Below are 144,179 nucleotides of genomic sequence, written 5' to 3'. Positions count from 1 at the left end.
AGAATTTATGCTGAAGCTCATAGAGGATGTAATATTTTGGAATTAGCGTCAATGAAAAGAATGGATCTTCTAATGGTGTACATGTAAAGGCCATTGACGAGTTCAAATCGTCTGTCTTGTATATTTATTCCTCCTCCAATGTCACTTTTGGCTCATCTTTGCATGAAGATTCCTCAAATAATATTCCTCTTGATCTGGCTCAATTACTCCTGAAGGATCACATTTCCATGAAGTTTCAACATGAGTTGAATCACTCTCCAAACCATGGTTTTTGAGTTGTCATCATCCAGCCACACATGATTGGTCACAAATTTATCTTCATGGATCACTTCATTCTCTTGGACAATCTCAGAAAATGGTACTATAAGAAGCTCAATCTATTCATCCAAAAGACTCAAAGAGTTGATGTGTCTTTCTAAGAACTTCTTATTTATCTCTGTCTCAATATTCACAATGTTCTCCAAATGTGCCACATTATCCCCAAAACGTGTGATACACTCTTATTGATGCTCAAATGGTTGATTCGAAAAATTGGTGGAGTTGAAATCTGGAGGATATTGGTGACTCCAACCCAGAAGTGAAAGATCACAATGCCAATAGTAGTCGAAATTTGTCATATCATTTAACGAGTGCATCGCACTGTTATAATCTCTGTTGAACAAGTGACTGTCAATTGCCAAAGCTCCATAATCTACCCAACTTCTTGTTGTTACATCCAAACCAACATAAAAAATCCAAATTAGAGTGTAGTTTGAAAAGTCATGGTATCGAAATTTGTTTGTCAAATTATTGAATCTCCCCTGGTTTTATTTCTAATGGCAGTACCATTCTCATTGAGTTTGTTTCTAAAAACTCATCTGGTTCCTATTACAGATTTATCAGATGGTCTAGGAACTAGGTTCCAGACAGAGTTTCTTTCGAATTGACTTAATTCTTCTTGCATGGCTTCTATCCAATTACTATCAAGTCATGCTTCTTCTATTTTCTTAGGTTCTAGGTGAGAAATGAAAGCAGCATGTAGAAGTTCATTTAGCATCTGGCCTCTGGTACTCAAAGGTTCAGATGAATTACCTATTACCAAGTTTGGAGGATGATTCTTGGTCCATCTATAGTTGGGACCAAGTTGATCTGTATGATCATGTTTATCTGATTGGTCTTGATTTTCAACTTGATCTGTATTTGGTGGAATATCATTGTCATTTGGAGGTGCTTCTGGTGCTGGTTCATCTAATTGTTCTGGTTCACAAGGTGTTTCTCTGTTCTGTTTGATCTGGATTTCTTCTTCATCATCTGTGTCTAATTTTGAATCTTCTAACATGTTGCTAAGATCATTCAAGCTTGGAGATTCATTAGTAACAGAGGTTTCATCAAAAAAACATGAATTGATTCTTTAACTGTTAGTGTTTTAGTATTAAATACTCGAAAGGATGTTCTAACAGAAGAGTAGTCAAGAAACAAAACGGAATCTGATCTGACATCTAGAGCAGTCAGATGAGTCTTTCCATTGTTATGTATAAAGCATTTGCAACCGAAGATTTGAAGTAGGATATCACTGGAACTTTACCATACTAGATCTCATAAAGTTTGTTTTTTTGTTTTGTGATGTAGGAAAACGACACTACGAGAATGTGACGGAGAGCTTCAAATTGAAATGATATTTTGTTGGATCATATAATGCGTACAGAGGGAGGTGGATACATAGTTCGAAATTTTCTTCTCTTTTCAACGATTCAGTTGAAGTATCAACTGACCTTTTTTTCCCTTTCTTGGCTGTCAAAGATCAATCAACATAGTATGTGTGGACTAAAGTCGACTGACATATTGAACAAAATATGAATACATCGATTGAAAATGGAAGTAACACATAATGTTTCTGAATGTTCGGAGATTAAAAACTCCTACGTCACCCCTTCTTTCTTTTGAAAAAGATTCGCTAAAAGATTTGAGTATTACAATAAAATTGCAAGACTCCGATTCAGTTAAGTACTTAACACTGTCTTGACTGAAACTTCTAGTACATAACTTAATTCAGTACATAGTACTCGACTGTTTTACAAATACAAAGTGTATATGTAAGGCCCGAGATTATTTTAATCCAAAATTATTTAATTTTAATCCGATAATATTTAATTTGGAAATATTTAGAGTTTTGATTTAAATTCTAATATCCTTAACTTATTTAGGATTGAAATTGAATTAAAAGAGAGCCAAAAACTGAATTGCAATTTTTGAAGTTTCAGGGGTTAAGTTTTAATTTTACTTGAACATATCCGATTAGTAGTTGGATTATCAGCATGTAAACATGTAAAAGTTATATTCAATTCAGAAAACAGAGCAGGAGTCGAGACCTTCTTCATTTTCAATTGATTTTTGATTTTCAAAACCCCGTAACTTTTGACCCGATTGTTCGATTTCGATTCTGAAACTAGTTTTGGAATCCTTGCGATGAGGTATTCGATCTAGTGTAAGTCTTTATTGATTCAGCATGTTTTGAAGATTGAAATATGTTAGAGATCAAAATTTGCTGCTATGCACATGTTTTTGAGATTATGTATTGTATCGTATAGAAATCGAATCGAAGAACGAGTGTTGTATGAGGTTAATATGTGTTCCAGCAAATGTTTCGAAAGTTAGGCATCTGATTTTGCCGAGTTTTTATGTTATTTAGCTGGTATATGATGGTTACGGATGATTAGAATTGGTTTCGATATTGTGTTGGTTATCAGTTTTCAATCGCTACGCCGTCGGTTTATGATTTGAGGCTGTTTCGGTGTCCTATGATTGAGCTGAGGATTTAATAATGTTATAACTGATGTTTCTTGGTTATAATCATTATATTTCAGATTAGTAAGATAACTTGATCAATTCATGAAGTCCACCTTCGACCCGAAGAAGATTTGCTTGAGGTTTGAAGTTGTGGAATAATGAAAGCGAGCAGATTTGCATGTGAAGTTGAATAGATTATGATATATGAGCTATTGTTGTTATGTTTCAGATTTGAAGCTTCAAGAACCGATACAAAACGAGAAGGTATAAGACGACATCGCAAGTCAAAGATTTGGAACTCGAGAATGAAGCTTCTTGAGTTGTCCCGCCAAAATCACACACTTGTTTATTGTTTTGATTATGTTTTGTTGTTGTCGATCAATCTCAGGTAATGGATCTTTAATTCGATATGATATGATATGATGATATAAGATATGAATTGATTTTTATGCCAAGGTTAGATGAACCTTATTTTCGAGTCTGATGAGACGACGATAGATGGATATCCATGTCAAGATCGTATACGAATCTTGATGGCAAAGAGTGTGATATGAATCAATTCTTTATATATATGCGTTTACTCTAATCTCGAGTTGAAATGTTTAGAGTCGATATGATTTTATTTAATGCGTATATATGTTGATTATACTGAGATTGTATTTTCACCGGATGTTTCCGGCTGTTGTCTTATTTTGTATGTGTGCATGACAACAGATGGGGCAGGAGGTGGCCAAATTCGACGAGGGTAGCTCATGAGAGAGTCTAGAGATGTGGACTCGGGTTGTTTGTTGTATAAATGATGTATATACCTCCTAGAAAGCATGTTAGGAAACACTTATGAATGTTGTTCTTGAGAAGTATAGTTTCATGCTTTTTCTGGATTCCAAATGGTTGTTTTGATGTATCAACTTGTTATAAACATGTTTAGATCTTGTTCTATATATGTCTACATGTTTTGGGATATCATTATGTTGGATTGGAGTGCTTGAAAGGATCAAATTTTGCTGTAAAAAGGCAGAGAATTCATGCTTGATTCCAAGATTTTCAAGATAAGCAGACATAGTTTGATTTGTAAACTCAGTTCCTCTATCACTTCGAATTTTGTCAATGGTGTTAGATTTCTCATTTTGAAGTCTTGAAAGATGTTTGATCAATTTTGTGGCAGTCTGATATTTGGATTTTAAAAATATCACCAAAGTAAATCTTAAGAAATCATCAACAATAACCAGAGTGTACTTCATTTCCCCTAAGCTCATTACTGGTATATGACCAAAAAGATCCATATGCAATAGTTCTAGGCTTTTGAAAGAAGAGTTACAACCTTTAATTTTGAAAGTTGATCTGACTTGCTTACCCAATTGGCACGCAGTGCAGATCTTGCCTTTTGAAAACTCAATTTTAGGCAGTCATGTAACCAATTCATGTTTACTCAGATTGGCTAAAGATTTGAAGTTCAAGTGATTTAGTCTCTTGTGCCATAACCAATTCTGATTCATTTTGGTTGCAATCAGAAAAACTGAAGTAGATGGTTGTTCAGACCAGTTTACTATGTATGTGCTTTTGAAATTCTACACAGTAATCATAATCACAAAGTTGACTAATACTAATAAAATTGTACTTTAAACTTTCTACATGTAAAACATATTGAATGTTAATATTTTCATGGATAAGCTTACCCTTACCACCCATGGTTGTACCTTTAGAATTGTCTCCAAAGGTGATTTTGGGTCCTGAAACTTGTACATATTCTGATAACATTCTAATATCTCCAGTCATATGTCTTGAACAGCCACTATCCAAGTACTAGACTGATTGATTCATCAGTTCACTTCTTTTTACCTGTAACCAAAAATAAAATATCTTTGGTCGATCCCCATACCTACTTGGGTCCATGCTGGAATAATCCCTTTGGAATTCATATTTGAATTATCCTTACAGATTTTCCATTGTATGTATTTCCAAGATCATGTGATTTGTCTACTATCCTTCGTGTATTGTGTTGTGGGTGCCAAGTGTAATGATCAGATCGATTGTTCCAGCTTGATTTCCAATACCTCTTAGGAGCATTGTTGTTTTTAAAATGTTTTATGTTGTGCTCTCATAAGTTTCTATCTGTTATGACCATATCTAGACTGGTTATATCTAGTTTTGATCACTCTTGACTAAGAACTTTCTGGCTTAATATATCCCAACCCTTTGCGAAAAATTTTGCTCTGTTGACATATTGGAGTTGTAACTGGAATCTCAGGTTCATATATCGTGCTGGATCTAATAAATTTCATGAATTTGGAATTTTTCTTCTCCAGACAAGATTGAGCGGTTATGTCAGATGAACTGATGTCATTCATGTTGTAGCCTAAACCAGATTTATCTCCAGCTTGCTTTTGCATTCCAGTCAGTTTATCTAACGAAATCTATGATTTGTTCTAAAAAATTACTAGATCTGCCAACCTTTTATCTAACAAAAATACTTCTCATATTTTCGTTTTCAGTCGTTAACAGACTTATCTGAGCCCTTAGACTGTCTGATCATGTAGACTCATTAGAGTTACTTTGATCTGACTTATCTATTTGACTCTTTCCGTCTGACTTGACTTCCTCAAACTTATGAGATAGTATTCGATATTCATTAACCATCTCATTTAATGCAGTAATAAGATCTTATTTACTAAATTCATCTGAAGTAAAGTCAAGTACCTCTCCATCATTTTGAATAGTTGAGTCTGCTCCGGACATTAGGCATTTGACAGCATCATCTTCACTTTCACTTGAGGATGTTTCGGAGTGAGATGAATCAAGATCTGATTCTGCCCATTCGTTTTTGTTCTCATCTTCTAATAGTGCTTTCTGTTTCTTATTTCTTCTGAATCTTTTTCTCTCTTCTCTAGCAATCTTCTTGTGTGATGTTCTTCTCTCATCTTTCCTAGGTTTAGTACATTCAGCTATGAAATGTCCTTTCTTGCCACAGTTGTAGCAAGCTCGATCATCTTTGGTTGGTTCCTTTTGTCTGAAGCTTGGTCTGTTTGTGTTCTGGAAGTTCTTGTGATTCTTTTTCATGAACCTTCCAAAATTTTTGACAAATAGTTACATTGCATAACTACTGAGTTGTTCTGCAGTCTTGACTATTGGCGTTTCTTCTGCTGCAGTCAAAGCTTTGGTCACTTGTGAAGTAGATGTCTCTTCTTCAGTTCGAACTCACAATTCGAATTCATAGGCCTTGAGATATGCAAAAAGATCATGTAACATGATCTTGTTGAGATCCTTGTATTCTTTCATGGCTATGGTTTTAACATTCCATTCATGAGGTAAAGCTCTCATAACTTTTAGAGCTACTTCCCTGTTGCTGTAAATTTTTCCTAGTGCATTCAGTTCGATCATTATGCTACTGAACCTTTCATCAAACTCATTCACTGTTTCTCCAGGCTTCATCTTTATATTATCAAACTTTTGAATGGCCACCATAAGTTTTTTTTCTTTTGTTTGGTCATTTTCTTCACATAATTGTGTTAGTTTTTCTCATATTTCTTTTGTTGTAGTGCAGCTTTTGATTTTGCTGAACATATTTTTATCCAAGGCCTTGTAGAGGATATCTCTTGCAACATTGTCCAGATTGGCTTTTTTTTTTATCCTCAGTGGTCCATTAGCTCAAGGATTTTCTATCCTTTGAGGAGCACCAGCAGAGATAGCAGTGGCAGTGTTGGATTTCATGATCTTCATTGGTCCATCTGTAATGATGTACCACATATCATCATCTTGAACAGATAAATGTGCTTGCATTCGAATTTCCAGTCATCATAATATCCTTTTGAAAACATAGAAATTTTACTAAATGATGTCATAGATTTCTAAGAACAGTTCAAGTTATAAGCAAGAACCGGTCTGATACCACTTGTTAGGATCGAAATATGTATGTAGAGGGGGGTGAATACACAATTTAAAATTTTCAGAAACTTCGATCTACTTGAGGTAGACAGAAGTAACAAAGTTGCTTAAAAACTATAACTCTGCTCGAAATATCTGATCAAATCAGGCGGAAATATCTTCTTCACATAATTGAACCTGAAAGCTTAAGGCAGATCAATTATAAATAAAAGCAGTAAGTAAAGAGACAGAGACTTTTATGGATGTTCGGAGCTCAATCTCCTACGTCACCTATTATTCTGTTTTCAGAAGGATTTCACTAGAAGAATTTTATTTATACAACTATTTGTACAAATCCGATCCAATCAACTCTTGAAAAGAACTCCTAGACACCACTTTCTTAATACAGATCAATGTCTATTTGAGTTACAGATTGAATTCACGTGAAATGTGCTTCGACAAGTTTAGTTGGTATAAAAATAAGTGTTGTGACTTTGATCCATCTGGTATATCAATAATTGCTTGCGACTTGATCGATCTGGTAGCAAGATGCTATCTAACTCAAGACTTTGAAACTTTGATCTGGTAATAGTGTTTCTGAGCTAGATATTCGATTGAAGCCTTTTTGACTTTATGAACTTTCTTTTCGTTGGATCTCTGTATAACACTCTTGCGTTTTGATTCTTGATCATCATGTATTTATAGCCTTCATAAAGTAGCCGGTGGGCAGCCGACAGGTGCCTTGAAATTGCTCTCAGATTTTGACTTTCTAAAATGTGGTTGGCAACGTTCATTTATTCATTTATTTCCTTTGTCCTTTAGCACAACGGATTCTTGAAGACAATGGCAATCGATTTGGTTTAATTCTAATTAATCTAGTCTCCTAATAGTTTGATCTGGTCGGTCTGGCTTGTTTTTCTTGAGGATGAATTTGATTTGTGCTTGTAATATTGATCTGGGAATATACGTAGATCAATTTGTCATCATGAATTTGATATGACCTTGTGTCATTGATCTATTGTCCATGTGTTCTGATGATCGATTTGATGAGGTTCGATAACTTGATTTGGAAGCATGTGTCATTTATCTGATCTGCTTTCTTTTATCTTTGTTTAAGGATTTGTTATTGGTTTTGTTTGATCTGTTCTTTTTAATTTAATCACCAAAACTTTGATGTAATAACCAACAATAGTTGTGGAAATGTTTGGTTGAGGATGGAAAGGATGAATTTCAGAAATTCATCGTTGTTTTCTGATTACACGTTTTTTCTTTTACTCCAATTCTTCCAAATAACAATTGTGTTCATCGTATTCTTCATAATGAAAGAAAATTTTGTATTGGAAGTTTTGATTTGAATTAATTCCAAGGACATGTCTCTTCAATCTTCATCATCTTACATGAAAAAAAAATATGTTTTCATCTGATTTTTTTTAATATCAAAATGCCCGACGAGATTTTGTGTTTCAATGTTCACCAAAACTGTGGTCACCGCCGCCTATTGAGCATATGAGAATGGACGTTGACGGTTGATGCTAGCTTTTAAGAGTCGGGAAATTTATGTGGATTTGGGGGTGTAATTTGCATGCATGAGGGAGAGTGTTGGTGGATAGGGAAAACCTCAAGTTAATTGAAGACACAGGTTTTCAGAAAGTTATTCTTACATCTAACTTACTCTTGACAGTACAAACAGTTACAGACTCATCGAGTGATTTGAGTTATATTAGACTATGTGCCTCAGAGATAAAATCTATGATATCTGATTAAACAATAGTTGATTTTTTTTTTCATGTTTGAAGAACGACTAACTCTCTAGTTCTCTTCTTAACAAAATTTGTTATTTTCTCTCTGAGTGATTGGGAATTTGCTAGTTTGATCGATCAATCTTGTTACAAGTGACTCTACTTCATTTCAATAGAGTTACAAGTTTTGTAAAAAAAAAAAAAAAAAAAAAGTAAATGGGCCAACGAACAAGACTTATGGATTCCCTATGACTTGGACGAGATTTTAGGATTTAAATTGGTCGATTTTCGGCGATGATGGATTTAGACAAAAAGAATAGGCTACTTCGATTGTAAAGTGATCAAAAAACACGACTCGCAACTTTTTCACGAGGCTGACAGATAATTTAGTTTTTAAGGTTTAGCCAAGGATTTGAGGAAAAAAGAAAAAGAAAAAAGATTCTTTTTTTTTTACTAGCAAAGGAACATTACTCGTGACTTTGCCATGAGCCGACAAGATTCTGGGTTTAGACAAGTGAAATTAACACATTTTGGGCGATATAATAATAATAATAATAATAATAATAATAATAATAATAATAATAATAATAATAATAATAGAGCACTTTAATTGTAAAAGGGTTATAATTTAAAAATAATTGTAAAAGGATCATAGATGAAAGAAAGCCATTTATTAGTAACATAAAGCAACACAAATATGACAAAGTTTAAATAATTCAAGTTATTCCATCAGTTGTATAATTGTATTAAAAAAAAAAAAAAGGTATTCCATCTGCTATATCATCTTGTAAAGGACCTATGAGGCACTCTTTTCCTGCGGTACAGCCGTTGGCGCCGCAACAGTTGTCACCGCCGTTCGAGAAGATATTTTTGCTCTAGCAATAGGTTCACGATGCGACATCGTAACATTCTCTCTACCGGTATATGCTTTAAGCTGGATCATATTGAATCGTTAAATATCATTTATAAAGGTTGTGTCAAGATTTAAAAAAGTTTAGTTTCATAAAAATATTTAAATAATTTTAGAAATCAGTAAAAATATTTAAAAATTGTACATACTATTAATTAACATTAAAATTCTTATCTAAACCAAGTTTAATTAATTAGATTGTTATTAAGTTAGTTTTGATAGTGCTTCTAGGAATTACTTCTCAGTTTATCTTTTCACAAAATTTTGAAATTTTATGAAGGAAAAACTGAGAAGTGCTTCTAAAAGCTCCCTAAATCACTACCTAAATATCGTTTAAACATATAGTGTATGTCACGACTCATTGATAACAAAATTTTGTGTAGAAAAAACTGAAAAGTGCTTCTAAAAGCTCCCCAAATCACTACCTAAATATCGATTATATGTATAGTATATGTCACGACCCGTTGATAATTATCGAAAGTGCATACCTTACAAGCTATAGAGCAGAACCGAAAGTGTCCGGGCTCAGTCAACTTTCTGCGGCAAACAGTGCAAGCTCCATCCCCTTCAATCAGTGCACCAGACCCATTGTGTGGGAGTGGAGTCAAAGCACCACCCATTTCTTGTTACATTTATACGGCTACAATTTAATTACAAGAAAAATAGTACTTAATTATACACTAATAAGTAATAACAAAGAAGAAAATAGTTTAAGACAACATAAATATTTATTATATTAGGAACGTGCACATATAAATTTTTTTAAGCAAGGAACGTGCACATAAGTTGCACATGAGTGATTAATCATTGGAAACATGAGTAAGAAATTTAGATAATATATATCTAAATTAGCGGTGGACTAACAAAAAAAAATGAGCGAGTTTCATCACACATAATATGAAGAATATATTATTTGTGAACTTTTTCTTGTGTCCTTCATTTTCTTCATTTTATGTGTAATGAAACTCGATCCCTCATCTTTTTCTTATATTGTATCTAAATTTCTTACTCCTTGTGTCGAGCACAAACAACATCAAACGTCATGTCAGTATTATAATGATTTGATTTTTTCAAAAAATACCATCACATATATAGTATATCAATAAAACCAATTAAAGTCAAAACAGATTAACTTATCATACGAACATGACTATTTTTGTTACCTGGATTCTTGTGCAGTTGATATAATTGTTCATCTGATCAAGCGGGACGACGTCTTGGTAGACATGGCTGTAGATCGTGAACAACTTGTGTTCGCCGTGATTGTAGGGTATAATGTAGGACTTGCAAATGATCTCATGCATCGCAAGTGATGCAATACCTGTTCAAGTCGTTCTTTTGGGTTTCATGGGAACGACATTTATCGAATAACGTCTTCTATAGAAAGCCGTAAAGCCATTGTGGCACGTCTTGTTTTGGTTCCACATCATTCTCAACCTATAAAAAGAAATAATAAACAATAGATTTAATTAATTAGTGCTAAAAAAATTGATTAAAAAATTCAACATTAATTAATTGTTCTTTTGTAGATTTATATATATTCAAAAGAATAATTCCATAATCAGTACTCATTAATTTACTTTCTATTATTAAGAACCAATGATTAATCATACGCACTTACAATATTTATCTTACTCCATTTTCATAAAATAAATAAGCACAATTGCAGAAAATCAACTCAAAGTGCACAATCGAATTTTTTTTAAAATCATTAATGTTGGAGAATTTCAAGAATTAATTAAGTATGGTTCAAAAGTGCACAAATTTAACGAAAAATATAAGGTGATAATTAATTAAAAAACGATAAAATCACGGTTTCAGATCGTATAACGCCGAAAAAAAAGAAAAAATTACAGGATTTAATGACTCGATATATCGCTTGCTTAATTTAGAACGTTACGGTAACGATTCGCTCTATCAACATTGAAAGGAATACAAGTCTTAAATGACTATAAGATTCTTTTCTTATTATAAAGTGACTTAGTCAATATTTGTTTTGTCTTTATGTGATTAATATATTCCCTGGATCAAATGATCTTTATTTTATTTCCTAAGAGTAATGTTTCCAGATCTTCAGGATTATTCGCATACAAGGAAACAAGTATCTTCGAAGATTGTTTAAAAGAAAGGAGATCGTTGGGTTATAGAGAATACCGAGAGATTAAGAATAAAGGGAGCTAGAGAGCTTCAAAGACTGACGTGACGATAGAGAGATCCGAGTTACTCCTTAAAGAACATATTCGATGTTGCTGCAGCCTTGTTCATGATCACTATATCCTTTGTTCTTTACTATTAAAGTTTGATAGTTGTTAGGGTTGAAGTGATGATATCTCAATGTCTTGAGATTATAGTTTCTATTTTACACTCTTGAATTTTGTTTTCAATCTTGTATTGAATTTAAAGTGTTATTAGGATTTCTCAACGTGTTAGAGAATCTAACTTTAATAGGTTTACTTAGGGCTGAAAAAATTGACAAAATTTCTGACCCTTCCCGATTCCCAACTTTTTTCAGTCCCGAATTTTTTCCGTCCCGATTTATTTTTCCCGACCTGATCAATTTCGAGAACGGGATCGGGATCAAAAATCCTACCCGGCGGGATTCTCGACCCGACCAGAATATATTAATAATATTTTAATTATATTTTTATAATTCTGTTTTTATATTAATATTTTATAATTATCTCTCAAATAATTATTTTTTATATATTATATTTATTTGTTTTAATATTAATGTTGAACTATAAATTTTCCTTTTGGTTTTGTTATTATTCCGAATAATTATATGTTTTTATTATATTAACCAAGTAGTTGTTTTAGTTTATTTATTTTTTATAATTATATTTTTATATTAATATTTTATAATTATCTCTCAAATAATTTTTATATTTATATTTATTTGTTTTAATATTAATGTTGAGCTATAAATTTTCATTTTGTTTTTTTATTATTCCGAATATTATATGTTTTAATTGTATTAATCAAGTAGTTGTTTTAGTTTATTTGTAATGTACTAAAAATATTTTTTAATTTTTAATGGTTATATACAATGAAATTTTACTTTATTTGTAATGTACTAAGAAATTATTTGAGTTTCTTCATAATTTTTAAAAAAAAAATCAATTTTTTTTATAAAAAAAAAATATCTTTTGGGAATTCCCTCTCCCTACCCGACGGGATCTCGAATGTTCGGGATCCCAAACATTCGGATTCCGATACTTTTTGGGTACGGGATCGGGCTAGAAAAAAAATTTCAATTCTTATCGTGAAGGGAATCGAGTAAGGGGTTACGGGACGAGTCCCGACTCAATCCCATCCTATGTCTACTAGGATTTGACTTTTGGTAATCGAATATTATTTTATCCTAATAATCATTTTTTCATAAGGTATCACACAAGTGCTTACACTTGTGCACAATAATCTTTGTGTTTATTGTTTTATTTATTCCGCTGCTTATTTATTTGTAACTCTTTATTATTTGGTTGATGTTGAACCTTGATGTCACTGACATCAGAGGACAACATTAGCATATTTACATAAGTTTTTTTAATGTCCTGCGTAGAACCTAACAATTGGCATCAGAGAATACTTTTGATACACTAAGAGCTAATCTTGGTTGTTTTATTTATTCAGGAATTACATGGATTCTTCAACAGTCATTTCGTTCCTCAAACCACCAGTATTGGATGGCACGGACTATGCTTTATGGAAAATCAGAATTCGTTTTACCTTAAATTCTATGGATGAGCGTGCCTGGAAAAGTGTTCTCAACGGATGGACACCTCCAAAGATGGAAGGACCTGAAGATGATTTTATTATCAAACCAGAGTCTACTTGGACTACTGAGGAAGCGCATATTTCAAGTTTTAATGTCAAAGATATAAACACAATATTCTCTACTGTTGGTATGAGAATGTATGGAATTATTTCTGACTGCACAACTGCCAAAGATTCTTAGGAAGACCTTCAAGAACATTGTGAAGGATCGAAAAGTGTGAAACGAACAAAGATCAGGCTGCTAAACTCTAAATTTGAAAATCTCATGATGGAAAAAACTGAGACCATTGCTGCCTATGATCATCGTATTCGACAGATTGCTATTGAAGCCTTTTGTCTTGGAGCTCCTATTGCAAATGAGGTGCTTGTGAAAAAAGTAATTCGGTCCCTCCAAAAAGATTTTATGGCAAAATTTGGGCTTTGGAGGAAGTGAAAGACACATCTAAGATGAAGCTAAGTTATCACATTAGCACTCTTCAAGTGTTTGAACTAAACACCAGAAAGAAGGACAAAGGGAAGTCGATTGCTTTCCAAGTGTCAAACGAGTCTTATGATGATTTCGTTCAATTTACTCAAGATTTGTCAGAATCGTATTTGGGAGATGAATCCATCTCCTTTCTTACGAAGAAATTCAACACTTACTTGGAAAAAAAAATGAGAAACAACAAGGAAGTAGTACAGAAGCCAAAGCAACCAATACTACCTGCTCCTCTGAAGAATCAAAGATCGTCACCAGTGCAAGAAAAACAATTGACAAAGTTCAAAAGTGATCTTAAAAACATTGAATCTGTGAGATGTCATGAATGAACTGGTTATGGACACTACGCAAATGATTGTGCCAATCGGTTGAGAAAATGTATGAATGTATCTCTAAGTGATGATGATGGTGAAGAAAAACTTGAAGCTTCTGATGATGAAAATCATAAGGCATTAACTACTTCCATACCTCTGAAGACTCATCTTCAAGTAAATCCCCACGGTGTTGCCACTGGAAGAGCAATTTCAGAGTACTGTTACAGAAATTCGAATCTAAAGTTTCTGTGCCTGAATGCCATTGAAGATACAAGTGAACAGATCAATAAAGATGAAGAGAAGCTAACTCTGGAAAGTGTTCACAGCATGTACGAGGAACTCTATGTCGATTGGATAAAAAGAAATCAAGTAAATTGTGCATTGACGAAAGAGAATGCTGAGTTGAAAAGCGCTCTGGTCAAACTGGAAGTTATCCTGACAAAGAAGGATATGGAGCTCTGCACTCCGAAGGATGAATTGTCTAGAGCAAACCAAACCTTGACAAAATTCAACTCTAGTTCGAACAAACTATCTGAGCTGTTGATGACCGGGAAAGCTGATAAATATGGGCTGGGTTTCAATGGAAGCACAGTTGAAATTGGTGAATCTTCGCACACTGATTCAAAACCCACGATATTTGTAAAGGAAATTAAGGGTCCATTATCTCCCTCAGTAGGACCCACTGCTAAAACTCCACAAAAACAGGTACGTATTCAAAAACTGAAAGGTCATAAGCCTATTTTTATATGTCATTATTGTCATAAACCAGGACATATAAGGCCATACTGCTTCAAACTGAAGAAGGATTACATGAGGTGGACTGACAGGTCAATGTTGCATGAAAATGTTGGTAACAATACCACCCACAACACTACTAGGAAACATGCTTCTGTCAAAAGGGTCAAGAGGGTCTGGGTGCCTAAGGTGAAATCTAGTTGTTTGGTCATTTATACTTCATTGAAAACTGACTCTACAGGTACCTGGTACTTTGATAGTGGCAGTTCATGCCACATGACCGGATCAAGGGAATATCTCACTAATTATGTAAGTCAAAAACATGGTTGTGTAACCTATGGAGGAGGAGCCAAGGGAAGAATCGTCGGTAAAGTAACATTGAAAGTCAAAGGATTACCAGAACTTCACAATGTGCTTCATGTTTATGGATCGAATGTCAATCTAATTAGCATTAGCCAATTATGTGATGATAACTTATTTGTCAAGTTTGATAAGGACTCTTGCAAAGTGTTTAACAATGCAAATGTGTGTGTTATGATAGGAGCCCGATCTTCAGACAACTTCTACCATTTGGGAGAAAATGTTAGCTGCAGAACCTCTAAGGTGAGTAAGCTGGACATATGGCACCAGAAGCTTGGTCATGAAAATTTCAAAACTCTAAAGAACTTGAGTAAGTATGAAGCTGTTAGAGATATGCATAATCTTGCTTCTGGAATCCCGTTTGTATGTGGTTCATGCCAAAAGGGAAAACAGACACGTGTTGTGCACCCAATGTTGCAACATCATGGGAAAACACGGTGTTTAGAGCTTCTACATATGGATCTTATGGGTCCAAGGGAAGTTGAAAGTCTAGGTGGTAAGTGCCACTCATTTGTAATTGTGGATGATTTCTCACGATTTGCTTGTGTAACACCCCAAAATTAGCTTCATCGAGATTATAGAAGATTAATATTGATAATCAGATGTTTTGAAATTCGAGGGTTGAATTGATATTTGATCAAGGATCGAATTGCAATTTTTGAAGAATTCAAGAATCAAAGTGCAAATTTGAGAAATTGACTAAGTCTTTGATATTTAAAGGCATGATTAGGCATGTTGAGTCATTATTTCTTCTTCTCATTCTCCTTCTTCACGCCAACCTCCATTAAAGCGCCCATTTCAAGATTTTCTTCTTCCAATTTTGCACGATCCGTCCGATAGAAATCCAATCTGAAGGTATATTCGCGATCACGGCTTCGAAGGCTCCGTTCTACTGTAAGTTTTTCTTCGATCAGCTATACTTCAATTTTTGGAAGTCGTTGGAATTCGATTATTTTTGGATATGTTTTTCTTGAGCTAGATTAGATCGTTTATTCGAATTCGGATCAGAAAAAGAAAGTCGTTCGGATTTGTTATGAATTTTTTAAGTTTATTCAAAAATGGGGTTTAAGATGTTGTAGGATTTTGAATTGTTTTGATGGATTATTGGTGTTAGAAGTTGAATAGGATCGATATATTGTTGTTTGTGGTTTTTCGGTTAGCCGTTTTATAGTCGTTATGCCGCCGGTTTGAGATTTCAGAATTTATGAGTTTGATTGAGTTTTTGTGAACTGGATTGTTTGATATTGAGATCTTTTGTATATCTGTACAGATTTGGTTGAATATTGTTGAGTTCAGAGTTCGTAGAATCCGAATCGTCGAAGAAGTGATCGAGAATCGGTAACAAGTTTACCTTCGTTGAATTACGATTGAATGGATTTTGATTGGAAATCTTGTTGTTGTAGATTGTCCAGATTGGAAGCAATATCGAATCGAAGAAAATGTATAAGATGACATAGATTGCTAGGGGATTTAATACTCGAGACTGAAAATTCTTGAGTTTCCCTAAAAATCACATATTTGTTTATTTATGCGTTCTTGATTTAGAACTGGAGTTGTTAAATGAAATTTTAGCTAATGCCTATGTGATTCATATTGCATCTATCATGATGTCAAGGTCGGTTACGAACTTTGATATCGAGTCGGATACGAACTATAGGAAGTGGATATATCCACACCAAGATCGGTTACGAATCTTGATGTCGGATCGGATACGAATCTCGATGACTGAATCAGTTACGAAACATGCATTACATTTACTGTATAACTTGAGTTGATATATCTTGATTTGATATATGATCTTTATTGCATGTTTATGTTTCTTTTACTGGGAATATTATTCTCATCGGATTTATCCGGCTATTGTCTTGTTTTGTATGTGTGCTTGGCGACAGGTGGGGCAGGTTCGAGTCAGAGGCAGCATGACTAGTAGGGATGGCAATGGGTCGGGTCTAAACCCTACCCCGCATCGAACCCGGCCCAGCGGGGCTGGTCTAGACCCAGCCAAGCGGATCCATATGCGGGTCCGGGGTGGGTCCCGGGTTTGGCCGGACCCGCCCTGAAACATCCTAGAACTTCTACTGAAATTTTTTTTTTAACTCTCTAACTATAATTTAATGATATAAAAATATATATGCCCATACATATATATATCATACTTAAAAATAAATTTTCTTAATTTAATATACATAGACAAAATAAGTACAATAGAAGTACACGCATGCAATTTAATACTTAAAATTAATTACTAGATAATAATTTATAAAAAAAATTCCATAATAAAATTCCTAAATAATAATTATACACAAAATCCATGCAAACTTAGAAAATAATTAATTAAATCTAAAATCCAAGCATACTCTCAAAAATCTAAAATAATGAAACGTGTACGGAAATACGTCTTTTAAATCTCAACATAAATATCATAATTGAGCGATGGTCACGGGTTCTAGCCGTCTGGGAACTCATACGACCTCACCGCCAGTCGGAAACACATTATCCTCACTAACATTCTGCTCACCAGCACCATTTAAATTTAGTGAGCCTAGAAGCTCAGCACGTTCTATCCTTACATAACAAAATGAAACCACACACAAGCACACATCATATAAAATACGTGAATATAACTATACGTGCATGATCTTAAAATTATATGCATATAAACATGAAATAAATAATTATACTGCTTTATCATCATGCTAAACATATATCATCATACTTAATAAATCTCATAAAATAACTTATCATGATTTCTTAGTTTCTTTAACAGGTCGTATCCATGTCGGTGGTCTCATACTAAGCGATTGATCAATCTTAAACCAATGTACATAGCGGTGGGGTTTCCACCTCTGTGCTGCCACTTCACCAGCCCTCTCAGCTGGATCCATAAGCTCATCATACATAAACATCATTAGGAAGGTCACCGGGCCCAGGTATCCCGGCCTCCAACCACATCACTTTCCACCTTCACTTCAACTTCCATAAAAAAATTTATTTTTCTTAACACGAATTTAAAATTATCATAAAAATTTTTACATGATGCATGAACTTGAAAATTCTCACTTATTTCTTTATTTTCATGAAAATTCGTCCGTAAATATATATTTAATTTATTTTCTTAAAAATCATACTTATATATCTAATAAAAATGCATGCATGAATTAAATATATATTTACGAACATTTATTTTTCCAAGGACTTGTTCGAGCTGCTGACCACTTGACTTAAACCCAAAAATTTTTAGACTGGCCCAATAAGCTTTAAGCCCAACATGACCTGACCCATTAATTCTCATGGACCCCCAGGTCCATGGCAAACTAATGGGCTCATTTAAAATATTAATTAATCCCATTAAACTATTTAACTTAAAATTAATCCAATAAATTATTAACTAGTTCATTATTCTAGGGATTAGACCGTTAAAATTACTAAACCCGACACAACTTGCCCAATAATTCTCATGGATCACGCGGCCCATGACAAATTATTGGACTCACTTCATTAATTATTTAAACCCATACTTAATATTAAATTAGTCTAATTAATTAACTAAGTCAAGCCCAAACCCATTAATTATTAACTTAATATCTTATTTAATTTAAAATAAAAATACTCTAGCCCAACTAATATAACCCGGACCCGGACCAAACTAACTTGGCCCATTATATTTTAGACCCGATCCGGACCCGAAAAGTCGAGCCCATCCTGCCAAAACACCAGACACAACCCTAGCTTACCTCTCCCTAAGCCCAACTCGAGGCAGCCCTGAGCGGCTTCAGAAAATCTGATCGTTCCGCCTGTTCAGGCCACCTTTGGCCATGAAACCACCTCCCATACTTAGTCAACACCAAGAGGTTCTAACCCAATAAATTTGACCTTAAACCAAGCTCTGTAGAAGGAGAACAAACCAAAACAACAGAGCCCCTCTGCTGCTGTATGTGCAGAACGCGACCGCCGAATTCCGGCCGTTTGGACGCCAATCTCCGGCCACCACCGGCCTGAGAACCACCTGGAAAACCTTGCCAAAGGTCTTGGGGTTATAATTCAACTGGAACCAACCTAAAACTCGTCCTATGGGCCAAGAACGAACCCTCGCACGCAAACCGCTCAGTTTGCGTCTAAACCCGCGTCCAGCATGAACCTAGCCCAAACCAATGAGTAAAGCCACTGAACCATCATCCAACCACGACCCTAGGGACCCTATATCAACCCTCAACCCGTTGGTCAGAAAGCTAGAACAATCCATGACAGAAAAACATGAGAAAATTGACTCATAACCCTTAAAAACATAGGTTCTATGCATGCTCTAGAATGTTCTTCATTAAAACCACAAACCTCATGCAAGATCATAATTTTCATGCTAAAATCAGAATAATATGACTTAAATGGTGTTCAAGAAGGGATTCAAACGTGCCTTGATGAATATTTGCAAGAAACGACGTCTAAATCGCGCGTACGGCTTTCCGGGACGAACGGATCTTCAAACTAATTTAAAAACCTTGAAGAATCGGCTATGGTGGCTAGTGATTCTGCTGTAAAAAAACATGGGAGAGGAGAAGGAAGAAGGTGGAGGCGGCTAGGTAGAGAGAAACGTGAATAGGGTAGGGTTTTAGGAGATAATTTAGCATAATTTAACTAATAATTAATTAGGATAGATATATACTCTGAACATATAGAATTTTAAAAATCTTAAATACAATATAAATCTGATATTTAATCTTAAATCCCGAAATTATAATTAATGGAATTTTTAAAGCTTAATAAAAGTCATTAAAATGACTTATTTTAGGTAAAAACGGACATATAAATATACATATATATAAATACCATAATTTTCTTCAAATTATACCTTAAAATAATATTTTAAGACTCCTAAAAATCTCATAAAATATTTTGGGTGAAAACAAACATCTCGTCCGTCCACGGTCCCGCCTACGCGATCATAAAACAAACTTTCTCAAATAAATTCATAAATCACATCATACAGATTTAAATGATGGAAAAAATATTTAAAACATACAAATAAATCGCATAATTCACATAATAACTCATAAAACAATTTAACACATTTTTACTTTATATTAAAATCATTAAATCTCCTAGTTATGCATGCGGATTTATATGGCGAATTTCTGGGCGTTACAATTCTCCCCCCTTAAATGGAATTTCATCCTCGAAATTTGATTCGTCTAATAACACATGACTAAAATTTTTCAGAACAAATTTTGAAACTTAAATCCCAAAAACATAACTTAATTCACATATCTAAAATTTAACTTAAATCTCAAAAAAAAAATTAAAAAAAATCCTAACTTGTCAAAAATAAATCTAAAAATCATAACTTAATCTACAAATCTAAATTTCAAACTTACGTCTCATAAATTTATCAAACTTAGTTGTCTAAACATATATCATTCTAGTCATCCTCGTGTGTAACACGTCTAAGAAGCATACTGTAATTTCCATAAATTATCCACGTAACCGCATTGCATAACTAAGTGTTTTTTTTTAAAACTTTAAGACTGTCATAACTTAAAATTCTCATTTTCATAAATCATTAAAACAAAAATCATGTGTCCCATAAAACATTATTTGAAACATTTAAAACTTACAGACTGGCAGTGCGGCTTCTGAGCTCCGAGTAGCAGGCTAGTCACCCTCCAAGGACCATAGCTCTGATACCAAATGAAACATCCTAGAACTTCTATTGAAATTTTTTTTAAAAAAAAAACTCTCTGATAATAAAATAATGAATATAAATATATATAAATACCATAATTTTCTTCAAATTATACCGTAAAATAATATTTTAAGACTCCTAAAAATCTCATAAAATATTTTGGGTGAAAACAAACATCTCGTCCGTTCACGGTCCCGCCTACGCAATCATAAAACAAACTTTCTCAAATAAATTCATAAATCACATCATACATATTTAAATGCCGGAAAAAATATTTAAAACATACAAATAAATCACATAATTCACATAATAACTCATAAAACAATTTAACACATTTTTACTTTATATTAAAATCATTAAATCTCCTAGTTATGCATGCGGATTTACATGGCGAATTTCTGGGCGTTACACGCCCTGCCAAAAATATATATTAATATATAAATATAAAATATATATGTATATATATATTAATAATATATAATTATATTTTTATATTAAATAATCAATACTTTATTCATAATTTGAGTTTATAATATTTTTGGGTTGAAATAATTTTAATATATCATGATATTTTTAATATAAAAATATATTATTATAAAATTTCTTTAGTTTTTAATTATTAATTAAATAAAAAATAATACATTTTAACTTGTGAAAATATTTTTTGTCCTAAATATTGTTAATATAAATTTGAAAAATAAATTTAACGATTTTTTTATTAATTTTTTAACTTATTTAAATTTTTTATTTAATAAATTTTAAATTATATAAAATTTGGTGGGTCCAATGGGTCTAACCCGGATTGGACCCGCCGGGTTCATGGGGCGGGGTGGGGCGGGTCCAAAGGGAGGCGGGGCGGGTCTCGGGTTTGCCCAAACCCGACCCGCTGTCATTCCTAATGATTAGACTGGGATTGTGATTATAGAAGTGAGGACTTGGTTTTAAAGTCGATTTAATTATTCAAACTCTTTTGAGTATGTTATGTATATTTTGAGATTGAACTAGTTTGTATTGAGGCATGTTCTACTTTCCGAATTGTTGATCAACTATAGAACTTTTTGTACTATTTTTAAACGAGTTGTTTGAATGTATATACATGTTGAAATGAGGATTTTAGAGTTGGATTTGTTTTGCATGTTCTGCTGCCTGTGTTTTATGTTTCAGAAAATTTGCAGGGCACGGACCCCGTGCCACCTCCGGGTCCAGGTCCGTGCATACTCTGTCCAAGGCAGTTAGTTGATGATTTTGAAAGGCTTGGCACGAACCAGTGCACAGAGGGTGCACGGGGTCCGTGCATAAAACAGAGACTTGGGTTTTTAGTGCATTAATTTCGCACGGACCCATGCACGGATGGTGCACGGTGGGTCCGTGTATTTTGTAGTCCCCGAACCCTTGGCTATAGGTTAATGCACGGACCCGGGCATGGAGGGTGCACGGAGACCGTGCATGACTTTTAAAAAAAATTCTTTAACTTTTTGTCCGGACTCTTTGTCGATTATTGAATGATTTATTTTGATTAGATGATTAGAATCAAGGGCCTCACAGCTTGGATAAGATTTATTTGAGAAAAATCTGACACATTTGATTCATTTAAAAAATGGCTCACAAAAGTAACAAATTTGCATAATTTTACAGTAAGTCGAATCAGAACAGATCATGGTAAAGAATTTGAGAATTCAATGTTTGCAAATTTTTGTGACAGGAAGGGAATCTCTCAAGAATTTTGTGCACCAAAGACTCCTCAACAAAATGGGATTGTCGAAAGGAAGAATAGAACCTTGCAGGAAATGGCTCGAGTAATGTTGAGTTCGAAGAACATGGCCAAACGATTCTGGGCTGAAGCTCTTAACACAGCCTTCCATATATCAAATAGGGTTTATTTTAAAAATGGCTTAACTGTGACTTCCTACGAAATTGTTATGGGAAGAAAGCCTAATCTCATATATTTTCATGTCTTTGGTTGTGTGTGTTATGTCTTGAATGATAGGGATCACTTGGCTAATTTTGACTCTAAGAGTGGCAAGTGCATGTTTCTAGGATATGTAACAAGTATCCTAGCCTACAGACTGTATAACTTGAGAACAAGAATTATTATGGAATCTATTAATGTTGTATTTGATGATCTTGCATTTCAAAGGGAGAACAACAAAAGATGATTTTCAAATCTTGATAAAGGAACGACAGAGCACACCTGTTGTTGTACCAGATGTTGCCAACATTTAGGAGACAACATCTGAGTCCCAGGTAGTTTAATCTGATGAAGAACACCCTGATGATCTGACTCACACTGAAAAAGAGGTACCAAGGAAGATACAAAAATATTATCCAACATCATAGGTAATTGGGGAACTACAGGAAAACCCGTAGCAAAGAAAAAGTGGATTATAGAAAATTGAGCGGGTTACTGTGCAATACTTCTGAGTTCTCTCAGGTAAGGTACTCTAGTTTTGTGTCAAAAATTGAACCTAAGAACATAAATGAAGCCTTGAAAGACGAATTCTTGATAAATGCTACGCATGAAGAGCTAGAACAATTTGTTAGAAATGATGTTTAGTTTCTTGTCCCTACCCCTAATCATGGAAATGTTATTGGTACTAAGTGGATTTTTAAGAATAAAATTGATGAGTCGGGGAATATCATTAGAAATAAAGCTCGCTTGGTATCACATGGGTATACTCGAGTAGAAGAGATTGATTTTGATGAAACTTATGCTCCCGTAGCTCGTATAGAATTTATAAGGATGTTGCTTGCAATTGCTTGTTATATGGGTCTTAAATTGTATCAAATGGATGTAAAAAGTTCATTTCTTAATGGGTTCTTGAATGAAGAAGTGTATGTCAAGCAACCTAAGGGGTTCAAAGATCCGAAGCACCTGGATCATGTTTACAAACTGAAGAAGGCTTTATATGAACTCAAGCAAGCACCTCGTGCATGGTACGGTAGGTTGACAGAATACTTGTTGAGTATTGGTTTCAAAAGAGGTGAAGTGGATAAGACACTCTTCATTCAAAGGCTACAAGGTGATATCTTAATTTGTCAAATCTGTGGATGATATACTATTTTGTGCATCTTCTCAATCGCATGTGAATCATTTTGTTGAATGCATGTCATCCACATTTGAAATGAGTATGGTAGGGGAAATGAACTACTTTCTTGGTTTACAAGTCAAACAGTTGGATGATGGTATCTTCTTGAGTCAAAGTAAATATGCTAAAAATCTTGTGAAGAAATTTTGTGGAGATCATCCTAAAAATATGAAGACGCCTATGAGTCCAAGTGAGAAATTGGGTAAGGATGTTGCGGCAACAGGTGTTGACAACACTATGTACCACAGCATTATAGGAAGTCTTCTATACCTAACTGCTAGTCGGCCTGATATAATGTTTCATGTATGCTTGTGTGCTAGATATCAATCTGATCCCAAAATTTCTCATCTTAATGTCATGAAAAGGATAATGAAGTATGTGGTTGGGACTGTCAATTTAGGAATTTGGTATACAAAGGAAACTAACACTAACTTGGTTGGCTTTAGTGATGCTGATTGGGCAAGTAATCTAGATGGTAGGAAAAGTACAACTGGGGGGTTCTTTTATCTTGGTAACAACTTGGTCTCTTGGTATAGCAGGAAACAAAATTGTGTCTCTCTTTCGACTGTTGAATCTGAATATGTGGCAGTTGGAAGTTGTTGCTCTCAATTATTGTGGATGAATCAAATGGTTGGTGATTATGGTCTTAAAAGTGAAATCCCCATTGTATAAATTGATAATTCAAGTGCGATCGATATTTCGAAAAACCCAGTTCAACACTCCCGCACTAAACACATTGATATTAGACATCACTTTATACGTGATTTGGTTGAAAAAAATTTGATTCATATGGAATTCATTGGCACTAACATCCAATTGGTTGACATATTCACTAAGGCATTAGATTTTGAGAGATTTCCTAATCTTAGAAAGTCTCTTGGCTTATGTTCACTATAATTTTTCTTCACCAATGTTGGTCCGAGATGTTGCTGACATCCTAAGCCAACATCAATCATTCATGTGCATTTTTTGTGTGTCATCATCGTGCATAACATTCATGCACTCTATTAGGTGTAATGTTTGCTCTGATTCGGCAATCAATTGGATAATCAGCAGTTTTTCTGGATAAAAGATTTTTATTACTCACTAACCCTTGATAACTGCTCATTTAAATCACTAAGTAGTTGATGAATGTTAGTGTATTTCATAATCCTGTTCCATGTGAAAAGTGACATAGAAAAATAAATATGTGAGCCCTAAACAGTGGTGTTGACACAATAGTCTAACACATCAAATTTTGGAAGAAAATGGAAAAAGCTACCTGAAAGAGTCCTTTGAAGACAGTTCAATCAGTGTTCAGGCTACCACTTCTGATGTTTTTTTTCTAAAAAAAAAAAAAAGGAAATTTAGTGAGAAAATTTGTTTCAATTTTGGAAAAAGCTACAGTGTTTTCATACGATGTTGGCAACATCAGATGCCAACATCACACTTGTGAACATATCTCATTCATACTGCATTTTTGTTAATATACATTCTGTTTTAGGCATCCTTAGGTCATGCATCTGCATTTCTTAGTGAATATTTAGGCTGGTGAAGTTGTTTCCTTCTTTTGATAAAATATGATGAAAATTGACGTCACCGAATTTTTGACATCCTAGCAAATTTTAAAATCAGTGGTGTGATAATTAAATGGTTTATTTGTGATCCGTGTCAAACATAAATTGTAGACACAAAAGTGAGACGTGTCAAACATAAATTAGGCATCCTCAATTTGTAGTAGCCCGGTTCAAATTTAAATATTAATTGGTTAAACATGTTTAGATTAAATGAAACATGATTAAGGGATATTTATATGATCAAGCAGACCAAAAAATCGGATCCAAAATGTCCAATATAGTCCAGAAAGGGTCTGATAAGTGCATTTTGTATGCATTAGTTTATAATTTTTTTTTAATGTCTATTTTGTGTTCATTCATATTGTTTTGTGTGTTTTTATCTGTTTTATTGCATGCATGTGCGTTTCATTATCCGGGTTTTATTTGTAGGAAAAATGAAAATTAAAGAGTTTTGAGGGCTAAAAAATAAAAGAAAAAAGAAGAGTGCTATCGCGCATGATGTTTAGCGCTTCGAGAAAGCGCTATCGCGCAATGAAATAGCGCAAAGGTAAGCGCTATCGCGCTTAAAGTGTTGCAGCTACGCATGGTCTGGGCAAGAGTACTGCTTGCTCGAGCGCACTTTGTTCTCGCTCCAGCGAGAGAAAAGGAATCACCGAGATAGAATTGTTCTCGCTCGAGCGCACCTTGTGCTCGCTCAAGCAAGAAAGACGGGCCAAGAAATCTTTGAAGCAGAGAGTTGCTCGCTCGAGCGCACTTTGTTGCCGCTCGAGTGAGCCGTGCGTACAGAGTTTTTATTTTTGGAAATTCTTGCTCGAGTTGGAATCTATATTTTTCATATCTTTGGATGTTTAAATCTTTCTTTCGTCAAAATAAGGGTTCCAGAACGCAGACAACACAGAGGAGGCGGCTACTACCAGCTTGGGAGAGAAGATTTTTCTTTTCTTCTTCTTTTCTTATTTCTATTTTTAGTTCATGATTAAAAAATTTGTTTGAATCATGATTTCATTTATTGAGTAGTTCTTTCTTTTCGATCAAGGCCACGTGATTGGGCCGGACAAATTTATGTAAAAAACTTGGATGTTTGTTTGGGATTTTTCAGACTTGATTTTATTTTATTGATTGTCAGATTTATATTTGTCTTGTGAATAGCCTGATCAACTGTTTGCTTGCATGTTAATCGATTTCAATTCGACAGAGGAGGAATTGATTTTGATCATTCTGATAGTTAACACATGGTAAAACCGACTAGAAATACTATTCGATTTCAGTGTGCGGTTTAGGTGAAAACTAAATTTTCATAAATCTTTAATGCATTCAAATTTGATTAGAATTACGAAAAATTAATCCGTCAATATTTGAATAGGTTTGATTGTTCTAGAAATAAACCTTTGAACAAGTTAGGAGAATTCCCATAATTTAAGATTAAATCTGAGTCCTGAATTGACTACATGTTACATGTTTTGTCCGGTACCTACGTGTGTCCTTGATCGAACTTTTCTCATATTTGAAGTTAATCCAAAATTTCAGCGGCGTTTTTAATTGAATTTTATTTACAATTTAATTTCTTAGTTAAAATTTAAAAATTCATCACTTTTATTGATTAGTCTAGATTAAGTAGGAATAATCATATTTTGGTACTTATTTATATACAGTCCCTGTGGGTTCGACATCCGGACCTTTGTCCACTATTTATTACTTGACCTGCTACGCTTGCCAGTAGATTTTTATCACACCGATTTAAGCGGTAAAATTTTTGGTGCCGTTGCCAGGGAATGTTTAGTTTTGATATCAGAATTTTTATTTCACTTGAGACTAGACTTTTATTTTTCTTTTTGGTTTCTAAATTCTGAACTTTTGCTTTGTCTTTGATTTTCAGGTACTTTCTGCTTGTGCATGCATAGCAAGAGACACACCAAAGATCTTCTACCACTTGATTTAGAGATCGAGCGCACACTGAGCAGAATTTGGAAAGCTAGAAGAGCTATTAATTTAGAACTTGAATCAGAGACCGAGGAAGAGATGGAGGACAATCGTACAATTTTGGATTTAATTCGTCCGCCAGTTGAAGGATATGGCTCTAGCATCGTTCGCCATTCTGTGGAGGCGAATAATTTTGAATTGAGACCTTCAATTATTCAGATGATTCAGTTGCAAGCAAGATTCGGGGGCACATTTGTGGAAGACCCCTACGCTCATCTGGAGTGTTTTCTGTCGATCTGCGACACTTTCAAGGTTAATGGGGTAACATCTGATGTAGTGAGAATGCGGTTATTCTCATTCTCTCTACAAGGCGAAGCAATGGAATGGCTGGATGATTTGCCTACGGGTTCTATCACTACGTGGACCCAACTTGTTCAAACTTTTTTGAACAAGTATTTCCCTCTTACGAAGATGGCAAAATTATTCTCTGACATCATCTCATTCAAGCAAAAGGAAGGAGAATCTCTTCATGCAGCATGGATCAGATTTAAAAAGATGTTGAGGATGTGTCCTCAACATAATCTTACTCAGAGCCAGCAAACTCAGACTTTCTACAATGGGGCTGATCAGTCTGTTCGATCCATGTTGGATGTTGCTGATAATGGAAGCTTATTCAAGAAAACACCGGCAGATGCATGGGAGATCATTGGCAATATGACAGAGAGTAATATTGGGTGGCCAGATGAAAAGAAGGAGAAGAAGAAGGCTAGAGTTCTAGAGGTCGATGCTTTAATGGCTCTGAATGCAAAGATTGACGCTCTGACACACCAAGTGACACTTATGAAAGTAGCTCCAACGACTCAAGTACAAGGGAATCTGCAAGAAGAACAACAATTGTTTGAAGTTGAAGTGGCTAATTTTGCTGGAAATCAAGGACGGCAGCCATACAACTCGTACAACAACACCTACAATCAGAACTGGCAGAGTCAACCTAAGCAATAGGTGCAGAAGCCGAGCTTTGAGCAGATATTGATGAAGTACGTGGCTGGTACAGAAGCTCGGCTACAGAATCAGGAAGCTATGCTGCAGAAGTCGGAGACTCAGATGGCTCAGATAGCAACCCAACTTTCTACTCGTCCTACTGGAGCTTTGCCGAGTAACACTGAACCAAATCCCAGAGGCGTGAATGCTATCATGGTTGTGACCCGAGCACAATCTAAAAAACCTGAGAAGCAGAGAGACGAAGAGACGATTATGGAAGGGCCGAAAAGTTCAGAAGTAAAGGAGGATGCGCGTGCTGAAAATTCCTCAACGGCAGGTAAGAAAGGTAAGACTTCAAAATTTGAAGTTAATGATGATGTTGATATTTCTGCTTTACCTTTTTCCCATAGAGCTAAGCAATTATTATTTGATCATCACTTTAAAAAATTTCTTGAAATTTTCAAAAACTACATATTAACATACCTTTTGCAGATGCATTAGCTCAGATGCCGAACTATGGAAAATTTCTGAATGACTTGCTGAAAAACAAGATGAAGTTGAATGATATAACGCAAGTCACAATTAATGAGGAATGTTCGGCGGTGCTGCAGAATAAGCTTCCAACCAAATCTCAAGATCCAGAGATTTTTTCCATACCTTGTCATATTGAAAGTTTATCGTTTGATAATATTTTGTGTGATTTAGGATCGAGCATAAATTTTATGCCTTATTCACTTGCTCGGAAATTAGGAATAGGAAATATTGAACTTGCTTCTATCTCTCTTAAATTTGCTGATAGATCAATCAAATATCCGAGGGGGATAGTGGAGAATGTCCTAGTCAAGATAGACAAGTTTATTTATCCTATAGATTGTGTTATTCTTGATATGGATGAGTATTATGAGGTACCTATGATTTTAGGCTGCTCGTTTCTTGCTACAAGTAGGGATTTAATTGATGTGGAAAAAGGGGAGTTAGTGTTGCGAATGAATGATGAGAAAGTGGTTTTTAGTATGCTGCAGTCGGTTAGAGATAACCCAATTGGAAAATCTTGCTTTGCGATTGATGTTGTTAAAATTTGTGAGGAAGAATTTATGAAGTGAGATGACAACAATGATGCCTTTTTGCAGCCACCGGATCAAAAATCGCATGTTAAAGGAGTTGGAGGGAGCCATGAAAAAGCCAGGCATACAACCACAACAGTGGATGATCCGCCATAAAACTAAAGAGGAATATAGTCGGGCTATAGACTATAAATTTAGCGCTGCTGGGAGGCAACCTAGTATTCTTTCCCTTGCTCTTTAGTTAATTTTTGGTTTTTGTTTATTTCTATTTGATTTTTGTTCTTTTCCATCCCAGTTTTTCGTGAATGCCGATTCACCCAGTCTGCTACTGTCACCTCAAAATATGTCGCTGCCGAGTGTGAAGAGGAAGAGAATGATGGAGATGCCAGCGAATTAACCAGGGGAGTTTCAGTTTTCAGTTTCATTCTGTTTTTGTTGTTCGTCTTGAATTTGTTCTTTGTTGTGCATATTGTTTGTGTTTCTAGAGCATTGATAGCAATGCTTTAGATAAGTATGGGGGGTTTTGTTTAGTTATATTTTGTTTCGTTAATCATTGTGTTTTGCATTCGTATGGCCTAGTTCTTTGCATATAGTTTGTAATCATGCATTTCATTATGTTTTGTGTTTGTGTTGTGTGAATAAGTAGAATGATGAGTGTTGGCCTATGATTATAGAGTTTTTAAAATTGTTTTTGTAAAAATGTTGCTTTTGATTGAACATGAGAAGTTGTTGGTTGAATCGTGAATCATTTTAAGCACGCATGTTAGACTGGTGTAGTGTAGCGAAGTAATTGATGAAGTTCGTGTTTGCTTGACCATTGCACGTCAATAGGTGTTTGTTGATCATGATAGTGTCTTTCGATTCCTGATGATTTTATGACATTGCATGTATGATCTTGGGCGCATCTAGAAATTTTTACCAAATTTTTTTTTAGAAAAAAAATAAGTGAACTCCATCCGGGTTACGAGCAAGGGATTGAAATCCTAATCCTATGTTTGTAGCTAAGTATGCGGATTTCATGGGGTTAAAAATTTGAAAATTTTAAAATAACAATTCCATCCGGTCTTGGAAAATGATTGAAATTCTAATCATTCTTCCATAGCTAAGTTTGCGGGCTAAATGGGATTGTAGCTCCATACGGGCTATAGACGAGGGAATTGAAATTCGAATCCTATCTTAGTTATAGCTAAGTTTGCGGGTAATTATTGGGGCTTAAGAAAAATCGGGTGTAAAATCCGGAGGTGTATAATTAATCTCAAGAACGTACATGTTTTAATTTGGGATTGTTGGGATGAAGGACTGCGGGATTGTTGGGATTGTTGGGATTGTTGTGACACTTGCACTGAATTGTCATAGGTCGCAAAGCATTCTTAGGACAGATTTTTTTGAAGTTGCATGAAACTGGAATGACATGGCACACACACATGTTTACGTCAAACTGACAGTATATTGTGGACAATCAGAAGTGTTTGTGGTTTTTAGTTGCTGAATTTGGAACTTATCTGAGGCTATGTTGTTCATGATTCATTCTTACTTATGTTGTTTTTTGCATATTGTTTTTGCATTTCTCGCTCGAAGGCGAGCAAAGAGTTAAGTATGGGGGTGTTGATAAGTGAATTTTGTATGCATTAGTTTATAATATTTTTATGTCTAGTTTGTGTGCATTCATATTATTTTGTGTGTTTTTTATGTGTTTTATTGCATGCATGTGAGTTTCATTCTCCGAGTTTTATTTGTAGGAAAAACGGAAATTAAAGAGTTTTGAGGGCTAGAAAAGAAAAGAAAGAAGAAGAGCGCTTCAAATAAGCGATATCATGCATGATGTTCAGCGCTTCGAGCAAGCGCTATCGCGCAAAGAAATAGCACAAAGGTAAGTGTTATCGCGCTTAAAATGTTGCAGCTGCGCATGGTCTGGGCAAGAGTGTTGCTCGCTCGAGCGCACATTGTGCTCGCTCGAGCGAGAGAAAAGGAATCACCGAGACAGAGTTGTTCTCGCTCGAGCGCACCTTGTGCTCGCTCGAGCGAGAAAGACGGGCCAAGAAATCTTCGGAGCAGAGAGTTGCTCGCTCGAGCGCACTTTGTTGCCGCTCGAGCGAGCCGCGCATACGGAGTTTTTATTTTTGGAAATTCTTGCTCGAGTTGGAATCTATCTTTTGCATATCTTTGGACGTTTAAATAAACTTTCTATCGTCAAAATAAGAGTTGCAGAACGCAGACAACACAGAGGAGGCGGATACTACCGGCTTGGTAGAGAAGATTTTTCTTTTCTTCTTCTTTTTTTATTTTTATTTTTAGTTCATGATTAAAAACTTTGTTTGAATCATTATTTTGTTTATTGAGTAGTTATTTCTTTTCGATCAAAGCCACGTGATTGGGTCGGAAAAATTTATGTAGAAAACTTGGATGTTTGTTTGGGATTTTTAGACTTGATTTTATTTTATTGATTTTCAGATTTATATTTGTTTTGTGAATAGCTTGGTCAACTGTTTGCTTGCATGTTAATCGATTTCAAGTCGACAGAGGAGGAATTGATTTTGATAATTCTGATAGTTAACACATGGTAAAACCAACTAAAAATAGAATTCGATTTCAGTGTGCGGTTTAAGTGAAAACTGAATTTTCATAAATCTTTAATGCATTCAAATTTGATTAGAATTACGAAAAATTAATCTGTCAACATTTGAATAGGTTTGATTGTTCTAGAAATAGACATTTGAACAAGTTAGGAGAATTCCCGTAATTTAAGATTAAATTTGAGTCCTGAATCGACTACATGTTATATGTTTTGTCTGGTACCTACGTGTGTCCTTGATCAAACTTTTCCCATATTTGAAGTTAATCCAAAATTTATGCTACGTTTTTTTATTGAATTTTATTTTCAATTTAATTTCTTAGTTAAAATTTGAAAATTCATCAATTTTATTGATTAGTCTAGATTAAGTAGGAATAATCATATTTTGTTACTCATTTATATACAGTCACTGTGGGTTTGACATTTGGACCTTTGTCCACTATCTATTACTTGACCTGGTACGCTTGCCACTAGATTTTTATCACACCGATTTAAGCGGTTAGGGTCCAAGGGTTAGGGAGGATCGGACCATCCGAACCAGTGGAGTTCGGAAGGAGGGCATAAGTTCGGAAGTTGAGGGAGATCGGACGATCCAAACTCAAGTGGACAGATGTCCTAAGTTGATTAGATGTATGAAGTCATGGCTGACTTCACTAAGCCAGATAGGACGATCCAAAGTAGGATCGGACCATCCGAAGTGTAATCCGGACAAGTGTCAAAGGAAATTATACAAGTGTTTCGGACGCAAGAGATCGGGCGAACCGAAATGGGATCGGACCGTCTGAACTCGCATGCATGCAACTTGGATCCCATGCAAGATCGGACCGTCCGAACTGGGGATCGGATGATCCGAACGCTGCCTATAAATATGGGTAAGATTTCATCATTTTGAATAGTTCGGAATCCACTCCTCTTCCATAATGGCTTGATTTTAAGGGCTTTGGAACTTTTTGTAAGAGTTGGAGTAGGTAGTAGTATTTTTATTTAGATAACGGACAATGTTCGTAATATTAGCCAAGCAGCAGAGCTTTGGCGAGGTGTCCAGAGGTCGTAGCAGGGTTGTGCCCAAGCTCTGGGACATTCGACATCAGCGGGCTGACGACGAAAAAAGGTATAGCTCTAGCTCCTTATAGAAATAGGGAGTATGCTATAGTTTAATTAAGTCTTTTAGAGCATGTTAGATGATGCATGGTTATTATGAATTGTGGTGTCGCATGGTAGGCTTGGAACCTATATGGGTGCTTCTAGGAACTGTCTTAGAAAGGTACAAAAGTACTGACTGAGATTTCCAAATGGGTTTTCATGCTTATGTGTTGTATATTATTTGACATGACGCATGTTACAGTTTTATGATATTATGTTGCATGTGCATTTCATAGAGCTTGGATCTCCTTTTAGATAAGTCAGTGTTATAGGGTACTCAGCCCTTGTTAAGGCGTTTTGACACTGAGAGTCATTATGACCAACGGGTCTGTCAAACTCTAGTGATCTAGGGACATTTGGTCCACGTCTAGATAGAAGTGAGTGGTCGTATCCAGTGGTTTGATTCCCCGAGATTACAGCTCATATCCTAGGCGCCAGTCTCAGTGGATTCTGATTCGTTTACTCAGATATGATACACGATCATTACATTGCATGCATCATATACGTATGTTTACCCGTACTAGTGTATTGAGCTTTAGTGCTCACGTCTAGTTATTTCTGTTGTTTGGACACCCCATTCTACGGGCAGTTGCAGGTAGTTCTTCTAGAGATTTGAAGATTGGGTGGTGATAAAGGCAGGATTGTAGGGTCAGCCACTAGGTTTTACCTTACTGGTATTAAGTTATTTATTAGTTTAAGTTTCCACAATGTATCGCTGATTATGTTTATCTATTGTTTAAATTGCATGCCTAAATTTTTTATTAAGTAGGTGATCACGGTGTGGGTCACTACACGATCAAACAATGCAAGATGCTTTGAGTGCATCCAACTTTCTAGTTCCCAAGTGGCTTTCTTAGTGACTGAGCACTGCCACTGAACCACAAACAAAAGGAATAATCTTATTCCACAACACTTTTCTCATGATTCAGAAAATATAATGGTCTCTCCACATATGTCAAATCTGTATCCAGTTGTACCTTAGACGGTTGCAAGATGTAAGACTCATCTGTCACAAGTCATCACAACAGTGATACATAAAACACATTGTGGATACTAGACCAATATAGCGGTAAGGCTAGTCTGTAACTATATCCATTTTATTGTCCAAAATCCCAAATGGACCAATAAACCTTGGAAATATCTTTTATGTAAATCAACTATGACAACAACCTATTGCTCTAACTCTTGTCCTTTTACTTGTCGTTTTCCCCAGCTTCTTCTCATAATAGTGGAATACAACATGTCTCCCGTACAACTTTTCAAATGGTGTCATACCATTGCTATTGTGATAACTGTTGTTGTACGTGAATTCAATCAAAGAAAATCATCTTACTAAGCTGGACCAAAATCCCTAGTGCAAGTACGTAACATATCCTCAAAAGTACAAGTAGTATGCTCTGACTAGTCATCAGTCTCCGAATGATAGGATGTACTCAAATTGAGAATAGTCCCTAAGACATGCTGAAAACTCCCCCAGAATCTGGGAGTAATTCTAGAATCTCTATCACTGACAATGCTCACTGGCACGCCATGAAAACGCACAATCTCCTGAATGTACAAACGAACCATTAAGTCAAACTAAAATTTTGGTTATATGGAAGTAAATGAGTTGACTTGGTGAGTCGATCCATCACAACTCAGATAGCATCACAATTCCTCGAGGATACCATCAAATGAGTCACAAATTCCATCGTGATAAACTCTCATTTCCACTCAGGAATCAATGGATTATGAAGAAATCCTCCAGATCGTCGATGTTCTGCTTTAGTCTGTTGACACACCAAATACTAAGAAACATATTGATACTCACTACAAGAAAAATGGAAAACGACAACGGATAGGGGCGGAGGTGGGTGGAGGAAATGGAAGGAGCGGGGCAGAGAAGAGGGCGGTGAGCTATGAGGAGAAGCTAGGGTTGGGTTTTAGAGCGGGGCGGCGAAGAGGGGAGAGTGTGAGAGTGAGAGTGATGTGAGTGAGAGAAAAGAAGTGTATTTAATTTTTAATATTAAAACCAAACCACAACGGACTAGTAAAGTGTGGAACAACTGTTGTCGCATACCACCAAATATACTTTTATAGACAACGGTTAATTAAAGTCGTTGTTGTAAGTTAAAAAAAAAACCGCTCATAGACAACGGTTGTTAAAAACCGTTGTCGTAGGCTAAAAAACCCGCTCATAGACAACAGTTATTTAAAATCGTTGTCTTTGACCTATTAAAGAAAACGGTTTTCAGAAAACCGTTGTGTATGAGCGTGTTTTTTGGACATATTACAATGGTTTTGAATAAAACTGTTGTTAAAGAGTACAAAAACAACGGTTTTTGCTGAAAACCGTTGTCTTTATAGTGTTGTGTATGACCATATTTGTTGTAGTGACTCAATACGCTTCATACCTTTCCAATATAACCGAGTACTTCATACATGCTTCAATAGTAACTTTATCTCTGAACTGAATACAATTACCTTATCAGTTCTAAAGTACCTTGGCTAATCTTGCCATTAGATAATACCATTAGCACAAAGTTCTTGTAATCCTTAATTCTAATTATTTTCATTATCATACTACTACTAATAGCAAAGAATGACTAATACTTTGTCATCTCACTAGCACATGTGACAACATCGTTGTCCATAATTCTTGATTTTCTGAACCCTTCCGGTTCTTACCTTGGAAATAACAATATTATTCAGCTAACCCTAAAATCGATTAGTACAATCCTTAGTACTAATAATCTGGGTCAAATGGTGATATTTATCTCATAACTTGAGATAACATCTGAAATGATGATACTGATTATCCTGTCATGGATAACAATAAGTTCTCACTGAATCCTGACTCGCTCAACTAGATGAACAAAACTGGTTCATCCCAAAATTGTGAAGTCCTCATACCAGTACAATCTAATTAACTCATGTTTTGATTCTATCGAATTAGATACATCAATGGTCTAACGTATCCAAAAGACATCTTAGGAAATCAATGACAACAATCCCTGCCAGACCTAATAACTTTAGATCTCAGCTGGTGTCTTTTTCTCATGTCTAAATATTTGATGTTATCCTGTTAGTTCCCATTGAAATTCAAACGCTTACTAGATCAAAATATGATGATGAAATTCTAAGAATACTGTAGAAAAACCTGAGTATACAATTGAAATCTTTGGCTGAGGAAATGCAAGCCATTATCAAGGGTCTAGAGAAGGTAAAGCAGGAGTTGGCAGCTTCAGAGAACGATGGTCTTGTATCCGAAACTTTTCGCAAGGTATTATTTTTACCTGCTGTAAGTGTGCAATACCACCGTAAAAATTGAATTTATTTTGAAGTTTGTTTTGTGGATTATTTTTTCTTTGTTCTTTTATTCCAAAGATTTTAAAGCTACGTCTCCAGAAGATCACTTTTATTTTCTTCGACAGAATTTGACAGAATTTGTTGGTGCTGCCGAGATATAAGTGTCCTTCTATGACAAACTTATATTCCACTGCGGTATGTATCCACCTGGAGTATTTTTTGAAAATTATTAGATAACGTCACATGTGACCGTCGTAATAATGACATTCATCAATACTATTTTTTACCAGGGAAGAAATGCAGATGCACTAGCTTTATATTTTGGTAAGGATCCAGCCAAATGCCCATTTGATCAAGGTAGAGTCATGATATTTTTTTCTATTCTCGTGCGACTTTTGCGATTGCAGATCACTGAGTCAATATCTTAACATGTATGCAGTTACTGCAACCCTCTTAAACTTTGTAAGGTTGTTTCAAAAAGCTCGTGAAGAAAACTGTAAACAGGCTGAACTAGAAAAGAAGAAAGCTGAAAAATAGGCTGAAATGGAGAACGCAAAGGGAATAAATCTAACCAAGAAAGGCGTAAAAGATTGAGAATTGCTTAATATTTTGATGATTTCTTTCATAGTGGTCATCATATGATGAGTTAAGATTGTTGATCTAAGCCATGAGCTTTTAATTCTGTTGAACTTATTTGCCTTATGGGTTCAAAGAACATGGAGTTGAAAGGAGCTGTCGAGGCTTTACAAAACCTGAAGAAGTGCTGATAAGGAAAACGAGAAGTGAACCATGACACTTTTCAGCTTGGATGGTGCAACTATCTAATTTATCACAAGCCTCAGGCCAAATGAGTTGTCGGGGGAATGAATTTGGCACTCTCACCTTTGTCGAGATGAAGGTTTCGTGTTGGTTGTATTGTGTAATCGAATTTGGCTCGATTTAGGTGCCTTGACCCTTTGGGACATCAGCTTGAAAAATTATAGAAGACTCAAGTTGTATAAGCAGATCTTTCACCAAAATGTACCACGACATTTGTACAGAGAGCACTAACCTTGTAGGTAGATCAGCACTAGATTCCTCTATTGTATCATATAAATTAGTTTGGTTTCTAGTATACACTCAAATTTCCATAGAACTTTGTTGTATAGAAGAAACTATAGAGAAATTGTAAAGAATAAGCTGTGTAGCTCAGTCATGTAGTCAGGTTACAGTGTTTAGGCACAAGAAATTTTGATTCGATTTATGCTATACACTCAAATTTCCATAGAACTTTGTTGTATAGAAGAAACTATAGAGAAATTGTAAAGAATAAGCTGTGTAGCTCAGTCATGTAGTCAGGTTACAGTGTTTAGGCACAAGAAATTTTGATTCGATTTATGCAAGATCTTCAACATATTAATGAATAAACACATTGTTTTGGGTCTGCTATGCAATATCTTATTTATTTATTTTTTGCACTCTGACACTAAAAATTAGTCTTTAGATGTATCATCTGTCTTTAGAAGTGTCAAAACGGGTCAGTGGGGCGGGGCGGCCCACAACCCCGTCACAACCCACCATTAGGCGGGGCGGGGCGGCCCATCTTTTAGGCGGGTTGGGAAAACATCAACCCAACCCACCTATTTTAGGTGGCGGGGCGGGCCAACCCGGCGGGTTCATATGTAAATTGGCGGGTTTTTACGGGCCAACTCGCAACCCACCACAACCCACCTTCAGGCGGGGCGGGGCGGGCTGGCCCATCTTTTAGGCGGGTTGGGAAATTTTCAACCCAACCCATCAATTTTGTATGACGGGGCGGACCAACCCGACGGGCCTAACCCATTTTAACACTTCTATCTGTCTTGCCGGTCCTTTATTCATATCCCGGCCTCTTTGCTCCTCAAAGGCTCATTTAGAAATTTGATTGTTGTGACTGAGAAATATGGAGGGCGAAACTTATTCAATTTACATATGTCGATAAATTTATTATGAGACACCGTTTGATGTGAAGTGATGGGCATGTTTGTGTTGCATATTTTATTATCATTTTATTGTCATTTGTGCGTGCATTCATTTGTTTTAATTAAGTTTTTGTTGGTTTTTCATACATCGTGTCTACATTACATGCTCCCGTTTTTATTGTGTGGGACGTAGCATTTTGTCGAGGAAAAGATGGAAAAGCTATTGCGCAAGAATGAATTACAAAGCAGCAATGATCAGAAAATCATATTTAATTTTATAGAAGTCCAAATCCGATCTCCACAGTCCAGAATACAGCTCAAGATGTTTTAAAGCAGCTGTCCAAATTTTAGCTCAATCCGACGGCTAGATCTCCGAATATGAATTTTTCAAAATCGCTGCTCGCAGGGAAAAAAGCTGCGCGCTCGATCCGATGAACTCACACGCCCTAGCGCGCCTACAAGAGAAGCTGGACAGAAAGTTGGCATAAATAGGCGCGCTCGATCCTACCAATTCGTGCGCTCGAGCGCACCGACTTTTCCGAGAAATCTGTTTTAATTAGGAAACTTTTTTGGGAAGGACTCTAGTCTTTAATACATCATATAACTCGAAAATTACTATCTTTTGATCACTTCTGAAAATCTTTAGACGACTACATACAGAGAATTCATCTGGCGGCTAGGTTTTATCTTTCTTGTTCTTAGATTTTAATTATTCTAGTTTTTATTCTTGGTTGAGGAAGACGAACCCTTGAATTTATTTATCTTGTGAGATTCAGATTTTCATTGTTTGATTTTAATTGAGTATCAAAAGTTGTTCTGGATTATTTTATGCTTGTATGTGAGATTATAGGCATGTGATTTCGCTATACAATCTACTGCTAAATTAGAATTCAAATCTGTAATTGTTTGAATCATCTAATTTGTGAAGCAACTATGATTAATATTTTCTGTTGTTGAATTTGTTAAATCGTAGGAACAACAATTGACTAGGCTAAATACATCCACTGGTGCATGTGTTGTCTAGATTCATCAGTTTCACTCATATGAATGCTACCTTAGATTTAAATCTAGATCGCTGGTATTTGGGTTAATTTATTGGTAAGGGTTAATTTAGAATGTTGTTTTCTAATTAACTAAAATTAAGGTGAAACAGGAATTTGATTTTCAATGGTAAATATTTAATGAAAATTAATTATTTTTTGGAGAATCGATGATCGAGTGAATGATTTCAAGGGTGTAGTCGACCGATACCAAGTCTCGTTAGTTTATTGATCTTTCTTATTTTAAATTATTGCATAGTAGTTAATTTCAAAATCCAAATTCCCTTTTGTTTATTCCAATTTTTTTAAGAACACAATTAAATTTACCTTTCCTCGTGGAAACGATCCCTACTCTCGCTACTACATTTTTCATTGTTAATCTGAGTTGGGTTAATTTGGGCGTGATACGATTAAGCGCTATCAAATTTTGGCGCCGTTGCCGGGGAAAGGCGTTTAATTTATTTGTGTTTTTGTTTTTGTTTCTTTGTTTTTTTTTATTATTATTATTCCTACTAGTGCTACTCTGGTTTGTTCATGCGTGCAGGTGAATTTTCGGAAGAAAAAGAATTTTCATACGACCCAGAGATAGGAAGAATTTTGCTTAGGCGAAGGGGGATTCTTGCGGTGTAATACTTTGAGATGTCAAATCGACAAGTATTAGCAAGTTTTATCCAGCAACATGGAGAGCCATTCTATGCAGCATGGAAGAGATTCAAAGATTTGGAAACCATCTTCCGGTATCATGAGTTTTCTAACTATTCTCTCCTTACATATTTTCTTAATGGTTTGAATACAGTGACAAGAAAATGGGTAATTGATGGAGCTTTCACAGCCGGTATTTCAATATTTTACCAAGATGATGATACCATGAGACACTTGTTGGATGATATGGCCGAGTTTGACTATTACCGGTATTCACACTCTCAATACGCGGATTTTACAGACCAACCATTTGAGCTTCAAAAGGAGGAGGAAAGTTGTTCGAAGTTGATCTTACATCCGCTAGAGGATATCATGAGCAAGCTTGTGGCATCGACTGTGGAAAATGTAGAAGATCTACAAAATTCTAGATATCACCTTGTGGAGCACATAGATAATATCAAGAGATCACTCGTCCATGAATACCGAGAACATGAAGTGAAGCAAGATACTCAAGCAGTGACCAACCCGATTTGGTTTGATGATGATGACTCAGAGAACCAGGATTGGGAGTGCGAATCAAATCATGCTGAAGATTTAGAGGCGTTTGAGTCTTCATTTCCATTAGTACTAGTTTCAAAAGATTTTGGCTTCCGAGAGCCCGCAGAGATGTTCTCTTCCTATGTTTACCAGCTATGGAGTGTTATTGAGGTGACGAGCTTAAACTATTTATATCTATCCAAGTTTGAGGGCACATGGAACAAAGACCCATTTGTGGTGTCATATGACACTTATTTTGGGCGTCAGCCGATATTTGAGGAGTGATTCTGAGGGTCAAACCGACGACTAAAAAATCAAGCGCTGGCTGGGAGGCAACCCAGTATTCTTTCTTTTATTTAGTTTTTCTCTTTCATTTAGTTCTTATGTTTTATTTTCGTTGTTTTCAGGAACCTAGCCGCCCCATCTGCAGACCAATTGTCAATATGAGTCTCTCATTATTCAGCATGAGGCCAAAGAGGACGACAACGCCAACACTTGAACCAGGGGAGTTCTATTTTAATTTTGCATCTCGTTATCATTTTGTTATTTGTGTTGTGTGTTGTGTGTTGTGTTTTTTAGTGCTAGATCATTGAGGGCAATGCTTTAGATAAGTGTGGGGTGGTGCATTCAGTATTTGGTATTTTGTCTTGCATTTGTTTTTGTTTCGTATTTGCATTTAGTTCGTAAATTGTTTCATGTGTGTTTTGTGTGCATTAGTAAAGGATGATTTCTAGCCTTTCTAGCCTATGAAGATGAAGTTGAAAATATTTTGAAATTTTTTTTAAAAAAAATTGTACTCTTGATTGGACATGAGAAACCATAGGTTGATTGTTGAATATTCTTAAGCACACATGTTTAACCAGTGAAGTGTAGTGATGTATTAGATTTTGTGGATGGCTGTTGGACCATTGCACGATAATAGGTGTTTGTGGAACTTGATAGTGCTTGAATCTTGATGATTTTTTTTGATATGGCATACAGTTTCTTGGGCGCACCTTAAAATTTATTGTTTTATGAAAAAGAAAAACAGTTTTTTGGAAACTAATTAACTCCATCCGGATTGCGAGCAAGATGTTTGAAATCCTATTCATCTTGTTTGTGGCTAAGTATGCGGATTACATGGGGTTTTTCTTTTGAAAAAAAAATATAACAATTCCATCCGGGCGTGAAATGTGAATGAAATTCTATTCACTATTTCATAGCTAAGTTTGCGAACCTAATGGGATTGTAGTTCCATCCGGGCTATAGACGAGGGGATTGAAATACGAATCATATCTAGTTATAGCTAAGTCTGCGGGTAATTATTGGGAATTTTAAAAAAAATTCGGGTGCAAAATCCGACGGTGCGTAATTATTCTCAAGGAAGTTGTGTTGTGTTGAAGAATTGTTGGGAGGAGAGTTCTTGATGGTGAGACTTGCACTGAATTGTTATAGGTCGATGAACAGTCTTGAAGCTTTGTTCTTTTGAAGTTGCATGTAACTGGGGTAACATGACACACACACACGTTCGCATTCGACTGCAGGTGTATCATTAATGATTGAGGGTAACTATAAACTTGTTTTAGATGAAAGTGATTTTCTCTGAGGCTATGATATGCGTGATTCGTCCTTGCTTATGTGTTTGTTCTGTTTCATTTTGTTTTTGCATAACTTGCTCGAGGACGAGCAAGGATTAAGTGTGGGGGTATTTGATGGGCATGCTTGTGTTGCATATTTTATTATCATTTTATTGTCATTTGTGCGTGCATTCATTTGTTTTAATTAAGTTTTTGTTGATATTTCATACATCGTGTCTACATTACACGCTCCCGTGTTTATTGTGTAGGACGTAGCGTTTTGTCGAGGAAAAGATGGAAAAGTTATTGCGCAAGAATGAATTACAGAGCAGCAATGATCAGAAAATCATATTTAATTTTATAGAAGTCTAAATCCGATCTCCACCATCCATCATAAAGTTCAAGATGTTTTGAAGCAGCTGTCCAAATTTCAGCTCAATCCGACGGATAGATCTCCAGATATAAATTTTTCAAAATTGCTGCTTGCTGGAAAAAAAGCTACGCGCTCGATCCGATGAACTCACGCGCCCTAGCGCGCCTACAAGAGAAGCTGGACAGAAAGTTGGCATAAATAGGCGCGCTCGATCCTACCAATTCGTGCGCTCGAGCGCACCGACTTTTTCGAGAAATCTGTTTTAATTAGGAAACTTTCTTGGAAAGGACTCTAGTTTTTAAATACATCATATAACTCGAAAATTACTATATTTTGACACTTCTGAAGATCTTTAGACGGCTACATACAGAGAATTCATCTGGTGGCTAGGTTTTATCTTTCTTGTTCTTAGATTTTAATTCTTCTAGTTTTTATTCTTGGTTGAGGAAGAAGAACCCTTAAATTTATTTATCTTGTGAGATTCAGATTTTCATTGTTTGATTTTAATTGAGTATCAAAAGTTGTTTTGGATTATTTTATGCTTGTATGTGAGATTATAGGTCTGTGATTTCGCTATACAATCTACTGCTAAATTAAAATTCAAATCCGTAATTGTTCGAATCATCTAATTTGTGAAGCAACTATGATTAATATTTTCTGCTGTTGAATTTGTTAAATCGTAGGAACAACAATTGACTAGGCTAAATACATCCGCTGGTGCATGTGTTGTCTAGATTCATCAGTTTCACTCATATGAATGCTACCTTAGATTTAAATCTAGATCGCTGGTATTTGGGTTAATTTATTGGTAAGGATTAATTTAGAATGATGTTTTCTAATTAACTAAAATTAAGGTGAAACGGGAATTTGATTTTCAATGGTGAATATTTAATGAAAATTAATTATTTTTGGAAAATCGATGATCGAGTGAATGATTTTAAGGGTGTAGTCGACCGATACCAAGTCTCGTTAGTTTATTGATCTTTCTTATTTTAAATTATAGCATAGTAGTTAATTTCAAAATCCAAATTCCTTTTTATTTATTCCATTATTTTTAAGAACACAATTAAATTTACATTTTCTCGTAGAAACGATCCCTACTCTCGCTACTACATTTTTCATTGTTAATCTGAGTTGGGTTAATTTGGGCGTGATACGATTAAGCGCTGTCATGAAGGATTATAACTTTCAAGTTTTACAATAATTAAAAATGATTTGTAATCTTATATTTCTATTTATTATCTCTTCCTTCGTCACGAAAGTGGTATCTGAGTTTATTAAAATTTATAGTAAAATATATAATATCTATTCAGAAATATAAGGTGAACATTGATAATTTGATTCTGCGGGCGAGTAGTACCCCTTTGTAGGATCAATGACCAAGATTTGAAATTTTCATGTAAGGTTCGCACTTTCTTGGTCCTCACATAAAAAATAATGGGTGGTCAAATCTGACCTATCCCTGCAGCAGGATTGAAGTACCCGCCACTACCCGGCACCGTTGAGCAACCACCTTGATGTCATATGTATAATCATCTATATAATGATTGATTTAAACTTGGTTTGGTTATTTCGATTTTAGTTTAAAAAGACGTAATTATACCAATTATGTAGAATTCATTTTTTTTAATGAGAGAGAATTATTATAACTGAGTCTTGAACTCAAGACCTTCTCCCATAATTAGTATCTCGTCGCCAGATAAACTATATAAGTGTGTAGAATTCATTTTGAGTGCTACCGTTGTGAGGAATCATAAAGTGCACTACAAGCTTGCCACTTTTGTTCTCTTACCATAGTCAGAGTTGTTCTTTGTTGTCTAGAGGCCCTGAACGAAACTATAACTTTTGCCCCAAGTTTATCTTTCGATCAATAATTTGTCTTCCACGAGCACTGTTTCTTCCAAAAAAAAAATTTACATCATCAAGGGCGTAGCTAGGATTTTGAAATAAGGAGGGCTGAAAAATTAAAATTTTAAGCTAGAAATCATTACAACATTTTCAACATAATATAAAAATTTAAATGCAAACCACAAATTTCTCTTAATCATCAAATTTGGATGAATATTAGCCAAAAGTTCAAACGTTAATAGATGAATCAACTCATGAGTCACAAAGTGGGCGATGAATTGTTTTTTCGATCTGCGGCCTTTTGTTTCGGAGTGAAGAGAAGAAAAACTGATTAATTTTTTAACGCAAAAAATTAAATTATCAAAATAGAGTTTAGATAGGATAAAATAATTAGGTGAGTTTTGATAAAATTATGAACTACACCTATATATATGGAGAAAAAAAAATGGGAAGCACAGCCAAGCCCATACATATCATACGCCACTGTACATCATTCATGATAACATATATACCTACAAAAACAAAAACAAAAACAACACAGATACTCATTTAAAGTGTCCTTTCTTCACTAGTTCACGGAACAATTTTTTTCTGTTGATAGCTATAGAGTGAGATTTTGATCGACAAGAAAAATTGTAAAGATATACATTTTGGGTATAATTGATTTATTTTTAGAATTATTTTATTTGATATATAAGTATATATATACATATATTCATAGAATTTTGGGCACCTAATTGTTTTCAAAAATTTTGGGCCCTGAGCAAGAGCCCTGATAGCCCTGCCCTAGGGCCGGCTCTGACCATAGTGCGAAGTTTTCGTTAGAGCCATAACGAAAATCATGGTTGTATCTTGTAAGTTACATCGAGCACCATTTTATCATTAATAATACACAAAATCTTTCCCTATATATAAAGAATCTCTCCCTTAAACACCATCTTTTATTTTATCAAAATTGTTCTTATGTGATATAGATGTTACACTTTTGTTTTCTTTTGCTTTTTTTTAATTTCGATATTTCAAATTACAAATTAATTTCTAAATAATTTTTACAACTATGATATTTTTTCTATGAATATAAATCAAATTAATTATAAAAATATAATACAAGCATGCAACGCGTGTACCAATCCACTAGTTATTATAAAATGAGATCAAATCCTTGAAATATTCGTCAACTTCCAATAATTGAAGGGCATTAACTTTAAAAACTATATATTATACACACAATCATAATCAAATAGGATCAAATCCTTGGAGTACTTGTCTGCTCCAATAATTCAAGTGCCTTAACTTTAAACCCATATTATACCAAATAAAAACGATAATATATCACGAGAAATTGTTGCAACTTTAACTTTAAAACCTAAATCATACAAAAACTATGATATATCTCGAGAAATTGTTGCAACCTTTAACTTAGTACGCATGTACACTGTGCTTGCCAGAATTGTTACAAAATCATAAAGAGTTAAGTAATAAAAGTATGAAAAACTTATCATTTGCATTCTCCCAAAAGCACAACATCCTTATGGGCAAGCTTGGGATAGTGAGAGTTTACAGCATTCTTAATGAAAAACAACTTTCGGTATTCGGAATAAATATGAAACATTAAAAGGACGGAAAATTTCATCCTACCCTATGGATTTTACCCCATGTGATAGGTGGAAGCACATGATTGATCAAATTATGCGGGCTCACATGATTGATGTGGGGCCTCCATAATTTGAACCAATGAAAGAATTCCACCTATCCCATGGGCACCATGGGGTTGGATCGAAGTAACCCTAAAAGGACAACTTTCTTTCCGTGTTCTCCGGCATTCTTAAAACAGTACAACGGGATGAAATTCCAAGAAAGCCTTTTAACCGTAAGCGGACTTGAATCGGCATACGGTGAAGCTGCATAAAAGAACAAACTTGATAAAAAAAAAATGATGTTCAACATGCAAGGTGATCGTAACATGATATTATCATACCAATCAACCCAAGTAATTGGTTGTAAAACATCGGTTTTCTTGTTGATACCTACTTCTATCTTTATAGATTTCTCGAGATATTTTCTTAAGAAGTTTTATTCTCGCATCTATCCTCGCATCTGGTTTAGGAATTATCATTTACATAAGGAGGCATCAGGCATAATTTCATAATTATAAATGTTGATAATATTTTCATCAGATAAGTAACCTCAGTGTTAAAGTACCAGGTCCTGCATTCATGTACAAGCATGCTTCAGAAAAAAAGAATCATAAAAATATGTTAAATATAAGAGGAAAAGGGATTACCATCAAAACAACTAAAAATTTGAGCCAATATAAATGACTGCAACCAGCAGATCCACGTCACAATTATCAAAATTCGTAGGCCTCGCATCACAGCTATCAACATTCTTTCAAATATTTTTTGTCAATAGGAATCAACATTTTTTACATTACAAAAAAACACTTTTTTTAAAAAATGTTTTAAAAATGTTTTATGCAAATCTTGTCCAAACACATTTTTTTAAGTTTTTTAACTTATAAATTTGATTTCTTTTTATAGCTTTGAATTATCGAAGAGTACGTAGGCTGCAGATGTGAACTTTTATCGATTTGAGGTGATTTGTTTGAGCCGAGACTTCCGGAAATTTTCTTGAGGTTATATATGATTAGTATATGTTTGATTGAGGTACGTAGATATCAGTTATTTTCACGATGTCTGACAAAGGCATCTGATGATTCTATGTATGATTTATTTGTTCTTTATTGATTTATGTGATATTGTATTCTGATATTTTGCACATGTTCATGCATTGCATTCATGCATGGAATTATTGCATTTCTCTGTCATATATTGTGGTTTCCTGATGTTTCGTACTGGGGTTCTGATCCCACCAAGAGGGGGGTTGTCGTGTCTTTTGTGTGTGGATATGACAGGTAGCAAGTACCAGAACTTCTTGAGAGTGAGCTCCGTCTTTCTAGGTACTTCATTGTGTCGCCATCTCCAAGATATTATATGTATATAGAGTTTGAGATTATACATTTACCGGAGAATGCCCTAAGTAGTTTTTATTATGTATTTATCGAGTCTTGCCAGCTCTATTATATTTTTAGTTTGTATATGTTGTGATTGTGTCTAGCCGACACTCGTTTATGTATGTTATGTTGTTGAGAAGAATGTTTAGTTATTTTGATTATTTGAAACATTCAGATTTGTCTTATTTACGGGGAAGTCATGCCGAAATTTTTATAGTCCCGAACAAAAAATTTTAACTCACTTTTCTATTGTACATTGATTAATTATGATTACATGTTAACTAATCGTGATTAAGATAACGGGCTCTCATACATTTATTACTCTGTATATATATATATATTAATTAAATACTTATGTTATCATCGGCTTTAGCCTAGATGGCATGGGCCTTTTCTCCAAGATTTATGAGACCGAGGTTCGAATCTCCCCTCCCAAAATTAAATTTTTTATGCATTTTTTTATTTGTTTTGAGATCATGGATTAATTGACCCATATTAATTTTTTTTTAATTCGGTTAGTTTTAATTATTGAACGATAATGTCTATTGTTAAATCTTTATTAAATTAAATTAATTTTTTTTCATGTAACGTTATTTTTTTTATAAAACTAAAACTTTATTTTTAATTAAAGTTTTATTTTAATTCACTTTTTTTGTATCGAAAAACGTCTATAAAATTATTTTAAAATAAAATTTTGAAATTTAAATTAAATTTTAAAATAAAATATAAAATGACACAAAAAAATTAGGATTTTTATTAAGTTAAAATTTGATTTTTTTAATAATGACAGATCTTTGTGGCTCTCAAAAAAAAAATTTCAATTATTTTTCTTTATATATATATATATATATATAATACTTAAAAAGAAAATTTTTAGAAAAATAACGTGTAAACCACAAGTCAAAAGAACTAAACTAATAGTCATCGCTAAAAATTGGTAGCTCTGACACCGCCGCACATTTTCGTCACTTAATATGCGGCCCCCCCAAACTTTACGTCCTGGATCCGCCCCTGGATACAGATCCTTAATCGAGCTGATTCTCTCTTGGTGGCTTTTGAGTCTTGTAATCCAGTACCATTATCACCGAGCTCCATCCCTATTGTACAGACTCGATGGCGCAGGCCACTTAGGGGTGTGTTAAAATAAATGTGGATGTGGATGTGGATGTGGATGTGGTTGTCCGATCAGACTTATTTCAATGTGGGGTTGGGATTGTTGCTCGAAATGCGAGTGGAGTAGTGATCGTCTCATCGTTTTTATGTCTTCAAGGCTCTTTCAGTCCACATATGGTGGAGATGATTGCTATAAAAGAAGGTATTTTACTGGCTATTTCTTACAATTGGTCAAGGTGAACTATTGAATCTGATGTTTCTACTATGATTGAGCAAATCTCCAATTATTCACCTTTTGCGATGGAAGAATTGCTCGTTCGTTTTATTAAAGAGTTGCTTTTGCAACACCCTATAGTTGTTATTGATCATTGTCCAAGGGAAGCAAATTGGGTTGCTCATGTTTTGGCATCTAAGGCTTTGTATAGTGGTTGTTCTTTTGTATTTTCTGATTTCTGTCCAGCGTTTTTGGGTAGATCTGTAATCTGCGACCGCAACTGATTTTTATATATATGTTCTTGTTTTCAAAAATAAAAAATAAAAAAATCCCCACAAGCAAGGATGGTCACTTATCCAAGAAAGAAGGCATCAAATGAGGATACACAGAGAAATTCAAGTGTCGAATCTCAGCCTTGGAAACAAGGCTGACTTCGAGAGGACGGTATTGTTATGGACTTATATTATTTTGGGCTCTAAAGTATTTGGTCTTATTTGAGCCTTAGAAGAATCTAGAAATGAGGAGCCGGTAAATAAAATGGGATGGAAGAGTGAGACTAGGGATTCATTCAGAAGTTTATTCATCTTGTTTGTGAGGAAAGGAATACTAGCAGTGCCTAGGGGAGAAATTATTTTGCTTGTACAGAGACCTGTCTCTAGGAACATCGGTTCTTTTATTCCAGTTTATATTATTTCCTATATTTTTAGTTTTCTTTGTTGTTCAATCGTTCAATTCCCACCTAAATTACGGTAACTTTGTCGCCAAAGAATCAGCATCCTTAACATACACACATATGAAGCACGCATAATTGACTGTATGACTATTTATGCATCCTAACAGAAAAGTCTGAAAAAAGATAATATATTTGATCCTCCCAAAAAAAAAAAAATTGCTTCCGTAAACAGAAGAACGCACCACCTTTTTTGGAAGAAGAATTTTCGGAAAGGAGGGTTAGGTGACTTAGGCTTCATTTGGACGTGTACTGTAAATTATTTTAATAAAAACATTTTTATAAAATATTTTAAAAATTATTTTTAAAAATTATTATGTTTTGACAACTGTTTTATAAAAAAAAAATTATAGTTAAAATTGTGTTTGGATAACTATTTTAGAAAATTAATTTTAAAATTAAAAATCATTAAAATATTTTTGGACAACTACTTTATAAATAAATTTTAATATTATTTTTTTCTTTTTTTATAGATTTTTTATTTTTCTTTTCATTTTTTATATGTTTGTGATTAATTTTATTTTTATTTTCATTTAGTACATAATTAAATGTATAAAATTTAAAATATACAAATTCTCATTTAACATGTGGTAACCAAAAAAACATAATAAATGCATTAAATATTTAAATTAAAACATACAAATTATTATTTCAAATGTTGAAAATATAAAATAATAATAATAATAATAATAATAATAATAATAATAATAATAATAATAATAATAATAATAATAATAATAATAATAATAATAATAATAATAATAATTTGTGATAATAAAATTTTGAATAACTTATTCTCAATACATTCTACATTTCATTGCAAGACGGCAACATTTGACGTGTCAATTTATTCAAATCTATTTTGATTTCATCACTCTTGTAAATTTTCATTTGCAAAATCACGAAAGATATCATTTTCCCTAATCTTTAACCCAACCCCTTTGCTCCTCCAATAGTCCAATCTAAAGAAGAATGAATCTCAGATTCCTTCAAAAGCTTACGTTTACTAACCAATCGAAGCAAAATTACCAAATGTCACTTGTATTTTCAAGTATTAGAAGCCAAATATAGAAATGCATACTCCAAAATATAGTTGATATACAAATTACAGTTCAATCATGAAATAAATGCAAAGTTTGGTATGATATCCATCTGCAGTGACATGTCTCCAAGTTTTAAATTTCAAGCACTGGAAAACAAAGTAACAGGAAACCTTTTTTTATCTCTAAAAACCTTTTTTCTTGTTTTTTCCTTGCTTAAAATTAAAATCTTTCACTGAGTCTTTCCCTTGATATACTCGCATTGACAACTCATACTTGTGCTGCTGTTGCGCACAAAAACAAAAAAGAAAATGGAGTACAAATGAGAAATCGAAACCTTGACTGATTAAACTCATTTTGCAATTCAGATAGCATGGATTCTTTCTCTTGAAGTAAAGCTTTTGAAGCTCTAGTATCAGCCGCTTCAATCACAAGTTGTTCCGAAAGTCGAGATTGCATTTGTAGCATCGGTGGATCTCAACCTGAAGATTTTCAACTTTTTCATTCCACTCCGAGCCCTTCAATTAAGACAGCAAAAGATTTCAGACCAAATACATTTTCGAGGACTGGAATACCTACACAAGTAAACTCGTTCTTTCCTTCATGTCCCCTTTACAAAGCATCGTCAACAAGATTAAGAGCCTAAGAAATCCAGAACATTAAAGAATTTCATTATGATGGATTTGAAAAATTAATATCAAAAAGTTTGAAAAAGTTATCCAACTTTGTATATTGTATATACATCGATAAGCTCAAGGAGAAAAAAGACCTCACTGTCATTCAAATATGCAAAGAACACATACATAATCACATTTGTAATCAACCAAGAACACAACCGCAACACAACTCGAAAGAGAATTTAATATGAAACAATTACGCGAGACATTTGCACGAAGAGCAATAGATATCATTTAGCTTTCCCATCACATCGAAAGTACCAGCCGTAAAATGCACAGCAGGAAACAGGACATATTATTCCGAAAAAGACCCGGATGCAATTACACAGATACAAATCTAGACAATACTAACTATAGAAAATCTCGGCATCAACACATAATATACCTGCCCTTATATGCTCATACATAAAGATTTCTGTCTACTATCGGCCTGTTATCTAGCTTCAAGCTATTTCCAATAAGTGCAACTAAATTGGACAAAAACCTTCAGCAAACTCTCTGAGAATGCATTGTGTAAATATAAGGGAAAATTCTGACACCTTATTAGCATACGATCACAAATAAGGTAAGGAAATCCACAAATAAATTACAGATGAGTTGAACTGATAATAGGACTATAAGCTTGTGTTGAAAATCATTTTTCTTTACAGAAATGAAATTGGTGGTCAAACAGACAATCACTGTCATATCAGAGACAATTATAGTTCCAAAAATGGAGACCCCGACTATCTTATCCCACAGAATTAGCTGAGCATCTAAGAACAATCATTCAAAACCAGTGTTTTAAAAGGCGTAGCGTTGGTCTGTGGCGTTTATATCCTGTGATAGCGTAGCGTAAATAGCGCAGCGCATAGCGTAAGTTATTCGTGCACGTCAATTATTTAATTAAAAAATAGAAATATGCTTATATAAGTAAATAGGTGAGATAATTAGTTATGAAATCATAATAATTTAGAAAGTCTTACAACTAAAACGACATAATCTAAAAATAATCGGATCTAGGGTTCATCTTTACCTCTGAAATCAGCTCCAGAAAGTTTCAATTCTGAATCGGCTCTAAGTTTTCTTCGCGTGAGGACTTCTGAATCGGTTCTAGGGCTTGGACGTGGGAATCGGCTTGGATGTACAAGTTGTAGGTCAAATAAATGAATTTATGGGCTTTTATTTTTAGGCCCAAAAAGCGTGGGCTATCACCAGAAAAGCGCAATAGCGCACGCTATTTGCTTCCAGGCGCGCCTCGCTCACAAATAGCGTGCGCTATTGAAGCAAACCGCTAAGGACCGAGCGCTGCATGAAAAGTGCGCTATAGCGGGCTACGTAGCGCGCGCTTTTGAAAACACTGTTCAAAACACAAAATTTTCACCCACCCACCAATTTAATCAAGAAAAACCAACAAAAAGACTCAAAACCATCCAAGAAATCACATGATCCGACACATCAAGAAATAAAAAATTTGGGAAAATTTTGCTATTCGAATAAAATCCCGCTTCCTGATGCTCACCAAGTTTGGATCTAAAAATAAAGTAGAAGCATCAGAAAAACAAACCACCCCGAAATAATAAGAGAATGAAGAATGAACAGACGGAATCAAATACAAGAATCAGAAAATGAAACAAAAAGATTTCATCTAAAAACAAAAAACAACGATTCATGCATCACATGGTGTGTTTGGTGGAGATACCAGAGGCGGATAAGGAGAAAAAAATTAGGGTTCTCGTGGTATGTGTGAGAAAGCATTTTGAGTAAAATGACCCGTTTTGCACTCTGACCCGATTGGTTACTGTTTGGCCTGTATAATTGACCCACGCGTTTTTTCAAAAAAACAACAAAAAACACCTCTGAAATGTTTTTGAAAAAGTGTTCACCAAGAACACTTTCTAAAAAATATTTTTCAAGATGGTTTTCAAAAATTTTATCCAAACGCAAATTTTAAATTTTTTCTATTATAAAACATTAAAAAACTTTTTGAAAAACATGTCCAAACGGAGCCTTAGTACCTAATGAGAAATAGGACAAAATAGATGAGAAATTTACAAGGAACTAGATTAACGGCCTCTATGGGGCATGAGGTTTAGTAAAACTATAGTGGATGAACTTAGATTAAATTCTCAACTAGTATAACTACAACGGTTCATTGTAAAGGTAGTGAAAGTGGACATGAACTTCCCATGGTTTTAGCCACAAATAAAATGTGGATGCCTATTGAAATAAATGTCAGGCACTATTTTAAATTCCTAGTGCAGTTTAAAAGTAGTCCACAAGAACCCACCAAGAATCAGCAACACACGTGCTTTCTTTAGAAACTTCAATCGTTTGACTTCTAGCCTATAGTTTGCACGAAAAATACAACACGGCCAATAGAAACCATAGTGTAATATTCACCAAATTAGGCAAGCACAACACAAGATAATCACTAAAAGAGCAAGACATGTTAACCATCAGAATCTCCTTGTATCATAAACACAAGGACAGATGTGGATACTTTACCTTCAGCATCTTCATGAACTGACGCACCACTTCGGAGGTATAATCTATCACATTGCTGTAATTCTAAGCCTTCCATCTTAGCAAGCTCATCCAACATCTGACCTACAAACTTATAGGCGACCATACTCACGGCATCACAAGCATCCTGCACCTCAAGGTATCGATTAACACTCCTGCTCTGCTGAGGAAAAGGGATTTTCTGTTCAACTGGTGCATCAGAAAATTCTAATTTTGGGGTGGAAAGTGAGAATTTCGTCGTTTTTCCATCTCTAATTTCATTGTGGCTGGGGTCCGGTGAGTTAGATAGAGAAAATAATTTTTTCTTGATTGTCACTTTAAGAGGATCAGGAAAAGCCAGTCCACATTCCCCAAAACATCCTGATACGTGATCTTTCCTATCTGTGCATGAACAATCTAGTATTTTTGAGTCCTCATATTTTGCAGAGTGCACAAAACTATGGTTTTTATCTGAATCCATTTCTGTGGCATGAAAAGAAATTAGAGGTACATCCAACTTACTGCTTGGAGACAGAAGAGGAGAAAAGCAATTTGATTTAGCTGTTGATACAGGTGAAGTTTCACAAATGCTTTCTGATCCACGATATGAATCATGGGAATAATGTCCAGGATACTGAGGATTCTCCATTACTTGTTCATTGTCATCTGACATAGAGAGGATATCACTTTGTTCAAAATCCTCCATGTATGCGTGGAAAAAATCTTGATCAAATGCATACTCAGGTAGAATGTTCCATACAACTTCTTTTGCTTGAGCACTGATAATTAATACATGTTCTACCTCCTTTTGTATTTCCTCCTTCGTATGAATCCGTGAAGAAGGTAACTTTCTGAGAAGTTGACGTCGATATCTATTATTTATGATAATGTCAAGAGTTTCTAGTAAACAATTTGGGACCTTGTCCATATCGCTGCACTCAAAAAGATATTCAGTCAATAAATTCCTTACAGCCATGCGCAAACTTCTGACTGACATCTCAACATTAGGAGACAGTAAACTGTGCGCTCTTCTCAGTTCTATCAAGCTTACTCTCTTTGCATCATTTACGAAGAAAATAGCCCTCGCCAAGTCATTTTGTAATGCTTCGATTTCTGGTGAAAATTTCCTAAAGTCTACTGCAGCAGGCTGGTTAAGTATTAGCTTTAACGTCAAGCCAGCAACTCCCAAAGCCCCAGCTAATGATTCTGCAGGCTCATTACCATTACTAAGATCCAAGAGCATCTTCAAGCACTTTTTCCTTATAACGTTGATTAAACCATCACGGTTCCATCCAGATTTTGGTGGCTGCAGGGTTGGGATGTATCCCCTAACTTCTCGTAGCTTCCTATGCATAGCATTTAACGCTCTAAAAGGGAAGTCCTCAAGTCCTTCCAGTATCTTCATACCAGCGGCGCGATAAGCCTCTGAAGGTGTTGCGCAAACTGCCTGATACCCACGAAAAATTGTCCCATCTTTCAGTAGTCGAAAAATATGTTCCAATTTTGTTTTCGAAATGTCACTCTTGTCAGCAAGAACTTTAGGAAGAAACTCTCTAATTATCTTCTTCATACCACAATTGGTTTTTTCGTATTTAACTAATCCCCCTGTGAGAATCTCGACGAAAGTATATAATCCTTTGTTTGTCATATCATCAAGAAGGAACAATACATCTTTGAGATCCTCATGGGAATTAAATATTTGTAAACCCTCTAGAACACCATGGTTTTCCATTTTGCAGTTGTGTGCATTATATCCCCTTTCTATGCAACTTCTTATGTCATCATAGTTCAGCTGAAATTAAACATCAAATTTCCATAAGACAAAATAACCTCCGAATGCAGAATGCAAATTCACGCATGTGTTTAAAGCATGCATTTAAACCACTCCACAAAGCATGTGATAAAAGGACCAAAAGAATGTAACCATGCAATTTTCTTCCAACATAATCTTGGGTTAAATCAGTATTCCTCATAAGAATTTGATTTTCTTGTCAAAGTTAGCCAAGGGTGCTTCAGATATTTCATACTTGCAGTGTATTCAACACAAGTCAGGACATATGATCTCAGTTAAGTCAGGACATGACTTATGATCATCTTACTTTCCTAATAAAAATCAAGTTTGCAGGTAGAGGAGATGAAGTTGAAGCAGCATATGGTGCTCAAAATTGAAATAGAGATGGAGTAATTTAGTTTCTAAATACTATTGAAGTTTATTGAGATTTTGTGATGTGATCTCTCCTTGAATATAGTGCCTAGAGAATGATAGAGTAACTCCAAAATCCAAGTTAAGTCTTTCCCTTTACTTCATTGGTGCTACTTTCCACCGAAACTTCAGTTCGACCCAGAATATCACTAGAAAACCTAACAAGGGTGTCCAATAGTGAGGTAATGAGAAATTGAGAATGCCAATGCCTCACCCTACACCCCTATGGTTACACAGAAAACGATAAAGGAAGAGGTAGTAATTTTATCACCCAATTAACAACATATCAAGTGCAAACCATTAAAATAATCCAAAATCAATTCATCAAGTCTTATAACACAATATGATCAGAAAACTCACATCGTCCTCTCTAACTAATGACTCTGGTAGAATCCTGCAAAAAACAAAAACAAAAAAGAGTAAAAACACTTTACCACTATAACTCATCCAAAAATAACTAAAATGTTTCCAAAACCAGAACTGCATTTATCAAATATCAAACATAATAATATCATCAAGGAAAAAAAAAATCCCCTAATATGCCCAAGTTTAAAGCATAAATAGCAGTCGTTGCAAAGGCAATTAGGAAATAAGCATAATCCGAATTTAAAATTAAGCAATATACATGCATTGCTTGATGAATAATATGATGATAAATGATAAAATATAATCATGTGGGCAAGTAACATTTTAGTACTTTTAAAATAAATATACTATGCGGTTGAAGCATATGGGTACACAGATAGAAATGGTTTCACAAAGTTACAAACAACAATAATAACAAAACCCTTTTTTTAAAAATAAAAATAAAAGACGAAGCAAATATTTCAAGCTCATAAACAGACAAGATACACCCAAAAGCTTATTGCACATTGACCATTTTTAAAAAAGAAAAGAACTCAACCCTAAAATCAAAATAAAGCCACAAATTGTCACATAGCAAACTCGAGTTTTTTTACAAAAAAAATTATATATAATGTTGATTTTACCATGGGGTCATTGATAACAAAAAAAATTATTTTCTTGTCTTTTGAAAATATTCCTCATAGTTGGCAAGTAGTATAAGAACAAAATTTAAAATTTATTCCCAAACATCGTGGTTATTTGTGTAACCTCCTATCCAAACCTCAACTCCAAACCTTGTCCAACCCCACTTCCCAGTCACATCCTTACTTCACCATCTACATTTAACAAGTCATAATTCCCTTCAAAATATAACCACCATCACAATACACATCAAATTTTTTCACTGTGAGATCTTCAAATTCATTACTACCTGTCAACCCTGGAGTACAACCATATTCAAACTCTCTTTAAAGCCAAATCTTTGCAGATTTAAAGGATCACCTTTATAGGCAGTATAGTTTCTCTTTACAAACATGGTTATGATTACAGATAGTAGGGAGTATGGTGTTTTTACCATCAAAATGTTGGTATTGATTTATTTAGAATTCAAACTATGTCGAAACAATTCAATACAGCCAGGAAAAAAAATACAAGGACATATTAGTTTATGCATTAAGTTTTCCATATTTCTCTTATGAATTCAAGCCAATTAATCAACATGCTTAACATAAAGTAACATATAATATAATAATATTAAAATGATAAGAACAAAAATTTTACAAAAATAAAGAAAACATATATCATGTCTCTCCTACATAATCAAAGACTAGCAGTCGTTGCCCACACAATGCTTGTGCATAAAATCTGAAATAAGTATAATCTAAATCTAACATATAAATGCATTGCTTGAGGAATTATCATGACGATAAATGATAGAATGTGATTATGCAGACAAGTGACAAAACATTATTTTAAAAATAACGAACACCAAAACGGGAATTCTCCACCATGATCACATCACACGGAAAAAAGGTAAAAGTAAATAGATAAAATACACACATGAAAACAAAAACATAAGAAAAATAAAATTTTGTGCATACTTATCATTGGGTGGCAGTAGTTCCTCTACACGTTCTTGTTCTCTTTTGGACAAGGGTAGACCCATCAACCATCTATGAAGTAATTTTTCAGATTTATTTACAAAACAAACATGCATCAAAAGAATGAGCATACACAATGTTATTAAGAGACAAAAGGGACAAAGGAAAAGTGGTCGGAGGAATTAGTTACCGGCGCTTGAGCCTAAGAAGAGACTCGCGCTCCTTGAGTTGAGATGTCAAAGTTTTAAAATCTTCCTTATGCCATCCTCCTTTAGTCAGTCCTTCAAAATTCTCCTCCATAGAGTCGAATTGTGAACGAAGCTTATAAAATAAAATTGTCGAAAATAGGAGTTAGAATACTTCCTACAATTACCAGTAGCAGATTTCCGCAAGCTCAGGCAAAGTAAAAACAACAACATTTACATAATACGAGTGGCATTATGTTAAGTAATTTTTTTTGCTTATGTTGTGCTATCCAAATATGTGACAGATAACTTATTTCAACAATTAATCATCAAGCCTACTTTCAATCAACAACTTTAGGCTTTATAATCTGTCTGAAAATTACGACTTTCAACTAAACAGCCCAAACTCCTCTTTTAGTTTAAATCACATAAAGTTCTCGAAATAATCCTAATATTTCGATTATTTCTAGCTAGCATGTTCGCAACACAATTCTGTAATTATCGAAATATCATTAAAGATAATAGCATTACTAGTTCAACAATAATTTCTAGGTTCGCCGCATTATACCAACTCTGTTACCTACAATCTTAACACAATAAATAATATATATTGATGTGATATATGAGCTGAAATCGAATTAAATCCAAGAGATAAAATTCCTCACCCCCGGCAGCTTGTATAATTGAATAATAAGCTGGAATCGAGCTTCAAAGTCGACAACCACTGAAACAAAATCTCAGCAAGGTGCAATGGTAGTGGTTCCGGGGCCTAAGTTAGAATGCAAATGAAAAATAATTATCTGCAAACACAAGCCATAATAGAACAATATTAAGCAGCCATTAAGCGAAGTTTGAAGCAACAAACCTATGGACAGTGCTGGAAATTGATTTGTAATTTGGTGTGGCAGTGAGGAGACGAGAAGCCGAGCAGCAGTGGCGGGTTGGAGGCGTGAGCGAGTTCGAGGAGGAGGAAAGCTTGGCGATCGGTGGGTTTTGTGATGAAAGCTACGGCGGACGGTGGTCGGTGGTCGGTGGTCGGTGGTCGGCGGATATGGTGAGAGTGAGTGACGGCTAGGGCTAGGCAAGCACGATGCGTGAGAACTCTAATTTGAAAATTAATTATCCAACTAAAAAACTAAAAACTGTCAAGCAACGATGCGTGAGAACTCTAATTTGAAAATTAATTATCCAACTAAAAAACTAAAAACTGTTAAATAAAAATATATGGTCTCAAAACTCTAAATATATCAAACTCTGTATTTTATAATATTTTTCTCTCAAACTCAATTGTATTTTTCATCACAAATGAAGACCTATTTATAAATTCACATTTGAGATTAGTTCAAATATTAATACATCATCTACATCATCACACAATAATTTTCCACATTTTACAACTCAATATTCAACATTCAACATTCAATTTTAAATAATAATAATAATAATAATAACATATTTTCAACATTTCCCCTTGTGATGATGATCGTGATATGATGACTGTCTTTATTACGTGTTTTTGTACTGCTTCGTTAAAAACCTTACTAGGAAAAACTCAGTGGGATAAAAACCATAGCAAGAAAAAAAGAGTGCAGCCACATAAATTCCCCCTCATGTTAACATAAATGATTCTTCACATATTTCGTAGATTGTGCATCCCAATGTTATATATATACTTTCTGAATATTGTCATAGGAAGTGCCTTTGTGAAGAGATCTGATGAGTTCTCACTTAATTGAATGTAACAGATATCAATATCTTTGTTCTTCTCAAGTTCTTGAATGTAGGCAAAGAACTTTGGGGGATATGTTTGGTTCTGTCACTTTTGATGTATCATTCTTTTATTTGAACAATACATGCAGCATTATCTTTATACAGCGTTACAGGTTTTTTGTCTACTGATAATCCACAATAAATTTGGATATTGATTTTAGCCAAACACATTCACGACTTGCTTCATGTAGCGCAATAATCTCAGCGTGATTTGATGAAGTTGTTACGAGTGTTTGTTTCTGTGAACGCCAAGAAATTGTGGTGCCTCCACGAGTAAATACATATCCGATTTGGGAACGTGTCTTATGTGGATCAGATAAATATCCAGCATCGGCATAACCAATGATACTTTGATTGATATCTTTTGAGTACAAAAGTCTCAAATCTAGGGGTGGAATGGGTCGGGACCCGTCCCGTAAACCCCCTACCCAACTCCAGTCCCGAAAAAAAATCGAAAAACTTTTTTTCCTCCCGATCCCGTACCCGAAATATTTCGGGACCCGACTATTCGGGATTTCGAACATGGGTAGGGAGAGAAAATCCCGAATTTTTTTTCATATTAAGGATTTTGTTCAAAAATTAAAAAAAAATTGTTATAATTTTATTAAATATATTATTTAGAAACTTATATTTATAAATAAAAATAAATATTCAACTTAAAACATATACTATCAAAATATTTTGGATAATATTTCAAAGTTTTGTTAAGAGAAAAAATGTATCGGATAATTATTAATAAAATGTTCGAATAAAATTACTAAATAAATTTTGATAAATAGATTGTCAAATTAATCTTTTGAGTCTTGTTCTACATATTTATTCTAATTAGATAATTATAAATATGAATTAATTAAATTATTAATTTAATTTTTTAAAAACTTACACAAAAATAAAATGACATTTCGTGATTTTACAATTTGATGGTCCAAACAATAAAAATTATGTGAATTAAGTTCACAATTAAGTGTTATATTAGTTGAAACCTAATAATATTTAGCTTATTATATTCATAATATTAATAAAATATATTGTTATATTATTTCGGGACGGGTCGGGAATCCCGTCGGGATAAGGTTTTATTCCCGATCCCGCTCCCGATATTAATCGGGATGGGAAAAATCCCGAAAGTTCGGGTCGGGAAAATTTCGGTTTGGGATTTTTTCGGGACGGAAATGGGATGGGATTCGGGAAGGTTCGGGATTTCGGGAATTTTTGCCACCCCTACTCAAATCTGTCGTTCCTCGTAGATAACGGAATATATGTTTAATTCTGTTCCAGTGTCTCTTTGTTGGATATGAACTGAATCTTGCCAATAAATTTACAGCAAAAGATATATCAGGTACATAAGGGCACAAATGACACTTAGATATGGTACTTCTGGACCAATAATAACTTCATCATTTTCACATGGACGAAATGGATCATTTTCTATGTTTAATGACCTTACAACCATTGGAGTACTTAATGTATTTGATTTATCCATATTAAAACGTTTAAGAATCTTTTCTGTATAATTTGCCTGGTGAACAAAAATTCTACATTCTTTTTGTTTGATTTGCAAACCCAGACAATACTTGGTTTTTTCCAAGATCCTTCATTTCGAATTCTTCCTTCAAGTACATCATAACTTCTTGAATTTATTTATTCGTTCCAATGATGTTTAAATCATCAACATATACAGCAATAATTACACATCCGGATGTTGTTTTCTTGATGAAAACACAAGGGTATATTGGATTATTTGCATATCCATTTTTCATCAAGTGTTCACTTAGCCGATTATACCACATTCGGCCGGATTGCTTTAACCCATATAATGAACTTTTCAATTTTACAGAATAAAATTCTCTGGGTTTTGAACTTTGTGCTTCAGGCATCTTAAATCCTTCAGGGATTTTCATGTATATATCACTATCAAGTGATCTGTATAAGTAAGTTGTAACAACATTCATAAGACACATTTCCAAATTTTCAGATACTGTCAAACTAATCAAATATCGAAGCGTAATTGCATCCATAACTGGAGAATACGTTTTTTCATAATCAATTCCAGACTTTTGAGAAAAACCTTGTGCAACAAGTCTAGCTTTATATCTGACTATTTCATTTTTCTCATTTCGCTTTCGAATAAAAACTCATTTGTATCCAATAGGTTTTACACCTTCAGGTGTGAGGACTATAGGTCCAAAAACATTTCGTTTATTTAGCGAATCCAATTCAACCTGCATCTTTTCATTTGGCCCAATCATGACGAGTTTTACATTCACCAAAAGATTTTGGCTCATGATTCTCATTTTCATTTATGATGTCACAAGCCACATTATAAGAAAATATCTCATCAATATCTTCTATGTCTTTTCGGTTCCATATTTTTCCATTATTAATATAATTGATAGAGATTTCACGATTCTCGTCAGTTTGTGGTTCTGACAGAATATTTTTATCATCAGGTGTTTCTTCTGGAACACCATTTTCTATTTTATAATAATCGCGTTTCTCTATGCCTTTTATTTTCCGAGGATTTTTATCCTTGGAACCAAATGGCCTTCCACACTTCAAGTGTTTTATGACATCATGAATGTCTTCAATTTGTTTCTTTGGAATTTCAATTCGAGCAGGGGCATTTACAGCATGTATATATGATTTTGTTACCCCTTTTGTGTCTGCAAATGCATCTGGCATTTGATTTGCAATTCTTTGCAAGTGCACAATTTGTTGTACATCTTTCTCACATTGTTTGGTCTTTGGATCCAAATGTAACAATGATGGTACATACCATGTGATTTCTTTTTCGATGTGTTTCTTTTCTCCCCCTAACATTGAGAAGATTTCTTCATTAAAATGACAATCAGCAAAGCGTGCTGTAAACACATCGCCTGTCTGAGGCTCAAGATATCGAATGATTGATGGACTATCATAACCGATATAAATACCGATTTTTCTTTGAGGACCCGTTTTTTATCGTTGAGGTGGTGCAATAGGCACATAAACCATACATCTAAAAATTATCAGATGAGAAATATTTGGTTCTTTACCAAATGCAAGCTGCAATGGGAAGAATTTATGATATGCACTTGGTCTGATGCGAATTAATGTCGTAGCATGTAAAATTTCATGTCCCCATATAGAAATAGGGAGTTTTGTTTTCATAATCATTGGTCTAGCAATCAGTTGTAGAAGTTTAATAAATGATTTAGCTAATACATTCCGTGTATGAACATGAGCAACAGGATGTTCAACAGTAATTCTCATTGACATACAATAGTCATTGAAAGTTTGGAAAGTAAATCCTCCAGCATTATCAAGTCTTATTTTCTTGATTGTATAATCGAGAAATTGATTCCGCAATTTTATTATTTGAGACATTAATCTTGCAAATTCCACATTCCGGGTTGACAATAAGCATACATGTGACCATCTGCTAGAGGCATCGATCAATACCATAAAATATCGAAATGTTCCACATGGTGGATGAATTGGCCCACAAATATCACCCTAAATGCGTTCAAGAAATATGGGTGATTCTGTTTGGATTTTAGCTGGCGATGGTCTTATAATAAGTTTTCCAAGAGAACATGCTTTACATTGAAACTTATTATTCTGAAAGATCTTCTGGTCTTTCAATGGATGACCATGCATATTTTCAATAATTATTCGCATCATTGTTGAACCAGGATGTCTCAATCGATCATGTCAATTTGTTAATATTGAAGAACTATTAACCATCATATTTGATTCGATTGGACTTATATGTGTATAATGCAATCCAGTAGGAAGCATTGATAATTTTTCAACCACATATTTCTTTCTTGATTTATATGTGGTATGACACATATATTATTTATTTCCATCAGTTATCGTCTCAGTATCATATCCATGAGAATATATGTCATTAAAACTCAACAAATTTCTTTTCGATTGTGGTGAATATAAAGCATCATTTATCAGAAATTTTGTACCATTTGGTAACAAAAATTGTGCTTTACCACAACCTTCAATCAAGTCTACAGGACCTGATATTGTATTCACCATTGTTTTTGTTGGTTTTATTTCCAAGAAATATCTTCCATCTCGCAGAATAGTGTACGTTGTACCACTATCCGGTATGCAAATTTCCATGATATTATTTTCATGTTTGCTCATAGCATTTTCCATATCAAACTTCACAAAAATGCAATAAAGAAAAATTAAGTACGATACAAATGCAAAATATAACATGCTTTATAATACAAGAATGCATGAAAAATACAAATTTGTTACAATCTAGTCGAACCAATCTTTTAATCAATGTCTTCAAAATCATTCAAAAAATCTGCAGCATTGAAACTAGTTGAACCAATTAAATTGTCACTATTTTCAACAAAATTGGTCTCTTTTCCTTTTCCCTTTGTCGATTCTTTATAGAGCTTACATAGGTGCTCAGGGGTTCGACAAATATGTGACCAATGTCCTGGAGTGCCACATCTATAACAAACACTCTCAGATCTTTTTGAGTGATTTTCATTTTTACTCGTATTTTCATGCTGCCTTTTTGGTGGGTGGTTCGTGACGTTCTTTTGAGATGAGTTATTGAAGTAATTATCTCGATTATTTTCATATTCACGGCCGCGACCACGACCGCGATCATTTTTACGTCCACGTCCACGTCCTCGACCTCGTCCACGACCAAAATATGGTCTATGCCTTTGATTTTGGTTTTCATTTTTAATTACGACATTTGCTTCTGGAAATGCCGTTGATCCAGTGGGTCGGATTGATGATTTCTCACTAACAATTCGTTGTTCTTTTCCGCCACAAGAAGACAAGCGATTAGTTCAAAATATCTCAAAAATCCACATACTCTATATTGTTGTTGTAGAGTTATATTTGATGCATGAAATGTGGAAAATGTTTTTCAAGCATTTCCCAGTAACAACATGCCCGCAAAATTTCAGTTGCGAGACTATTCGATACATCGCAGAATTGTAATCACTGACTTTTTTAAAGTCTTGAAATCTCAACGTATTCCATTCATCACGGGCGGTCGGGAGTATAACTTCCCTTATATGCTCAAATCTTTCTTTCAGCCATTTTCATAAAATCATTGGGTCTTTTTCTGTGAGATATTCACATTTCAATCTTTCATCAAGATGTCTACGTAAGAAAATCATAGACTTTGCCTTTTCTTGTGAGGATGATATATTATTTTCTTTGATGGTATCACTTAGACCCAATGACTCAAGATGCATCTCTACATCGAGAGTCCATGGCATATAATTCTTTCCAGTGATATCGAGCGCAACGAATTCAATCTTTGCCAAATTTGACATGATGGTACTAGAAAAATAACAATGCATTTTATTAGTTAATTTTCATTAATATGACAATACAAAATAATGGAAGAACGAAGATTACAAGTGCGTATATAAATAAAGAAAAAGTATGTGGTGGAAAATCGCTGGTGAGTACAAGACTCGTGAGCATGATGATCATAATCGTTATGAAAAATAGCTTTAGAAATGCAATCATCTTCATCTTTGAAAAACGAGAAAATATTTTGAGAGAAAGAATGAATTTTGGTGTGATTGAAAATGAGTTTGAGTGAACATATTTATAGACAAAAAACTAGTCGTTTTGTTACCGTTTGTGACCGTTGGGGGTAAGGAAAAAAATCGAGTATGTGTTGAATAAAAATTCGTGATAATGATGCAATGCATATAATGATAATCATAATTAAATAATTATGTATATCATATCATATTATTATAAGTTCGGTGTCATAGACAGCCTTTTATATAATAATATGAAATTATACGAATATGATTAGTATATAAATACACAATAATATATATCATATCACGTTATTATAAGGTCGGTGTCATAGGCAACCTTTTATATAATAACATGAAATTATATATTAATACATTTAGTATATATACATAATAAATATATATCATATCACGTTATTATAAGGTTAGTGTCATAGACAGCCTTTTATATAATAACATGAAATTATATATTAATACAGTTAGTATATATACATAATAAATATATATCATATCATGTTATTATAAGGTCAGTGTCATAGACAGTCTTTTATATAATAACATGAAATTATATATTAATATATATATACACAATAAAAATATATAAACTGTAAAATAAAAATTCTTACTTGTTGAATATTTTTGACTTCTTCTTGTATTTTGGAGCGTCGAAAATTATAGAGAACCTTCGAGCGATCGTGCTGATAACGTGTTGTGAAAAAGTAAAAATATATGGTAAAAAGTAAAAATTCCAAAAACTCAAAATATATCAAACTCTACACTTTATAATATTTTTCTCTCAACTCAATTGTATTTTTCATCACAAATAAAGACCTATTTATAGATCCACATTTGAGATTAGTCCAAATATTAATACATCATCATCTACATCATCACACACTAATTTTCCACATTTTACAACTCAATATTCAACATTCAACATTCAACTTTAAATAATAATAACAAGTGTATTGAAAAATAAAAAAACCAACTAACCAAGGGACTAAAATGTAATATAACATAAATTACGGCCGGTTCAGTTATTTTGGCTTTCTTATGTATATAAAAACCGAAATCGGACCGAAAAATCGAAAACTCAAAATTTATATACAAAATCGAACCAAAAAATCGGAAAACCGATCCAAAAAACCAAAATTTTAATTTCGGTCGGTTTTTTCGGTTATATCCGAATAATGAACACCTCTAGTGGAAGCCATGATATGGTTGGATTCATCTATCCGCTTTAGTAAATATTTTTGTATTTTTCTATATGTTTCTAACATGGTTGATTATTTGTTTTTTTATACTTTTTGAATTTGAATTTAGATTCTTGCATACGAATGTGTTCGTGGTATTGGAGAACGTTTGCGAAACAAAGAGAAGGAGACAATACATCTTTTTCACGCATGTACCAATGGATTTCAAACAAATGGCGAAAAAAAAGATCTCCTAGATATATTCACATTTTAGATGCATCAAAGAGTGGTAAAAAATTTAGTGTATTAAAAATATGATTTATTTTTATTAAAAAAGTTTCTATTTGTGTGTTCTTAATTTAAAATATGTTAGAAGTATTTTGTCGCCTACAGATGAAGAATCTACCGCTCCTTATGTCTGAAATATTTTAGTTGAAGATTCTTGCACATATTTTCTCATGTCTTTTATCAATTCATTGTTGTTGGAGGAAAAATCTGTGTATTGCATTAGGAATCCAACTCTTTGTGAATCTAAAGAGACTCTCCAATCCAAAAAAAAAAAAAAAAGGTCCAAGAAAGTAAGCTTTGTCTAAAAAATGAGTCAACAAGGTCTTCTAAAATTCATTCAGCCAAGAAAGCACCAGAAAATCAATCTCATCAAGTCGAACGAGATGATGTCCTCGGTGAATCAAATACTATTAGACAAGTTAAAGTTTTACAAGAGCACGTGGATAAAAAAAATTTGGTGTTGAAAAATATGATTTCGAATTTGGATAGCAAGTTTGAACGTGTGATGCAAGTTTTGAACATTTCAAGTTCATCCAAAAGGCGTTTGAATGAACCAACCGATGTCTTTGTATGATCTAAAAGAAAGAAGACCCAAAAATGTAAGTTTTTTTATTGTAAAATGTTAGAGATGATTATGCATTTGATTATAATAATATGATTTTTTGAATTGTAGATGAGCCGGGGACACCTTCTTTCAATCAAGGAGCGGCTTTTGGGCAAGAGGCAACCATTAAACCATTCACATCTCCTTTAACACATCTTGGTATATTTTCTTTTACATCCAAATTGTAGTATGTTTTGTTTTATTTTAATTACAAATATTTAATTTGTTAAATCATAGATAACACAGTCAAAGAATCAACTTTTGTCGTTCAAGACTTGAATGAAGGAGTGAGTCGTGAGCAAGAGGTGGTTGATGAAGAAGTGAACAATGAATGAGATGTTTTGTTTGATCCACCTAACAATATCACCCATCATTGTATGCTTGTTTTTCAAATTTCAATTTAACTGTTTTCGCAGTTTTATTTAACTTGATTAATTCGTTGAATCATAGATGAGCCACCTTCCACCAAACGACAGCGATTTAAAACAAATTATTTTATACACACGGTCCAAGAAAAAGAATGGTAATGTATGCAAGTGTTTGTGAATTATATATTTGAAACATTCGTTTGTTTGAGTATGATATAATACTTTATTTTAGTTGTATTGGAGCCTCAAAAGAATGTTATCTCTGGATGTGGTGTGATTGAAGGAGTTATTACTACTACGGAGATTTCATTCACACAGGACGATGTACAGGCCATCACAGTTGCAGCTATGATTATATGAATGATAAGTCATTACCACATGAAATCACACTATCTCTCGCAGTTCAAAAGTATATGCGCTATAATTTGTTCTAATTTGTTTCGAATTATGATTCGAAGATATACACTACTATATAAAACACTTGATTTCCATATGTAGATGCTCGAATGAGTCAATAGTCTCAATTTTGTCGCTCTCTATATGTACAGCTACCCGATACACCTGCTTTGACTGCACTTGGATATACCGGTCCTTATAACGGTTCATTTGAACCAGTGCAATGTGTTTCCATCAAGAAAATATTGTCCACTATCACTAAAGAAGTAGGTAGATTACATGATGCATTCAAAGCATGTGCATGTGGATCATATGGCAAGTCATGGTTTACGGACCTTCTTAATCCGATGCACTGGCTCGATCAAAGCGTGAGTAGGATATTTTTTTCCAGTTTTGTTCTAATCATTATTATATGTATACAATATGCTTCCATAACGTGCAGCACACACACGAGAGAATGTATGAACTATTTGTGTTGCAAAAGACATACCCACATTTGGTAAAACACGATGTTGCCATAATTGATCCATATTTCTCTCATCATAAACTTTTTTGTTGGATTTTTGAACATTAATTTTAAAAGAGGCATTTAAACAAATTTTAAACAACACTGTTTGAAATTCATCCTTGCTCTCAAACTCTTGATCGACAAAAAAGTTAGACAAATCATTAAATGAATAAGTCACATTTCCTTCAACATTTCATACTTGTGTATTATGTGTTGTACACAATGTACGCTCATCAACATGATTCTCTTCATGATAAGAAAATTCCACTTGTCTATTTCTTGGTATACACAATGTAAGATCATCAACATGATTCTCTTCATTCACAACATATTCAACTATTTCGATTACCACATTACCAATCTCTGTTGTTTCATCCACCACATCTTCATGTTCACTCGTTTCATTGTCTAACTCATTTTCAAAAAAATACCCCGTCAAAATATGCATCATATGTTCTCTTATCACCACTAGGGGTGCAAACGAGCCGAGCTACTCGTGAGTAGCTCGCGAGTAGCTCGGTCAAAACTCGACTCGAGCTCGAGCTCGAGTAGCTCGAACACACATTGAGCTCGAGCTTTCAATGTATGTGATCGAGTAGCTCGCGAGCTACTCGATCATATATATGTATAATATAATATAATATAATATAATATAATATAATATAATATAATATAATATAATATAATATAATATAATATAATATAATATAATATAATATAATATAATATAATATAATATAATATAATATAATATAATATAATATAATATAATATAATATAATATAATATAATATTATATTTATTTATATAATCATTCATATATTATTTATATATATTTTATTTACTTATTTTTCGAGCTCGAGTACAAAAATAATTACTCGATCGAGCTCGAGTAGTCAAATACGAGTCAAGCTCGAGCTTAAGTACTATGATACTCGACTCGGCTCGACTCGACTCGATTGCACCCCTAATCACCACCATATACTTCAGTTTCATAATTGGCAACCCTCTCATCATTAAGATCTCCACAAACTCCAACATCTTTAGCATTGTCGTTTGTTTCATCATTAGTTCTGAAGCCACTTGTTTTGATCATCTCAACATATAGCAAAAGTCTAACATTTGAAATGCCAAAAGACATATATATTGCCAATACTCATGAGCTTTTTATATATATTGGTCTCGGATTGCATACCTCAAATTTTGGCAAGTAACTTAGCTTCAATACCATATCATGCCTATTCAACTGAAGTGTCTCAAAAATTGCATCTTCAACATCTTTAATACTCATATTACTCTCATAAATAGATATAGCATGCCATCCCCAATTACTTCAATCACACCATGAATATTTATATTCACCGTCAGCTTTCTAATCGCCATCAAAATTAATCAAGATTTAAATCATATCTCAGTTCACAAAATCTGTAACAAAAAATAAAAGAATAATAAAGAACCTATTGAAAATTAACCAACTGATCGAATGCTATTGACCGACTGTAATATACGTTTTAAACTACTGAAATGTAACCAAACGATTTAATCTCTCAACCGACTGTAATATATAACTTAACCGGCTGAAATAAATGTTTCAAAAAACTGAATGACATATCAAATTACTCTTTCACTCGCCATCAAAATTAATTAATCTTTGAATCATATCTCAGACCACAAACTTTGTAACAAAAAATAAAAGAATAATAACCTCTTTAAAATTAACCAACTGATCGAATGTTATTAACCAACTGTAATATATGGTTTAACCTACTAAAATGTAACCAACCGATTTAATTCTTTCAACCGACTGTCATATATATCTTAACCGACTGAAATAAATGTTTCAACAAAATGAATGACATATCAAATAACTATTCCACTCGCCATCAAAATTAATTAAGATTTGAATCATATCTCGATTCACAAAATCTATAAAAATAAAATAAAAAATAGTAATAAATAACCCATTGAAAATTAACCAATTGATCGAATGCCATTAACTGACTGTAATATATGTTTTAAACTACTGAAATATAACCAAACGATTTAATTCTCTCAACCGACTGTAATATATAACTTAACCGGCTGAAATAGATGTTTCAACAAACTGAATGACATATCAAATTACTCTTCCACTCGCCATCAAATTAATTAAGATTTGAATCATATCTCAGCTCACTAAATCTGTAACAAAAAATAAAATAATAATAAATAACATTTTGAAAAATAACCAACTGGTTGAATGTTATTAACCGACTGTAATATATGGTTTAACCTATTGAAATGTAACCAACCGATTTAATTCTTTCAACCAACTGTAATATATAACTTAACCGACTGAAATAAATATTTAACAAACTGAATGACATATCAAATTACTTGAGAAATGGATAACCCACAAACATGAAAAACCAAACAAAATACCTAATATTGATCTTCTAGTGATCCTATGAAAAAACATTTTGTGAGAATGAGAATGTCATTTCATCTAGATTTCTTTAGAGAGAAGAAAATGAAGAGGTTATGCAACAAATTAAATGAAGATTGAGAGTGTCAAAATGAGAGAAAGTATACAGTTGGGAAGAAGAAGAAGAAGAAGCAGAAGCATAAATGAGAACAAGAGAAGATAAGGAAGTTGTTTCTTTTTGTGGGGTTTCTCCCTTTCTCAAGGCCCACAAGATCCAAAACCTTATTAGAGATTAATTAGTATTTATATTAAATGTGAATTAAAAAAAGGTCTATTGACCAAATTTTTTTTTATGGAGCCTTCAAACTTAAAAAAACTTTGGCAGGGGATCATTTTTGCAAATGACCAAAAAAAAAACACCCAGTCAAATTTAAGTTTGGTAGGGGAAGTTTGGCTAAAACCCCTTTTGTCAAATTAAATTTTGGATTGATTGATTAAATCATTATTCAATCCCGGACAATTGACAAACATTATTAAATTAAAATTATTTAAATACCCTTGTTTTACGTACAAACATGTGACTTATTCCTGTTTTCCTGTAAATTTAATTTTTACTCATTAAATTGCAGATTAAAATTCAATTTATCACACAAATTATTGATAATATATAAATTTATACATGAACTATTGAAAATATTTTAATTGATACATGATCAAATTATAAAGTCAATTTTATCTTTTATTTAAATTATTTTAAAGTTCGATAGTTTTGTTAAATTCAAATAGATACATATTTTATTTTTTAAAATTATTTTATTGATTACAATTATAAACATAAATTTATATTTATTTAAATTTTATATTATAAAAAAGAGTTCCTACTCATTATATGAAAATATTATACATATTAATTAATACAAACATACACATACACATGTATGCGTATAACAATTGATAAAATATATATTCAAAATAATTTATTTTAATAAATATTTATAAATATATAATAAAGTGATTTTTTCTGCTTATCTATGTTATGATATTATCATTTATATTAATAAAATTATAATTCATCAATAAATCTAAATATACATAACTAAAATATAATTTATCGTATTTTATAAAAATATCATAAAATAAATATTTTTTATATTTAAATATTTAATTTAAACTATAATTAAAAAATAATGTAATTGGTCTGAAATGTCTAAACGAAGTACAAAAATTTTCGACAATCATAACCGTGCAAATCTAAGCAGGATTCACGTGATGTTGTACGTGTCGTTTTTCCGACCTTCATAGACTATCGATTTTTTCACAAAAACCTATATATGTGTGTGTGTGTGTTTTTTTTCATTTATGACATACAAACTTCACTTTGAATACTTTTTTCGATGCATGATATACGGTATCATTTTATAGTATAGTAAATATGAATTTATTTTTACAATTTTAATCAATAAAATAATTTTTAAAAAAATATGTATTTAGTTGAATTTAATAACACTATTGGACTTAAAAGTAATTTAAGTAATATGCAAAATTGACTTTTGAGTTTGATCATAGTGTTCATTGGCCGGTTCCGTTTTTTGATTTTTTATTTCAATTTTTTCGATTTTTGGTTTTAGAAATATATAATCTGATATCCAAATCGTTTTTCTTCGGTTCATTTTTCTATTAAAACGATTCGGTTATATATTTCGGTTGGTTAATTCGGTTTTGATACTATTATTTTAATTAATTTTATAAATATATTTTAATCCGAATTTCAAATTCCGATTTTCGGTTCGGTTTGGTGTTTGGTTTTTTCGGTTTGGATTTTCGGTTTTTTCGATTTTATCCGAAGTTTGAACACCCCTATAGTCATATATTAGTTAAACAATTTTAATAGTCCATGTACCATTTGATATTTTATCAATAATTCATGTACCAAAATAAAATTTTATTATTAAATTATAACCTTGAAATAGTTCTTTCGGAATTTATGAAAAGCTTCTCACTTAATTTTCAGGAATTTCACGCGTAACCTAAGATAGTAAGCGTTCTTCGTTAAAATTCTTTAATAAAATAATGATGAAACGTCCTTCATGTTGTGAAAAAGATAAAAATTTGCAGTAAAAAGTAAAAATCTCAAACTCACAAAATATATCAAACTCTACACTTTATAAATTCTTCTCTCTTCAATTGTATCACATTTCACAAATGAAAAGACCTATTTATAGGACCTCATTTGAGAATATTCCAAATACACATTTATTATTTCACATCATCACACATTTATCTTTCAACAACTCCAACCACTATATTTAACACACACAATTATTTTAACACTCCCCCTTGTGATGATAACCGTGATACAATGACTTTTTTCATTACGTGTTTTTATACTGCTTCGTTAAAAACCTTACTAGAAAAAATCCATTGAGATAAAAACCATAGTAAGGAAAAAAAAAGTGCAGTCACGTAAACTTTTCCTCATGTTAACAAGAGCGATTCTTTATATATTTCGTAGATTGCGCATCCCAATGTTATATATATATTTTTTGAATATTGTCGTAGGAATTGCCTTTGTGAAGAGATTTGATGAGTTGTCACTTGATTAAATATAACAGATATCAATATCTTTATTCTTCTCAAGCTCTTGGGTGAAGGCAAAGAACTTAGGGGGGATATTTTTAGTTCTGTCGCATTTTATGTATCCTTCCTTCATTTGAGCAAAACATGCAACATTATCTTCGTATAGTGTCACGAGCTTCTTGTATACTGATAATCTGCACGAGGTTTGGATATGTTATGTCATTGATTTTAGCCACACACATTCACAGCTTGCTTCATGTAGCGCAATAATCTCGGCGTGATTTGATGAAATTGTAACAAGTGTTTGTTTCTATGAACGCCAAGAAATTGCAGTGCCTCCACGAGTAAATACATATCCGGTTTGGGAACGTGTCTTATGTGGATAAGATAAGTATCCAGCATCAGCATAACCAATTATACTTTGATTGGTATCTTTTGAGTACAAAAGTCTCAAATATGTCGTTTCTCGCAGATAACGAAATATATGTTTAATTTCGTTTCAATGCCTCTTTGTTGGATATGAGTTGAATCTTGTCAATAAATTTATAGCAAAATATATAAAATGCCTAGTACAATTTGTAAGATACATAGGGGCACCAATGACACTTAGATATGATACTTGTGAACCAAGAATAACTTCATCATCTTCACATGGATGAAATAGATTCTTTTCTATGTTTAATGATCTAACAAACATTGGAGTACTTAAAGGATTTGATTTATCCATATTAAAACTTTTAAGGACATTTTCTGTATAATTTGACTGTGAACAAATATTCCACATTATTTTTGTTCAATTTGCAAACCCAGACAATACTTGGTTTTTTCAAGGTCCTTTATTTCGAATTCTTCCTTTAAGTACAACATAAATTCTTGAAATATATTATTCGTTTCAATGATGTTTAAATCATCAACATATACAGAAATAATTACGCATCCGGATGTTGTTTTCTTGATGAAAACACAATGACATATTGGATCATTTACATATCCCTTTTTCATCAAGTGTTCACTCAGCTGATTATACCACATTCGGTCGGATTGCTTTAACCCATATAATGATCTTTGCAATTTCATAGAATAAAATTATTTGGGTTTTGAACTTTATGCTTCATGCATCTTAAATCCTTAAGGGGTTTTCATGTATATATTACTATCAAGTGATCCGTATAAGTAAGCTGTAACAACATCCATAAGATGCATTTCCAAATTTTCAGACACCGCCAAACTAATCAAATACCAAAACATAATTGCATCCATAACGGGAGAATATGTTTCTTCATAATCAATTACAGGCGTTTGAGAAAAATCTTGTGCAACAAGTCGAGCTTTATATCTTACTATTTCATTTTTTTCATTTCGCTTTCGAATAAAAACCAATTTTTATCCAACAGGTTTTACACCTTCATTTATAAGGACTATAGGCCCAAAAAAATTACGTTTATTTAGTGAATCCAATTTAACCTAGATGACATCTTTCTATTTTGTCCAATCCTGCCGAGTTTTACATTCACCAAAAGATTTTGGTTCATGATCTTTATTCTCATTTATGATGTTAAATGCCACATTGTAAGAAAATATCTTATCAATTTCTTCTACATCTTTTCGGTTTCATATTTTTCCAGTATTAATATAATTGATAGAGATTTCATGATTTTCTTCGGTCTGTGGTTCTAATAGAGCATTATCATCATCATGTGTTTCTGCTGGAGCATCATTATCTATTTTGTGATCATCATGTTTCTCTATACATTTTATTTTTCGAGGATTTTTATCCTTGGAACCGACTGACCTTCCACGCTTCAAGTGTTTTATGACATCATGAGTGTCTTCAATTTATTTCTTTGAAATTTCAATTCAAGCAGAGGCATTTACAACAAGTATATATATGATTTAATGACCTTTTTTGTGTCTGCAAATGCATCTGGTATTTGATTTTCTATTCTTTGCAAGTGCACAATTTGATATACATCTTTTTCACATTGTTTAGTTCTTGGATCCAGATGTAACAATGATGGTATATATCATGTAATTTTTTTTCGATGTGTTTTTTTTCTCCCCCTAACATTGTAAAGATTTCTTCATTAAAATGACAATCAACAAAACTTATTGTAAACACATCGCCTATCTGAGGCTCAAGATATCGAATGATTGATGGGCTATCGTAACTGATATAAATACCGATCTTCCTTTGAGGTACCATTTTTGTTCTTTGAGGTGGTGCAATAGGCACATATACCATACATCCAAAAATTTTCAGATGAGAAATTTTGGTTCTTTACAAAATGCAAGCTGTGATGGGAAGTATTTATGATATGCACTTGGTCTGATGCGAATTAATGCTGCAACATGTAAAATTACATGTCTCTTATAGAAATATGGAGTTTTGTTTTCATAATAATTTGTCTAGCAATCAGTTGTAGACGTTTAATCAATGATTCAGCTAATCTATTTTGTGTATGTACATGAGCAACATGATGTTCAATAATTACCATTGAGATACAATAATCATTGAAAGTTTGGGAAGTAAATTCTCCAGTATTATCAAGTATTATTTTTTGATTGTATAATCGGAAAATTGATTCCACAATTTTATTATTTGAGCCATTAATCTTGCAAATGCCACATTTCGAGTTGATAAAACATACATGTGATCATTTGCTAGAGGCATGGATCAATACCATAAAGTATCGAAATGGTCCACATGGTGGATGAATTGACCTACAAATATCACCCTGAATACGTTCAAGAAACATGAGTGATTCATTTTATATTTTAGTTGGTGACGGTCTTATAATAAGTTTTTCAAGAGAACATCCTTTACATTGAAACTTATTATTCTGAAAGATCTTCTGATCTTTCGGTGGATGACCATGTGTATTTTATATCATTCTTCGCATCATTATTGAACCAGGATGTCTCAATCGATCATGCCAATTGGTTAATATTGAAGAATTATTAACCGCCATGTTTGATTCAATTTGACTTATATGCGTATAATGCAATCTAGTAGGGAGCATTGGTAGTTTTTTAACTATATATTTATTTCCTGATTTATATGTGGTAAGACACATATATTTCTGATTTATTTTAGTTATTGTCTCAGTATCATACCCATGGGAATACATGTCATTAAAACTCAACAAATTTATTTTCGGTTGTGGTGAATATAAAACACCATTTATCAGAAATTTTTTACCATTAGGTAACAAAAACTGTGCTTTACCACAACCTTCAATCAAGTCTACAGGACCTGATATTGTATTCACCATTGTTTTTGTTGGTTTTGGTTCCAAAAAATATCTTTTATCTCGGAGAATAATGTGCGTCGTACCACTATTAGGTATGCAAACTTCCATAGGATTATTTCCTTGTTTAGGTTTGCTCATAGCATTTTTCATATTGAACTTCAAAAAAATATGCAGTAAAGAAAAATTAATGACAATACATATGCAAAATATAACATATTTTATAATTATACAATAAAACAATAACACACGAATACATGAAAAATACAATATTTTATAATCTTGTTCCACCAATATATTAATCAATTTCTGAGAAATTATTCAGAAAATCTGAGGCATCAAAATGAGTTGACTCACTCAAGCGGCCACTTTGTTCAGTGAAATTGGTCTATTTTTCTTTGCCATTTGATTCTTTATATAGCTTACGAGGGGTACGGCAAATACGAGACCAATGTCCTGGAGTGCCGCATCTAAACAAGAACTTTCAAATCGTTTTGAGTTATTTTCACTAATACTTGTGTTCTCATGATGCCTTTTTTGTGGGTGGTTCGTGAAGCTCTTTTGAGATGAGTTATAGAAGTAATTGTCTCAATTGTTTTCATATCTACGGCTGCGACCACGACCACGATCATTTCTACGTCCACGCCCACGTCCACAACCAAAATCTTGTCTATGACTTTGATTTTGGTTTTCATTTTTACTTACAACATTTGCTTTTGGAAATGACGTTGATCCAGTGGGTCGGGTCTGATGATTTCTCATTAATAATTTGCTATTTTTTTCCGCCACAAGAAGTGGTAGCGCTTAATCGTGTCACACCCAAATTATCCGACTCAACTCAGATAAATAAGATATGCAGTAGTGAGAGTAGAGATCGTTCTCACGATAAAAATGAAATTTATTGTGTTCTAAAATAAAAGAAAGGGGTTTTTTGAGTTTGAGATTAACTACTAAAAATTTAAAAACAATAATTAATGAAATACTATCAACTATCATGCAAGATTAAATTATAACTGAAGAATTCAATGAGAAACAAACTTTGGTATCGGTCGACTACACCCTTGATATCATTCATTCAATCATTGATTACCTAAAAATAATTAATCCTATCAAATATTCATCATTGAAAATTAAAGTTTTGTTTCACCTTAATCCTAGTTAATTAGACACCAGCGTTCTAGATTAACCCTTACCAATAAATCAACCTGGATACCAGCGATCTAGATTTAAATTAAAGGTAGCATTCAAATGAGTAAAACTGATGAATCTAGACAACACAAATACCAGCGATTGTATTTAGCCTAGTCAATTGTTGTTCCTAAGATTTAACAAATTCACCAGCAAAAAATATTAAACGCAGTTGCTTCGCAAATTAGATGGTTAAAATAATTACGGATTTGAATTCTAATTTAGCAGTAAATTGTAAAGCAAAATCTTAAAATGACCAATCTAAAAATCTCACATACAAGCATAGAATAAACCAGAACAACTTTTGATACTCAATAAGGATTAAACATTGAAAAATTCGAATATCATGAATAAACTAATCAAGGGCTTGTCTTCCTCAACCAAGTTCTAAGGTTTAGCCACAACGATTCATGAAAAATCAAAAGGAAGTAACCAAGTGGTATATGTCAAGAGCAGCACGAAATTGCGATGCAGATCTTGGAGCTTTGAATGAAGTAGCATGTAGACGTAAGGTATATTCTTTCCAGAGCTATATGATTGAAGTGAGTATTACTTCAGTTATTCAGTCAGTCTATCAGATTTGGTATTAAGATGGAATGCGATTTCGAGGACGAAATCATATCTTTTAGGGGGAGAATTGTAAGACCCCAAAAATATTAAGTTATTAATTTACGGAATTTGAGAATTAAATTTCGGGTTAAAAATATTTAATTTGAGAATTTGAGGGATTTAGATTTAAATTCCGCGATTTTTAAATTAATAGGATTGAATTAATGAGATTAAATTGCTCGGGGACTGAATTGCAATTCTTGGAGATTTTAGAGGCCAAAGTGCAAAATACTAATTTTAAGTGGGACACATGGAACTTAGACATATAAATGTGTCCACTCCTTCATTCCATCAGATTTTTCAGCAAATAAATTGAGAATTCAGAATTCTTCAACAAAATTGAGCTTTTAAACTCCGATCCTCACAATCCGGCCGTCAGAATTTAGAATTGATCATATATCTGCGATCACCGCACCGAGAGCTACGTTTTGACGTAAGTTTGATTAAGTTCTATGATGTTTGAATTTTAAGATATTGTTAGAATTAAGAGTTGATTGTATAAATGTGTTCTAGTATATACGACGATAGCATATCTAAGACGGATCGAGAAAAGATCGTCGTTTGAACATGTTTTTGATTTTTTGTATAATTCTCGAAAATTCTGAAATTATGGTCTATGGATTTCGAAATTTGGCTGATGAATTGAAGTTGGTATTGAGTTTCTATGGTGGTATAGATGAGGGTTAAGTTGTTGGTTATATTGGTTTGTAGCCGTTACGCCGCTGGTTCGAGAGTTATTGAGATTTGCATCGAGTTGATTTAACTAAGCTTTGAATGAGTTGAATGATGATATTGAGTTAATTTACACTTCATTTCCAGATTTTGTTGAGGATTGATCGCACTCGAGAAGATCCAACTTCTAAGCGCGAAATAATTGATCAAGGTTTGTGAGTTTATACCTTGAAGATTGAGTTGAACTTGAGCAGATTTTTGATAAGAACTTGTATCTCTTGTAGCTTGTGGATTGAGCTAGTTTGTTATCAAGAATAAGGTATGATTCGACGATGATTGAATTGGGGAACAACGTCGAGACGAGTTTGCCCACTCGATCCCTTAAATCACATAATTTTTCTATCTTATATGTTTATTTGTTTTGATATGCATTACTTGAGTTTTATAGCATATTTGTTAGACCTTGTTTGAGGTTATTGTGTATAGTGTCATCTCATGGTGCATGTTGAGCCTAACTTTTCTTCTAGCCTTGCCATGATATCGTCGATGAGTTATTAGCTTCGATATCGAGTATCAATGATGAGATTGTAACATTGATACTTTGACTTCGGTATAGCATCAGTGATGAGTTTTAGCCTGATGATGAGTTGGTGTGTTTTAGCATCTAAACCGTTGTCTTATATTGAGCCTTGATAGCCTTTTGCCATTATTCCTTGCATTTCATAATGAGTTTTATATTTGAAATGTTTATATATTTTCATATATGTGGTTATCATATGTTTCCGTCATTCATAATAAGTTTTATACTTACCTGTTTGTCCGGATGTTGCTTTGTTTTGTGTGTGCATTACAACAGGTGATTCAGGGCCGAGTCATAGGAGGCCATGAGCTTTGGGAAGAAGTTTAGACGTGGTATTCCGGGTTGAGTTGTAGTATGTTGTTGAAAACTTCTAGTTAAAACATGTTGTGTTTGAATATGTATCAAACATATGTATTGTATAATTTTTGCCTAGCTTATAGATGTTTGGATTATGTTTGAGGTTGCTTAAACTCATTTTCATTGTAAGATTTATTAGTTGGATCGATACGGAACCATTCCGGGCTTGGAACAAATGTTTGAAAAAATGGGGTAAGCCCGAGCCGCGCCGCCTTGGGCGCAAGGCCGAGGGGACTGCGCGACCATGCCACTTGGTGGGCGCAGCCGCGCGACCCTTTTTTTTTTTTTTTTTTAAAATAAAATATTGGGGTTTTGGTTCCGTGGTTTGGTGTGTTGTGTTTTGAACCCGGGGTTACCGCATCAACCTTGTCAAATCAAGTCAAGTCACCAATCAGAAAATCCATATATGCGTGTCGGAGAAACGTTCGGATCTTCCGAACTCAGGTTCGGAGCTTCCGAACTGTTCCTAGCTCAAGTTCGGACCTTCCGAACTGCTTGAATACTTGGAACCCTTTGGACTATTTTCAAACGTCCTGAATCCGATTTTCTACTTAATAATCTCATCCGATAATTTTTTAATCATGTTTTAATCATTCTAAACATGCTTAGATGGTTAATCGCTTATTTCGGGAATCAAACTACTACATTTACGAGAATTCAAAGCTGAAGTAGAGAAACAATCATGAAAAAACATTAAGGCACTTTAATCTGATCGAGGTGGAGAGTACTTGAGTACCAAGTTCCTAGACTATCTTAAATAGAATGAGATTCAGTCACAATGGACTTCACCGGGCACACCACAATTGAATGGTGTGTCATGACGTCGTAGTCAGAACGTCGTAATCGAACATTGATGGACGTTATTTGATCAATGATGTCATTCACTGAATTGTCACCTTCGTTTTGGGGTTGGGGCTAGGGCTATGCGTTTAAAACTGCGGCAAAGTTGTTGATAAAACATCGTATGAGATATGTATGTGAAAACTTCTCAAATATTTTTATGTAAAGATACGAGGATGTCATGCTTATGTCATATTTTCAGGTTCTATGTGAACATAATATAAACAATATAAAATCTCTTTTTTAATTAATAGATAGATGCTTACTTTAAAGTAAAGAGTGTTTAAAGGACCCATAATTTTTATAGTGTTTACATATTTTAATTCTATCTAATAAATCCCATTAAGCTATTTACATAATATCTATTTCTCTCATCTTGGTAATAATAATTATTTTAATTTTTTTTATTATATCTCTCACATATTAAATTTTTAGAAAATGATTGAGTTATTTACTAAATCTAAATAACACTCTCATAAGTTTTAATACAACGTATTCTGTTAATCTAAAGATCAATTTCACATATTTTTATTTTATAAATAAATAAATAAATTCATTTCATAAATCTATAACTACATATTAAGAAATAGCCTGATAAAGATAAAAAAAAAAGATTGTAAGTTGATATGACCAAGTTCAAAAACGACAATATAACCCTTATTAATTTCTATAATTATGATATAAATCAAATTTATAAAATGACAGCATAAATATGCGTACACCGAAATACTAATTCCAATATATACCGGACCACCCCAGACCGAAAAATTTATTTATTTAGGTATCCAAAAGACCGGAGCGCGGGTTTTTAAACCAGCCGTTTAATTTAATTTAAGCACTAATAATTAGGCGCAGTAGAATAATCTCAACTGTCCCAACCCACACATAATTTATTTAATTATTTATTTTTCCAATCCATTAATTTGGTAAGTTTCTCTCTCCTCTCTCTTCTCCACTCCGCTCCTTCACAGCAGATCCGATTCTCAACGCCGGAGATCAGAGCAAACTCCCGAAACGCCGCCGCCATGGAGGAGGCGCTGGAGTTGGCGCGTGCGAAGGACACTAAGGAGAGGATGGCTGGCGTCGAGCGTCTCCACCAACTGCTTGAAGTATCGAGTAAGACATATACGACGTCCGAGGTGACGTCACTCGTGGACGTCTGCTTAAATCTTCTGAGAGACAACAATTTTCGAGTTTCTCAGGGTGCTCTACAGGCGCTGGCCTCGGCCGCCGTGCTCTCCGGCGAGCATTTGAAACTCCACTTCAATGCGCTTGTTCCCGCCGTGGTTGAGAGATTGGGTGATTCCAAGCAGCCAGTCAGAGATGCCGCTAGAAGGCTTTTGCTTACTCTAATGGAGGTATTTTGTGCGATTATTGGCTCGTCCGCTTACTCATTGTGAATGATCGCTCATGTTTTGGCTGCTTATCCTCATTTTGTTTGCTGTTCTCTTATTTTATTACTTTTACGAACAGTTGTATTGTGTAATCCCGATTGGTTGTGTTTTGTGTGTGTGTTTGTATCACGACTGTTTTAGCGACAACGAAGAAGTTGAATTGGCTTTTTTTTTTCTTTCACATTTAGTTCTCTTCATTTATTCTATTAACCAACTGATAAATGCTTCCGTCTCTTGAATCGCGTCTTGTTTGCTTGTTCATGGTTAATTTTACAAATGCCTAGTTCAATTACAGTTCGGAAGCTTAGTTAACGGAGTCACAGTGTTGAAATTCACTTCTCGGATGTGGTTGAAATTTACATACAAGCTATTTCGTGTTAAATTTCTTTCAAATTAGTATGGTGCACCAATAGCCGGATATTGAATTCTGTTTTTTCAGTGATGAACTAGGGAAATCCTATGTATTATTGTTATATCGTAACACAAAATTATACTCACCTTTGACAGTTAATCATAAAATGGTTCCAGACATTTATAAGTATAACTTTGTCAAACCAGAAGTTCATAAATCATTCAGAACTTCTGTTGATTTTGGCTGATGATGTTGTGATTATTCCCGTGAAATCGTCTTTTGATTCTTTTAAGTTCCTCTAATATTTCAGAATTAGCATAATCACTCCATTGAGTTAACATCTTTCTTTAGGAATTGTTTTTATTTTTATTTTATCAATCCCATCAATTCAAGCTCAGAATCATAAATGTGGGCTTCTTTGCAGGTGTCTTCCCCAACCATCATTGTCGAAAGAGCAGGAGCATATGCTTGGACTCACAAAAACTGGAGAGTTCGAGAAGAATTTACTCGTACGGTCACGTCAGCGATTGGTCTCTTTGCATCGACGGAACTACCTCTTCAACGTGCTATTCTTCCACCTGTATGTTACCTGCGTTGTCTTTTATCGTTCTGAGTTCACCTTACACAATGTAGTTTAGGTGGAAACAAAATTGATGACAATCATGATTACCCAAAAAAAGGCAGTGGTTTTATGTGCTATCTTCTTGGATACCAGATTTTGCAGATGATGAATGACACAAATCCTGGTGTAAGGGAATCGGCTACTTCTTGTATCGAGGTCAGAAAAATTAACATCAATTCATTTCCTCAGAAAATTGCTTTGATTTGGGTGACATAAATTTCTCTGCTTCCTCCATTTAATTTGAAGGTGCCAATTTAATATGTCATGGAGTTTTGCATGATTTGAAAGTTGCTTTTGGATATCTTTTAACTTTTACCTTTGAAAAGTTCCAGTGAATTAGTTAATGGTATTAGATCGGTACCTCTATATATGGTTACTTAGGTAAACAACATCACGTTTAGTCTCAGTGTAAAGGAATTGGAGCTATTAATTTATGACTTGAAGAATTTACGGGAAAAAATCATACCTAAATGCATTTAAGATTTATTGGAAAAATGATGCCTAAGCTATATAAATTAATGAACTTCAATTTCCAGAAAAAAACCAAGTGCTTTGTGAGGCTAAACTCAATTGAAATTTCTATATACAACTTAATCATTCTACTTATGAAAAAGTATGTCCGTATTGAATAAAACTCAGCAGTGCTAAAAGGAACTGTGGATTTATATGCGCCTATGCTTGTTATATATCCATTGATATATAATCATGCTGGGACTTGTAGGTCTTGGCCTTTGCATCCCCCCCCAGGATTTGATTTTAGTATCTATTGTTTTAATTTTTTACCTTGTTATTTTTTTTTGGAAAAAAACAAGGGTATATTATTTGTTTCCAAAACTCTTGAACTTAATTTAATTGTTGTTATTAAGTAAATTATAGGATTTCTAATAATGGAGATGATGATTATTAATTTATTATTGTATGTTCGCTGTTTAAATTTTTACTATTTGCAATTCAATACATTGCAGCGTGTTTTGTGCATTGGTTTGTGATCGTTGTTATCATTAATATCTTGCCTAGGCTTTCGCTATTGTTATTTTTAAAACATCATAGAAGGTTTGTAGGTTGATTGTTTATTTCGTTTTCTTATTTATCATTTATCTTACCATTTTAATTAAAAATCTCACCCTATACTAACTAACTCTCAATTTGTTTTGTGAAGCCAAAATGAATTTACAATAATGCTCATTTTTTCTTTTTCACCAAAAAAAATTTGATACTTATTTTTAATTTCTTATTCTTATCGGTAACTTGAAACTTCTTTTTCTATTTTCTTAAAATATCATTTTTTAAATCTTAATACTATCCCTGTCTATATTCTTAAATCCAATCACCCATGTTTTAAAAATTTTAGATTAGATAGTCTGTCACTCTTAAAATTTTGAATATTTAATTCAATGTGTCAGTTTTGAAAATAACATGAAAATTAATTAACATAAAGAAATTTATATATTAAAAAAATTATGTATATCCATTCATTGCGTGCAAAGGTCGCTAGTTGAATACTTGAATATAGAACTTGACTATGAAATTAATTGGGTCGCTGGTTGAATACTTGAATACAGAACTTGACTATGAAATTAATTGGGATTTTAAGGATCAAATTAATTGAATTAAGCTTATGAGATGACATCAAAGTCCTATGAAATTCAAAGCACGGTAACATGAATATTTGAATATTAATGCCTAAAATAATATGATGTAGGCAAATAAAATGATAAGAATGAATACGAATATGTATGGAATAGAAAGACTCAAAGTCCTCGGGATAAAAATAATGAACAAAGCATAAAAATTAAACAATCACAAGAAAAAAATACACAATCCATTGCTTGGAACAAGAAAATGTATCTGTTTAATGTTTATTCTAAATGCCAATTGGGGAAAAAAATTAATTGCTTTAAATTTCAATCATTATTGATTTGCTTTCCACAGAAAAAGCGAATAAAATAAATAATATACTTATAAAAATAAAATTGTTGTCGTTAATTTCTTGATTTATATCATATGTGACAACAAAGCACGTGCTCCCTGTTAGTGAATCATAAATACACAATCTTTTAAAAGTTCCTTTCTGGGTTTGAGAGAACAGCTACATTTGTTCTCTTCTTTTTGTATTGTTACAGTGGAAGAACTCTGTGTCGTGAATATTTTGTTATTTATCCATATATAAAGAAATTAAAAAACAAAATCACCAATGTTCTAAAAAGCGTTAGGTGGACGGTCACTCACCGCCTAGCGACTAGCCGCTTAGGCGGGGTCTAAGTGTTTTTTTTTTCTTTTTTAGCCTAAATATCTAATTCTTCTTGTTCATCTTAAGATTTCTCCAATAATTCCACATTATCGATTATCAAACTCAAAATTCATCGCATATTCCTCATCTTCATCTGATTAGAAAATTTGTCAAATAATATTTTTTAAAAGTTTAAAATTAATCAAATTTAAAAAATGTATTATATATTGTCAGTAATGTGGGAATCTCATCTTATTATTTCTAAGTTTGTACACTTATTTATATTATTACAGAGTGAAAATCTAGAAGGAAAAAAAATCATAAGTTTGGGATTCATATCTACATATTCCCATAATCTATATCAATTTAAGATCCAAACAATCAATCTAATTATTTAATTGATCTGATTGTGATCTCCAACACTCCCGCTCAAGCCGGTAGATATGGATCTTCCATTCCCAACTTGGAAATCATGTCTTGAAAGGCTTCGTTGTTCAGTCCTTTAGTGAGCACATCAGCGAGTTGACCATTGGTAGGTACATACGGTGTACAAATAAGTCCACTATCAATTTTCTCCTTAATGAAGTGTCTATCTATCATGCTGCACCCGGATTATGGGCAATATTAATAGCAGATTTATTATCACACAAAAGCTTCATAGGTCCTTCCCATTTGATTTGAAGATCATCAAGAATTATCTTGAACCACAATAATTCACATATCCGGTATCCCTAAGGCCATCGCCGTAAATTCTGCTTTGGCGCTTGATCGGGCTACCACATTTTGTTTCTTGCTTCTCTATGTCACCAAATTTCCCCCTAGAAAAGTGCAATATCCTGATGTAGATCTCCTATCCACAGGTGATCCTGTGTAATCAGCATCGGTATATGCTTTGATGCTCAATCCAGTATTTCTTTTAAACAAAACACCGTTTCCAGGACTTGTTTTTAGATAATGTAGTATTTGATGGACTGCTTGTAGATGCCCTTCTCTTGGATCGTGCATAAATTGACTCACAACGCTCACCTAATATGCAATATCCGGTCTCGTATGAGAAAGGTATATAAGCTTCCCTGCTAGCTTTTGATACACTTCTTTATCGACCACATGTTCTTCAGTTAATTCTCCAGACTTCTGATTAACGTCGACTGGTGTTTGGGCTGGTTTGCCATTCAACAACCCATTCTCATTCAATAAGTCAGTGACATATTTCTGCTGTGAAATAAAGATGACTCTGCTAGAATGTGCCACTTCGATTCCAAGAAAATATTTCAGCCTCCCAAGCTCCTTTACTTCAAATTCTTGTGCTAGGCATCTTCTTAGAATCTGCTTTTCGTCCTCATCATTTTCAGTCATGATTAAGTCGTCAACATACACTAGGAGGATTGTGACTCCCCCTGAGCTGAGTGTTTGAAGAAGAGTTTGTGGTCTCCTTGACTTTGCTTGTACCCAGATGTAAGCATTACTTGGGGAAATCTTCCAAACCATGCTCTTGGTGATTGTTTTAGCCCAAAAAAAAGATCTTTTTTTAGTTTGCAAACCTTATTATCATCTTCACTGCCCTTAAATCCTGGTGGTATCTCCATGTAGATCTCTTCCTTCAAGGTTCCATGTAGGAAATTCTTCACATCAAATTGATTTAAGTTCCAGTTAAAGTTGGCAGCAAGAGAGAGTAAGATCCTCACTGTATTCATCTTGGCAACTGGGGCAAAAGTCTATTGTAATCCACTCCATACATCTGTGTGTACCTTTTTGCAACAAGTCTGGCTTTGTACCTTTCTAAGTAGCCATCAGAGTTATACTTCAGTGTATACACCCATTTGCATCCCACAATCTTTTTTCCCGGTGGTGATCTCCCAAGTTTTATTCTTCTCTAGTGCCTACATTTCCTATTTCATAGCAAGTCTCCAATTCTCATTAGATAAAGCCTTAGACAAAGAATTAGTAATATCAATAGTGTTTAAACTCGTGAGAAAGCTTCTGTATGATGAGGAAATTTTTTTAAAGGTAACATGTTTTGCCATAAAGGGGCTTTCTTGGTACATTCTCTAGTTCTTTTTCTGATGGCAATAGGTAAATCACCTGTTTTGACAGATTGTGAGGTTGAGATGTCAGTTTCAGACCATACCTCAACGACCGGATGTGGTGAGGCTTCTTGGACTGGTGCAGGATCAGCTTCAGGCCTCCTCCTCCTTGAGTATACTTGGTTAAAGCGTGTATGACTAGGTTCATTGGAGGATGAAGGTGGATCATTCACTGCTGGAGTAGAATTTGGTGCTGAGGTGGTCGAAGGCAATTCTACAAGAATGCATCTCTGTCTTCATCACTGAGAGATGCCAAGTGTTCTTCCGGTTAATGAGGTTGGCTGAAATACGGACTTTGTTCATCAAATGTGACATCAATAGAGACAAAAAATCTTTTTGTAGGTGGATGATAACACTTGTACCCTTTCTTAGTCGAGGAGTATCTTCACATTTCTAGGATCTAGTTTCCCTCTATTTTGACTATGGATGTGAACAAAAGCAGTGCATCCAAAGACTCGTGGGGTGAGATTATTCGATGTTTGTAGGTCAGGATAAAATTGAGAAAGAATTTCTAGTGGTGTTTTGAATCCCAAGACCTTAAAAGATAGACGGTTTATGATATATGCAGTGGTTAGTACGGCTTCCCCCAATAGTTTTTAGGAACCTTCTTACGAAAGAGAAGTGCCCAAGTAGTGGCTAAGAGGTGACCATTCTTGCGTTCAACTACTCCATTTTGTTGTGGAGTATTAATGCATGAAAACTCGTGAATGATTCCTTCTTTTTCAAGATATGGGGATAAGGTTTAGTTGAAATAGTCTCTAGCATTATCTGACCTCAATTTTTTTATCTTCACCCCAAATTGATTTTGGATCATGTTGTGAAAATTTTGAAACACATCACTTAGTTCAGTTTTGGATTTAAGAAGGAAAATCCATGAAATTCTAGTGCAATCATCCACAAATAAGACAAACCAGCGAGATCCAGAAATATTCAAAACATTAGAAGATCCCCAAATATCACTATGAATTAGATAGAAAGGGCTTAAACTTCTTTTACTGCTGGTTGGAAAGGAAACACGTTTGTGTTTAGCAAACTCACACACATCACAATGAAGGTGTTTATTTTCTAAACTTTTAAACAAAGATGGAAACATATAAGCTTCTTTTACTGCTGGTTGGAAAGAAAACACGTTTGTGTTTAGCAAACTCACACACATCACAATGAAGGTGTTTATTTTCTAAGCCTTTAAACAAAGATGGAAACATAACTTTTAAAGTTCCAAAAGACGGATGTCCTTATCTGAAGTGTTGAAGCCAAACACTGCTGTTATTTGATGAAGATGAAAGAAAGGATGAAAGTGTTTTATCGGTGCAGGTTTCCTCAAGGAGATAAAGGCCATTTGCCTCCTTAGTCAGTCCAATCTTCCTCCCCGGTGCAGGTTTCCTCAAGGAGATTGCTAGGGACTATATGTATATGAGTTTTAATATATATTGGACTTGGGCCCAATAAACTCAAGCCCATAGAAGCATCTAGACGTGTGGGAGAGAGCAATAAAATGTGGGGAGTGTTAGTTTGTTAGGCATTCGGTTGCTTTCTTTGAAGGTCGTAACTAGCAGTTTGGCTAGGGAAATACTAGCTTTGGCTAGGGTTTATGTACAGAGATTTATCTCTGGGTTGTTCAAGTTTGTTCTTCCAATATTAATTCTAGGTGTTTTGATCTAATTTTTGTGGCCAAGTAACCAGTAGCCTAACAGAGATAAAGGCCATTTGCCTCCTTAGTCAGTCCAATCTTCCTCCCCGAACCCTGGTCCTGAAAAATACAGAATGAAGGATAAAAGAGGACATTACACTTCAAATCAAATGTAAGCTTTTGAATGGATATCAAGTTCGTTGATAGTTTTGGCACATGGAGTACATTTCTTAATGTGAGCAATTCACTAATACATACATCACCAATTCCTGCTACAGTGGTAAGAGAGCCATCAGCCATGGTTATTTTCCGGTTACTGGGACAAGGTGTGTAAGTAGTGAATACAAGAGATGAGTGTGCCATGTGGTCAGTAGCTTCGGAGTCTATCACCCATGAATTTATAATATCTTTGTCTGAGACATTTATTCCTAGAGATATTGGGTACTTACCTGAAAGTGCCAAGGAACATCCTCCAGATTTTACTCCACCAGATTTTTCAAGGGACATGATCGTTCCCTTGAGCTTTTCTATTTCCTCTTTAAGGTCAGCCTACATCAGATTTGTTCTTGACCTTGCTGGCCGATGCTGAGGTTGGCCTGTCCATAGTTTCGCGGCTGCTGTGCCTGTTGTCCTCCTCGTTGGTTTCCTTCACATGGTCTGCCGTGAAGTTTCCAACAAGTTTCCTTTGTGTGTGAAGGCTTTTTACAATAGGTACACCAAAGATTGTTTTTGTTATCACACCCGAAGGTTTTTGGGAATTGCACTTCCTTCACATTTTCTTGGATTGGATGAGGATGTTCTGATTTTGCTACCACCATAGCAGATCCTTCCAGATTTTGCGCTTCAAGCATCACGCCCCTTCTATTTTCTTCAGCTTGTATCATAGATATCGTCTCTTCCAGAGATGGAACTTCATCTTTCTCGAGAATTTGAACTCTAACTTGATCAAATTCAGAGTTTAACCCAGCCAAGAAGTCATAGACTCGATCCTTTTCGATGAATCTTCGGAGTGTCGTCGCATCTTCAGGGTTCTTCATTTCAATGACTCTATAATGGTCAAGCTCCTGCCATAAATTCAGCAACATATTTGCATACTCAGTAACAGGTTTGTTCCCTTGTTTTAACGATCCCACTTTCATTTCAAAAACATGGGCTGTGTCTCGAGCTTTGGATTAGGTTCGACAGATTGACTCCCATATTGGGTATGAACGTAACAGTGTCACTGATATTGGGATCCATTGAGTCCCACAAACAGGACATAACCATAGAGTCCGCTTCGTCCCATGAGTCAAAGCCTTTTTCACCAGGTTTTGGTCCCTTGCCCAGAAGGTGGCTAAGTCTTCCTTTTCCTTTCAAGTAGGTCTGCACGAAGTGAGACCACTTCAAAAAATTTTTGCCATCCAGCTTGTAGCCTATCCTAAGATTCTGCAACTCTCCAATTGATATATTGGAGTTAACTTCTTCAATTTGAGGAGTCTTGGTTAAGTTTTTTGGTTCTTTAGATGCTGACATAATGACTGAATGGGGCGTTGATTAGACGGACGAAGAGGCGATAAAATGGATGAGAAAGAAATGCAAAGTCGCAATTTCATGATTGGAGAAAAGGCTGGAATCTTGACCGGAAAGAGCAAAAGTGCCGATCAAAAAAAGAAAAAAAAAGAAAAAAAAGAAGAAAGGTTTAAACCTATTCTCTGATACCATGTCAGTAATGTGGAAATCTCATCTTATTATTTCTACAGAAAAAATCATAAGTTTGGGATTCATATCTAATATTCCCATAATCTATATCAATTTAAGATTCAAACAATCAATCTAATTATTTAATTGATCTGATTGCGAGCTCCAACATATATTAATCTAGGTGACCACCTGCAGATTTTGAGTCGCCTAAGCGGCAATTAGGCGGTCTAGGTGGCCGATTAATGAAATAGAACCCAGAGACATCAACTGTCTACTAATCGGGGCGGTGGGCAACCGCCTAGCGCCTAGGCGCCGTCTTTTAGAACAATGAAAATCACTTTTGTTGACTGTTGCGTCATCACAGGCTTGGGACACATACTCTAATTTACTCTAAATACCGTAGTAAAGGCTTTCTTATGAGATGCAGTACCTCACCCGTAGGGACACTTGTTGTTCATATCAATGCTTTACGATTCAGATTGTTCATCAACCTGTATGGCGACGGTCTGCGATAAAACATCATAGTTCATTATGTTCATATTTGACACGATGCAAAACATTTAAGCCCTGACCAACAGGTCAAAAAGTAATTCTATGCCTGAGTTATTTTTAATGTTTTCCCCAGATGATGTATACTCAAGCTGGGTCACAATTCTGTGAGGAACTGCATAGGCATAATCTACCTTCATCAATGGTAATTCTGAAACTTCCATTTATAACATCCGTTTGCAGTATACTGTTTGAGAAAATGAAGCAGGACAGAGTTACTTCTCAAGCCATTTTTGACATGATAATGGTTTCAGTTAAAAGATATAAATGCCAGATTGGAAAAAATTGAGCCAAAGGTTCGCTCTTCTGATGTGATTATGAGCAATTTCTCTTCCAATGAGACTAAGCATGTGAGCCTTAATATGAGAAAAAGCAGCACCAAGGCCAAAAGCTCGACTCGTGATGTTTCTCTCTTTGGAGGTTCGTACATGGTGGATTCATTTGATATAATTTATCTTGTAACTTTATTTCTAGGTACAACTATATTCTTTAAGATGGTCTTTTGTCCTATTCAGTTGACCTCTCAATTCTCGGACTTCAGAAACCTTATTGTTATTTTTGCGCATAAAATGATTTATGCGCAAAAACAATGTCCAATATTTTTTTGTTGTCCAAGATTAATTAAAAAAACTTTTACTGGTTTCTTGAAATTAGAGTACAATAAATAATACCATTGTGATTCAAAAGGATTACTCCAAAATTTGTTCAGCATGGACAGCGTTCAGTTTTAGCATTGTGGTTGCTGACTTCTAGTGCTTGTGACCTTTGACTCGGAGCAGCAGATGGTGATATCACAGAAAAACCTGTTGAGCCGATAAAAGTGTATTCAGAAAAGGAACTCATCAGGGAATTTGAGAAGATTGGTTCAACCCTTGTGCCAGATAAAGATTGGTCAATACGAATAGCAGCCATGCAGAGAGTTGAAGGGCTTGTTATCGGAGGTGAGTTGGTTCTCTAAGTATTTAAGGCGTGATTGGCCCCTTATTATCATGCTATCTGGCTCGTATTTAAGCATGCCAACTGATAATTATTATGCATGCTAAATTAAGTACTTTGAAACGAAATTTAAAGCTTTATATTGTTCAACAGGAGTGTAAGCTTCTCGAATCTTGATACTATATTATGCCATGCTCTATGATTTTAATTTTCGATCAGTAAATGAACTTTTTTGAACTAATGCCATTCAGGTGGAGCTGATTACCATTGCTTCCGCGGACTTCTCAAACAGTTGGTTGGTCCTTTGAGCTCACAACTATCTGATCGGCGATCTAGCATTGTGAAGCAGGTATGGCCACATATATTGATAACGTAACTGGTGCCTGTTGAGAGTGTAGTGAATTTAAATATTACAGAGGGACATAGAATTGTGTTCACACTCTAGAACTCCGTTGGCCTAGTACTAAAATTTTACCGCGTTGTTACATTAACTCTGGTTAAGCATCAATAATTTTATTCTTGTGTATTTTTGTGCCTTCCCGCTCGTGATTAAAGGCTTGTCTTTTGTGAGGGCTCTAAATGTTGTTTGCTCAAGCATATAAGTCGCATCTGTATGTATATCTGTATGCACCTTTATACTGATACTGGTGTTTGGCATTTCTATTCCATTATTTGGTCTCCATATATCGTAATCCTGAAATTTCAGCATTTATTTAAAGCTATCTTCATTGGTTTTCTGTTTTAATTCACTTTACTAGGCATGCCATTTATTGAACTTCTTATCAAAAGAACTCTTGGGCGACTTTGAGGCATGTGCTGAGGTGTTCATTCCGGTGAGAAGAGTTCTTGTATATAGTTGCCACTGTCTTTTGCTTATGTTTTTTTCGTCTTACCATCTGCCTTTTAACTAGGTCCTTTTCAAGCTTGTTGTGATTACAGTGCTTGTAATTGCAGAATCAGCAGATAACTGCATAAAAACGGTAATAATTCTCTTGGTTACCATTTTGTGTATCCTTGCATAATTTGCGACAAATTTTACTGTCAGATGCTACGCAACTGCAAAGTTTCCCGTGCACTTCCTCGGATTGTTGACTCTGCAAAGAATGATCGCAGTGCTGTACTTCGTGCGAGGTACGATTCTGTTGTTCTTTAAGCTACTAGGCCTACAGTTTAGCTTTTTGTGTAATGCTTTTATTTCCTAAATTAGGTGCTGTGAATATGCGGTTCTGGTCCTTGAATATTGGGCTGATGCACCTGAGATTCAACGTTCAGCTGACATCTATGAAGATTTGATCAGATACTGTATTGCTGATGCAATGAGTGAGGTTAGACATTGTATCCTTGAAATAATTTTTCATTGACTGTGGGTCAGCTGTGATTTGTCTGTTCTACACTTCTACTCAAAACTTTGTATTCGGTGGAATAGGATGCAGGGTGAGTCAAGTCAAATTCTAGCCTATCTCAATCGAGCCAAGGTTTTTTGAGCTTGAGCTTGGCATCGTCAATTCATGAGCTTTAAATAAATTTTTAAAAATATTTTTTATATTTAAGATAAGAATATAACAAAAATTAATTTATTTTTTAAAAATATAAATATGTTATTATATTAGAAGAGAAGTTTTCAGCTGCCCAACAAATTCCTGCTCACTTCATCCCCGACCACTAAAATCCGGCGGTGGGTTTTAATTGTTTTTTATTTTGATTTTTCGCACCACTGAAACCCACCGCCGGGTTTTAGTAGTCGGGCATGAAGTGGAAAAACCTTGTTGGGCAGCTTAAAATTTCTATATATAAGAATACCATTACTAATATTCTAAATAAAGCCTAGAAACATGTTACTGAGCCCTAGTATGCTAGCTAAGCCTTATTATTTGACATTACGAATTTGTTCATGTACAATCTTAAAAACTCGAGCCGAGTCATGAGCAACGCGTGAGCCATGAAATTTCACGAGTTTATTTACATCACTACTTTGAGATATAAACACTGTTCTAAAAGGCGCCACCGTCTAGGCAGTAGGCGGTCACTCACCGCCTCGATTTTTAGAAAATCGGTGGCTCTAGGCGATGCTGGAAAAATAGGCCGCCTAGGCGGTTTTTATTTTCTTTATAAAAAAACATAATTTGAAAATATTAATAAATTATTTTTAAAAATGGTCTAACAAATTTATGCATGTTTTATTGAAATATATGCACATAAAAAAATTTATGCGCACTAATAAGCATGGCTGGAAAAATACTAATGAAAATGTAGAACACATTTATGCATATTTTGACTAATTTTTTATTTTTGATATTATAAAATATTATATAATTTTTTTAATTAATTAATATATTTTTTAAACCGTTTAGGTAGCCGTTTAAGCACCTAGGCGTTAGGTGGTGGGTGGCCGTCGGCCTACTGTCTAGCGCCTTTTAGAAAGAGAAAATTGTGCCAAATACCCATGTAAAATTCTTGATACGTTAATACCCCCTCTATCATGGGTTTGAGCATCCTACTCCCTCTCTTATATTTTTTTTGAGCATGCAGACCTCTATCTGTACAATTGTGAAAGCACACACATAAAGATCAATTTCTTGAATGTTTTAGCTAATGAATTCCCAATAATGCCCCTCTTTCCTTAATTTTTGGCATCCATTTTTTCAATCAAATTTTCATGCAATTAATGTATACAATACACAATGTAAGTATAAAATAGAAAATTCACAGGAAAAAATTTCACCCTTCTGTTTATTTTTATAGGTAGAATAGATTAAATATATATTCTCTTTAATATTTTTAGTGAAATATTTTTTTTATATTTTATTTTCAAACATCTATTCTTTTCTTTTTTCTTTTTAATTTGGTATTATTGTGTTTAGATTTTCTAAGAATATGCTTCGACAAAATGTTATTTTATAATGAAAAATTTCCTACTTTTCACAATTTTTTATAGGATATTTTAAATATATATCATCTATAATTATTAATGGCACATTAAGTAAAAACATTCCTTAGTGGGTCGGTTATTGCACAATATTAATTTCATCATTGCATTTTTTATATTTCATATTTGTTTGCATGTAGTTAATAATATAAAATAGAATCATAAAAAAGAATTCATTTCATCGGTGAGATTTGTGTTCTCTTCTAAATGATAAAAATAAAAAAGAAATGTATCATTGTATTTTTTAAAAAGAATTAGTGAGAATGATTATTGTTACTTGAGGGTTTTTTGTCATTTGATAAATCTATGAGACAAAAAAGTAAAGAAGAGAGCGAGCTAAAAAAAATATAAGACGGGGACTAAAATGCACAAAGCTGTTACAAAGGGGTATTAGCTCATCGAGAATTTCACAGGGGTATTTGGCGCATTTTTATCTTTTTAGAACCTTGGATCTACATATTGGGCCTTATATTTGTGTAGCGTGTTTTCTGTAGTTATGCTTCTATGTTACTTTCCTTTTCCTTCTTGTACATGTAATGTTACTTTTACATCCAACAGGTACGATCTACTGCAAGGACATGCTATAGAATGTTTACAAAAACCTGGCCTGAACGTTCACGCCGCCTGTTTTTGTCTTTTGATGCCGTAGTTCAAAGGGTAGATTCTCGTCTATCAAATCTTTCAACCTGCATTTTTTCTGTACTATAACAATAACTATTATGAACTATAAGGAAATTTTTCCTAGGTAATAAACGACGAGGATGGAGGAATGCATAGAAGACATGCTTCTCCTTCTATTCGGGAAAGGGGTTCCAACATGCCATTCACCTCTCAGACCTCTTTACCATCCAACATACCTGGTTATGGGATTTCTGCTATAGTTGCAATGGATAGAAGTGGAAGTATACCTTCGGGGATATCTCTTCCCTCAGGACTTCTACTCTCGCAAGCTAAATCTGCGGGTAAAGTCACAGAGCGCAGTCTTGAAAGTGTGCTGCACTCAAGCAAACAAAAGGTCACTGCTATCGAGAGTATGCTAAAAGGTTTGGATATAGGGAAAAACCGATCCTCTAGTTTGGACTTAGGTATATACTTGTGTTTACTCTTACTTGCAATTCTCTGTCATGTGTGAGTAACTGGTCGATTCTGTTGCCTGGCTTTGCCTGAGCAACACTCGACCCTTGCAATCTTTTACATTTTTTGAACCCCAATTTTGGCAATAAAATGCCATTAAGTTTGTTGTGACTTTGTTTTCCAGTTATTTAACTTACTGCCTCCTAGTGCAGGAGTTGATCCTCCATCTTCTCGAGATCCGCCATTTCCCCTTGCTGTTCCAGCTTCACATAGTCTAATGCATTCTTCGGTAGATATGATGTCTAGTGTTTCTAAAGGTAATAGTCGCAATGGGGGCTTGGTGTTGTCTGACATCATCACTCAAATTCAGGCTTCTAAAGATTTGGGTAAACTTTCGTATCTCAGTAGTGTGGGAAGTGAACCGTTGTCAGGACATTCATCTTACTTAGCCAAGAGAACTACTGAAAAAGTACAAGATAGAAGTTTTGCTCAAGAAACTGAGTTTAGGGAGTCAAAACGATATTTGAACTCTTATATTGACAGGCAATCCTTGGAAACTCCATATAAAGATGCCAATTATAGAGATCCCCAAAATAATCACGTCCCAAATTTTCAGCGTCCTCTTCTAGGAAAGAATGCAGCTGGACGAATGTCAGCAGGGAGGAGAAGGAGCTTTGATGACAGTCAGCTATCGCTAGGAGATGTATCAAGCTATGCGGAAGGTCCAGCTTCACTTAATGATGCTCTGAGTGAGGGGATCAGTACTAGTTCAGATTGGAATGCCCGTGTTGCGGCATTTAATTATATTCACTCACTGCTACAGCAAGGTCCGAGAGAAATTCAAGAAATACTGCAGAATTTTGAGAAGGTTATGAAGCTATTTTTCCAGCATTTGGATGATCCTCACCATAAAGTTGCACAAGCTGCCCTCTCCACTCTCGCAGATCTTATTCCTGCTTGTAGAAAACCTTTTGAAAATTTTATGGAGAGGATTTTACCACACGTCTTCTCACGGTTGATAGATCCTAAAGAATTAGTTAGGCAACCTTGCTCAACGACATTGGATATTGTTGGGAAAACATATGGCACTGATGCACTTCTGCCTGCTTTGCTCCGTTCATTGGATGAGCAGCGTTCTCCTAAGGCAAAATTAGCGGTTGTTGAGTTTGCTGTTGGTTCATTTAACAAACATATACCCAATTCTGAAGGATCTGCTAATAGTGGCATCCTTAAGTTATGGCTTGCCAAATTAAAACCTTTGGTCTTCGATAAAAATACAAAACTGAAAGAAGCAGCTATCACATGTATAATATCTGTTTATAACCGTTTTGACTCAGCGGCAGTATTAAACTTTATTCTTAGCTTATCTGTTGATGAGCAGAATTCATTGAGACGAGCCCTTAAAAAGCACACTCCACGAATTGAAGTAGATTTGATGAATTTTCTACAGAGCAAGAAAGAGAAACGTGGTAAGTCTTCTTATGATCCATCTGATTTGGTTGGAACATTGTCTGAAGAAGGATATATCGGAGGTTCAAGGAAGAGCTACATGTTTGGAAAGTATTCTTCTGGTTCTGTAGACAGCGATAGTGGTAGGAAGTGTAGTTCTCTTCATGATGCGTCACATGTTACAGGGTCTATTGTTAACTTGAAATCTGATGATATTCAAGAGATCTTGCATCAAGATATTTTGGAGACTAATTTAGACCCTGATGTTTCCTTTTCAAATTACAAAAATTTGAAATGTGGCTCTGCTGTGCTCAATGATAACAAAGGAACTTGGGCAATTGATAACTGCGCTACTATAGAGATTACTTCAACCTCATGTTTGGACATAAATGGTGGATCTGATCATCTGCCAAATTCCACAGACTCAGGGTTTGATAGTGTACCTTCATCTGAATCTACAGTAGATCATCGTCTCAAGCTTCCTGCTTTAAATCAGAACTCTGAAGCAGAAGAGGGACCAAGTATTCCCCAGATTCTTCATTTGGTGAGCTTCTATGGTAGCGTTTGGGAGAGCTTTTAGAAAGCATTTCTCAGCTTTTCCTTGACAAAATTTCCAAATTTTGTAAGGAAAAGCTGTCTGAAATTTTGTCTAAGGAAAAGCTGGCTCTTCCAAACACTACCTATGTCTGTTTTAGACAAATAGCTCTTTATTATATTCTCTCATCTTCTACTCTTTCTCATCATCATGCATTTCTTTTGGTTCTTGTGTATAGTGCAAAAACATAATTTTTACGAGTTGTCTCTATTTTTTCTTATTTTCCCCTTTTTTCCTTACTTCCCCTGTGATTAGATATGTACTGGGAATGATGAAAGCTCGACAGCAAACAAGAGTGGTGCACTTCAACAGTTAATTGAAGTTTCTATATCTAATGACCACACTATTTGGGGCAAGGTATGTTTGAAAATTGAACTTTAAGTTCCCTGATTCATGCATGCCTAGATACCTAAGGTTTTTTTTTTTGCACTTTTCTGTTTCTGTTCTCTCTGTTATCAAACTTAGGTTCTTTAGGCAGCAGCAACGATTATAAGTGAGTTTTTGGTCCTGTTTTCAGACTTTTATTTTGGGGCGTTAACCAATGCACCAATGGATGTTAGAAGATCAAACCTTTTAAAATAACTCTTTGTATTTCTCCAAAGTTGAAATTCTTTGTATTTTACTCACTAAATTTGTTTGGCAGCTTATACATTTAGTCAACATGCCAAGATTTTTTCGAATGTCAATATTAAAAATTCTTTATTTCAGTACTTCAATCAGATATTGACGGCTGTACTTGAATTGCTGGATGATTCTGATCCATCCATTCGCGAGATGGTACTTTCTCTGATTGTTGAAATGTTGAAGAATCAGGTTTGCTATCTAAATTACGTCCCTTAGGAAAATATAAGCCAAAGCTCCTCTCCTCTGGTTAAATTCCCCTCATCCTTAAGATTATTGTTTACTCTTCTGCAGAAAAATTCTATGGAGGATAATATTGAGATTTTAATTGAAAAGCTGCTTCATGCAACAAAGGACAATGCTCCAAAGGTATGCTTTTTCTGTTTTCTAAATCCCAGCCTCTTATTTTTTGTCTCCTCTTTTCTTATGCTATCAGTTGCTTCAGGTATCCAGTGAATCAGAGCATTGCTTGACCACTGTTTTGTCACAATATGACCCATTTAGATGCTTAAGTGTGAGTACTTCTAGTTTTTTTGCTTACAGCTCAGATTTATTTTATATTTTACTTGTGTAAGCCAAAAATTCGAGTTTTCAAGCCTTGATATTTAATCCATGAATGTTACAGGTTATTGTTCCTTTGCTGGTTACTGAAGATGAGAGAACTCTTATAACATGCATAAATTGTTTGACAAAGGTACTGTTTGCAGAGGAAATGAAACATGGCTACTTAATTATTTTCTAGTTTTCTGAAAGGTGCACTGGATTATTGTTCTATTTAGCCAAGTCTCATTTTTCACTATTTAACACAATTTGGCAAAAGGTCACTTCGGTAGTGATTGGAAGAGCTTCTTGGAAGCATTTCTCGGCTTTCCTTTCACAAATTTTTTTGTGAAAGAAAAGCTGAGAAGTGCTTCAGCTCTGCCAAACACTACCTTCATGTCGTAGAACAGTTATTTTCATATTTATTATGCATTAGTGAGGTGTTGTCCTTTTTTCATTATTGTTTTATGTTGTTTTGTACGGATGTCCATTGTGCCAAACTTTTAAAATGTTCGGTTCGTACTTCATCTTACAATCAAACTCCGATCTCATTTTCTCTCGTTAAAGAATTTTTATCCCATTAGCTTCCCAATCGTTTAACCATTTCGCTAAAATATGGATCATCATGCTTCATTCCGTCAACAGCTTGTAGGTAAACTCTCCCAGGAGGAACTTATGGGTCAGTTGCAATCGTTTCTGCCCGCTCTTTTTGATGCTTTTGGGAGCCAAAGTGCAGATGTCCGGAAGGTTGTAGCCATATCTTTTTCTTTTTGGGAAGATATGCCTTTTTTTCCCTTCAAATTTTATTATTAGGGGATCCGTCTGTTATGCTTACCATCGATATGCATTTTCATGGAACTGCAGACTGTCGTTTTCTGTCTAGTTGACGTATATATCATGCTTGGAAAAGCATTTTTACCTTACTTGGAGGGGCTTAACAGCACACAACTACGACTGGTTACCATTTACGCAAACCGGATATCCCAGGCGAGGACTGGTGCTCCAATCGATGCTGCACAATAATGAGCTGCTTGTGATTTGGATGAGTTGTTTGGTACGAGGCTTTTGATTTACCCCTTTTTCATATTTTTTTGTATGTATATGTATGTGAAATCTCATAGAGAAGTGTCGAGTTTATTGTGCAATTTTTTTTCACTGGAAGTGAAAAAAGGTTTGCATCTGTCATACGTTACTATAATTTGATTTGAGGACCGGCCAAAGAGTACTAGGCGCGTGGAAACTGGAAATGACCATTTGTGCTCGTTAATGAAACAAAAATTTTCCCCATTGATGTTTGCACTTTATTTTTTCGACATTACATTTCAAGTACTTGGGTTGAAGGACATTTTTTATCCGATTGACAATTTGTTCCCGACAGTTTTATTTTGTCGTCAATTGACAGTTGGGATTATTGTCGTACGAATTTACTATGGTTGTGGTAGAAACTGGAATAAAATATTTGAATGAAACAAGATTTTTCTTCCCCTGGAAGAGACAAATATCAGACAGTGCGATAATAGATATTCGTTGACCAGGATCTATAGTAGTTTAGCCACAGTTCTTGTTGAGCTAAGTCAGTGCCATTTCTACTTCATACTTACCTCATAGTTTTCAACAGGATATTTTGTGGGTGCTTAGGCTTGGATCTTCAAGGAGATAAGGACCTAGTCTCTTGGTCAGATGTATCAAAATGAGTTATTGGCGTGGGCCGTAGCAACTCATTGTTAGGCGGCGCGGGACGGTTCTACCACCATTTGGTGAGATGAGAAATTACCAGCTCAATCCATTTATTTTACACGACTGGACGAATCAACTCGACGGACTTGAACCATTTTAACACATCTGCTCGACTGAAAGGGTCTTCTCATGGAAATCAGGCGTAAACCCCTCGTAACCAGAAACTATTTCCTTGCTAGAAGAAATTTCCCAACGGGGAGTATACCTTCTAAAGGAAAGAGTCTTGGTACCGTGAAGATTCTCGTATTTATAATGAAGCACATGTTCAAATATGAAGCGTCATGGACGCCACTATCTTGTTCTTATGTATAACTGGGATTTGAGAGACACAAACACGAAAACAATAATTGTTACTGTTGTGCGCATGTTATATTCAATAAAGATGTGACCAACGATTTTTTGGGGATTTGATTTTCACTATCTTTTGCTTTGGTATCGCCATTTTCGCTTGATATCTCCGCACTCACAAATATTAGTAGCTAGTACGTGCTAATGCTACTTCTCATGCCATAACTAACAGGAGTCTCTATCATTATCTTTTGGAACACGTTACTTAAAATAATGTTTCGTTGGGACTTGGGATTCAAAGTACTTAACTAGCAACCGAGAAATTTGTCAACTTAATATGCAAGTGTAAGATATTTGTTTGAAGTGAAAATCACCATTTTTTCCATATCGATTTAATATACAAGTGTAAGATATTTGTTGAAGTCAAATTACCAAAGTCATTATTAATCCCATTTCCTTAGTTGCCAAATTTCTGGGTTGAAAGCTGAGTCCCTATTAACTCTCAACTCGCCCCATTTTTTGTGTGGTCATCACAAGATAAGAAAAAACGAAAACCGGGACAGCCACTCAAAAACAAATGGCAGTGTGGAATTAGAATCCTAGTGTGTCATTTCCCATGTCAATATCATGGGAATTGAATTAATGCATGAACATTCAACACTGTCACTATACATCTGAACCTGCGCATGCATGCATTCATCAACAACTTGTATCCTTTGATTCCTTCATTTTCTGACTTGAATTTATTTATGCACGAGGTACAGCCAACCTATTCACCACCATCCAGATCAAGTGTATACGCTTATAAGGAGAAGGAAAGGTAAGTAAAATCTTTTACTTTCACACTTACGGTGAAATTTTTATAAATTAATAATGTTGGGAATATGCAATTTTATTATTTATAGATGCATTAATTAATTGATAAATTTATAATTTATTAATTTAAATATTTTATTTTTCGATCTAACTAATATATAGTAATTAAATTAATGTATCACTAGAAATTTTTGTATTATTTACTAAAAATATATTTTCATATTATTCAGATGAAAATGGATATTTTTACAAGTGTAAAATTTAGAAAAAATTACAGCCAACGCAAATGAAAATCTCATTGACGGTGAAGTTGAAGATGATACAATACTATCTTTGGAACCAGTCAAGTAAAAGGAAACATCCGTAGAGAAAACAATTTGGCCCCGTTTGGTTTCAAAAGCCAGGCCAAAAAAGCATTTTTTTAGTGCTTTTCAGTTAACAAGGTGTTTGGTTGACCAAAAAAGTGCTTCAATAAGCACTTTTTTTAGTCAAAATTAGAGTTTTTTTAAAAGTAAAAAATTGCAGCTTTTAAAAACACTTATTTTAAAAAATCTTTACAAAATCCAAACGAAATCTTTGTCACAGTTCTCGAGAATGCATCCAGAGCTTATGGATGCAATGAGAAAACTTAGAGATAAAATTCGATTAGAATTACATTTTTAGACTTGAATTTCAAGAAAAAAACAAATAACATCACATTTTACTAACTTGTCCTAATTATATTTTGTAATTTTAAAAGATTATTAATTTATAATATTGCATGAGACCATATATTTATATCTTTCTTCCGAAAATTTATTATCTTATTAATTTATTAAAATTATCAATTTAATAAACTAGTTCAAGTCGGGAAAATATTATTTTTAAAAAATTATTAATTTAGAAAGATTTTACGTCCGTCTAATTTTTAGAATCCGAAACAAAACATTAGTCACAAATAGATCTCCAAATAATAAATTTTCGAAAGTTTTGGAACTACATATGGACGGTTATGCGAAATTACAAATTTTTTTGGGCGATAAACCTGTAAATTTATTGCATAGAATCCGAAACAAAACATTAGTCACAATAAGATCTCCAAATAATAAATTTTCAAAAGTTTTGGAACTACATATGGACGGTTAGGTGAAATTACAAATTTTTTTGACGATAAACCTGTGAAATTACAATTTGATTATGTAACTTGTATGCCTTTTATTTCGGTTATGTTGTAGGTTTAGGCAAAGAATCCGTAAATTGGCGAATTAAATTATAATTGATACCGAACCTCTGCAATTTGCAAAAAATGAATAAACTCTTTGAATTAAATTAATAAGCTAATAATCCCTTCACTTTTCAAAATTCAGGCTGAAAGCACCCTAACCTATTTACATTTAATCAGTAGTGTTTTTGCCTTTTTCATTACATAAATACACTAGATTCAAAAAAATTACATAAATGATAAATACCTTGAAATGCCTTCAACTTACTTTTCTTATTTTTTTTAAAAAAATTAATAAAAAAACTTTATTTATGTGATACCAACATATTAAATTTTAACAATTACTTTTTTTTAAAATGAATTAAGATTACGATGTGGTGGGTTGCCTCAAAAAATTTAAATAAAAGAGATTTTAAAATTTTAATTTATTTAATCAGAATCTTAAACTACAAACACTTTATAAATAAAGTGAAAAAAAACACCACAATATTAATTTTAAAGGCGCACAAATATGTAATCATTCAATAAAATAATTTGTAAATGAGTTCTTCCAAATATTTATTTACGCTTTCACAACATTAGTAATAAACTTTATTGTTTTTTTGAAGCATTATAAAATTTATTTTCTATATTGATCTCAATAAATGCGTGACGATCGATGAGGTATTGAGGTTTAAAAAGCTTACAATAGGTGGTTTTAAAGTTGTTATAGGGGAAGTATTCCGAATTCTGAACCATTGAGAACAACAGCAATTCAGTAACGATAAGATAGTCGAGACGAGAGATTTTTTTTTCCGCAAGATGAAATTGTCCGCTATCAGTGCTAAACGTTGACGACAATCGTTTTTAAGATACACCGGCTCACAAACGAGATATATTAGCACTACAAATATCTCAAAATTCAGCGAACAAAAATATGCAGCAACTTTCTTTTTGAAAGAGTGGCGAAATTTGCAGAAATATGAAATCTCACGTTAAATGTTATCAGAGATATTTCTGCATTCATGATCAGATTATTTATAACACTAATATCCAAGGAACGTGTCCTTTAGTCGAAAGATGCAAACCATGGCGAAAAAAGACCCAAAAAGATTATACCTTTTAGGGAAAGACAGACGGCGCGCTCGAGCGGCAGATTTGCACGCTCGAGCGCCAAGGTTTCTGTCTGCTGCTCACAGATGGTGCGCTTGAGCGCCAAGTTTTCTGCCTGATGTTTTTTGGAGGCTCGTTCGAGGGGCATATTTGCGCGCTCGAGCGCCAAGTTTTTTGCCTGTGCCTGCTTTTGGAGGCTCGCGCTCGAGCGCTGAAGTATCTATTTCGCCTATATTTTCCGCGGTGGCTTGGGTGATGGTATACACAAATAAAATAATAATAAATATTATTTTAATCAAATTTTATCAAAAAAGAATAATAGGATCAGAAGATCCCACCCCACCTCACCGCACCGCGTCGAGCCGGCTAGCCGCGTGCGCGCACGTGTGTTTGTTTCATCGATTAACGTCTTGCCCCTTTACAAAACATCCAGTGCCCTAAGGGCTCAATATCATAATCCAAAGTTGGACTAGTTAAACAGTGAAACACATTAGAATTCTTCCAATGTGGGACAAGCTCTTTCTCTTTAATTCATTCACATTTTTCCAACAATCCCCCACATGAATGACATTTATGCACTTTAGCATACTCACTTGAAAGTTTTTGTGAGTTATTATTGCATCAGGATAGATAGCTTGTGGCTTTGAACCTACCTTAGTAATATACTGTCGGATTTACTAGTTGTATAGTGACGCGATGCCTTGAAGTAGTCAACCGTTTATGTAAACCAAGTCAATATTATGTACACAACAATAACTCTAACATATTTTGTTCTCATGTTGTGTCTATTTCGACCTTGAACCATATCTTAGATTCATAAGCGTTTCAATCAAAGCGGTCATTACTTTGCATTTATATAGGTTATCTCATATCTTGAGTATCCTGCTTTACTCTACCTTATAGGTATAGAAATCATTAAAAAAAAACTTAACCTCACCATATGTTGCAGGTCTTTTCTACTTGGATGTTCTAGGAATGAGTGAGTAAAGATTTCAAGTAGTCAAACTAATATTTATAAATTACTTGTCCGATTGAACCAATGTTTTGGGATCTTCAATTCTCAAGGTTGGGTTACCGCTATAAATATTTTATTTTATAGATTTTAAGCTCATTCCTCTTAGCAATTTGTACATTTGATATCTATTTATACTCTTAGTAAGCAGATCTGCTAGGTTTTTTTTTAACTTTACATAGTCAACCGAAATAACCCTATTTGAGATCAATTGTCTTATGGTATTGTGTCTCCGACGAATATGTTGAGATTTACCATTGTACAAACTACTTTGTGCTCTTTCTATTGCTGACTGACTGTCACAATGAATTGTAATGGAAGACACTGGTTTACTCCAACAAGGAATATCTTCTAAAATGTTTCAAAGTCATTCGGCTTCTTCTCAAGCTTTATCCAAAGCAATGAACTCGGATTCCATAGTCGACCGAGCTATAAATTTTTGTTTAGAAGATCTCCATGACACCGCTCCTCCACCGATTGTGAACACATATCCACTAGTAGACTTGGAGTCTTTCGTGTCAGAAATCCAATTGACATAACAATATCATTCTTGGACCGCAGGATATTTTGTATACACTAATCCATAACTTGAAGTATATTTCAAATATCCAAGAACTTTCATTAATGCTTTCCAATGATCCTCACTTGGATTACTAATGAATCGAATAAGTGTATTTACTGTATATGCAAGATCAGGACGAGTATAATTAGTTAGGTACATTAAACTTTAGGGATGGCAACGGTGCGGGTTTGGCTAAACCAGGGACCCGCCCCGCCTCCCTTTGGACCCGCCCCATCCCGCACTGCGAACCCGACGGGTCCAATCCGGGTTAGACCCGTTGGACCCGCCAAAAATTAAATATTTTTAAATTTATTAAATTAAAAATTTTAAAAATTAAAAACATCATTAAATTAAATTTCAAATATATATTGATAATATTTAAGACAAAAAAAATATTCTCATAAGTTAAAATTTATCAACTTGTAATTAATTAATAATTATTAGCCAAAAAATATTATAATTATATATTTTTATACTAAACATATCATAATAAAATAAATTCATTTCAATCCAATAATATTATACAATCAAATTATGAATAAAATATTAATTATTTAGTATAAAAATATAATTATATATTATTAATATTACATATATATTATATATATATATATATGTTTTTTTTAAATTTATATACATATATATATATTCTGGCGGGGCGGGTCCGGAGCATGTTTAGCCAAACCCGAGACCTGTCCCGGACCCAATTGTGGATCAGCCCCATGGGGCGGGTTTGATGCGGGTCGGGTTTAGACCCGACCCATTGTCATCCCTATTAAACTTCCTATTACCCTTGCATATTCCACTAGTGAAACAGGTTCTCCTCTATTTTTGGCTAAATGTGTACCCAAATCCATAGGTGTTCTAGCCGAATGACGATTTGTGGCATTAAATCGTTCAAGAACCTTGTCTACATAATGGGTTTGTGATAAAATAATTCCAGCAGATGTTCTTGAGATTTTAATTCCTAGAATGATATCACATATTCCCAAATATTTCATATCAAAATGTTGTCTCAACATTTGATTTGTTTTTACAATCAATGCATGGGTGCTTCCCATAATTAACATGTCGTCGACATAAAGACAAACAATTACATATACATTTGTAGTACCTTTAATATAGACACATTTGTCACATTCATTGATTTTGAAATCATTTGACAACATTGTAGTGTCAAACTTTTGATACCACTGCCTAGGTACTTGTTTGAGTCCATACAACTACTTGACAAGTTTACACACCTTTTGTTCTTTTTCGGGTACAATAAACCCTTCTGGTTGTTTCATATAGATTTCTTCTTCCAACTCTCCATTCAAAAAGGCAGTTTTGACAACCATTTGGTGAATCTCAAGATCATGCAATGCAGTAATAGCTATGAGAACACGAATGGATGTGATTCTAGAAACCGGAGAGTACGTGTCGAAGAAATCATATCCCTTTTTTGTCTAAAACCTTGAACGACTAAGCGATCTTTATTTTTATCTATAGATCCATATTATTTGTATTTTCTTTTAAGGATCCACTTGCATCCCAAAGCTTTACATCCCGGAGGGAGATCAACCAACTCCTAAGTATGATTTTTCATTATGGAATCTATTTCATTGTGTATTGCTTCCGTCCAAAAAGGATCCCCTGGATTCGATAAAGCTTCTTGAAGAGTTCTTGGTTCATTATCTAACATGTATGTTAGAAAATCATGACCAAAAGACTTTTCAACTCTAGCTCGCTTGCTTTGTTTTGGTTCTTCATTGTTTTGTGAAGTTTCAGTTGTGATTTCATAAGTTTGCTTGTTCGAACTTATTTCTTTTCTCTCTTTACAAGGAAAGATATTTTCAAAGAATAGAGCATTCCTTGACTCCATGATTGTGCTTTCATTTACATCAGAAATTTTTTACTTATGCATTAAAATTCGATATGCACTACTATTGTATGCATATCCAATAAATATGCAGTCAACCGTTTTAGGCCCAATTTTTATATATTTTGGCTTTGGTACTTCTACTTTAGCCAAACACTACCACACTTTGAGGTATTTGTAAGAAGGTTTACGACATTTCCACTGTTCATATGGTGTTTCATCTTTCCTTTTGAGTGATATCTTGTTTAGAATGTGAGTTGATGAGAGAATCGCTTCACCCCACATATTTTGTGGGGACCTCGGGTTGTTAATCTCATCTTAGGGTAATTAACGATTAATTAAACAATTAATCATGTATTTAAAAGAATACTCAAATCAAATAATTTTTTTTTAAATATTGCACCTCGCTCGATCGGTTAAATCCTACCAATCGAGCGAGCTGGAAATCTCATTTCTCGGGTCTGAGCATATTTTGGTCTCGCTCGAGCGGTCAAATCCTACCGATCAAGCGAGCTCAAAACTTCAATTCTCTATTTTGCATTTTTAAAGCCTCGCTCGATCGGTTAAATTCCTATCGATCGAGCGGCCTCTCTGCCCAAAAAAATCTACAGAAACACTTATGCTGTCAAGACTTGGAAAATTAATCCAAAACCAACTCAAACATGGTTTATCAATTCTGGAACATGCATATATACATATATGAAGTCTCAAGCATCAATTCATGCGATTATTACATCAAACGAGTAGTAACAAAGGCATAAAAACCATAAGCTACACAAAGTGTATTTCAAGTCATAATTCTTCTACAAATTTGATGCTAGTCCAACTATCATACATCATCTAAAACCCGAGTTCTCACTTGCTAAATCTTGCTCTCGAGCTATCAATGTAGTCGTTGACTAGCTCCTGCCCCCTCTGTTGCCATGCACACATACAAAACAAAGCAACAACCGGATAAACTCCGGTGAGAAATCATTCCCAGTATAACCGACATATATATAAAGCGTTAAATAAATCATATAGACTCTATTCATAATCGACTCAACAATAGAGTAAATAACGCATATATCGATTAAGAATTGATTCATATAACGTCGTTTGCCATCAAGATTCGTAAACGATCTTGACATGAACATCCATCTATCGAAATCATTCTGGATTCAAAAATAAGGTCAACCTCCGACCTCGGCATAGAACCAATTCAATAACATCTCGTATCATAATCATATCGACTCAAATCAAAGATCCACTACCTGGGATGGATCGACAACATCAAAATCAAATCAAAATATAAACAAGTATGTGATTTTGGCGGGACAACTCAAGAATAATCGATCTTGAGTTTCAAACTCCCTAACTCATGATGTCGTCATTATACCTTCGTATATCTTGTTTCTGAACACTTCCAATCTGAAATATAACAATCAGAACAATCGTATCAAACTTCATTCAAGATGATCCATCCAAAATCGGATCAAACTCATCAATATAATGTCAATACAATCACTTCAAACCTCCAGCAAACTTCCTCGGTTCAAAGTCGGACTTCCTGAGTTGATTGAGCTTGAAACTAATCTGAAATGTAACGATTATGATCAAGAAGTATCAGTATACAATCACAAGATCCTCAGCTCAATCATAGGCTATCAAAACAACTTTACAACCTAAACCGGCGGCGTAGCGATTGAAAATCGGTAACCGACAAAATATCAAACATTTCCCGACTTCGAATACAATCCATATGCATATCACAACAACAATAATCACTCATATGACCATATAAAAGCAGCTATAACCATCAAACACAAGCTGAAAATCAGGATTAAGTACAAGCAACATGAATTCTTTAACCCGGTTTCGATATCAGAATACATAAACGTCGAAGAACATATACATATCATCAATATCTGATATCTACCAACTTTCGAACTTCAAACCATGCCGAAAGAAGTAAAAACTTACACTAGATTGAATCCCTCGTCGTAAGGATTCCAGAACACCTTTCGGAATCAAAATCGGACAATCGGATCAAAAGATACGGCGATTTGAAAATCAAAAATCAAATGAAAAGGAAAGGATCTCGGCTTGCTCTGTTTTGAAATTCTGAATTGAAGATGGAGAATACACGTGCATATGCTGATACATCTAATTAGAATATGATAACTTCAATTATAATTGCACTTTAGTCCCTCAATTCTTCAAAAATTAAAATTTAGTCCTCGGCCCTTAATTTAATTCAATTTCAATCCTAAATAATTTAAGAATATTAGAATTAAAATCAAAACTCTAAATATTCCCAAATTAAATATACTCGGATTAAAATTAAATTATCTCGGATTACATTAAATAATTCTGGATTAAATTAAATAATCCTGGGCCTTACATTTCTCCCCCACTAGACATGAGTTCGTCCTCGAATTCATAAGCAATAGAGATATGCAGTCTGTATACTTATAAGAATAAAGAATAACAGAAAACTGAATAAGAACTCACATCAGTGGAATAAGTAAGGAAGTCTCTGTCTCATGTCTTCTTCAACTTCCCACGTCGCTTCTTTAACTCCGTGCCGACTCCATTGAATCTTCACCAATGGAATGGTCTTCGTTCGGAGTTGCTTTTCTTTTCTATCAAGAATCTGATTCGGTTTCTCGAAATAACTCAAAGTTTCATCGAGTTCAGCTTCATCAACGTGGATAATATGCGATACATCAGGCTGATACTTCCTCAACATCGAAACATGAAAAACATCATGAATACCGGACAAGGATGGAGGAAGAGCGAGTCGATAAGCAAGATTGCCTATCTTCTCGAGAATCTCATACGGCCCAATAAATCGCGGAGATAACTTTCCTCGTTTGCCAAATCGTACTGTGCCCCTGAAAGGTGAAATCTTCAAGAATACTCTATCTCCCTGTTCAAAAGATAATGGCCGTCGTCGAACATTCGCATATCTAGTCTGTCTGTGCTGCGCTGTTCTCATTCTCTGCTGAATCAACTTCACCTTCTCAGTCATCTGTCTGATCATATCCGGTCCCAACTCAGGCACCTCTGACACATCATCCCAATATAAAGGCGATCGAAACTTATTCCCATACAACGCTTCAAATGAAGCCAACTCTATACTCGTATGATAACTGTTGTTATAAGAGAATTCCACAAGTGGTATAGAATCTTGCCATGTAATACAAAAATCAAGTATCATCGCTCTAAGCATATCCTTGAGAGTCTGAATGGTTCGTTCAGATTGTCCGTCAGTTTGAGGATGATACGCAGTACTCAAATGTAAACGCGTACCTAGAGCTTCCTGTACGCTATGCCAAAAGTGCGAAGTAAATCTAGGATCTCGATCAGATACAATCGACTTTGGCACACCGTGCAATCTTACCACTTCTTGAATATAGAGATCTGTCATTTGATCATGACGATAAGTCATTCGATAAGGAATAAAACACGTAGATTTCGTCAATCTGTCTATGATCACCCAAATAGCATCGCAACCTCGAGATGATCGTGGCAATTTTGTCACAAAGTCCATGGAAATATGGTCTCATTTCCATTCAGGAATAGAGAGACTCTGTAATAAGCCACCTGGTTTATTCCTCTCAGCCTTCACCTGTTGGCAATTTAGACATTTTGATACAAATTCAGTCACATCAGACTTCATTTGTTTCCACCAGTACTGATTTTTCAAATCATTGTACATTTTTCTGCCTCCAGATGAATACTAAATCGACTACAATGGGCTTCTGTCAAAATATTCTGTCTCAAATCTAAAAGATCGGGAACAACAATTCGGTTATTCACATACATAATATCATCATCACTAACCTTGTACTCAGATTGATGTCCTGATTTGATCATTTCAATCGATTTCTGAACATTCAAATCAGATTTCCGTGCTTCCTTGACTCGAGTCAACAATTCAAGTTCAACACTGATTGCACATATTCTCATCGGTCTTCTATCTGTCTCAAATATATATCCAGATATACAACAATCTTAAATCAAACTAGATACGCCTATAGTAGACAAGGACAAAGCACATACCTTCCTACTTAAGGCATCTGCTGCTGCATTCGACTTACCTAGATAATATTTGATTTCACAATCGAAATCTTTCAATAAATCAAGCCATCTTCGTTGTCTCATGTTCAGTTCAGATTGTGAAAACAGATACTTCAAACTCTTGTGATCAGAAAATATTTCAAACTTTTCACCATACAGGTAATGTCGCCAGATTTTTAATGCAAAGACGATAGCTGCCAATTCAAGATCATGAATTGGATATCTGACTTCATGTGGTTTCAGTTGTCGTGAGGCATAAGCGACCACATGTCCTTTCTGCATCAAAATACATCCCAAACCTCTGTGAGAAGCATCACAATAAACAACAAAATCACCAGTACCTGAAGAGATTGTCAAAACTGGTGCTGTAGTCAACCTCTTCTTCAACTCAAGAAAACTGGTTTCACACGCTTCAGACCACACAAACGGTGCATTTTTCTGTGTAAGCTAAGTAATAGGCTTCGCAATAGACGAGAAGTCTCGGATAAATCGACGATAATATCCTGCCAAACCCATAAAACTTCTGATTTCTGGCACAGATGTCGGTCTCTGCCAACTAATCACAGCTTCAACTTTACTTGGATCAACTGAAATACCATCTCCTGATATAATATGACCCAGAAATACCACCTGTTTCAACCAAAACTCACATTTGGATAGCTTAGCATACAGTTTTTATTCCCTCAACGTCTTCAAAACTGTTCTCAAGTGATTAGCATGATCACACAAATTCTTAGAGTATATCAAAATATCATCGATAAATATGATCACGAAATCATCTAGATACTTTTGAAATACTCTATTCATCAATCCCATAAAAACTGCTGGTGCATTCATTAGACCAAACGGCATGACTATAAATTCGTAATGGCCATACCTGGTTCTAAATGTAGTCTTAGGGATATCCTCATCTCTTACCCTCAATTGATGATAATCGGATCGTAAATCAATCTTTGAATATACTGACGAACCCTGCAATTGATCAAATAAATCATCGATACTAGGTAAAGGATAGCGGTTCTTTACCGTGGCTTTATTTAATTGCCGGTAGTTAATACATCGTCTCATCGATCCGTCTTTCTTTCTAACAAACAAAACTGGAGCTCCCCAGGGCGAAACACTCGGTCTGATATATCCCTTGGCCAACAATTCTTCAAGTTGGTCCTTCAACTCTTTCAACTCTATCGGTGCCATACGATAAGGTGCTTTCGATATCGGCTATGTACCTGGCATCAACTCAATGCTGAAATCTACCTCTCGATATGGTGGCAATCCCGGAATCTCGTCAGGGAAAACATTAACAAATTCGCTAACCACTGGAAAGTCAGCCAATTGTGTGCTAGTATTCAATATATCGACTGCATAGATAAGAAATCCTTCTGCCCCTTTCTGTAATAAGTCAGTCATAGAAAGAACATATATCAAAGGAATTCTGGCTCGTGATCCCTTACCATAAAATTTCCATTCGTCAGCCATATCAGATCTAAATCTTACAATCTTCTGGAAACAGGCAACTGTAGCTCTGTACTTGGTTAGCATATCGATACCGATAATACAATCAAAATCAGACAAACCAAGAACAATACAGTCCAGCTCAATCTCACTACCTTCGTACTGTAGCACACAATTTCTGACAGACTTTACAGATACTATACCTCTTCCCAAAGGAGATGAAATAGACACTACAGTGAAAGAGTGGGTGCCTGGTGAGCCAACTTGTGGCTAAGGGCTTTTATGACTCTATGTATAAACAATCTTTTGTTTAATATAATTTACACTTTTATAATGACATTTAATTTATCTTTTATCATATTATTATGTTGTGACATACTATAAGATGTTTAGATGAAGACCTTGAATATACTATAGTGTATGTAAGATGTGGTGGCACATGGGGATGGCTATCATGAAACACATCTTATAGTCACTGTATATTCTAAACAGTTCCTAGTCGATTGAGCCGTCCGTTAATAAGGATAAGGATCGCTCGAGATTGAGACTAGCATTTGCGATGCCGAGTACCACGTTTCATTGGTATGGAACATAGAGATGTTCAAAGCATGCAAATGGATATTCATACGATGAATGATCGAACTACCCTATCCGGACTTTCCAAGTGGTTATCACTTATCGAGTGGATAAAGTCCGCGGTTTTGGTTGTACACCATTAGTCCTTACTACTTGAAACATCATTGAGACTCTATATGCTAGTACTGTACTTTGACTCGTTTACCGACTCTATTGGGGTCATCAGGTGTCGGGATTGGGTACAGTTATGACACATATAGGAGTCGATGCTTTGTTGTCAAGGATTCACCACATACTTGCTAGTGTGGATATCCTATGCAATCTGATGAGATATTAGTGTGACGAATCTCTGGCCAGAGTACATGATGTGTTTTAAGAAATGGTTTCTTAGTAGCACATGCGATGTCACTATTTGATCTTCAAGATGCATTGCATAGTTATCGAATCTCGAACGACTCTCGATTTACCAATAGTTGTTGATTCGATCGGGATATATGGATGAAGGGACCGTACTGTACGCTAACCAAAATCTATTGGTTCTTGCAGACACTATCAGTTATATCTAGGGAATCATGGGGCGATGTTGCTAGGCGCTCTTACCATAATTCGATGGGCAAGTCGGAAATTGTTGTTCCGAGTCACAAGGAGTTGTGAGCCCACGGCTAGCTGTATCCCTGAACCATTGAGGGTCACACAAGTAATGGATTTTTAATCCCCGTTGAGATAATTAAATTTAAAGAGTTAAATTTAGTGAATAAAGAAGTGTGACTTCTTATTTAAGAGTAGAGGGAGTAAGATTTCCTAAAATGACATAGTGATGGACATTTTGGGAAACCACTGAATTCGGATTCAGAAAATTTATCTTGACTTTAAAAGATGCAGAAATGGTTTCTGTGCACATTGGTGAAATTGGTTTATCAATCTGAGTCACGATGAATTTTATATTAATTTCTGAATATGCGGACTTTGCTTGTCAGGCTTGAACTTATGAGTAATGGGCCCTAAGCTGTTAGCAGCCCACATTATAAATAATTTATTGCAGTACAAAAATTACACAACAGAGGTCACAAAATTTTCGAAAACCCTAGCTGTTTTCTCTCTAGTGGCCGCCGCCCCCTCTCCTCTCTCTGCTCGAAAATTCCAGCCTGTGAATTTCGAATTTGCAGTCTGGTTTAACGGATCAAATTCGTTAATTCTCTTCGTAGAAACTTCTGATAGATTTTCTAGTGCAATCTATCAGAGGGATTAAACTTCTGTTCGTGGACCTGATTGAAGAATTGTTCGTCCATCAGTTCCTGGGATATACAACAAGAGCAGAGTTATCTGTTGGTGTCCATAATCTCGTTTCGAGATTCAAGGTAAAAATTTAATTGTTATTTAATTTTTACACGCACAATTTAATCGTAAAGTTTTGATACCCATGATATGGAATCGTTCCATATAAAATTTTAAAACTTCCCCTGCACCGGGTATCAATTCTGATTGATCTGAACACAGTTTTCCAACAGTAGCTAAGGATTCAACAGGAAACTCGTATAATGCAACAAATTGCTCAGAAATAAATGTGTGTGATGCACCTGTATCGACTAACACATACGCAGGATAACCATAAAGAGAACAGTTACCTGCAATCACATCATCTGGTGCAGCTTGTGCTTGCTCTTCAGTCAGTGCAAACACTCGAGCTTGTTGCCTCTGTTGCTGACTCCCAGCTTGATTTCCTCCAGTACGGCTTTGTGTCGATGGCTGAGGTTGGAATGAATGCACTGAGGATGCTTGCCTCTCTGGTTGTGTCACTATTCGAGATCCACTTGCACCCTGTGCACCTCCAGAACCTCGCTGTGGGCATACTCTCGCAAAATGACCCGGTTGTTGACAAATGTGACAACTGCCAAACACTCCTTTGCATTGCTTATTGGTATGACGTCCCCCATATTTGGAACAGTAAACATCAGAAGTACCGGATTTCTGTCCACCTCTGAACTGTCTAGATCCACTTGAACTCGAAGAGCTACCACCTGGACACTTAAACTATTTGCTTTTGCCTTTAAAGAAATTTTTCTTACCACTACTACTACTACCTCCAACATCAAATCGAGGTGGTGGTGGAATTTGTGGCTGCTCTTACGGTTGTCTCATCGGCTGTGATACAAACTATGTTCCTCGTTGCCTCAGTATTCCTGCTTCAGCCCCCTTTGCACGATTCAGAGCATCGGCAAAGGTATTCGGTCTTCCCAAATTAACAAGAGTGAATACATCAGGATTCAAGCCATTAATGAATTGATCGGCTTGAGCTTCATCACTAACAGCAATATGTGGAGCAAACTTCAACAAACTAGTGAACTTTGCAACATATTCTTTGATATTTAACTGTCCCTGGTGCAAACTCTGCTCCTTTGTCCTTTCGATAAGAAACAGGAAAGAACCGTTGATAGAAATCAGTTCGAAATACTAACCAGGTAATAACAGTACCTTGATTTTCAAACGCTCTCTTCATCGCTATCCACCAACTCTTTGCAAGGCCATGTAGTTGATGAATCACCAGTCTCACACGACGATCATCTGTATAGTCAAGGGATTCAAATAACTGCTCGATATCCTCAAGCCAATTCTCACAATCAATAGAATTTTTAGTTCCTTGCAACGTTGCTGGTTTGAATGACTGGAATCGTTTCAAAAGTTTCTCCATCGGATTAGCATCACCAAACACATCAGCAGAAGTACTACTCTGTCCATGTTCAGGTGCTGTCACTGGTATCTGTGCAGCATTAGTCTGCTCTAGCTGATTCATTGCCAAAGTCTGTCTAGTAGTCGGTGCTGGTCGAGGAGGCATATCTGATAATCAAACAGATTAGTGTACAATTCATCATCACATCATAACACAATTCTGTTTCAGTCCCTCATCTGATAAGCACAAAATGCCTTTTCAAAAGATCGAGTTCTGATTCAATTGCAGTCTAACATGCTTCCACTGATATCAGATAACAGATAACATGCAAATCTTAAAGCTGTAAATAAATTCAGATAATAAACATGCTTCAAGAATATAGAAATAGTTAAATCAAAATAGGATACTCGATCTACCCCGCTCCTCTATTCTCAGTCCGAGAAACTTAACGCTCTGATATCACCTGTTGTGGGGACCTCGGGTTGCTAATCTCATCTTAGGGCAATTAACGATTAAGGAAACAATTAATCATTGATTTAAAAGAATACTCAAACCAAATAATTTTTTTTTAAATATTGCACCTCGCTCGATCGGTTAAATCCTACCGATCGAGCGAGCTGGAAATCTCATTTCTCGGGCCTGAGCATATTTTGGTCTCGCTCGAGCGGTCAAATCCTACCGATCGAGCGAGCTCAAAACTTCAATTCTCTATTTTGCATTTTTAAGACCTCGCTCGATCGGTTAAATCCTACCGATCGAGCGGCCTCTCTGCCCAAAAAAATCTGCAGAAACACTTATGCTGTCAAGACTTGGAAAGTTAATCCAAAACCAACTCAAACATGGTTTATCAATTATGGAACATGCATATATACATATATGAAGTCTCAAGCATCAATTCATGCGATTATTACATCAAACGAGTAGTAACAAAGGCATCAAAACCTTAAGCTACACAAAGTGTACTTCAAGTCATAATTCTTCTACAAATTTGATGCTAGTCCAACTATCATACATCATCTAAAACCCGAGTCCTCACTTGCTAAATCTCGCTCCCGAGCTATCAATGTAGTCGTTGACTAGCTCCTGCCCCCTCTGTTGCCATGCACACATACAAAACAAAGCAACAGCCGGATAAACTCCGGTGAGAAATCATTCCCATTATAACCGACATATATATAAAGCGTTAAATAAATCATATCGACTCTATTCATAATCGACTCAACAATAGAGTAAATAACGCATATATCGATTAAGAATTGATTCATATAACGTCATTTGCCATCAAGATTCGTAAACGATCTTGACATGGACATCCATCTATCGAAATCATTCCGGATTCGAAAATAAGTTCAACCTCCGACCTCGGCATAGAACCAATTCAATAACATATCGTATCATAATCATATCGACTCAAATCAAAGATCCACTACCTGGGATGGATCGACAACATCAAAATCAAATCAAAATATAAACAAGTATGTGATTTTGGCGGGACAACTCAAGAATAACCGATCTTGAGTTTCAAACTCCCTAACTCGTGATGTCGTCACTATACCTTCGTATATCTTAGTTTTGAACACTTCCAATCTGAAATATAACAATCAGAACAATCATATCAAACTTCATTCAAGATGATCAATCCAAAATCGGATCAAACTCATCAATATAACGTCAATACAATCACTTCAAACCTCCAGCAAACTTCCTCAGTTCAAAGTCGGACTTCCTGAGTTGATCGAGCTTGAAACTAATTTGAAATGTAACGATTATGATCAAGAAGTATCAATATACAATCACAAGATCCTCAGCTCAATCATAGGCTATCAAAACAACTTTACAACCTAAACCGGCGGCGTAGCGATTGAAAATCGGTAACCGACGAAATATCAAACATTTCCCGACTTCGAATACAATCCATATGCATATCACAACAACAATAATCACTCATATAACCATATAACAGCAGCTATAACCATCGAACACAAGCTGAAAATCAGGATTAAGTACAAGCAACATGAATTCTTCAACACGGTTTTGATATCGGAATACATAAACGTCGAAGAACATATAAATATCATAAATATCTGATATCTACCAACTTTTGAGCTTCAAACCATGCCTAAAGAAGTAAAAACTTATACTAGATCTAAGCCCTTGTCGTAAGGATTCCAGAACACCTTTCGGAATCGAAATCGAACGATCGGATCAAAAGATACGACGATTTGAAAATCAAAAATCAAATGAAAAGGAAAGGATCTCGGCTTGCTCTGTTCTGAAATTCTGAATTGAAGATGGAGAATACACGTGCATATTCTGATACATCTAATTAGAATCTGATAACTTCAATTATAATTGCACTTTAGTCCCTCAATTCTTCAAAAATTACAATTTAGTCCTCGGCCCTTAATTTAATTCAATTTCAATCCTAAATAATTTAAGAATATTAGAATTAAAATCAAAACTCTAAATATTCCCAAATTAAATATACTCGGATTAAAATTAAATTATCTCGGATTACATTAAATAATCCTGGATTAAATTAAATAATCCCGGGCCTTACATATTTTGAGGTAAGACAGAATTAATTAACAACGCGTTCATCATTTATTTTAAAGTTCGATTCTCGCGTTCTGCAATGCCATTAGATTGAGGTGAGTATAGGGCTGTCATTTGATGAATGATGCCCGAAGTTGAGCAAAATTCTTCAAAAAGAGCCACACATTCTCCACCTCGATCATTTCGAATCATTTTTATCTTTGAACTTCGTTGATTTTCAATATTAGTCTTATATTTCTTGAAAGCTTCGATTGCTTCATATTTGCTTTTCAATAAATAAACATAAAAAAATCTGGTGCAGTCATCAATGAATGTTATGAAGTACTTGTTGCCACCTCAAGTTTGTATCATTTTTAAATCACAAACATCAGTGTGTATTAACTCAAGTGGCGTAGTACTTCTCGTGATAGAATGAAATGGAGCTTTAGCCATTTTTGCTTCAACACAAATCTCACACTTGTTTTGTAGATTTATTTTAAAAATAGGTATTACATTTAAATTTGCAAGTCTTTGCAACGTGTTGAAGTTAACATGCCCTAATCGTTTATGACATATATCATAACTTTCAGTCAAGTAAGCAGAACCGATAATTTTATTCTTTGCCTCAAGACGGATAACATTCATTACATTAAATTTAAACAAACCACTCTCTTGGTATTCTTTTCCTACGAATACACCAGATTTGGTTAATACAAACTTATCAGACTCAGAAACCATTTTAAATCTTGTCTTGCTAAAAAAAGAACCAAAAACTAAGTTCTTTCGAATGTCTGGCACATGCAGCACATTCTTGATTTTCACCTCTTTTTTGGATGTCATTTTAACACCACATTCGCTACTCCAACGACTTCTGATGTTGCGGAGTTTCCCATAAATTGCTTTCTATCTCCAACAATGGTGTAGGTGGAATACAAATCTCTTGCTGCACAATGTGGCTCCAGTATCGATTCACCATCCGCTTGGATCATCCACTGTAAGGTCCGAAAATATTAAGTTATTAATTTACGAAATTAGAGATTTTAATTCCGAGTTTGAAAATATTAAGTTATTAATTTACGAAATTAGAGATTTAAATTTCGAGTTTGAAAATATTTATTGAGAATTTTTGGATATTAAGATTTTAATTCTGAAATTCTGAAATTAAAAAATTTAAAATATTTAAAGTAAATATATATGGTATTTAAGATTTAAATTCCAAGTTTCAGAATTAAAAAGGGATTTAATTAAGATTTCAAATTTGTACCAGGGACTGAATTGCAAATAGTCAAGAGTTCAGGGACTAAACTGCAATTTTTGAAGTTTGACTATTCATATATATATATATATATATATATATATATATATAATGCATACATGTATATCTTCAGCATTTCCAACGTGAAGAAGATCAGAGAAGATTGTGAAGAAGGTTCCAAATTCAATTTTGATTCTTGAAGCACCGATTAAATTCGATCCGCCCGATAGAATTCAAAATTGATCGTATATTTGCAATCACGACATCGAAGGTTACGTTTGACATAAGTTTGATTAAGTTCTAACATGTTTGAATTTTAAGAGGTTGTTAGAATTAAGATTTGATTGTATAAATGTGTTATAGTATATACGACGATAGCATATCTAAGACGTATCAAAAAAAAGATCGTCGTGTGAACATATTTTTGAATTACTGAAGATTTTTTGAAAATATGAGCTTCCGATCACGTTTAGGGGCTGACAAATTGAGTATGGTTTTCGGCTTAGATGGTTGATATGATGATGATAATGATTTTAGAATTATCGAATTCGAACCGTTACGCTGTCGGTTCAAGAACTGATCGAGCTTTGAATACTTGATTGAATTCGCTTTTGCTGATACGTTGCAAGGATGATCTTATACATGTTTAACGCATTTATTTCAGCTTGACGTTGAAGTTAGCGAACTCGAGTCGAAGAGTGCAAGTCGCTTGGAGTTTGAAGGTTGAAGCAAGTAAAAGCTTCGCCTAACAATCGTAAAAGGAGGAGATTCGGACAAGCTTAAGTTTGATGAACAATTTGAAAGATTTGAACGCTTTAGCATCGTGAAGTAGAGGTATGAATAGACATTAGACAAGATAGTAAAGACAACTCGAGATCGTTTACGACTTCGAGTTTCCTACACCACATACTTGCATGATTTCTTTGTTTATACTTGATTGTATGATTTATGTGAATATATCATTGCTTGAACAACATGTATGATTATATATCTTGATATATATAGATTACTTATGCATTCATATTGTTGTGATATGATGCCTATAGATACTTATGCATCTACTATTGAATTGTGGTAGAAAGCTTATAGACTATTTATGCATTCATCTTGAGCCACAATCCTTTGAGATTTTTAAGGGCAGATTTTCCAAGTTAAATATGGACATTTGGACTTATATTCAAGAGACATGGGATGTAGATTAACTCCTAGAGCCAGATTACTCAATATAGAGTACCAAAGTCTAGGGAAGGAAGCTCAACGCCACCTCGATCGGGTAAGTAGGTGGGAGATTGTTGTGCATTCTACATCCCGAGATCCCAAAGAACTTATTTTCAGACTTGCTTCCAGGAATTCAGAACCTCATTAAGTTTCAACATGCATTGCATTTATGCATTAGCCTGGAGACCTCTATGATTTAGATTATGTTTTTTTTATAAATTCTATCATGTTATAGTATGCCATTCAAGATGTGATTGTGCTTACATGATTGGTATACTTTTTCTTCTCAAGATATGATATGATTTGAGATTACTTGTGTCGCTATGCCTAAATCTATAGAAGAACATCTATGGTTTTAGATTAAAGAATTAATTATACTCACATGATCTAAATGTGTTGTCATTTGTGATTATTATGACATGATTTGTAAGTACTTGTTATGCTTAAATGCTTTATATGCATGCCATTCATACTGAGATTTATTCTCACCGGAGTTATCCGACTGTTGCTTTGTTTGTATGTGTACATTGCATCAGGTTGTGGCATGAACGAGTCAGAAAGGACTTGGATGGTTCGGGATAGCAAGAGTGAGTTTTAGAAGTGGTATTCCGGGTTAAGATATGAATCCATGTATATTGATGTTGCCAAACTTGAGTTTAGAAATTAGATCGTTTGAACTCATTTAGATTTTGTTGAATATGAAAATATTCATATTTTAAGAAACAGTGTATTTTAATCTCGTTTTTATAATGTGATACTCATTTTGCATTGTATCTTTTAATTAAGTATTGAGATTTCGAGTTTTCCGGATTTTTGAATAAAAAGATCAAATTTTGTAAAAATGGACATAAACCTATATTTTTGCTGTAGCACAGAAGCTCTTTGAAGGAGCGCAGATGCGTGAAAAATCAGAGAATGTGAGATTTAAGCAGAGCAGGTGTGCTTAAAGACAGAGCAGACGCACAAAAATTCCGAGAAATTGAGAAGGCTGGAGCGCAGATGCGCATAGAAGAGAGCACATCTGCGCCCCCTTGAACAGCTAGTAGGGCAGATGCGCTACCAGAAATCTGGCCCCTTGAACAGCTAGTAGCGCAGATGCGCCACCAGAAATCTGGCCTAGCGCAGAGCAGCTGCGCTATTCTCTTGCGCAGTCGCGCTGTGCTTATTGTTTTATTAAAAACAATATTTTTTTTTACTTGCTTATAGGGCAAACAATACTCAAGAACAAACTTGGGTCCTGGTATGTGCCACGCTGAGCCGTCACTACAGGAGGTGACCAACATACTCAGAAGCCCTGATTGTGATGTAACACAAGCACACGTGTCCAACCAAATATCAGTGACCTAACACGAGATCCGTGTCCAACTGATTTTGGTGACCTAACATGTGTCTATGTGTCCACACATCTACTGACAGGATAAATATCCCAATACCGGATATCGCAAGGATACAGGCTCAATATGCTCATGTATGCAACATACAGTCGTGACATGCTGTATATAAAGGCATATAAAACATGCAATCACATAATCCATGTAAACACATAATACATGCATACTCAATCTTGATATCTCGAATAATACTTCCGTACCTTTCTAAGGCAGATCCTATAAGCTTCCACTCTATGTCCAAGCCTACCATGCAGCACTACAACATAAATAACCATGCATTACCTAGCATGCCAAACATCACCTACTAGGCTCTAAAAGCCTTAATTAAACTATAGCCTACTCTCTATTTACTATAGGAAACCAAAGCCATACCTTCGTCCGTCATCAGCCTGCTGATGACGCATGCCCCAGAGCCTGGGCATAGCCTAGCTACGACCCCTAGGCGCCTTTCCAGAGCTCCGCCGCCTGGCTGCTAATGCGGACACTGTCCGCTATAAAAAAAAACTATTTCCTACTCCAACTCTTAAATAAAGAGTCCCGAAACCCTTAAATAGAGCGATTACCGGGAGAGGAGAGGAAAATTTGCTCTTCAAAATGAGGAATTTGGACCCCTATTTATATGCGAAGTTCGGATGGTCCGAATTGCCACTTGTCCGAGCCTTTTAGACACCTACCAGAGCTCCGCCTCCTGGCTGCTAATGCAGACACTGTTTGCTATAAAAAAAATTATTTCCTACTCCAACTCTTAAAGAAAGAGTCCCGAAGCCCTTAAATAGAGCGATTATCGGGAGAGGAAAGGAAAATTTGCTCTTCAAAATGAGGAATTCGGACCCCTATTTATAGGCGAAGTTCGGACGGTCCGAATTGCCACTTGTCCGAGCCTTTTAGACACCTGGACCCTGCGGAGTTCGGACGGTCCGAACTCGGGTTCGGAGGGCCCGAACTGTTTTGGAGGGCCCGAACTGGTCCATGTGCTCCAAACTGTTTTGGTCCTTTCGAAGTCATTTTGGACCCCCGGGACCTACCCCACCATTTTCGGACGTTCCAGATCTGATTTTCCACTTATTTTCACCAAATAAGGACTCCTTAAATATGTTTTGACAATTTAAAATTATATGTCATTTTCTAACATGTTTAAAATCACTTAATCTTGTAAAATGGAACCGGGCTACTACATTCTTCCCCTACTTAAGATATTTCGTCCTCGAACAATCTTAAGTACTGAATGTAGTAAAATACTTAATAAACATCTTTTATTAAAACTGATTCATTTTACAAGTTACAACATGAAAATACAACAATTTAAAATAGCTCTGGATAATTTGTATGCATACGACTCTCAAGTTCCCAAGTGGCCTCCTCAGTGCCTCGGCGCTGCCACTGAACTAGAACAAGAGGAATGGTTTTGTTGCATAACACCTTATACTTATGACCTAAGCTACGCAAATGTATCTCCACGTAGGTCAAATCCGAGTCCAACTGTACCTCAGATGGCTGTAAGATGTGAGACTCATCTGCCACATACCGTCGCAATAGTGAAACATGGAACACGTCGTGGATACTAGACAGATACAGCGGTAAAGCCAACCTGTAAGCCAAATCTCCAACACTTTCCAGAATCTCGAATGGACCAATGAACCTAGGAGATAGCTTACCTTTGAGACCGAATCTCAAAATCCTGCGAAATGGTGAGACTTTCAGGAATACTTTCTCACCCACCTCAAACTGCAAAGGTCTGCGCTTGACATTCGCATAGCTAGCATGTCGATCCTGCGCAACCTTAATTCTCTTCTTGATCTGCCCAATAATATCAACGGTCTATTGGACTAACTTTGGTCCCTCTATCTGTCGCTCCCCCACTTCTTCCCATAATAGTGGAGTACGACATCGTCGCCCGTACAACGCCTCAAACGGAGCCATCCCAATACTGCGATGATAACTGTTGTTGTATGTGAATTCAATCAATGGCAATTGATCTTGCCATGCTGGACTAAAATCCATAGAACATGCTTGAAAAACGTCTTCAAGAGTACGGATCGTGCGCTCTGAATGTCCGTCAGTCTCTGGGTGATAAGCTTTACTCAAACTAAAAGTAGTTCCCATAGCCCACTGAAGACTCCCCCAAAACCTAGAAGTAAACCTGGGATCTCGTTCGTTGACTATGCTCCTATGCACTCCGTGCAATCGAACAATCTCCTGGATGTACAACCGTGTCATCCTATCAAAACTAAAGTCTCGGTTATAAGGAATGCAATGTGTTGACTTGGTGAGTAGGTCCACCACAACCCAGATAGCATCACAATTCCTCGAGCTCACTGGTAAATGGGTCACGAAGTCCATCATGATCAACTCCCATTTCCACTCAGGAATGGATAAATTGTGAAGCAATCCTCTAGGTTGTTGGTGTTCTGCCTTGACCTACTGATACACCAAAAATCTAAAAACATAATGATACACATTTTTCTTCATTCCTTTCCACCAGAAAGAATCTCGTACGCAAATCTTTGTACATCGAAAGGATTATCATACTTTATGACTAACACTTGTCATAACACCTGTGACAACGTCGTTGTCCACAATTCTTGATTTCTTGAATCTCTCAGGTTTTCTTCTTGGGAATATCAATGCAATTATTCTTATTGACTCAACAGTCGATTAGTACTATATCTAGTACTAATATAATGACATCTATCTCATAACTTGAGATAACATATAAAAATAAGAATACTGATTATCCTGCCACGGATAACAATTCCTTGCTGAATTCTGACTTATGCTATTATATGAACAAAACTGTTTCATCATTCTTTGGCAAAGTCCTAAAACCAATACAACCTAGCAAATCCCTTGAATCAATCTCATCGAATCTAACATATCAATGATCTAAAGCATCCAATATACATTTCGGAAAATTGGTGACAACAATCCCGCTGGACCAGATAACTTTAGATCTCAGCTGCTATCCTTTTTCCATGTCTAAACACTTGATGCTATCCTGTTAGTATCCATTAAAATTCAAACGCTTTCTAGATCAATTTCTGACACTGAAGTCCCAGAATTACTGCAAATTATTCCTAAGAACTAAATATCTGAGTACTATACTCATCTTATCACTCTACTAAAAAGTGAACAATTCCAATTCGTTCTTTATGCAATAAAATATTTAGCTCCCCATCACGGGTTATAACATCTGTATTTACCTCAGACAAATAGTTGCAAATAGTCACTGGACACCAAACTTGTACCAGTTTAACTGACAATTTCAAAACATACATGAACACCTAAGTGCTCATCTTTCCACTATCCAAATGAATTCTTATATTATCGTATCCATGCTGTAACTTAGCAGGCTCATGACATCTGTCAATTACTAACTAGATCAATTATCTTCCAATTCTTACAGGGAAACTTACCTAAGTAAACTCATCACTTAGAATTTCCTGTTCATCTCGTAATCAAGATCCTGATCACTAATTATACCTCTGATAGAATCAGACAATACTGGTAAAACCTTCTGGTTCTCCCCCAGTATCACATGCGAGAACTACTCGTCCAGAATATTCACTTGTCAAGGAATCCTTTCCAAGACTATTATGACAAAGCAAACTAATATCTGTATCTCTGATAAAGTCAGACGACAACGTTCAAATCTCTTGGCACTAATCCAGTACCAATATCAAATTCATAAAAACATTTCTTTTGATAATTATACCCCTTGCTATAACTGTGCAAAATATCAAGACTAAGGTAGCCTCCCCCAATAGCCTATTTGGAATAAACTTCCCAGAAAACACTGGCGTAGGTCGCGCTTTCTATCCCGTCTTGAACAACCCTGCACAGTCCTCAGCAACTGGTATAATCTATCACTGAATCTATGATGAAAATCCATCATCAATAACCAATGACCCAAACACTTAGTCATCTCAGACACTATGTCAAACCACTGATTTTCTGAATCATTTCAGGAGAAAGCCTAGAACTGATAATCTGAAAACTAGCACAACTCTAACCCCTTGTTATGCAAATATCTATGCATACTAAAACGCCTATGATCATCATGGCGATGGTGATGATGACCCGACGATGCTCTTGATCGTCCAGATCGCCCCAGCATCCACCCACGCTATTATGGATACTTTCGTCACCAAGTCCCGCCATCTATACGATGATCAAAATGTTAAACCCAATTCCAACAATCTAGATCCCAAGATTACTATGCATGCTCTGATACCATAAATGTAGTGACCCGCACCGTGATCACCTACTAATCAGAAGTTTAAGCATGCATTTAACTTAAATAATAAATCATCAGAATTAACAGCGGAAAATATAAATAAATCCCCAAATAAAATAATTATGATACAACCATATCGAATGTCCAAATGAATTAGCCCAAATGCAACAGAAACAAAAGACTAGGCAAAGCCTTGCTGGTCATCCAACGCCTAAGCCCTCCTGAAACCACCCGCATCATTCAGCCGCAGACCTGCCCCATGGAATAGGGTGTCCAGATACAACAAAGTACGGGATGTGAGCATGATAAGCTCAGTACTAGAGTATGAGTATACGGTATTATATGTGCATGTATGCAAGTGAAATGTGTACAAGACACGAGGTCAAGAATATTTGATCAAGAACAAACTTGGGTCCTGGTATGTGCCACACTGAGCCGTCGCTACAGGAGGTGACCAACATACTCAGAAGCCCTGATTGTGACGTAACACAAGTACACGTGTCCAACCAAATATCAGTGACCTAACACGAGATCCGTGTCCAACTGATTTTGGTGACCTAACATGTGTCTATGCGTCCAACCATCTACTGACAGGATAAATATCCCAATACCAGATATCGCAAGGATACAGGCTCAATATGCTCATGTATGCAACATACAGTCGTGACATGCTGTATATAAAGGCATATAAAACATGCAATCACATAATCCATGCAAACACATAATACATGCATACTCAATCTTGATATCTCGAATAATACTTCCGTACCTTTCTAAGGCAGATCCTATAAGCTTCCACTCTAGGTCCAAGCCTACCATGCAGTACTACAACATAAATAACCATGCATTACCTAGCATGTCAAACATCACCTACTAGGCTCTAAAAGCCTTAATTAAACTATAGCCTACTCTCTATTTACTATAGGGAACCAAAGCCATACCTTCGTCCGTCATCAGCCTGCTGATGACGCATGCCCCAGAGCCTGGGCATAGCCTAGCTACGACCCCTAGGCGCCTTTCTAGAGCTCCGCCGCCTGGCTGCTATTGCGGACACTGTCCGCTATAAAAAAAAACTATTTCCTACTCCAACTCTTAAAGAAAGAGTCCCGAAGCCCTTAAATAGAGCGATTACCGGGAGAGGAGAGGAAAATTTGCTCTTCAAAATGAGGAATTCAGACCCTTATTTATAGGCAAAGTTTGGACAGTCCGAATTGCCACTTGTCCGAGCCTTTTAGACACCTGGACCCTGCGGAGTTTGGACGGTCCGAACTCGGGTTCGGAGGGCCCTAACTGGTCCGTGTGCTCCAAACTGTTTTGGTCCTTCCGAAGTCATTTTTGGACCCCCAGGACCTACCCCACCATTTTCGGACGTTCCGGATCTGATTTTTTCACTTATTTTCACCAAATAAAGACTCCTTAAACATGTTTTGACACTTTTAAAATTATATGTCATTTTTTAACATGTTTAAAATCACTTAATCTTGTAAAATGGAACCGGGATGTTGGTTCGGAGAGCTTGATCAATTGTTCGAGTCCTTGGAATACTCAGATGAACGTAGAATTAGGCTTATCGTATATCAACTTCAACACATAGCAGAAGGCTGGAGCGCAGATGCGCATAGAAGAGAGCGCATTTGCGCCCCCTTGAACAGCTAGTAGCGCAGATGCGCTACCAGAAATATGGCCTAGCGTAGGTGCACTGGCCAGGCAGCACATCTGCGCTAGGAAGAAGCGTAGCACAGCTGCGCTATTCTCTAGCATAGCCGCGCTGTGCTTATTGTTTTATTTATAAAAAAAATTTACTTGTTTGTCTTGGATTATTTATTCTTAAGTATTGTTTGCCCTATAAGGGTAGATCGCACCCGGGGTTCCCACATCCACCAAGTTGGTCTAAAAAATAACAGCACTTAAATCAATATAAGAAATTGCCAAAGACACATACCTTTCTTCAACCATGTTTGATTTATTTGGTTTTTGATTTTTGTTGTTTTTTTTTGGAAGTCGGCAATCTCGTGCCATGTGGTTCGGTTTGCCACAGTTGTAGAAACTTTCTTGAAATTTCTTTGCTTTTCCCTTTTGCTTTTCATCATGGGGGCGCTTTCTATTGTGACTAGTCCTTGATTCTGCTAGATTTTATTTGGACTCGGTGTTTCTGTTATCCTCCTCAATGCGAATTCTCACGATCAGATCTTCAAGTTTTAACTCCTTACGTTTGTGCTTAAGGTAGTTCTTGAAGTCTTTTCACAAAGATGGAAATTTCTCAATGATAGATGTGACTTGGAATGGTTCATTGATTTTCATCCCTTCGGCCAATAAGTCATGCATGATAATATGTATTTCTTGCACTTGACTCATCACTGTTTTTGAATTTATCATCTTGAAGTCCATAAATTTGTCAACCACAAACTTCTTTATGCCTGCATCTTTGGTTTTGTATTTTTTTTCCAAGGAATTCCAGAGTTCCTTGGTTGTCTTTACAGAGGAGTAGACACTGTAGAGTGTGTCATCAAGGCCATTCAATATATAGTTTCAACACAGGAATTCACTGTTTTCTCCATGAGCGGGGGCCGAAGCGAGCGGAGTGAATGAAACAATAGATAGTTCAGAATCCGAGAAATACAAAATTTCATTTTGCGATTGTTATTGGAGAAGTATTTCGAATTCTGAACCAACGGGAACAACAGCAACTCAACAACGATGAGATAGTCGAGGCGAGAGATTCTCTTTTTCCACAAGACGAAATTGCCCGTTATTAGTGCTAAATGTTGGCGGCAATCGTCTCTAAGATACAACGACTCACGAACGAGAAATAGCAGCACTACAAATATCTCGAACTTCAGCAAACAAAAATTTGGAGCAACTTTTTTTTGAAAGAGTGGGAAATTTTCATAAATCTGAAATCTCACGTTATATCTTATCAGATATCTTTCTGCATTCATTATCAGATTATTTATAATACTGATATCCAAGGAACGTGTCCTTTAGTTGAAAGATGCAACTCATGGCGAAAAAATGCCCAAAAAGGTTATACCTTTTCGGGAAAGACAAACGGCGCGCTCGAGCGCCAAGGTTTCTGTATGCTGCTCACAGACGGCGCGCTCGAGGGGCAAATTTGCATGCTCGAGCGCCAAGTTTTCTGCCTGTGCCTGCTTTTGGAGGCTCGTGTTCGAGCGGTTAAATCTTGTGCTCGAGCGCCGAAGTTTATGTTTCGCTTATATTTTCCGAGCGCCAAATTTTCTGTTTTGCCTATATTTTCCGCTGAGGCTTGGTTGGTGGGGTACACAAATAAAATAATGATAAATATTATTTTAATTAAATTTTATTCAAAAAGAATAATAGGATCAAAAGACCCCACCCACCGCGTCGAGCCGGCCGACCACGCGCGCGTGTGTTTGTTGCATCGACTAGCATCTTGCCCCTTTACAAAACATCCAGTGCCCTAAGGGCCCAATTTCATAATCCAAAGTTGTACTAGTTAAGGAGTGAAACACATTGGAATTCTTCCAATGTGGGACAAGCTCTTTCTCTTTAATTCATTCACATTTTTCCAACAAAAGTTTTAACTAATATAATTTTTTTATAATATTCGATATATTAATTTTTTGATCTCTACGAATGAAATCTAAATCGTTAACAAATAAGAAATTCACAATCTTCGACATTACAAAATAAACCACATTGCCCACAGGGGCATAGACGAGTTGGTAAGGCCTGAGGTTATGTGAAAAGAGATTTTCCAGCGTTTCAGGTTTGATCCTCGTGTGGAGAATATTTCCTGCTGAAATATTGTGGGGCTATGCTCTAGGGGTTGATAATGTTGCTCTCTTCTTCAGGTACCTGCCGCTCGTGCACATCCCTTGATTTAACCTCCACATAAGTCAATGAGTCTTTGACTCATGTAAAATGGGGTCCCCTTCGGGGTCAACCCTTTTAAACAAGATACACCACATTGTATATTAAAAAATATAATCTGTTCCGAAAGAAATGAATAACAAATCGAATATCTATTTACATAATCTAAAATTTTAAAATATCTTTTTATTTAAAATATTTGGGGCAACCCACAAAACTCACATATTAATTCATGTCTCTTAATTAAAAACATTAATTTTTAAATTTGTTTTAAAAATAATTGTTAATTTTTAATATGTTGGTAGCTATATAATACTAAATAATAAAGGGAAAAAAATCTAGCAAGTAATTCTAAGGGCATTTTGGTTAATTTACGTGAATAAAAAAACAGAAAAACTAGAGGATAAATATTCCTACACTCGGGTATTTTCAGTTTGAAATCTGAGAAATTAAAAAAAGTTATTAATGTTGTGAAAAAGTAAAAATTTGTGGTAAAAAGTAAAAACTTTAAAACTCAAAATATATCAAACTCTACACTTTATAATATTTTTTTCTCAACTCAATTGTATTTTTTGTCACAAATGAAGACCTATTTATAGATCCACATTTGAGATTAGTCCAAAAATTAATATATCATCATCTACATCATCACACACTAATTTTCAACATTTTACAACTCAATATTCAACAATAATAAAATAATATATTTTCAACACTCCCCCTTGTGATGATGATCGTCATATGATGATTTTCTTTATTACGTGTTTTATGTTGTCTCGTTAAAAACCTTACTAGGAAAAACCCAGTGGGATAAAAACCATAGCAAGGAAAAAAGAGTGCAGCCACCTAAACTCTCCCTCATGTTAACATGAGTCATTCTTCACATATTCCGTAGATTGCGCATCCCAATGTTATATATATGCTTTCTGAATATTGACGTAGGAAGTGACTTTGTGAAGAGATCTGATGAGTTCTCACTTGATTGAATGTAACAGATATCAATATCTTTGTTCTTCTCAAGTTCTTGAGTGTAGGCAAAGAACTTTGGGGGGATATGTTTGGTTCTATCACTTTTGATGTATCCTTCTTTTATTTGAGCAATACATGCAGCATTATCTTCATTTAGCGTCACAGGCTTCTTGTCTACTGATAATCCACAAGAAATTTGGATATGTTGTGTCACTGATTTTAGCCAAACACATTCACGGCTTGCTTCATGTAGCGCAATAATCTCAGCGTGATTTGATAAATAAAGTTGTTACGAGTGTTTGCTTCTATGAACGCCAAGAAATCGTGGTGCCTCCACGAGTAAATACATATCCGGTTTGGGAACGTGCCTTATGTGGATCAGATAAATATTCAGCATCAGCATAACCAATGATACTTTGATTGGTGTATTTTGAGTACAAAAGACCCAAATCTGTCGTTCCTCGTAGATAACGGAATATATGTTTAATTCTGTTCCAGTGCCTCTTTGTTGGATATGAACTGAATCTTGCCAATAAATTTACAGCAAAATATATATCAGGTCTAGTGAAATTTGCAATGACACTTAGATATGGTACTTTTAGATCAAGAATAACTTCATCATCTTCACATGGACGGAATGTATCCTTTTCTATGTTTAATTATCTTACAACCATTGGAGTACTTAATGGATTTGATTTATCCATATTAAAACGTTTAAAGATCTTTTCTGTATAATTTTCCTGGTGAACAAAAATTTCACATTCCTTTTGTTCGATTTGCAAACCTAGACAATACTTGGTTTTTCCAAGATCCTTCATTTCGAATTCTTCCTTCAAGTACATCATAACTTCTTGAATTTCTTTATTTGTTCCAATGATATTTAAATCATCAACATATACAACAATAATTACACATCCGGATGTTGTTTTCTTGATGAAAACACAAGGGCATATTGGATCATTTACATATCCCTTTTTCATCAAGTGCTCACTTAACGGATTATACCACATTCGGCCGGATTGCTTCAACCCATATAATGATCTTTGCAATTTTACAGAATAAAATTCTCTGAGTTTTGAAATTTGTGCTTCAGGCATCTTAAATCCTTCAGGGATTTTCATGTATATATCACTTTCAAGTGATCCGTAAGTAAGCTGTAACAACATCTATAAGACACATTTACAAATTTTCAGATACGGCCAAACTAATCAAATATCGAAACGTAATTGCATCCATAACAGGAGAATACGTTTCTTCATAATCAATTCCAGGCCTTTGAGAAAAACCTTGTGCAACAAGTCTAGCTTTATATCTTACTATTTCATTTTTCTTATTTCGCTTTCGAATAAAAACTCATTTGTATCCAACAGGTTTTACACCTTCAGGTGTGAGGACTATAGGTCCAAAAACATTACGTTTATTTAGTGAATCCAATTCAACCTGGATGTCATCTTTCCATTTGGCCCAATCATGAAGAGTTTTACATTCACCAAAAGATTTTGGTTCATGATCCTCATTTTCATTTATGATGTCACAAGCCACATTATAAGAAAATATCTCATCAATATCTTCTATATCTTTTCGGTTCCATATTTTTCCAGTATTAATATAATTGATAGAGATTTCACGATTCTCGTCAGTTTGTGGTTCTGACAGAACATTTTCATTATCAGGTGTTTCTTCTGGAACACCATTTTTTATTTTATGATCATCGTGTTTCTCTATGCCTTTTCTTTTTCGAGAATTTTTATCCTTGGAACCGACTGGCCTTCCACACTTCAAGCATTTTATGACATCATGAGTGTCTTCAATTTGTTTCTTTGGAATTTCAATTCGAGCAGGGGCATTTACAGTATGTATATATGATTTTGTTACCCCTTTTGTGTCTGCAAATGCATCTGGAATTTGATTTGCAATTCTTTGCAAGTGCACAATTTGCTGTACATCTTTCTCACATTGTTTGGTCATTGGATCCAAATGTGACAATGATGGTACATACCATGTGATTTTTTTTTCGATGTGTTTCTTTTTTCCCCCTAACATTGGGAAGATTTCTTCATTAAAATGGCAATCAGTAAAACGTGTTGTAAACACATAGCATGTCTGAGGCTCAAGATATCGAATGATTGATGGGTTATCATAACCGATATAAATACCGATTTTTCTTTGAGGACCCATTTTTTATCGTTGAGGTGGTGCAATAGGCACATACACCATACATCCAAAAATTCTCAGATGAGAAATATTTGGTTCTTTACCAAATGCAAGCTGCAATGGGGAGAATTTATGATATGCACTTGGTCTGATGCGAATAAATGTCGCAGCATGTAAAATTGGATGTTCCCATATAGAAATAGGGAGTTTTGTTCCATAATCATTGGTCTAGCAATCAGTTGTAGACGTTTAATCAATGATTCAACTAATCCATTCTGTGTATGAACATGAGCAACATGATGTTCAACAGTAATTCCCATTGACATACAATAGTCATTGAAAGTTTGGGAAGTAAATTCTCCAGCATTATCAAGTCTTATTTTCTTGATTGTATAATTTAGAAATTGATTCCGCAATTTTATTATTTGAGCCATTAATCTTGCAAATGCCACATTCCGAGTTGACAATAAGCATACATGTGACCATCTGCTGGAGGTATCGATCAATACCATAAAATATCGAAATGGTCCACATGGTGGATGAATTGGCCCACAAATATCACCTTGAATACATTCAAGAAATATGGGTGATTTTGTTTGGATTTTAGTTGGCGATGGTCTTATAATAAGTTTTTCAAGAGAACATGTTTTACATTGAAACTTATTATTCTGAAAGATCTTCTGGTCTTTCAATGGATGACCATGTGTATTTTCAATAATTCTTCGCATCATTATTGAACCAGGATGTCCCAATCGATCATGTCAATTGGTTAATATTGAAGAACTATTAACCATCATATTTGATTCGATTGACCTTATATGTGTATAATGCAATCCAGTAGGGAGCATTGATAATTTTTCAACCACATATTTCTTTCCTGATTTATATGTGGTAAGACACATATATTTCTGATTTCCATCAGTTATCGTCTCAGTATCATATCTATGAGAATATATGTCATTAAAACTCAACAAATTTCTTTTCGATTGTGGTGAATATAAAGCATCATTTATCAGAAATTTAGTACCATTTGGTAACAAAAATTGTGTTTTACCACAACCTTCAATCAAGTCTACAGGACCTGATATTGTATTCACCATTGTTTTTATTGGTTTTATTTCCAAGAAATATCTTTCATCTCGCAGAATAGTGTGCGTTGTACCACTATTCGGTATGAAAATTTCCATGAGATTATTTCCTTGTTTAGCTTTGCTCATACCATTTTCCATACTTCAAAAAAATGCAATAAAAAAAATCAAGGATAATATATATATATGCAAAATATAGCATGTTTCATAAGAATGCATGAAAAATATAGCATGTTACATTCCAGTCCCACCAATATATTAATCAATGCTCTCGAAATCATTAAAATCGACAGCATTGAAATAAGTTGAACCACTTAAATGGTTACTATTTTCAACAAGATTTCCCCTTTATTGATACTTTAAAGAGCTTACATAAGTGCTCAGGGGTATGTGACCAATGTCTTGGAATGCCATATTTTTAACAAACACTCTCATTTCTTTTTGAGTGATTTTTATTTTTACTCATATTTTCATGCTGCCTTTTTGGGTGGTTCGTGAAGTTCTTTTGAGATTAGTTATTGAAGTAACTATCTCGATTATTTTCATATCCACGGCCGTAACCACGACCGCGATCATTTCTACGTCCACGTTCATGACCACATCCTTGACCTCGACCAAAATCTAGTTTATGCCTTTGATTTTGGTTTTCATTTTTACTTACGACATTTGCTTCTGGAAATGCCATAGATACATTGGGTCGGGATTGCTGATTTTTCATTAACAATTCTTTGTTCTTTTCTAGTGATATCGAGAGCAACGAATTTAAGCTTTGCCAAATTTGACATGGTGGTACTCGAAAAATAACAATACATTTTATAAGTTAATTTTCATTAATATGACAATACAAAATAATGGATAAACGACGAGTATAAGTATGTTTAAAAATAGATGAAAAGTGTGTTGTGGATAATCGCCGGTAAGTACCAGACTCGTGAGCATGATGATCATAATCGTTATGAAAAATAGCCTTAGAAATGCATCATCTTCATCTTCGAAAAAAACTGAGGAGAAAATATTTTGAGAGAAAAAGTGAATTTTGGTGTTATTAAAAATGAGTTTGAGTGAACATATTTATTGGCAAAAAAACTAGTCGTTTTGTTACCGTTGGGGGTAAGGAAAAAATCGAGTATGTGTTGAATAAAAATTCATGATAATCATGTGATGCATATAATGATAATCATAATTAAATAATTATGTATATCATATCACATTATTATAAGTTCGGTATCATAGACATCCTTTTATATAATAATATGAGATTATACGAATATGATTAGTATATAATACACAATAATATATATCATATCACATTATTATAAGATCAGTGTCATATACAACCTTTTATATAATAACATAAAATTATATATTAATACAGTTAGTATATATACATATATATCATATCACGTTATTATAAGGTTAGTGTCATAGACAGCCTTTAATATAATAACATAAAATTATATATTAATATAGTTAGTATATATATATAATAAATATATATCATATCACGTTATTATAAGGTCAGTTTCATAGACATCCTTTTATATAATAACATGAAATTATACATAATAAATATATATCATATCACGTTATTATAAGGTCAGTGTCATAGACAGCCTTTTATATAATAACATAAAATTTTATATTAATATATACACAATAAAAATATATAAACAGTAAAATAAAAATTCTTACTTGTTGAATATTTTTGACTTCTTCTTGTATTTTGGAGCGTCGGAAATTATAGAGAACCTTCGAGCGATCGTGCTGATAACGTGTTGTGAAAAAGTAAAAATTTATGGTAAAAAGTAGAAACTCCAAAACTCAAAATATATCAAACTCTACACTTTATAATATTTTTCTCTCAACTCAATTGTATTTTTCATCACAAATGAAGACCTATTTATAGATCCAAATTTGAGATTAGTCAAAAAATTAATATATCATCATCTACATCATCACACATTAATTTTTAACATTTTACAACTCAATATTCAACATTCAATATTCAACAATAATAAAATAATATATTTTCAACAATTAACTTATTAATTTAATCCAGGAGATTTTCAGTTTCTTTTTCAAATGACATGAGGGGCTTGGGTGCAATTTCCATTTTTAACATAAGCTTTCAAAAATTAGTTTGGGGGTTTATCCAAAGCGCGGTAGCAACTGCGGGTTCCCACGACAAAAAAAAAATAAATAAAATGGCTCCGCTATTGTATAGGTAAATTCAACTATTTTAATCCACTTAACTTTTACACACACACAAATATATATATTCATTTAATGTTGTTGGGATATTTGATACATAAGAAATATTTGTCTTTCTACATTATTTTTTGGGTTATGTCATTACTCCGATTGAAAAAACTACAATAAAAATTATAAATTTATAAATTAAGAGCTAGATTAGATACAAAAACTGAAAATTTTAACCAAAAAAGCGCTTAAATAAGTTGAATTTTTTTAAATATTTTTATTTTTAAAAAAAACATAATCATGTTGGATAAAATTGTTGAAAAATGATTTTATTTAAATTTTTAAATAGAACTAGAAGCTTAAACTCAATTAAAGTCAGAAATTCTGACTTCTAAAAAAGCACAAACACTTTTTTTTAAAAAAAAAAAAAAAAAGAAGCGCTTTTAGCCTATTGGTTTCTCCAACGTTCAAACGAATTCTAAGACTGTAAATTGATCGACAACAATATCAGCTCGTGATCTAGCCAGTAGCTATGCTACATTTAGCGAGTGATATGAATTTTGTCTATGTTGCATCATTCGGGCAGTGCCCGAATAAGTATCTGACGACTCATATTTTCTGCACTTGAGATGTTGAATTTTGTCTATGTTGCATCATTCGGGCAGTGCCCGAATAAGGATCCAACGGCTCATATTTAATACATTTGAGATGTTCACATCTCAAGTGCATAAAAATATGAGTCGTCAAATACAACAAATGGACAGTGTCCATGTGCTAGCATAAACTTTCACCGTCATATGTCGCAAAAAAAGATTTATAGATGAATGCTACAGTATACATGCAGCTTGCTAAATGAATATTTATGTTACTCGCGAAAACCCAAATCCATGTTGACTATATGTTGCTTTTATTAATAAAAAAAAATGTTGTAAGTTGGAACACATCAATTGTTTAGCACTTGTAAATAAATCTGTAAGTGGAGACAGTTAATATAGTTAATTACTGTCGTTTTCATGTAAAACAAGAAAACATGCATAATCACACGTTGACACATACTTAATTGAAACATGTATTAATTTAAGGGTTGATTAACTAAACATAAGTAGATTCTGTCCTAAAAAAAGGGATTCTTAATTAATCTTTTAGATTCACCCACCATACACGTGCCTGTCTTGGGTGACATGAATGCATAAAATTATTAATAATATCGTGCCAGTTCAAAGTTTTTGTCATCACGTTTATATTCCTAATTAAATAATGGACGCTAGCTTATCCTCATATCGTTGATTGTCTCTCTTTTACGGAACAAAATATTTCTCCAGAAAATTATGGAATATATCCCCACAAAATCGATCAGATCAAAATACCCAAACCTATGAGTCATAAGTAATGTATGTATATATAAATATATATTTTTTATAAATTTTTTATATGTACACTACGTGAAAATTCATATGGGACTTGAAGTACTTTTTTTTTAAATCATCGTGGTATAAATTTTTTTAATATATAAAATACCACCTTCAAATTACAAAAATAATTTATCTGCATTTTATTAAAAATACCCTAAAAACTTTTGTTTGATATATAAACTAAGAGTTTCATGAAAAACTTAGTCACAAAGACGCCGCGTGATTAAATAATAAATAACAGAACATTGAAATAATTGCTTTTGCTCTCTAATATATTTTCGGCATATATAAAAAGAAAAATTGAAGCCCCTCCCATAAATTTCTTTATTTTTATAAAAATATATAAAAAATAAAAAATATATAGAATAAAATAATTATAGTATAACTATAATATTAACTCCATATATAATCTAATATATAAAAAATTATAACTTGCATACATATTGCATGACAAAGGATACTAATGCTTTTAAATGCTAATTGTGTACCATGAATGTGTATGTCTATCCAACACGTTCTTATCTACATATCTATATTCATAAAATGAGTCTATTCTCGTCTATATATGTATACACGATATTTTTTATATATCACACAAGAGAACAATATCATAAAATTAACTCCTAAACAGTCTCATCGAAAATTTCGTGTATACATGTATAAACGAGAAAGGATGGTTGGGGGTAGGATGGAATATTTTAAATGCAAGATTTAAAAAAAAAAAAGGGGTACTGAGCAAACAGTCCCAAATATGGAACTCACATTCTTATCTCAAACTTTCCTCTTATATATGTAAAATGTAACTAAGTCCCAACCCCACGCCAACAAAAACTAACACAAATAATTGCATCCAACAGGCAAATGGTAACACCACACCACAAGATTGTTTCCTTTTTTTTTTTTTTTTTTTTCTTTTCGCGCACCTTGTTTTCTGTGTGCTTCATACTTGATGATATATAATTGTATATATATATGAATACATACATACTCCATATCAATCAATTGTCCTATTAATAATATAATGCATGGTTTCTTGCCCAGTTTTTACAAAGATAGAAATATGAATCACCACGTTACGGGTTTCCAGCAGCTACAAGAAGACCACTGTTCCATTCCGGATTCTTCAAGACCCAAAAGACTGCCAACGTAATTAATTAAGCTCATCAATTTGATTCGATCTTGTTTTGTTTGTTGTTTGCTTTGGTCGATCTAATTTGACGATTGATGATTGCAGCGGTGACGAGGATATCATGGAGCTGCTGTGGCGGAATGGCCAACTTGTGGTGCAAAGATCCACCAAGAAATTCGGAGGCGGCGGAGAGGTCGAGGTCCCGGCGGAGCAATTGACGGTCAAGGGAATACGCTCAACTGCGGAGGAGCAACATTTGTTTATGCACGAGGATGAAATGGCGTCTTGGCTTCAGTACCCAATCGATGATTCCTCCTTTGATCGGGATTTGTACTCAGATCTAATGTACTCTGCTCCTCTTCCTACTACTCCTCCTCCTCCGCCTCCGCCTCCGCCTCCGCCGCCGCCGCCATTGCAGGCTCCTGTCATAGCCATTGCTCCACCTCGTCCACTCCCAGCTCAGAAGCCGGAATTCTCCCCGCGCTTCCAGAATTTCGTCCATTTCTCGAGGATTCCGTGCAGGCAGAGTGTCGAGCCAATTTCGAAACCGTTTGCGACAGCAGCGAGGGAATCGACGGTGGTGGAGTCAAACGAGACGCCCGCTGTAGGGCGAGAATCTAGGGCTTCTTTGCTGGATTTCAGGACACAGATGAACACGGAAGGTGGTACGGCGGCGGTCGATGCCCGTGCGACGGGCGCCGGGAAATTGGCGGCCGGTACTTGTGAGTTCACTGTGTCGTCGTCTCCCGGTGGTTCCGGATCCAGTTTCAGCGCCAGCGGGAAGCCGCATCTCCAGACCAGGAAGCCGACGCCCGCGGAGGAGCGGAAGCGGAAAAGCCGAGAAGCCGACGAAAACGAGTGCCGGAGTGAGGTCAGCAATTCATTAATGGCGGATTTGTTTTTTAATTCTACCAATTTAAAACTAGGGTCTCACGCTGTCAAAAAAAAAAAAAAAAACAAAAAAAACTAGGGTCTCACTAACGTGCACCGGAGGAGTTGTGCGCCGCTGATCTTAAGCCGACTGTTACATTAAGTGCATGTTAGCATTCATGGCCATCCCATGATCGCCCACGTGGCATACGTGGTCTATGTTTTGCCACGTGGATAGGCTACAGCCACCAATTATTTCAATCAGATTATTATTGGCCCACACTTCGAAAACTGGAGAAATAATTATGTTACGAAAAATATTGGTGAATATTTATCGACTTACGAGATGCATCTATGGACATATATATAAAATATAATATAATGTAACATATATGATTAATTATTAATACACTTAATTTATATTTGTGAATGTTTCATTATATTAAAAGAATAAAAATAACGGCAGCTTAATTATATTATTATACATAATGGTATTGATTTGCATGAGTGAATGTTGTAGGAGAATGAAGATTATGAATTAGGAAGTGACACCAACAGGCAAGAGCGTGTGTTCGCTGCATCTTCCTCGAAGAGATCTCGTGCCGCTGAAGTACACAATCTTTCTGAAAGGGTTTGTATAATTCATATCTGAAAAGTGATATATGTATTACATGCATAGTTATACATACACATGTTTATTCGAGATAATTTTATAATTTGAAAGATAATTGTAACCGTGTATACACATATTTATTCAATTTGAAATATAATTGTAACCGGGTATATACATATGTTATATGTATTATCTCTTAATAGGTTCTCAGTTATGTCTAATGCAAATGGTAAATGAATGCAGAGGCGTCGAGACAGGATTAACGAAAAGATGAAGGCTTTGCAGCAACTTATACCTCGCTGCAACAAGGTATTAGCTACTATAACATACCATTAATCTTGTTTGTTGCTGGTTAGTTTGATGTTTGCGTTACATATATATATTTGAGAATTCATCCTTAAAATCTTAAGCTACTTGCTGATATTCAGACGGACAAGGCTTCGATGTTGGATGAGGCGATTGAGTACTTGAAATCACTGCAACTCCAAGTTCAGGTACATCTGCCATTTCTTCTTCTCTCGTTGATCTTTGCACGTATATATATGTATACGACTTATATTTATATATAATCTTGCAGATGATGTCATCCATGGGATGTGGCATGGTTCCTGTAATGTACCCTGGCATGCAACGATTTATGCCGGGGATGGGAATGGGGATGGATATGGCCATGAGCCGGCCGATGCTGCCGTTTCCATCTATGCAGCTTCCAGGTTCAGGGCTGCCGAATCAGGCGACACCAGCAGCACATATGGGTCCTGGATTTCACCTTCCAGCATTTCATCTGCCACCAGTGCTTCCTTTACCTGATTCATCAAGAATTCAGGCAGTCTCTAGCCTGGCTGATACTATGCTAAACTCACTCGTTTCCCTGGATCCTAATCAGCCAAGAATGCCCAACTTTGTGTATCCGTACCAACAGTTTCCTGGTCTCCAACAGGTTGCGCAGTTGCCGTTACCACAGGTAAATTTAATCCTCAAACAATCGAGTTATCCGAAAGATCGGTGTGAAACAGCCTGTCAAACTTGTTTAATTCATTTTTGTTGACAATCATCATTATAATGTTACCCACCAATGTCACTTAGCTTGCTAACAAGCATATGATCATATATACCAGCTGCCCTAACATTATACTTGGATATGGAGTCAAATGTGAATAAGAACCCAGCCTCATGCGAAAATTTCTAAAGATAAATCTACTTTCCATGCACCTTCATATTTACTTTAATCGTCTAAGTTTTCGACGCATGCAGAATCAGGCAGCGGCACTGCCTAGCACTACCAAAGAAACAGGCAACATGGGAAATCAACGATCAGCTGGTAGGAACCAAATGTTATTCTAGATCTCTCAACTTTGAAGTATAGTTGGTTTTTATCATCAAATGATCTTGTGCATTTTGCAGGTTGATTTTTCTGAGAGATCAGCTACAAACCTAACTTCTGTAAATTATACTAGAGAGTAGATCAAAGCCAAGTGCAGCTGAGACACCCGGTAGCTGAAGCTAAAGCTTTATATGTTAATTCAACATGTTTCTTTGAGAGAAAAATGAAATAAATTGATCGATCCCAGCTGATCAGTGCGCCATATGTTTTCTATTGTCATCCAACGCTTTACTAATAATTTTACAGCAGGACATTATGGAATCTGGAAAAAATAAAATAAAATCGCGCTTATCATACCATTAACCCTTCATATCGTGGTTCTCGTATTTCCTTTAGCTACCCTTTGCAATGAATAATAAGATTATCATTGATAAATAGAGAAAGGTAACTTAGGTAGTGTTTGAAAGTTTTTAGGAAGCAATTCTCATTTTTTCGTGGTTCTTGTATTTTCTTTAGCTATCGTTTGCAGTGAAGAATAAGATAATCATTGATATATATATAGAGAAAGGTGACTAATGCAATGTTTGAGAGAGTTTTTGAGAAGCATTTTTTAGTTTTTTCTTCACAAATTTTGAAATTTTATAAGCTCTCCCAAACGATACTTTAATGTGATTCAAAGCATAAAAAAATATAATAAATAAGATTGTGTTTGTTTTGGTCTAGAAAATCGGATTATAATGTCTTATTTGAATGAAACGCGTTAAATATCTTTAACTATAAAAATACATAATTATTTTGTTTATTCGGGCAATCATAAAAAGATGAAGGAAAATGAATATAAATATAAATTACTCAGAAGTGTACCAAGAAAAGATTCACACGGAAAACTATAATCAATACAAGCTCGTATCTAATGGACAGAAAAATTTACGGCCCAAAAATTAGATTATCAAATATAAATTATAATATATATCAATGAAGCACTTCTCATAAACTTCAAACACCTTACTATTTTCCCAAGTAGATATA

The 144,179-nt window shown here is 34.7% G+C and overlaps 3 protein-coding genes across 14 annotated transcripts; 2 read left to right on the top strand and 1 right to left on the bottom strand.

Annotated features, from left to right (window-relative positions):
• Nucleotides 1-50,291: 50,291 nt before the first annotated feature.
• Nucleotides 50,292-58,872, bottom strand: LOC140881810 (uncharacterized). 8 transcript variants are annotated; one of them, XR_012150055.1, is made up of 9 exons: nt 58,631-58,872; nt 58,431-58,534; nt 57,771-57,901; nt 57,581-57,652; nt 55,995-56,028; nt 53,435-55,223; nt 51,963-52,286; nt 50,850-50,912; nt 50,292-50,752 (listed from the first exon to the last, which is right to left on the bottom strand). XR_012150055.1 is itself a non-coding variant. In XM_073287404.1 (7 exons), exons 3-7 carry the CDS (start codon nt 57,878-57,880, stop codon nt 50,905-50,907), a joined length of 2,013 nt encoding a protein of 670 aa, XP_073143505.1. In that variant the 5' UTR covers nt 57,881-57,901; nt 58,431-58,534; nt 58,631-58,872; the 3' UTR covers nt 50,292-50,904. The 8 variants fall into 8 exon arrangements, 3 of the variants coding, with proteins under 3 accessions (XP_073143505.1, XP_073143504.1, XP_073143503.1); XR_012150057.1 differs by having other exon boundaries at nt 50,292-50,912; nt 53,435-53,833; nt 53,954-55,223; XR_012150053.1 differs by having other exon boundaries at nt 50,292-50,912.
• Nucleotides 58,873-81,805: 22,933 nt separating this feature from the next.
• On the top strand, nt 81,806-101,707 carry LOC140879680 (CLIP-associated protein-like). Of its 4 annotated transcripts, none has more exons than XM_073283503.1 (22): nt 81,806-82,253; nt 83,066-83,221; nt 83,357-83,419; nt 91,513-91,581; nt 91,691-91,856; nt 92,219-92,377; nt 92,624-92,721; nt 93,131-93,205; nt 93,284-93,352; nt 93,418-93,503; nt 93,580-93,697; nt 95,857-95,955; nt 96,044-96,383; nt 96,585-98,365; nt 98,672-98,773; nt 99,125-99,229; nt 99,332-99,406; nt 99,483-99,551; nt 99,663-99,731; nt 100,223-100,324; nt 100,442-100,631; nt 101,196-101,707. In XM_073283503.1, the coding sequence occupies exons 1-21, from the start codon at nt 81,921-81,923 to the stop codon at nt 100,598-100,600; spliced, it is 4,293 nt and encodes a 1,430-aa protein (XP_073139604.1). In that variant the 5' UTR covers nt 81,806-81,920; the 3' UTR covers nt 100,601-100,631; nt 101,196-101,707. The 4 variants fall into 4 exon arrangements, 3 of the variants coding, with proteins under 3 accessions (XP_073139604.1, XP_073139605.1, XP_073139603.1); XM_073283504.1 differs by having other exon boundaries at nt 92,216-92,377; nt 96,044-96,341; XM_073283502.1 differs by having other exon boundaries at nt 92,216-92,377.
• Nucleotides 101,708-140,039: 38,332 nt separating this feature from the next.
• On the top strand, nt 140,040-143,423 carry LOC140883345 (transcription factor PIF1-like). Of its 2 annotated transcripts, XM_073289780.1 has the most exons (9): nt 140,040-140,078; nt 140,256-140,360; nt 140,449-141,214; nt 141,734-141,844; nt 142,070-142,135; nt 142,255-142,320; nt 142,404-142,790; nt 143,081-143,147; nt 143,231-143,423. In XM_073289780.1, exons 2-9 carry the CDS (start codon nt 140,275-140,277, stop codon nt 143,233-143,235), a joined length of 1,554 nt encoding a protein of 517 aa, XP_073145881.1. In that variant the 5' UTR covers nt 140,040-140,078; nt 140,256-140,274; the 3' UTR covers nt 143,236-143,423. The 2 variants fall into 2 exon arrangements, with proteins under 2 accessions (XP_073145881.1, XP_073145880.1); XM_073289779.1 differs by having other exon boundaries at nt 140,074-140,360.
• The last annotated feature ends 756 nt before the right edge of the window (nt 143,424-144,179 follow it).

Source organism: Henckelia pumila, chromosome 2 (genome assembly GCF_033568475.1).
Source record: "Henckelia pumila isolate YLH828 chromosome 2, ASM3356847v2, whole genome shotgun sequence".
Taxonomy (NCBI): domain Eukaryota; kingdom Viridiplantae; phylum Streptophyta; class Magnoliopsida; order Lamiales; family Gesneriaceae; genus Henckelia; species Henckelia pumila.
Note: the sequence above shows the minus strand (reverse complement) of the source record. Positions and strands in the feature narration are given on the sequence as shown.

What these genes read in the sequence shown, in the direction of transcription:
- LOC140881810 (XM_073287402.1), bottom strand. Translation starts at nt 57,880, where the DNA reads ATGGAGGAGAATTTTGAAGGACTGACTAAAGGAGGATGGCATAAGGAA. An exon ending in CTTCTTAGGCTCAAGCGCCG is followed by an intron (nt 57,653 to 57,770) that starts GTAACTAATTCC and finishes ATTACTTCATAG; the next exon opens with ATGGTTGATGGGTCTACCCT. An exon ending in CTACTGCCACCCAATGATAA is followed by an intron (nt 56,029 to 57,580) that starts GTATGCACAAAA and finishes TGTTTTTTGCAG; the next exon opens with GATTCTACCAGAGTCATTAG.
- LOC140879680 (XM_073283502.1), top strand. Translation starts at nt 81,921, where the DNA reads ATGGAGGAGGCGCTGGAGTTGGCGCGTGCGAAGGACACTAAGGAGAGG. An exon ending in GATCTAGCATTGTGAAGCAG is followed by an intron (nt 92,722 to 93,130) that starts GTATGGCCACAT and finishes TCACTTTACTAG; the next exon opens with GCATGCCATTTATTGAACTT. An exon ending in TTGCTGATGCAATGAGTGAG is followed by an intron (nt 93,698 to 95,856) that starts GTTAGACATTGT and finishes TACATCCAACAG; the next exon opens with GTACGATCTACTGCAAGGAC.
- LOC140883345 (XM_073289779.1), top strand. Translation starts at nt 140,236, where the DNA reads ATGCATGGTTTCTTGCCCAGTTTTTACAAAGATAGAAATATGAATCAC. An exon ending in AGACCCAAAAGACTGCCAAC is followed by an intron (nt 140,361 to 140,448) that starts GTAATTAATTAA and finishes TGATGATTGCAG; the next exon opens with CGGTGACGAGGATATCATGG. An exon ending in CACTGCAACTCCAAGTTCAG is followed by an intron (nt 142,321 to 142,403) that starts GTACATCTGCCA and finishes ATAATCTTGCAG; the next exon opens with ATGATGTCATCCATGGGATG.